The following is a 114238-nucleotide window of genomic DNA, read 5'->3' as shown; positions in this document are numbered from 1 at the left end:
TACACTTAGGAAACTGCTAATAGCCTGATGTTTCGATAAAGAGAATTGTAATTTTCCAGGGTGGGGGGAATAGGCCCATTGGGGACTTGGTTCACAGGGGGCGGTCATTAAATTTTTATTTTGCTCCATTAAACTGACTGATTTAGTGTGAGCTGCTGGCCCTGAGGAGTTAAAGGAACACTTTGTCACATTTTTTTTTTTTGTAGAGTCCACTGCTCATCATCAGACAGGGGCGGACTGGCCATATGTCCCCTCTGGAAGAGTGCAGAAGGGCCACTGGCTCTAGGGCCACCGGTCCCGCCTCAACCGAGCTTTACCCAAATCTAAAAGCTAAAAAGAAAAGGATAAAAATGGTGAGAAAAAGAGGATGAAAACAAAAATGTGCTGGAAAAGCAACAAAAAGGGACAAAAAATGTGATGAAAAGGCAACAAACACGTGAGAAAAACACAAACAAATGATATAAATAATGAAATAATGAAAAAAAAAACGACAAAAGTATGACAAAAATGACGTGACAAAAAGTGACCATCACTTTTGTAGGTCTTAGCTTTCCTTTGCTCTCCAGTCGAGAAGCTTTTAGATTTGGGTAAAGCCCAGTATATTAAAAAAATATGAATCTAAAAGGAATTCTGTGGAGTATGGTGTACCACAAGGTTCAATTTTGGGACCATTATTATTTATTATTTATATTAATGATTTTGCTTCTGTTTCTACGACCACCTTTCCCGTTCTTTTTGCTGATGATACCAATAGAAAAAAATAAAAAGTCGACCTGGGGAAAATGCACTTGGTTAAGGCGGGTGGTAAGAGGTTAAAATATGTATTTGTGGAAGTGCACAATTACGCTAATTTGGGCCAGGCTGGTCAGAGTCCAGGGCTGTTTTTTTAGTCCCAGTCCGCCCCTGCCATCAGAGCATTACAAACGAGTTAAAACCTTGATTTGAAGTCGGTCCCTCTTTCCAACAGAGAAACAGAAGAAACAGATAACTTTATTGTCCGAGAGGGAAATTTGTTTTGCATGTGGTGCCAGCAGTAAGCAGGCAATTGATGGAATAATTAAGGTTAGGACTGTGGAACACCGAGCAATGAGAAAACAGATCAATCATCGAGACTGAGTGCTCGGGTTCGCTACAGCAGAGTGATTGATTGTTAGTTAGAGAGCAAGTAAACTTAGACCAGGTGCTCTTGACTCGTGGGCCAGGTAGCTTTTAGAAGAGGATGAGTCGTTCCATTTGATGCTGTCTTGATGTTCATTAACAATATCAAGTCCCAGCACTCTCTAGTGTGGCAGTAAAACACAATGAGATGATCAGCCTGTGAGACAACTTGCCTCGGTCTTCCCTAATCAGTTTATTGGGTGCAGATTTTTCAAATGTGCCAGAACGGCTATATGACATTCAGTCGGCCCATGATGGATCAAGTGATTCTCAGACTTCACACCAACCGTCAATTTGACATGTGACCTTCCAAGTTCCACCTCAGACAATATTTGGCCTTCAAAGTATTGTCAGGCAGAGCCAGGACTAAACCGGGTCTCAGAAGGATCTGAATGTTATATGTTGAAAATAGGCCTGGCAAAAGTAAGTGAACTTTGGAATTTCTTACATTTCTGCTGAAATTGGTCATAAAATGTGGTCTGATCTTTATGAAAATCACAAGAATGAGTAAACAGTGTCTGCTTTAACTAATACCACCCAAACAATTACATGTTATCAGATTTTTACTGGCCTCAACATGTAAACATTCACAGGAAAGGGAGGAATAAGTAAGTGAACCCTCGGCTAAGGATCCTCCAAGAGCGAATTAGATAATTTCACTGAGGTGTGGCTTAAAGCAGCCATTACCACTGAAAACACACACCAGTTAAGAATCGTCACTTGTTGTGAAGCATTGTCTGACGTGCACCATGCCTCACTCAAAATAGCTCTCTGAAGAAGAATTATAGAATTATATCTCAAGAATTATAGATTTGTATAAAGCTGGAAAAGGTTACGGAACCTGTAATAAAAATAAAAAAAACAGAATCTGTAATAGTCTTGATGTTCATAAATCCACGGTGAAACAAATTGTCCACAAATGGAAAAAGTTTGGTACTGTTGCTACTCTTCCAACGAGTGGCCGCCCTGTAAAGATGACTCCAAGAGCACAGCACAGAAAACACAAAGGGGTAAAAAAGAACCCTAGAGTGTCAGCTAAAGACCTACAGAAATCACTGGCACATGCCAACATCTCTGTTGACACGTCTACAAAGCGTAAAACATTGAACAAGAATGGAGTTCATGGGAGAACGCCATGGAGGAACCCACTGCTGTCTAAAAAAACATTGCTGCTCGTTTGAAGTTTGCGTAAGAGCACTTGGATGCTCCACAGCACTACTGGCAAAATATTCTGTGGACTGATGAAACCAAAGCTGAAACACACAACGTCATGTGTGGAGGAAACATGGAAAAGCACATCAACATCAAAACCCTGTCCTCTCTGTGAAGTATGGAGCCTCATGGTATGGAGCTGTTTTGTTTCCTCAGGGCCTGGACAACGTGGTATCATCAATAGAAGAATGAATTCACAAGTTCATCAAGATATTTAAAAGCTTGAGGCCATCTGTCCAACAGTTAAAGCTCAGCAGAGGATGGAGCTGCAACAAGACAATGACCCAAAGCACAAAAGCAAATCCACTTCAGAAGGGATTAAAATATGTGTTCTGAAATGGCCCAGTCAAAGTCCTGACCAAAACCCGAGATGATGTGGCATGACCTCAAGTAAAACATTCACACCAGACATTCCAGTAATCTCTGAACTGCAACAGTTTCACAAGACGTCTAGTCGGCAACTACAGGAAACGCCTGGATGAAGTTATTGCTGCCAGAGGAGGGGCAACCAGCTATTAAATCCAAGGGTTCTCTTCCTTATTCCACACTGTCCTGTGAATGTTCACATGTTGTGACCAATAAAAATATGATAACATGTCATTGTTTGGGTGGTAATAGCAGACACCGTTTACTCATTATTGTGATTTTAATAAAGATCAGACCACCAATGTAGGCAGAAATGTGAGAAATTCCAAAGGGTTCACATACTTTTTCCTCCCACTGTACGTTGGAATAAATCAAAGTTATCACAGTTTATCAAAGGCATCTAGCGACAAGCAGAGGACAATCATTATGTTGTAGTCTGAAACAGTGTCTTTTTTATAGTCTTGTTAGCAGCATAACGGGCCTTTACAATTGTTCTGAAACATGCCTTGATCATGCCTTTATAAATATACCCGAAAAGAGCTGCATGCAGAGATGTGCTGAAGCTAATGGGCCTCAGCATTAAAACATAAACATGTTCTGTTTTCACAGCTGTTGGGACGTCAGATCCAAGACAGGCTTCACATTAACGAAAGGACATTTGGAAACTGCTTTGGATCTGGAGGCTGTAGAACAATTGGTTTGATGCTTTGCTTGTTAATTTGTTCATCTATCTTTTCCACTGCAGAACAGGTGTCACATGGTCCAGATGCAGTTGCCTGATTGAACACCCGTAAGCATATTGTGATTCTTTTCTCTATGAACCCCTGGACAACAGGCAAAACCATAAGGATGAGGTCCAGCATGGGTAAGTAGTCCTGTAAGTACCTTACAATATTTGCCCGTCTAGACTTTTTTAACTTATTGATGACGCAATAGACGAAAGCATGCATGTTTCTAATCACAATGCAGAGTTTGACAATTGCACTGGCCGATTGCTTTATATTTGAGCTAGAAACTTGCCACTTTGTCTCTGATTGAGTTTAATGCAGACTTACTTGAACATTTGAAATGGTTACAAATTTCTGCTGATACTGAAGAGTGCACCTTACAGTAAGACAGTAAGAAAATACATTAATAAAGATGCGGTTTTCAAACACATACAGTCACACTAGGTTTAGATCAGACAGTCAATTTTCCGTGGTGAATGAAACATTTGACATTTTGAACAAACAGTAACATGTTTATTGATTGAGAGTTTAACATTTGCTAAAATTTGTAATTCGATATATATATTTTTGACAAATTGATTCTTAATATTGTATCATCTCAGCATAATCAAACCTGAGATACTGTACATCCTGTGTTGCCTCAGTGCTTTGACCCCACAGCTATGGCATTTGTCACGCTGGAGTTGCCCACACTCTAGGCAGATGTGGCCACGAAAAGCATTATAGTTTAAGGAGTGCTGCCAATATTACCCTTGATTTTAAGAAATACAGGACTGAGATGCCTTTGTATAATTCTATTTCATTCACTTTTAGAACCTCAAAAAGGTACAGTTCGATGGTTGGAGCAGAAACGAGTAAAGCAACTGTTTTATCATTTATTTGTGCTGCTCCTGAATGTGAACTATTTCAAACAGGCAAGGTTAACCTTTTGTGACAATGTTTAACTCTCACACAGATAAAACACACACTGAGGTTAATTAACTTGACTCATTTTCCAACAAATTGCTTCTGAATTCAGTCAGTAAGTCAAGGGCTTAGTTGCAGATAATAGGAGTGATTTTGAAATAGGCCAGTCGCGTTGTCTGTCTGTGCTTGTTCACGGAAGCGAGTGGTGGTTAATGTTCAATGACTTTTCTGACAGCTGTGTATCGTAAATTATCCAGGTCGGCCATCACTTGTGTCAGAAGAACGTGCCACACACAAGGAGCACAGCATTCGAGTGACCGGACAGCGACCGGGGTAAGACACAACTTTACGTAATGGTTTTAGTGGAGATTATTCAACTACTTAGTGTGTGAGATTGGGATTGTGTTATAAGTTTGTAATTACAGTAGTTTGAACAACCTAACAGGAATGGCAATGTTAAAAAAAAAAACATATTACAGGAAGAGAAAAATAGTTTTGTGTTGGTAAAACAGCTCTAATACAAAGGTCAGCTAAAATATAGACACAAAAAGGAGTAAAGTTACTTCATATATACATGCTTTTGTACAAATATAAGGCTGTGAACCAAATAACTAGTTTTTAAGTAAAAGTAAAGAACTTCTGATTTATGTTAAAGTCATGACATAACCTGAGAAACAAACTGAAGATAATGTTTCCCCCAGTATATAATGAAAGGCTAAGGAAATTTACAAAAGGGAACACAATGCAAAGGTGAAAGAAAGACAATTCTTCCAAGCTTGTTAATATGTCAACATGAAGCTTTTGCTACTTATAAACAAACAAGTACAAGTAAAAGTAAAAAGTACTGTGCTGTGTGTACACCTTCAAAATGTTAGCTTGTAGTGTGCATGTAAGCCTATTTGAGTAAATATAGCCACATACTACCCACGTCTGAACACACACATGTTTACAGTATAGATAAATAAATAACTTCAAACTCTGTTTTTACAGAACTGCTTTTGCTACAGGGTCAACCTTAGCTGAGACTTTAGAAACTATTTAACACTCATGGCATATTGGTTTATGTTTACATGAAAGGCATTTATAAGTAGCAGATTCAGAATCAGAAAGCACTGTGACAGAGCTAGTTGAACGTTTACAAAGAGAGACTGGTCATGGGTTGTAGCAGGAATAAATCTGATACGTTTAGTGGCTGCATGTAACAGATAGGAGGGTACAGACAAAAACAAGTATATCAAAGTTACTATCAAGAGCAAAAAGTCTGGCACAGGTGATAACAGTGAGGTTCAGCAGCAGAAGCCAGGAGGAAGGAGGGAGGGCAAGAACAACTCCACATTTACATATTTGTCTGTTTTCCCTGACAGTTCAACTAGATATACAGTGGGAGGAAAAAGTGAGTACACCGTTTGGAATTTCTTACATTTCTGCCTAAAATGCTCATAAAATGTGGTCTTATCTTTATTAAAATCACACGAATGAGTAAACAGTGTCTGCTTTAAGTAATACCGCCCTAACATTTAATCATATTTTTATTGGCCATAACATGTAAACATTCACAGAACAGCGTGACACCTGACATTTGGTGTGAGCCAACCTGAAGGTGAGGTGTGGCTTAAAGCCGCCCTGCCACTGAAAAACACATGCCTCGTTCAAAAGAGCGTCTCTGTCTATAGATGGAGATAATTCGGCTCTGTTGCTTCACTTTCAGTGAGTGGCCGCCCTGTAAAGATTACTCCAAGGGCACAGCGCAGAATACTCAAGGAGAAAACAGCTCTGTTGACACTACAATACGTAAAACATTGAACAAGGGCACTTAGATGCTCCACAGCACTACTGGCACGACTGATTAACCCAAAGTTGTTTGGGCGGAACACGAAACGTCATGTGTGGAGGAAAGTGCAACAGCACACCAACATAAAGCCTTATCCTCACTGAGCGTACAGGTGGGTAAGTTTGGTGCAGGAGCATCATGGTGTGGAGCTTTTTGTGTTGCCTCAGGGCCTGGACAACGTCAATGGAAAAATGAATTTTTATCAAGATATTTGCAGAAAAGCTTGAGGCCATCTGTCCAACAGCTGAAGCTCAACAGAGGATGGAGCTGCAACAAGACAATGACCCAAAGCACAAAAGCAAATCCCCTTCAGAAGGGTTTCAGAAGAATAAAATATGTGTTCTGGAATGGCCCAGTCAAAGTCCTGACCTAAACCCATTGAGATGCCGTCGTATGACCGAAAGAAAAACATTCACACCAAACATCCCTGGAATCTACTGAACTACAACAGTTTTGTAAAGAGGAATGGTCCAAGATTCATCATGATCCTTGTGCATCTGCAACTACAGAAACCATCTGGGTGAAGTTATTGCTACCAAAGAAGGGCCAACCAGCATTGAACACAAGTCCTGTGAATGTTCACATGTTTTGGCCAATAAAAATATGATAACATGTCATTGTTTGGGTGGTACTAGTTTAAGCGGACACTGTTTATTCTTGATTTAAATAAAGATCAGACCACATTAGGCAGAAATTCTAAACGTTATACTCACTGTTTCCTCCCCCTGTGTAAAGATGGGTAAGAAGGTGATCGTCCTGGCTGTCCTGTTGCTGCTGGTGGCTGCCGCAGCGACCTTCCTGGGGGTGTTCTTCGGCGTGAGCAAAAGGACTCCTCCGGGTGACAATGTCTTCTTAAAGGCGGCGGTGGCAGCAGACGCCGGCAGGTGTTCAGAGATCGGCAGGTCAGATCTCCATTTACATCATTTAAAACATTTACTGGGGGAATGGAAAAATGTAAATTACAGTGTGTGGGTGTTTTTTTTTTTGGTTATCATTCTTTTTTTATTGCATTCAGGGATATTTTGAAGAAAGGAGGGTCTGCAGTTGATGGAACAATAGCTGCTTTGCTGTGTGTTGGACTGATGAATGCTCACAGTATGGGCATTGGGGGAGGACTATTCTTTACCATCTACGACGCCAAGACTGGTATGTACAGTATTTATGTTATTATTGTGATAGTTCTTCCTCTCATTATTGTTGACAAAAAATATTCCCATGATGTATTAAATATACACACTTAGCTCTACTATTCTACCCTTGATATTAATAATAACAATGCACTTTTATGTTGCACATTTGTCTCTGCCGTTTGTCTGTTTCTGGTTTTGTTTTTACACAGAAGAGATCAAGCATTTGACAAAACTCATACAAGCAAAATGTCCCGTTGATCCACAGGTAGAACTGAAACTATTGATGCTCGGGAAGTCGCGCCACATAATGCAACAGAGAACATGTTCGGCAACAGCACAAACTTATCACAGAAAGGTAATATTGAATTCATTGTGTGAGATAAGTGTTGTTGGAGTTTCGGGCGTACATTCCTTTTGTGTGTTTTTGGTGTGATTGGCAGGTGGACTGTCAATAGCAGTCCCAGGTGAGATCAGGGGTTACCAAATGGCGCACGACAGACATGGAAAACTGCCCTGGAGGGAGCTTTTTCTGCCAAGTATTGAACTGGCAGAGAAGGGATTTCCTTTAGGCCGGGCGCTGGCCTCTGCTCTGTCCAGCAACAGGAAAATCATAGTGGAAGATCCTGCTCTGTGGTGAGTCCTACGATGACTGGTAAACCAATATCCACCAATCGTTTACAGCCCTGACCTGATTTTTTTGTTTATTTGTTTGTCTAGTGAAGTGTTTTGCAGAGCAGATGGGGATGTTCTTAAGGAAAATGAAACTATTACATTTCCGCAGCTCGCAAAAACCTACCGGAAAATCGCAGAGGAAGGAGCTGATGCGTTTTATAAAGGGCAGCTGGCACAGGACCTCGTCGCAGACATTCAGAGGGCACGTAGGTGTTTGTGGAAGTGACTAAAAGAAGTTCAAAGGTGCAGTGTTCAGAGCTTGGAGAGTATTAGCCCAAAATACGTTTAAAAAATAAAGAGCTGTGGAGTTTCAGTGTATAAATGTGCAGTAGCAGGTCAATGGCATCCAATATAATCTGTACCAGTGTGGAGAAACACTCTGTCAGGACTGAGGAGAGAGATTAGTACATAGCTTCAACAATAACATTAGGAAAACATTCTAGCCCCACTCTGGAAGGATTTGCTGAGGCGTCAAACATCACCCGTTTGATCACACTTCATTTCCATTGCAAATAAGATTTGCTTTTCCAGTTGTTCCCAAGTGTATATCTCTAGTGTTTTGTGTTTGTGGATGTGTTCAGGCGGCATCATCACAATGGAGGATCTGCAGGATTATGTGCCTGTCTTGGACGAGGACCCTTTAAGGCTAAGTGTGGGGGAGTACATCATGGTTGTTCCCAATGCTCCTGCCAGCGGCCCTGTGCTCTCGCTGATATTAAACATCTTGAATGGTAAGCCTTGATGCTTTGTTGACAAAAAGGAAAAAGAGTGGGAGAGAATCAGTTTGCAAGTAACAAGAAGGATTCCTATGTGAGCAGCATGATGATCAACTGTGTTTAAATAAATACGACATCAGGGACACATCCGGTGGATTCACCTTCAAAAAAGTGACTTATTCAAAAACAATGGTTTGTGTCTGAAACCTAAAACATGTTAATCTATTACAATCACGAACATGTCAAAATCAAGTCTTTCTGACAGCATATTTTGATCCCTTCACTCTTTTGTTCTGCATGGGTCACAACACTTTGATTGATGACGAGAATTTGCTACAACACCAATATCTCAAACATGTTTTCAGTATGATGTGTAACCACCTCATCACATGACAAAACTGCCATTCCCGTTGGTGCAGTACTGTGTCCATCTCTGAAGATTAAATGAGAAACTTCCTTCAGATGTAATTAATCTCTCTGACTGACCGCCCACTCACAGCCGCCCCGTGCCTCGCTGAATAACACCACATTTACCTCTAATTGGACACAGTCGAGTGGTAGAAGATGCACATTCATTTCTGTGACAGCCCCAAACTTTCATTTGCACTGATAATAAGCATCTCTGCTTCTGCTGTCAGCTCAGGCACCCTTCGTTCTGTGTCAGTGCAGAGCAAACTCCTAATAAAAACACTCAACCGTTCAACCAGTTGACTCTATCAGATACAGGAAACTGACGATGGCAGAAACCACTAACTTATCCATATGTGTGGACTCTGCAGGGTATAACCTAACAGCACAGAGCATGTCCAGTCAAGAGAAGATTCTTACCTACCATCGCATTGTGGAGGCGTTCAAGTTTGCTTACGCCAAGCGGACGCTGCTGGGAGATCGTGCTTTTCTAAACATTTCAGAGGTAAGAATTCGGTATATGAATTGTGCGACAAATTCTCAACAGCCTACAATGAAAAAATGATAACATACAATTGATTAAGTTTCACTAATAGGACAAATTGGGTTAAGAAATTCTTTACATATAAGTCACACAGAGAAACAAAAACACATTCAGTTGATCTTTGTATCTCTTCATCCATCTGCCTTCGTGTCTTGGGGCAGCATTTTTAAGCAGGGACTCCCACGCTTCCCCTTCAACTCCTCTCTGGGGACCCTGAGGCGCTCCAAGGCCAAGATGAGAGGCATAGTTGCTCTAGTGTGTCGAGGGGGTCTCTTGGGAGGTTGTCACGCCATCTAAACCACCTCAGTTGGCGCCTTTAAAGCAGAACTAAGTAACTTGTTTACCTTAATAAATCCTTTTCGTAGGGTAATACAAGTGTTAATGGGATGACTGGGGGGTCTTTCATCTCCCCTGGTGTCTCTGGACAGAAAACCACTTGCAACTTTCCTTGCACCGAGACGTAGGCACAATACACACTAATAGAATCACGAAGAAGAAGCCAACAGGCTAATGGGCAAAGCTAACTTTTTGAGCTGTGTTGCTGACCGCGGTCATTTAGTCATTTATCTAGATGGAAGGATTGTGAAATTGTGTTTGACAGATCACGGCATCAGTTTATTGTATTCCTTGTTTTATTAAAGGATCAAAGGTTTGGGTGTAAGAGCAGGCTGTTACATTCGTACTAATGTAAATGTCTCACATCCTCATGCACAGGTCATTCAGAACATGACCTCTGTCTGGTTTGCTGACAAGCTCCGCCACAAGATCAGTGACACCACCACGTATGACATGAAGTACTATGAGCCTGAGTTCTTCCTGCCTGACAACTATGGCACGTCTCATGTCTCTGTTGTGGCTGAGGACGGCAGTGCTGTAGCCGCCACCAGCACCATCAACCGTTTGTATGTCCAATATGTGATGCACTGCTCGTTTCGTTCAGGAAAATGCTCATAATCCAAATATTTCACCACAGCCTGGGATCAAAGGTCCTGTCTAACTCCACAGGGATTCTGCTGAACAACGAGATGGACGACTTCAGTTCCCCATTCATAACAAACAGTTTTGGAGTTCCCCCTTCACCAAACAACTTCATCAGGCCAGGTCAGGCTAAACAAAACTTCAGTTACTGTCAACTTTTCAAGATTTTCAAACAAATGGGAACAAACTCTGTGTTGTTCAAAATTGGAAATTAATTAAGTCTATGTTTAATGTTGTTACTCATTATTAGGCAAAAGGCCAATGTCTTCAATGTGCCCGACAATACTTTTTGATAAAAACAACAAAGTCAAGATGGTGGTGGGAGGTTCTGGAGGAACCAAAATTACAACCTCGATCGCTCAGGTACTGTATTGTTTATAACAGCAGGGATTATACTTTGACCGTGTTGATCATAAACGCTCACTGTGCACCATAGGTCATTCTGAACGCTTTATTTTTTGGCTTTGATCTGGAAAAGTCAGTTGTGGATCCAAGGCTCCACAACCAACTCATCCCCAACACCACAGTGGCAGAGCCGACCTTTGACCAGGTAACCTGCAGTCAGACCTTATTGTCTGAGCTTTAGCCAGTTCCTCATGGTCAGTGACGCTGTTTGTTACGTCTACAGCTCTGTGTAGCAACTTTTTTTATTTATTTATTTGACAGGGATATTGCAATTCAACATAGTACAAAACAAGCTTGTAGCTGATGCAAAAAAAATCTATAGCTAGTGCTAATTTTCAACTCCAGTCCCTGTTTGAGCCTTTCTACACCTTTCTACATCAGTAGTACATTTTCAATTTCATTCTAAAAACTTACCTCACCTGACACACCACACACATCATTAACACAAACTGCTATTTACAAATGGGGACATTTCTGTATCAATTTCAGCTTCAGAGTTAAGTTTCAGCTTAACTCGAGAAGTGAACAATTTAAACTCAGTCATGGTTTTAAGTTCAGTGGATAATGAGTTTGCACATTTTTTACGTAAAGGCTCGGACCAAATGCAGTCGTGGTGAGGAATTGCACAGTTGTGCCCAATCCCGTCATGTTAATGTTATGTAACATCAGTTGAAATGTATACAAACCAAGTACAACTGTGACCTGATAACATGTCCCTATAAATGCTTGCTCTAATGTTAGTGGCATCAGTGTGTGTGACATGTCTGGAGTCTCTCAGAGGCTCGTGCTGCTTTGTCACATCTGGCCAGTGACAAAACTAAACTCTTTAAACTTGATCCAAACCATGTCCTGCTTGGATATCTATAAATACTCCATCTGCCCCACCTGTTTAAGCTTGTCTATTTACAGACAATCCTGGAAGGCTTGAGTTTAAAAAACCACCCGACAGAGCTGCTGGGTTCGTCGGGGGCTGTGGTGCAGGCGGTGGTTCAATACAAGGACGGTCTCCACGCTCAGTCTGACCCCAGGAAGTGGGGCTACGCTGCAGGCTACTGAGGCCACGCCCTCTTTGATTACACACTCAGAAATATGGTGACTGTGAAAACACTGATTAGGGACCGATAAAGAAAACTGTCTCAACTGTGCAACAAACGCTCTCCTGTAATAACTGGAGTCTGAAAACAGAACGTCTTGTTCCACACCCTGACCTGTTAGCTTAACAAAGGGTTTGATTTGATGTCATTGTGACTTTCTCTTATATTGAGACTGCACATGGCGCTGGAGCTTAACTTTAGAGGAAATATATCTTGAGGTTCCCACTGTAATAAACTGTAATTATCTTCTTATTTTATTTATAAAAGCTTTTTGTAAATCATTTTGGTGATTGTCATTTTTCTACTGAAAAACTCTAAAAGCTTCCAGTTCACTGTCCCCAAGTGCAGACAGGACTTATGGTTTTACAGCCTGATAACAGCTCTTTTAAGTTCATATATATTTATGATGTACTGGCCGATACTACAGCTGTTACTGCACTTTTGCCTCAGGGAATCAGGCTTCCGCTCTAGTGTAAACATGTTGCATAATATTAATAATAAAAATTGTGTAATCGAAAAACTGTAACTACACTATTGTAGGTTCTTTTTGTGTGTTTGTTTGTGACAGTCATTTGTTGAATATTTTAAATCAATGATCAATATATATGCCTTAATATGAATGATTTTATGATGGTGATCAATTCTGAGAAAAGCTCTAGGTTTTTTAGCCCCACACACTGTTCAAATGACACTTTATATAGACTTCATGTATGAAGTAACTACTGCAATGAATTCATGAGAAAATCTTGCTAATATTATAATATAAAACTATCTCAATTATCTCCAAAAACATGAACTAATCATTATTATGAGGTTTATGCATGAATATCATGATTCTTCATGACATTTTTTGCAAGTTTTACGTTAGTACAACATTTACTGCAGTAATGAACTCATCACGAGCTAATTCTTAGTTCATTCATAAATTCATGACGATTGCGTCTCCTTTATTAAAGTGACTTTTATGCTTTCGGCAAGAATCAAGGTGTTTATTGGACAAAACAAACACAAATATCAAAGACATTATAATTTATAACTGTCCACAATGCATTAAATTAAGTTAAGTTTTGTGCTCCATTGTGCTCCAAAAATATCGGCGGTATATATCGGCCTTAGAAAAATCCATATTGGTTGATCTCTATTTGTAATGTAAACAATAGGCAGTGTTTATGTTGATGTAATGGAAATTATATTGACCTCAAAACAAACATAATTCAAACCCATAATGCATTGTGGACGGTTAAATTATAATGTCTTTGATATTTGTGTTTGTTTTGTCCAATAAACACCTTAATTCTTGTCCAAAGCATAACTTCACTTTATAGGGGACACAATTGCCATGAATTTATGAATGAATTAAGGATTAACTAATGATGAGTTAATTAAAGGTATATAAAGGTTTATCTTGCAAACAAATGTTCTTAAAAATCATGATGAATCATGATATTCATGCATAAACATCAGAATTATCAGAATGTTTTTGGTGTGTTTTTGTGAATGTATCATGATTCTAAGATCATTAACAAGATTTTCTTATGAATTCATTACAGTAGTTACTTAATGACTCTTAATGTCATTTCTGAAAGAACATGAAGTCATGTTAACTCATGATGAGTCATGAGATCGTCATGAAATCATAATTTCATGCATGACCTTATTATAAAGTGTTACCAAATGACCTTCCTCAAACACTTAAATACCTCAAATACCTGATTTGTTTTTATTTATTACAAACCATTAAAGAAGAAGCTATTAAAGTAAAATGTTAGTTTTGGTCCAAACACATTTCTTACTTTGCATATATAGATACACTTTTTACCACTTGCAGGGTCATTTTCACATAAATGCCAGAGACCTATAGCCTGTAACTTCATGGTATGGATACAAATGCTTTCCTATAAACAAATTTCATTCCACTACTGGTAAAAAAAAAATCAAGTATTTTGCTTTCAATGCAAAGCTTTCAGCCCTCCTGTCTCTCCCGGACACTCGGACATGACCTCCCCTCGCTGAACGCCTCAGGCCATTCACCCTCAGTCCATTCTTAACTTCACAGTCTACTCTCATGTATTGATAAAATCGGGACAATTGTGCTACATACAACACAAAACTTGGTTGACAAATATGAGATCATGCATAAAAATACATAAAAGGTAAAAATGATTTAAAAAAAACTATTTAGCACAGAACACCAGCGTCTTCTCAGTCAGATTACCCAGTTCTCTAGGTTGTATGTATTTGTATTCAACAGGGATGCACCGGTCCAGCCTTTTTGCGTGTCTACCGATATCCGATACCAACCGATACCAAGAGACTTTTTTAAAGAGCTGCTGTGCTCTTTTTTAACAAGTGAAGTTGTGAGATCAAAAAGACTTGTCTCATCTTGCAAATGTGATGCTACATATTCAGTGTTGGGGAGAATAGTTTGAAATTGTGTTTAGTTCCTACAGAATACTCGCCTAAAACGTATTTTACGTATTCTGTTACTTTGACCAATCAGAGTACTGTATTATGAATACTTAAAATGTTAAATTGCTTTATATCTATGCACAAATGTGGCGTGTATATAATGAACATTAATTCATTTGCATTATATGTATGTATAAATACTGTGTGCTTACACCTGTAACACCTACACTTTGCAACAGCACACCCCAAACGCAGCAGAGATCCCTAAACTTCTCCCCGGTCATTTTGATCTTTTCTCTCTCGATATCAGGCAATATGAAGCCAAAGTTTAATGCTTGAATACCATCATGTATCCCCTTGATTATTAGAAAGTTCTAAATACTCTCAAATGAAAGCGTAACTGTACCTGACACACCTTGATAAAAACAACTCACAGCATTTATCACAACATGCATTACAAATATATGAGTTATTCTTTACCACCATTTCATAACCTATTACAAACACCCAGACCTTCTACAGTGGCCGAGGTCATTTTATTACTTGTGATGACTCCGCATGCTATGCTACATTTTACGTGTACATTCATACATGAAGTGTAAAACTAACTCAGGGATTGAATTCTCCAGGTGCAGTGTGTCCATATTCATTGAGATTTTCTTTGTAGAAGTTGTGTTTTTGAAATGGTGGGAGCCAAAATAATTTAGATATCAGTTATTTTCAGATACCATACCCGATATCATATTTTTATCCAATATTCAATACTAGTTTCGGATCAGTGTATCCCTAGTATTCACTGGAGAAATCTGATCAGCTACACGTGTCAGTTCTGTTCTGATTTTTAGAGCGTTTTGTTGATGCTGGTGATTGGATCTTCCATGTTGGATTTAGACGACAGGGCACCAACATGTCCGGGGTCACAATACACTGACCGCCTTTGCGATACCGAAGGGCCCGGTTGGTACTTGGATGGGAGACCGCCTGGGTGAATGCAGTGAGTGAGTGGTTTGTGGTCGGAGGGGCCGATGACACAGACTGGTAGCCTCACATCTGTCAGTCTACCACAGGGCAGCTGTGGCTACAATAGTAGCTTACCGCCACCGAGTATGGAGTGAATGAATAATGCATTGATTGTAGAAGGTTCATAAAAAGTCTCATCAAGAAACTTTGCAGTTCAATATGGTATGGCGCTGGAGCCTCTAACATTTCTATGCTACACTGAAGAAATTGCTGATGAAGACATATTTTGCGGTTTCAACACTACCACCATTTAAAGGTTATTTTAAGTGGAACATTACAGCAGTAAAGATCTCAACTTATGCTGATTTACTCTTTTATCACACAACCAGTGACAGCTGTGTTTTACACTGGGGCCAATTTGCATGGTCTCATAACTCACATTTATCGCCTCGAAGGCAGACAGAGCCGAATCCACTTGAAAAATCATTACTAATTCATGAGTCTCTCCGCTCAAAATGCATGTTATTAGCACTGCCATTGTCCTAGTGCTAAAGGGGTTCTGAGACAAGGCAAACATCAAGACACCACACGACATATTGCTGATCATTGTGAACCAACAACACAGCATAAATATTAAAATTGCATGTGGTGTGCCCCAGGGTTCGAATTTTGGTCCAGTGCTTTTTAATCATGTGGCGATCAGAAGACATGGAGTATGCAGTTAACTCACAGTTATGCTGATGATACACAGTTGTACATCTTCATGTCCCCAGATGACACACGCACACGCACACGCACACGCACACTACTTTCACTATGCGACACATGCATCAAGTGATTTTTTTTATATATTACAAAATACATAACAAAATATCTCTTTGCATGCACAGCAGTCATTTGTGTAGCAGTAAAATGATAGCTGGGTTAGATGGATCGATACCAAAATGTCGGTATTTCGATCCACGTGGCTCAAATTTAAAAGGGGCTAGATGCAAGTTAGCCATTTTATACTCACTACTGCCATCTCAGGTCATTCGTGTTACTGCACCTTCTATATTAAGCTCGTGCATGACGGCACTTTGGACCCGAATTAAAACGTTTTTGAGTGACAGTTAATGATTTTAGAGGCAGGAAAATACATTATTTTAACATTTTTAAACTCTGTACAGTATAGTCCCTTTAAGTAGCAATTCTCCAGCTGATATTTATATATTTTCAATGAAATTATATTTTCTTTTTTTGTAAGATTTTCTGCATGTACAAATGGCTTTTCCCCATCTGCCTTATGCACTCAAGCAGCACCTTTGTCTGTCTTGCATGACAGAAAGGGGATAGAAAGAAGCTACAAGGCAAAATGAGTGAAGAGACACTAAAATAAATGTTCTGAGCGTTGGGGAGTCTGCTTGACTTGAAAGCAGAAGTTTTTCATGCTGCCATATTTGCCATGATCATACATCTAATAGCAGTCGACTGACCATTCATCTGGTGAAGGCAGCTAGCAAAGGTGAGTGATAATAAATCAGCATTATGTTGTTTATACAGTGCATTAAGTAAGGGATAATGTATAGAACGCTGGTCATTATCGGGAAAATAAGCACCGACAGGGCGAACCGGACCCCGACGCGAAGCCCTGTCGGTGCTTATTTTCCCGATAATGACCAGCGTTCTATACATTATCCCTTACATAACGCACAGTTAGTCCGGCAACAATCACGTACTATATCACTCCAGCCGTTTCCATAGTAACGATATACAATTGAACCGGACATAGCTTCAGAAAAAACAGCTTCAAAAGTGAAATAACTCTGCCCAAATATTACAAAAACTGAAGGCATCCTTAGAAAATACAAGTACACATCCACATTGAGCTGAACTGTACAAAGAATTATTAGGAGAAACGGACCAGAAAGTGTTGAGCTGCCATCTGTCTCCCTCAGAGATGTGGCCCAGAGTGAAAAAAAACAGCAACAGAAAAAAAGTTAAAATCTGAACCTTGTTTTTTCTTCAGGATTGTAAAACATAACAACACATCTTTCAGGCGAAAAAGAGGCTTTAAGGTTAAAACAAATTTTAAAAAAGGTAAGCCATTGAAACATTCCTTGTGACGTGACTAGCACAAAGTCTTTTGTTTCCTTTGTTCTCGCAGGGGTCTCCAACCTGTTACTGAAGAGAGTAGAACTCCATGGTTTTCAAGTAGCTCCCCAGTGGTTGACATTTCTACTGAAGCTTGATGAGTCAACTTTGATTAATGCCCTAAAAACTACGTGATAAGTGTCAAGTCACATTTCTAGTTGTGCATCAAGTTCATCAAGTAATGAAAACATGTTGTCTAAATCCAGTGATGACTTAACGTATCCTTCAAGCATGAGTAGTGCTCTATTGTTATGTGTAGCTCATGAAGAAAAAAGGTTGGAGATCCCTGCTACGAGAAAAACGAATCCACCTGTGGGGTCAGTATCCAGCTGCCTCGCCCATTTTCCGAGTGTCTGAGAAGGCCGATATGCAGCCGCGCTCTGTCTCCACAGCATTGACCACATTCAGGAAGTATTTCCAGTTCCCCACTTTGTGTCCCAGCGCTCTGAGGCCTTCAATAACAGACTAAACAAAAACAAAACAAATATTTGTAGTTGTTTCAGATTAATCAGCTTAATCTTTGACAAGATTTAGATGCTGGAAAACACATTTGAATTATTTACACTTCTTTACACAAAGACTGAACAATGACATTATTCACCTTATCAAACCCAGGCTCGAAGTTCACGTTGCCCCTTGAATCCACAAACACTATGGGGGCAGCGATGGCCTCCTTCAGGCTCATCTTCAGCCACACGCGGTTCATGATAGACTGCAGAACAATACATCACGTTCAGCTGAAGCAGGACAAGAATAAATACAGGAACACGAATTTGAGGGTCAGAGAAGTTACCAGTGCCACTGCGGAGGTGATCATGCTTCCTCCAGATCCACCAATCACAAGCAAGTCACCCGGAGCGGATTCAAGAACAACCGGAGTCATCGAAGAGGGGGGCTGTTCACCTTCACCAGCAATAAGACACATGAGAAAGTTACATCGCTGATGACCAAGTGTATTTTAAAAGTGTCCCTAATCCTGCTATGAATGATTTCCAATAGAATCTGATTTTAGTTCAGAGCAAGTCAAGGTGAAGATCAAACGCTTTATTTGGACTTGTACCTACAGTAAGTTTACATTTACTGTTTGAGGTTTATAGCTTTCAAAGTTATGGCTTATATCAGGGTAAATCCAAGTGAATTTCACTGGGCGCCAAAATATATTGGGAGTGCATTGCCGGGGTCCATAAACCAAAACTCCATTAAAATATGTTTTGATTGGGAAAACACTATTGAGGAAACCGTTTTCAATAAATAAATAATAATGCCTGACAGGACTGTAACCAGCCGCCCAGGGGAAGACTGTCCATTTACCACGTGGCTATAATGTGTTGTTTATATCCTGATCTCTTCTTATGTCAGTGCCCTCTGCTGGACACGTGCCAAATTCTTTCCTGAGCGACTGACCTTTTTTTCACATATTTAGGAATTTGTGCTCTACAAATCAGGGGCCGGATTAAATAATCTAGGCCCGCAGGCCGCCTGTTGGGGACCTCTGGCATAGATTATTAACAAATTCATTGCATTACAGATAACAAATTGAGGGCAAATGCTTTGAATAGAGCGTTTTATGTCGACCTAGTATAAATAATGAATATAATAATTGCATCAAAATGAACTGATTTATCTGATCCAAATGTTATATTTATTTCACAGCACAAAAATGTATTAAGTGTCTATAGACGTATGTCAACTGGAAGCTTTTGTTAATGACAGTTTTACTCACAGTGGAGGAGTAAATCTAGTAGAGTAACCAAATGTTCCACTCAAAAGAACTTTATAATATCACTCAAGTGGAAGTAAAAAGTGCTGTGTGTTGAAACCTTCCAGTTACTTTAAAAGGTCTGTAATCGAGTCAAAATGGGATAGCATGTTTTTCCTGTTTGGTTATAGTTAGGTCGTTTTATATGCATGTTTTTGTTTTGGCTTGCTGTGTTTCCTAATTGCTTTATACTTCGAGTACCATAACACCTGTACACATGACTCTGATGCCCAATCCCCTGCCCTGCAATTACCATGCCTGTTCCCTCGCGGGGAAAGAGACAAGGCAAAAGGAACAAGGAAGTTGGAGATGGGGGCAGAAGGAGACAGACAGGCCGGCGCAGGAGTTTCGGGACGAGCACTTGGAGGACGGGCACCAGAGCAGCGACATCGCTCGGTGGTGAAGCACTACTATGTGGATACACGCAGCGGCAGGGGAAACCCTGCCCTCGTCGTGAGTACCCGACAGTGAAGCGGTGTTGAATGTTGTGACGCTGACAGCCTTTGGCCGAACTGTGCTCAGTGTTTGGGGCAGTTTCCTGGTCTCTGCTGTGTGCCCAAGGGGAGGATACGGGAGCGGGCCAAGGAGACGCTTGGATCTGTGACCCAACGCTGGTGGCGTGGCCGGTTCTGGACCTCTCTGACTTCTGCGCCCAAAATCCCTTTTAATTAATGTTTTTTCATTCCATTCTTAATACTATTCCTTTTAAACCTTGTTAACCTTTTAAGTGGTTCCTCTTTTTTGGTTACACCACTCTCCAAGTCTGTCAAAAATGATGAATCGGTCTCTTCCAAACCCCACCTTTATCCATAAAAGCTGCATACTCCCCATACAGGTCACTCAAGTACAAGTGTAAACGTAACTCTGGCCCCGGCTAAGTTCACCTGGCTTCACGGAGTCGGCTCTGCCACAGAAATCTGCCAGTTCATTGTTTAGGATGATGCCAGTTCTTGGAGAATAAACGGCTCCCCCAAACCTTGGAGCAGACCGGAGAGAGAGATTAGTGCGATCTCTGGAGACCAGTCAGAAATAGCAGAGCAAGTCCTACAGTTGGTTGATGGTGCTGGTGGCGGACACTGCCAGGCCATTCTCATCCAGGACAGAGACATGTGTGGTCCCAAAGTGATCGGAGGGGGGTGTGACGTTGGAGTAGAAGGTGCTGTCGTGAGTCTGGTTAGTGATGAGTGCCCGGACGTGGTTGATGAAACCTGACTCAGTCAGATGAGCCGCACTCTGCAACACAAGCGTCAGAGTAGTGAAAACTAACAAAACAGCAAAGAATGAAGTCAATAATCAACTGACCCCTTTTGTGATTATAATATCAGATGATTCTTGTATATTAGAATCAATTTAGACAAAATCAGTGATTCTCGGGCCGTTGTACGGATATGTGTGATATGTGAGCAGCCTCGGTGGATCAGGGCCTGCCGCAGCTCTTATTTGTTTGTTAGTTTGTTTGTAAAAATGCATGTAAATGAAGACACATGGGACCAGTGTTAGGAGAATACATTGAAGTTGTATACTGAGTACTCTCCTTAAAACATATTTTATACCATATTCCTGTTCTGGTCCAATCAGAGTGTTGCATTCTGAATATGAGTGTAAAAACATGTACACTTGTTACACCTCCTGTTATGGACTTATTTACCACTAATTAGAAAATGAAAAAAAAAAAAAAGCACTTTGCTCACTTATAAAAGTGCACACACACTCGGGAAAGAGGCAGACTATTGATTATTGGGAAGCAAAGCAGTTCTGAATGTGCCTTAGCATCACGCTGTGAATGGCTGGAACACAGAGCTATTAAACCCCCCCTCCCTCACCCAAGTCTTTTGACCTTTTCTTTAGTTTTGAGTGCTGAGATGTATTCCCATGAGTTTAACTGTAACTGTTTTATAAATACTCTAAAAACTAATGAAAGAGAAATTGTTCTGCGATACATCTATTTAAAATGTGTTTTGTAATTACATGTATTCCTTTACTCCCCATCGCTGCAAGGCCGGTAATGCTGCATACATGTCAATAGGCAGGTTTCCATCCGCTGTTCCACTCTCTCATTTACCCTGAGCTATTGTGCATGTTTCTAGTGGTAGTCAGGGAAAACCGCGGGAACCGGAGGAAGCCAAGCAAACCCCTTTGTCTTACTTTAGAGACCAGTCCCTTAAGTCTCTTTTTAGTCCCAGTTTAAACCTGAGCTCAATCTTTGACCTGGTTTAGATCTGGTGGTATCAGGGAGCCAAGTCATTTCTCAGGTTTGACAGGTGAGAAAAGTAGAAATAGTGTATTCTTTTTAATTATTATTGAGTGTAACTGTATTCTAATAAAATGTTAATTTTGTTTTAAGCACTTTCAGAAAATAGCTTGATAAATCACACTTTACGTAATACGTTGATACATTTCACCAAATATGACATCACTGATGCCGGGGTTTATTTACCTTCTCATTATTGAAGTGTGGATCACGGATGTTCCTCCTCTGCCCATTAGCAAATTTAGCTGCCTCCACGTAGCGATGGTACAGCTGAATCTTCTGGTCTGTATCCAAGGATCTAGGACTCGCAAATCCTGAACAAAACGTCAAGTTGAGGATTTCAGTTTTTTTTATTTTTTGTACTTATTAATTATTGATGAGATGCTGTCTGTGCTGTGGACTCAAGAAAAGTATGAAGTCTAACCTCTCATGAGCTGGAGAATAAAGGCAAGCAGAGGGCCCCCTGCTGGTGGTGGAGCGATGTGCATCAAAGTGTCCCCCAGAGAAACTTGAAGAGCATCTTCCACTCTGACTTTGTATCCTTTCAAGTCATCCAGCGTCAATGTAGCCCCTGACATAGACATCTACAGTAAATAGTTCTGATCCATGTTAAAAATAACAATCCACAAGCAAACACACCAGTGCATCACTACGGCAGTACTTCACTTAATAATAACACTAATATTTCTATTATTATTACATCCTGGCTTACAGTTAAATTGTGCTTTACAAGCCTGTGTCGAGGAGATTCTTAACTTAAGCACTCACGTAATCATTCGTTCACTTTGTGGTAGTAAGTTACTGTTGTAGTACAGCAGCCCTAACTAACTAACCACTCACTCAGACTGCATTCATGCACTGGCAAAGTGGGTGAAGTGTCTTGCCCAAAGACACAATGAAAGTCTGCTCTTGTAGGTGCCGGGATTTGAAGTCAATATCATCCCTTAACCAACCTGTTGCCTTTATGTCTTCAATCAAGTCTCTTCCGATCTTGCCGCTATAGAAGTCCTCTGCCCCCAACCTGCCAACAGCCTCCATGGTTTCAGCCAGCTGAGGATACTTGAGGATGTCGCCTTTTTTCAGAACGGTTCTGTTTTTGTTGCAAAACAAATCACTATAGAAAGAAACAGCTGGATTAATAAGCTATTACACAGCTGTAATATTATCAGTGTTACCTCCAACATTATAGGACATATGTTTATCATATTTATATGACTCAATTGTAAACAAACAATACAACAAAAAATACTGGAGAGAGCGCGAGCCTGAAAATTGGCTTTTGGCTCCTGAAATGGCTTGGCTTCAGCTGGCTTTTTGGCGGAAGGCCAGTCCGAGAGCCCCCCCTTTCGCTTACGCCGCACTACACACCCTTATGGAGTATGTGGTGGCACTTTGAAGGGCCTGCACTATCAACCAGGCTATGTTATCAGTTAATAACATAAGTTAAGTATGTCTGTAGCTCCACTCTGCCGTGCTGTTGTTTTAATTTTATATATATATATATATATATGCACACTCTGTTCCCCGCCATCTTCTCATATTTTAGTACTATCCCGTAATTTAACAAAATTAAAATACAAAAAAGCCCTCTCCAGCCTGAACTCAGTCACATAGCCTCTCGAGAACGGCACCTGCAACAGCCTGGGCGGCAGAGATCGTAAGGTTTGTGTGACAGCGGGAACAAACTCGGCTGTTAAGGGTCATTGCTCAATTTCACTAAAATATACTGCCAAGCAAAAATATATCAAACTCAATGTTATGAATTTAAAAAAATACTTGAAATCATCCCCACCTCAGTGTCCCGCGAGCCTTGGGGTCCCGAACCAGACTTTGGGACTCACCGCATTACATCTGGGACTTTCGTTCATGATGACCATGTAGACACTGGAGGCAATGGTGGGGGAAGTGTCCTGCCCAAGGACAACCATGTTCGATCTTCTAACCCTCCGGTTGCAAGAAGCCCTTACCATGAACATGTCACCAAAAGTAGAAGCCAGCAAAAAGCAAAAAGCCAACAAAACGCCAGTTGAAGCCAATGGCAAGCCATTTCAGGAGCCAAAAGCCTTTTCACGGTCTCGGCCCTGCAGAGCCAGTGCTCTGAAGAAGAGCGAACCCATTTACGATCAAAAACAGCTCCACTGTGCAGTAGTGCAGGGCAGAAGTGGAACATAACCTTAATTTGGCCCCTGCCCCACTAACCACTAAGCCACTGTCAGACGCAACTTGCGCAATGTGTGTATAGGAAAAACCGGCTCTGCAGGATTACAGATGAATTTGGAGATAGAGTTTTGCAAATAAAGGATGAACTCATAGTGGAAGGTTAGTGACTACTATACCACAGAGATGTATTCTCCACTCTGGATCTAACCAGGGGTGAAGCCAAGAAATGTCCCAGGTAAGTGGGCAAGGGGATCCCCTCTCGGGCCAGTTTCACAGTGGGCTCAAACAGCTTGTTCCAGGGAAGTCTCCCGTACTCCTTGTGGAGCACTTCATACCCCCTCAGCTCTCCTGGAACACCAATCCACTGGCTGCCTGCAGAGACAGGACTGCACTTAACAACAGCTCATCACAATCACAAGGCCACAGTGAGAGCTTTACCTGAAGACAGGCTGAATGTTTTAGGACAGTCCTCCAACAGGTTTGTCTTGTATGATCGCGGGACAGTCTCTCGGAAGTTGTACACTCTGACTTTGCCTGACAAGACGATAAGATGTAGAACAGATAAAGAGTTCCAGTCTATTAGAAAGTATTTTGCAAATAACTTTACTATTGACGTATTGTTTTGTATAGATTATACTGTGTATTTATGGTCTCTCTGTCTCGACTACAGTTAGGGCATTTGGGAGGGGTGTCAAATGAAAATGTTGACCAGTGCACATAAGGACGGGTGAGTTTATGGTGGGGCCATAAAGTTATAGACCCCAGACTTTATTTGACGATGGAACAAGGAGAGACAACATTCTTAATTGTTATTTGTGGTCTAATGTCATCTCTGACATTCCCAACACATTTCTAATGTACAATTTCTTCTTTAAGACTTTCCAAAAGCAGTGTTTTTACAACATACAGACATTTTTTTTTAATTTCAATCCACAAATACAAATAAATGAATAAATCAGGAATGAGGCCTTTCATACATAACAAGCAATGACTGGTTAATATTTAGCATGATGTGTGTTTGTGTGTTCCTCTGTTTTACATCCAGTTTCCTATTTATAACTGATTATTTCTTTTTGTTTTATTGGGATACAGCATGGGGTGTAATACAGGAAGGATCATTAATGTTGTCAATGGCGGACGTCAATTCCCAAACAAAATGCCAGGCTGCAGTTTAAACCCCATGACTATCATGTCACATCTGTTTTGTACTTTTTACACCAGAAAGGGCTTGATACTTGTCCATTATGACATTATATTTGTTGCTACATTAAAAGTTATTCCTAAAGAAAAGGTGAAGAGACTGACCGGCTCTGTCTCTGATGGTGACGATGGAGCCTCCTCCGATGCCCATACTCTGGGGGTTGACCACAGAGGTGCAGAGCAAAGCTGCAATGGCGCCATCTACAGCGGATCCCCCCTGCTGCAGCATGTTCCTAGAAAACACACATTTTCCCAGAAACAGCAGTTCATACTTTATTAATTAATAGTGTCACACACAGTTTCCTGTTCAGAGGAAAACGGTGACTACATTACATTGGAAATTGCTTGTATGCCTGTGGGTGTCGTGGTCCCAGCAAAGTTACGAGTCGGGTCTGAAGAGGGACGAGTCCGCTCTCAGCTACATTACAGAGCTTTACAAAGCCTCACATCTCAGTGTAGCAGCAGCCACTTGGCAGAGGTACAGTTCTTTTATTCTCAGGCAACAACAGACTGTACTGTGGGGAATGTGTGCGAGAACCCCCTCAACTCTGAAGGAGTGGGGTGGTCTGTCAAAGTGGACACCCGCACTATTGTGAGTCCAAGGCCAAAATCTCATCATTAGAGACTTTGGTCAACCTTTAACTGTTATAAAAAACAAGCAGATTTGTGAGAGTGTGATCCACTCAAGTGATGTGTTTCCATGTAAGTATAAATTAATGTTATTTGCTAAAAACAGAACTATTTAAGTCACGTTATTCTTTTAAGAGTGCAGTGTTAAAGGCTGTCCAGTCTGAATGGACACGTCCTGAGGATTTGCATTCTAAATGTCATCTATGTTGTAATGTCTATATGTGTTTATTCAACATCAATTCCATTTTCAGGTTTTGGGCCAGTTTGGTCTTTTCTAAAGAGACCAAACTTCTTCTAAAATAAGTCACTGTTCCAGAATAAACTTCTCTTCATATAGGACTGATTTTCCTTATGGATTTGTTTATATCTAAATCCTACCCTGATTTATTGAGCTTTTAACCCCCAAATAAGATCACACTGTACCAGTTTTTTTTATACCGATAATAACATTCATTCAAAGATTAAACACCCACAACATAAATCCAAATATTTTAAAGGCATTGTAAACACCCTCACTATCTGGAGGGAGTTTGTTCTTGTTAAAAATGTGATGTCAAAGGTCATTTCTGTGAAATATTTGCCCAAACATGGAAATGACCCCCTACAGCAGTCTTGGCACGTGCACACAAAGCCATTTCCTAAGTAGTCCAACACAAAAGACGGATAAGGCATCAGCAGCAGTCATCCAAAAAACTACACGCCAACCACAAGATGGTTATCTGTTATTTGATTTGAGACGCACAAGTGCACGTGTTTCAAAGACTCTAAAACTTCTCACGGGCACGCACTCTGCAGGGTAACAAAGCAGTGCGCACGCTATTGTTATAGAAGGCTATAATGACTAAATACTAATTGCATAGCACCAGCAGGCTTTTTAGGCCAGCACTTGTTGACAACACAAAAGTTCGCCAAGCACTTACTTGCCGATCTCAGAGCAGATCCGCGAGTCCGCTGACACCGCCGCGCGCCGGTAGCTGGCACATCCTTTATCCCGGAGTGAGAAGACGCACAAGCAAACCACCGCCGCCAGACAAAGCAGCCCGGTGAAAGTACAGCAGAGCACCACCCAGGGCCTGTACCGCGCCATAGTGGAGGATCCACACAGCGCGTTAATCCTGCGCGCACTGAACCATCTGATAACCGGAGACTGCACGAGCTCTCACCAGTGGCCTACACCTCTCCAAGTGGACACTCCTCCTCCTTTCAAGCAGACTTAGCCAAATGTTAAATACTGGGCCTGGAACGTAGCATTTTGAAACATATTTGAAGCTGGGAATGGATTCTTAAAACCTTCCCAAATAATCATGTAGACCTATAACGAGTTTCACTTTGTTGACTTTGCTGTAAAATAAATAAATAAACTAGTTGTGCTTCACATAGTACAACATGTATTTACACTTGCACACAATGAAGAAAAACTCGTGGTTCGCACACCTTAATTTGTCCAAAAGCAAGTGATGATTAAATAAACACCAACTACAAAGGATGGGACTTGAATCAGATCATGGGATAAATACTACAGGCCACAAAGCTGATAATCCGTCTGATCACGGTCGCGCGGTGTTTCCACGCGGCCACACTGTGATGGATTGTTGTCCAGCTGAAGAATGTCTGCTGTGCTTAGAGAGTAAACAGTCCCACCATGAGCGAGAGGCCTCTGTGTCGGCAGCTCCTCGGTCAACAACCTGTAAGTCGTGCAGGGGAGCGCAATAAAACTCTCCCGCTCAGAGCCTTTGCAACTGTTTCAGTCCGTGAGGGAAGTGTCATCAGTCTGGACACAAGAGGGAGTTAGTGATCAGGTTATTTCTGCGCCAAGACCTACAGGTGCCCGAAGAAGAAAAAGACGACTTTAAAGGTTAGTTTAATCAGATTGATTTAAGAACAATTTGATGAAACAAGAAAAAAGAGGTTGTGTTTGTTAAAAAAAAAGAAAAGAAAAAGGGGAAAAAAACACCTTTGTGTGCATCTATTTAGGATAATGTCAGGTAAAATGGGCCACTTTTTGGTAAATAATATAAAGCAATGCATGACATTGAAAGGGGTCCAAATAATTAACAATTTGGACTGTCACATGTTTTCTGATGAAATTCACGTAATCATATATAAAGGTTTAGGCCCTAACTTCGCTTTTTCACAGTTTGGAAATTAATGGTCTTCAGGTAAAGTGGGCCATGTGTTCAGGTAAAATGAGCCACTCATCGGATATCTCTCCAAAATGTAGTATTTTTTGATGGATAAAGAGCATATTTTTACTGATTTATCTTTAATGAATATATAAAACATTAAATGAATATCTTAAAATAAGCTGCAGTTCCCACTGAAGCAAACCCTACAAATGGCTCTGCTCAGCCGCTCCTGCAGCAGTCACACCTCACAGGAGCAGTGTTTGCAAAACTAACAAGTTACAGAAATACATTACTTTTTTTTTCGGTAACTAAGGAATATAACTGTAAAATATTAGTCATTACAAAAATAAGTTACTCGAGTTACAAGAGCATTTAAATGTATGAAGAAAAGCCAACCTCCCCTCAAATAACGGACACTGGTGCATGAGATCTGCAGTTGTAGCGAATGTCGTCAAAACAAACCCAGAGAATGGGGGAAAGCAAAGGAAAAAGGACATCTTTGACTTTTGCTCAGTGTCATTTTTACTATTTTTAATTTATATTTTGCCAAAAGTAACTCAAATGTAACTCAAAGTAGTGTAACTCAGCTACATTTTTGAATCACTAATATGTAATACAAAGTGAGTTGTTGTGTGGAGTGACCAAACCAAGTGCTCAGAGCACCCTTTTTCCAGCACCAGATCTTAAGTCAGATGCCAGCTTTGGGAAGTATTGACAGGGACTTAAAAAGTAGCAAATGTAATGAAATGCCATTTGTCATCTCCATAATCATGCAACATTTAGTTTTGTTCGCTCAATCCATCAAAGTATCTGCAGAAAATCAACTTAAATTGTGGCCCATTTTAGCTGAAAGGCATGGCCCAATTTACCTGATTCCATTTCAGGCTAGAGAAAAAAGCGAGACACAAATGAATTCTATGGGTTAAGGCAGCAATACCATGTACAATAATTTTAGCAGCTGTTTGTTCTTTTGTTCTTAAAGGAACAGGCCACCATTTTTCCATACTGAAATATGTTCTTACTTATAGACGAGTTGATACGTAACTGTCTGGTCTTTGTGCGTGCCCTCAGTCACGCAAAACGACCAAAGATGTTGTTAGCATTTGGCCTCTCCCAAAGTATTTCTATCCCTCCAAACGGGGGTGAAGTTGGAAGCGACCACGCTCTTCCACAGGCACAAAGACCGGACAGGTACGTATCAACTCGTCTAAGCTCAGGTAAGAACATATCTCGTAAAAACTGTGGCCTGTTCCTCCAGCTCAGACTTGTCTGCCAGTCCACTTTTCACACCCTTCTCCTCTGCACCATTGTCCCACCCACACCAATCAAATGTTTTGTATTTGTTATGGACAGATGAGGCAACAATTTAAAGCCTTTCGCCTTTTGCAAACACTGAGAAAAAAAAAATTGCAAATCTGTGAGAATTTTTTTTTGCAAATTTACGGTATTTTGAAACATACACATTTGTGAGTGTATATATATATATATATATATATATATATATATATATATATATATATATATATATATATATATATATATATATATATATATATATATACATACACTGCTCACAAAAACTTAGGGCACACTCAAAAAACACAATGTAACTCCAAGTCAGTCAAATTTCTGGGATATCAGACTGTCCAGTTAGGAAGCCACGCTTGTTGTGAATCAATTTCACTTGGTGTTGTGGAAATTAAACAGACAACAGGTGGAAATGAGAGGCAATTAGCAAGATCACTCCAAAAGAGGAATGGTTTTGCAGGTGGTGACCACAGACCATTTCCCTGTCTTCAGCCTTTGTACCGTATTTTTGAAACACTTTTGCATTTGTCCAGTGTTCTCACCACTAGAGGGATCATGAGGAGCATCTACAACCCACAGAAGCTGCTCAGGGAGTGATGCTCATCCAAAATGGCACGTCCATTCGTGCTGTGGCAAGAAGGTTTGCTGTGTCTCCCAGCGCAGTGTCCAGAGCATGGAGGAGATACCAGGAGACAGGCCAGTACACCAGGAGACCTGGGGGGGGCCGACCGAGGTCAACAACCCAGCAGCAGGACCGCTATCTGCTCATTTGTGCACAGAGAAACAGGAGAAGCACTGCCCGAGCGCAACAAAATGACCTCCAGAGGGCCACAAATGTGCATGTTGGTCCTCAAACGCTCAAAAACCGACTCCTTGAAGGTGGTATGAGAGCCCGACGTCCACAGGTTGGGCCGGTGCTTACTGCCCAACACCGTGCAGCCCGATTGGCATTTGCCCGAGAACACAGCGATTGGCAGATTGGCCAATGGTGCCCTGTGCTCTTCATGGATGAGAGCAGGTTCACCCTGAGCACATGTGACAGACATGACAGTGTCTGGAGACGCCCTGGAGAACGTTCTGCTGCTGCAACATTCTCCAGCATGACCAGTTTGGTGGTGGGTCAGTGATGGTCTGGGGAGGCATTTCATTGGAGGCCGCACAGCCCTCCATGTGCGAGCCAGAGGTTCCCTGACTGGCATTGGGGACCGGGAGGAGATCCTCAGACCTATTGTAAGACCATATGCTGGTGCTGTGGGCCCTGGGTTCCTTCTGATGCCTGATAATGCCAGGCCACATGTGGCAAGAGTGTGTCAGCAGTTCCTGCATGATGAAGGTATTGATGTTCTGGACTGGCCTGCCCGTTCCCCAGACTTACATCCAATAGAGCACATCTGGGACATCATGTCTCGGTCCATCCATCAACGCCACGTCGCACCACAGACTGTCCAGGAGCTCTAATCCAGGTCTGGATTAGAGCTCCTGGTCTGGGGGGAGATCCCTCAGGAGGACATCCGTGGTCTCATCAGGAGCATGCCCAGGCGTTGTAGGGAGTGCATTCAGGCACGTGGAGGCCACACACACTACTGAGGATGATACGGACTCGTTTGGAGGAATTTCTACAGAATTTGGATCAACCAGTGACCTGATTTGTCACTTTGATTTTGACTATAATTTTGGATCCTCCAGGGGCTGAGAATTTGATTTCCATTTATCATTCTTATGTTATTTTGTTCTCAACACATTGCCCTACACTATGAATAAAGATTTTCATCCGAAAAATCGAATTGATTGACATCTAGGATGTGTTTTTTGAGTGTGCCCTAAGTTTTTGTGAGCAGTGTATATATAATCTGTCTGAAAAAAGTCACATATCGTGAATTTGCAGACCATGGAGCTATAGGTACAGACCATGGAGCTATAGGCGCAGAACATGGAGCTATAGGCTCAGACCATGGAGCTATAGGCGCAGAACATGGAGCTATAGGCGCAGACCATGGAGCTATAGGCGCAGAACATGGAGCTATAGGCTCAGACCATGGAGCTATAGGTACAGACCATGGAGCTATAGGCGCAGACCATGGAGCTATAGGTACAGACCATGGAGCTATAGGTACAGACCATGGAGCTATAGGTGCAGACCATGGAGCTATAGGCGCAGACCATGGAGCTATAGGCGCAGACCATGGAGCTATAGGTACAGACCATGGAGCTATAGGCACAGACCATGGAGCTATAGGTACAGACCATGGAGCTATAGGTACAGACCATGGAGCTATAGGCGCAGACCATGGAGCTATAGGTACAGACCATGGAGCTATAGGCGCAGACCATGGAGCTATAGGCACAGACCATGGAGCTATAGGCGCAGACCATGGAGCTATAGGTACACACCATGGAGCTATAGGTACAGACCATGGAGCTATAGGTACAGACCATGGAGCTATAGGCGCAGACCATGGAGCTATAGGTACAGACCATGGAGCTATAGGCGCAGACCATGGAGCTATAGGCGCAGACCATGGAGCTATAGGCGCAGACCATGGAGCTATAGGCTCAGACCATGGAGCTATAGGTGCAGACCATGGAGCTATAGGTACAGACCATGGAGCTATAGGTGCAGACCATGGAGCTATAGGCACAGACCATGGAGCTATAGGTACAGACCATGGAGCTATAGGTACAGACCATGGAGCTATAGGTACAGACCATGGAGCTATAGGTGCAGACCATGGAGCTATAGGCGCAGACCATGGAGCTACAGGCGCAGACCATGGAGCTATAGGTACAGACCATGGAGCTATAGGCGCAGACCATGGAGCTATAGGCGCAGAACATGGAGATATAGGTGCAGACCATGGAGCTATAGGTGCAGACCATGGAGCTATAGGCGCAGAACATGGAGATATAGGTGCAGACCATGGAGCTATAGGCGCAGAACATGGAGCTATAGGTACAGACCATGGAGCTATAGGTGCAGACCATGGAGCTATAGGCGCAGAACATGGAGCTATAGGTACAGAACATGGAGCTATAGGCGCAGAACATGGAGCTATAGGCGCAGAACATGGAGCTATAGGTACAGACCATGGAGCTATAGGCGCAGACCATGGAGCTATAGGTGTAGACCATGGAGCTATAGGTGCAGACCATGGAGCTATAGGCGCAGAACATGGAGCTATAGGCGCAGAACATGGAGCTATAGGTACAGACCATGGAGCTATAGGCGCAGACCATGGAGCTATAGGTGCAGACCATGGAGCTATAGGCGCAGAACATGGAGCTACAGGCGCAGACCATGGAGCTATAGGTGCAGACCATGGAGCTATAGGCGCAGAACATGGAGCTATAGGTACAGAACATGGAGCTATAGGTACAGACCATGGAGCTATAGGCGCAGAACATGGAGCTATAGGCGCAGAACATGGAGCTATAGGTGCAGAACATGGAGCTATAGGCGCAGAACATGGAGCTATAGGCGCAGAACATGGAGCTATAGGTACAGACCATGGAGCTATAGGCGCAGACCATGGAGCTATAGGTGTAGACCATGGAGCTATAGGTGCAGACCATGGAGCTATAGGCGCAGAACATGGAGCTATAGGCGCAGAACATGGAGCTATAGGTACAGACCATGGAGCTATAGGCGCAGACCATGGAGCTATAGGTGCAGACCATGGAGCTATAGGTGCAGACCATGGAGCTATAGGCGCAGAACATGGAGCTATAGGCGCAGACCATGGAGCTATAGGCGCAGAACATGGAGCTATAGGTGCAGACCATGGAGCTATAGGCTCAGACCATGGAGCTATAGGCGCAGAACATGGAGCTATAGGCGCAGACCATGGAGCTATAGGTACAGACCATGGAGCTATAGGCGCAGACCATGGAGCTATAGGTACAGACCATGGAGCTATAGGCGCAGACCATGGAGCTATAGGCTCAGACCATGGAGCTATAGGCGCAGAACATGGAGCTATAGGCGCAGACCATGGAGCTATAGGTACAGACCATGGAGCTATAGGCGCAGACCATGGAGCTATAGGTGCAGACCATGGAGCTATAGGTACAGACCATGGAGCTATAGGCGCAGACCATGGAGCTATAGGCGCAGACCATGGAGCTATAGGCGCAGACCATGGAGCTATAGGCGCAGAACATGGAGCTGTAGGCGCAGACCATGGAGCTATAGGTACAGACCATGGAGCTATAGGCGCAGACCATGGAGCTATAGGTGCAGACCATGGAGCTATAGGCGCAAACCATGGAGCTATAGGCGCAGAACATGGAGCTATAGGTACAGACCATGGAGCTATAGGCTCAGACCATGGAGCTATAGGTACAGACCATGGAGCTATAGGCGCAGACCATGGAGCTATAGGTACACACCATGGAGCTATAGGTACAGACCATGGAGCTATAGGTACAGACCATGGAGCTATAGGTACAGACCATGGAGCTATAGGCGCAGACCATGGAGCTATTGGCGCAGACCATGGAGCTATAGGCTCAGACCATGGAGCTATAGGTGCAGACCATGGAGCTATAGGTACAGACCATGGAGCTATAGGTGCAGACCATGGAGCTATAGGCACAGACCATGGAGCTATAGGTACAGACCATGGAGCTATAGGTACAGACCATGGAGCTATAGGTACAGACCATGGAGCTATAGGTGCAGACCATGGAGCTATAGGCGCAGACCATGGAGCTACAGGCGCAGACCATGGAGCTATAGGTACAGACCATGGAGCTATAGGCACAGACGATGGAGCTATAGGTACAGACCATGGAGCTATAGGTGCAGACCATGGAGCTATAGGCGCAGAACATGGAGATATAGGTGCAGACCATGGAGCTATAGGCGCAGAACATGGAGCTATAGGCGCAGACCATGGAGCTATAGGTGCAGACCATGGAGCTATAGGCGCAGAACATGGAGCTATAGGTACAGAACATGGAGCTATAGGTACAGACCATGGAGCTATAGGCGCAGAACATGGAGCTATAGGCGCAGAACATGGAGCTATAGGTGCAGAACATGGAGCTATAGGCGCAGAACATGGAGCTATAGGCGCAGACCATGGAGCTATAGGTACAGACCATGGAGCTATAGGCGCAGACCATGGAGCTATAGGTACAGACCATGGAGCTATAGGCGCAGACCATGGAGCTATAGGCTCAGACCATGGAGCTATAGGCGCAGAACATGGAGCTATAGGCGCAGACCATGGAGCTATAGGTACAGACCATGGAGCTATAGGCGCAGACCATGGAGCTATAGGTGCAGACCATGGAGCTATAGGCGCAAACCATGGAGCTATAGGCTCAGACCATGGAGCTATAGGTACAGACCATGGAGCTATAGGCGCAGACCATGGAGCTATAGGCGCAGAACATGGAGCTATAGGCGCAGACCATGGAGCTATAGGTACAGACCATGGAGCTATAGGCGCAGACCATGGAGCTATAGGTGCAGACCATGGAGCTATAGGCGCAAACCATGGAGCTATAGGCGCAGAACATGGAGCTATAGGTACAGACCATGGAGCTATAGGCTCAGACCATGGAGCTATAGGTACAGACCATGGAGCTATAGGCGCAGACCATGGAGCTATAGGTACACACCATGGAGCTATAGGTACAGACCATGGAGCTATAGGTACAGACCATGGAGCTATAGGTACAGACCATGGAGCTATAGGCGCAGACCATGGAGCTATTGGCGCAGACCATGGAGCTATAGGCTCAGACCATGGAGCTATAGGTGCAGACCATGGAGCTATAGGTACAGACCATGGAGCTATAGGTGCAGACCATGGAGCTATAGGCACAGACCATGGAGCTATAGGTACAGACCATGGAGCTATAGGTACAGACCATGGAGCTATAGGTACAGACCATGGAGCTATAGGTGCAGACCATGGAGCTATAGGCGCAGACCATGGAGCTATAGGTACAGACCATGGAGCTATAGGCACAGACGATGGAGCTATAGGTACAGACCATGGAGCTATAGGTGCAGACCATGGAGCTATAGGCGCAGAACATGGAGATATAGGTGCAGACCATGGAGCTATAGGCGCAGAACATGGAGCTATAGGCGCAGACCATGGAGCTATAGGTGCAGACCATGGAGCTATAGGCGCAGAACATGGAGCTATAGGTACAGAACATGGAGCTATAGGTACAGACCATGGAGCTATAGGCGCAGAACATGGAGCTATAGGCGCAGAACATGGAGCTATAGGTGCAGAACATGGAGCTATAGGCGCAGAACATGGAGCTATAGGCGCAGAACATGGAGCTATAGGTACAGACCATGGAGCTATAGGCGCAGACCATGGAGCTATAGGTGCAGACCATGGAGCTATAGGTGCAGACCATGGAGCTATAGGCGCAGAACATGGAGCTATAGGCGCAGAACATGGAGCTATAGGTACAGACCATGGAGCTATAGGCGCAGACCATGGAGCTATAGGTGCAGACCATGGAGCTATAGGTGCAGACCATGGAGCTATAGGCGCAGAACATGGAGCTATAGGCGCAGAACATGGAGCTATAGGCTCAGACCATGGAGCTATAGGCGCAGAACATGGAGCTATAGGCGCAGACCATGGAGCTATAGGTACAGACCATGGAGCTATAGGCGCAGACCATGGAGCTATAGGTGCAGACCATGGAGCTATAGGCGCAAACCATGGAGCTATAGGCTCAGACCATGGAGCTATAGGCGCAGACCATGGAGCTATAGGTACAGACCATGGAGCTATAGGTACAGACCATGGAGCTATAGGCTCAGACCATGGAGCTATAGGCGCAGACCATGGAGCTATAGGTACAGACCATGGAGCTATAGGCTCAGACCATGGAGCTATAGGCGCAGACCATGGAGCTATAGGTACAGACCATGGAGCTATAGGCGCAGAACATGGAGCTATAGGCGCAGACCATGGAGCTATAGGTACAGACCATGGAGCTATAGGCGCAGACCATGGAGCTATAGGTGCAGACCATGGAGCTATAGGCGCAAACCATGGAGCTATAGGTACAGACCATGGAGCTATAGGCGCAGACCATGGAGCTATAGGTACAGACCATGGAGCTATAGGCGCAGACCATGGAGCTATAGGTACAGACCATGGAGCTATAGGCGCAGACCATGGAGCTATAGGCTCAGACCATGGAGCTATAGGTACAGACCATGGAGCTATAGGCGCAAACCATGGAGCTATAGGCGCAGACCATGGAGCTATAGGTACAGACCATGGAGCTATAGGCGCAGACCATGGAGCTATAGGTGCAGACCATGGAGCTATAGGCGCAAACCATGGAGCTATAGGCGCAGACCATGGAGCTATAGGTACAGACCATGGAGCTATAGGCTCAGACCATGGAGCTATAGGTACAGACCATGGAGCTATAGGCGCAGACCATGGAGCTATAGGTGCAGACCATGGAGCTATAGGCGCAGACCATGGAGCTATAGGCTCAGACCATGGAGCTATAGGTACAGACCATGGAGCTATAGGCGCAGACCATGGAGCTATAGGTACAGACCATGGAGCTATAGGTACAGACCATGGAGCTATAGGTACAGACCATGGAGCTATAGGTGCAGACCATGGAGCTATAGGCTCAGACCATGGAGCTATAGGCTCAGACCATGGAGCTATAGGCTCAGACCATGGAGCTATAGGTGCAGTCTGGAGCATGTGAGGCCTTCTGTGCAGTGGGTGTGGTCTGCGGCACAAAAGGTGCGTCCACGTAATGATTTCATCATTGTCTTTGTTGACAAAAACAACACTGTCATGGCAACAGCCCTGTGAAGCCCTCGAAGGTCTTTCACATTCACATTGGTTTTGTATGTTTTTTTCAGATCCTCCCGACCTCCTTATAATCCTGTGCTGTCTTTAAACTGTGGGAGTAAGAAGACGCCTCTGGAAGATAATGTTCATTTGCTCCATCACAACCTGTGATGGTGAGAGTGAAACAGCTGATTTCCTTACAAATGACCTGCAAATAGAACCATTAGCCTGGAAACACACATATGCTCACGTTAATGAATGCCACAGCTGCATGACCTCCACACTATGCACAGACAGAGATTTTTACTGCTCCGTCTAAAATCCCTGCGGCGCCAGAGGGCACTGTGCATTTTTCAAGGATACTTTCTGTAGGTCGCAGGGCACCTATAAATAGTACAGGTTTATTATTCTGCCACCAGTGCGTCATCCCAATCCCCCCCCTCACCTTCTCATGCCAACTCTGTTCACTCAAATACACCTGCCCGTGTAATGCAGAGGATTTTTGCACAACGGATATGAACTCCTCACGTTCTGAAAGTACCACAGGCGTGTAGCTCAACTCTGTACAGGGGTATTTATATCAAATCGCAAACATTTCGCAATGCAACAACAATACTGTAACGGAACAAAAGTGAAATATTAAAATTGTACAAGAAAAATGAAAAAAATCAGACTGCCATTTGCAAATGTTTACCCCAGGGGTTCTCAATGGGAGCAGGGACAGAAATAGTGGCTTCAAAGTAGAAAAACATATCTCATTGAGGAAATGGGGTAAATGTTTTGAGGTAATTTGCAAAAAGTAATTTGTAATAGGGACAGCAATGATAAAGAATCTTCATTGTTCAGGCAGTGGTATAAAATGTCTCTGCAGAAGAGCTTACACCGGCCTGGCACATGCGCTGGAAGAAATCGACTATTAGTTCAATTCAATTCAAAAGATGTATTGTCAATTCTGAATCGAAATATTAATTTATGAGCGCAGGGAGAGAGGGAGTTCAGCTTCCTGATAGACTATTGGATTAAAGTGTTCTTCAGTCGACTGGACCTGGCCTGTGGATTCTGCAGTCTCCTCCCTGAAGGCATTACCTTGAAGGGACTGTGAGATGGGTGCGTGGGGTCCCTGGTGATTCTGACGGCTTGGCGGGTGAGACGGGTGGAGAACATGGGGGAGGCTCCTGTGGCAGGAGGCAGTGCTTGCACCGTCTACACTCATCATTGTTACACCTCATGCTCTCACCTTCACCATAGAGCTCCATGTTTATCTTGGCCACTCCTAAATCTACCATAGAACTCAAACCTGTGACAAACATTTGTTAAAGGTGCATTATGTGACTTTTTATGCAGAAATAAGTTAATATTAGTGCGTATTTGATCCTTCGGCTGTATGGATGGTTAGCTTGACTTTCCGGTCTAGGGGTCTAGGACGGATCAATTTTATTTGAGGTTTTTAGGGTTTCTGGTCAGTTTCTGGATCCTGTGGTGGCGCCATGCTGATCAAAAAGATCAAATAACCATTAATATCAACTTCTTTTGCATGAAAAGTTGCATAGTGCACCTTTAATCAAGGTTATGCGTGTGTTGTCATAATATAGCAGCAGAATGTAGTTAGCAGTCCATCACAGTAACAGCAGCAAACTGAGTGGAAAGTGCAATATTATTCATTCATTTGACCTCAGTTTGAATTGAATGTTCTGTTTTTCATTATGGAAATAAAAGCTTCAACTTGTTGGATCATCGTAGAATGATGTCATAACTTGTCTTCCTTTAAAGGGTTCTGTGATTATTATTATTATTATTATTATTATTATTATTATTATTATTATTATTATTATTATTATTATTATTATTATTATTATTATTGGTGTTGTTGTTGTTTTTGTTGTTATTATTTTCCTGCAATAACATCATGGCTGAATAAAGAACTTGAAATGTGAAACCTGATGACATTCGGTGTGATTCTCCTAAAGTTGTTGAACAGACATGCCAGTTCAGTTCTCCATAATGTCAAAACTAAATAAACAAATTAGCAAACTAATAGTATCAGCGTAATGAATGACACAGCAGTGCACATTATCCATCATGTTCGAACCACTGTATGAGCTGCCGCCGGCGCCCACCCTTTATCCTGATGAAACTATACTGAAGTGGGTGGAAATGAAACAGTTTAAGCTCTAAAGGACTTAACAGCTCTCCCTGCAATGACAGATTAAAATTAAGATCAAAGTCACATCCCAAACTACACCCATTTAAAAGAACAAGTTTGAGTTTCTTCACAGAGTATAATTCGCCAGCCTGCAATAACTATTGCTTGTATTTTTGACAAATTGACATTTTTGTTTAATTTACTCTTCAAACTCTGCACATTTGTTGTGTTGCAGTTATTTCCCTATTTGTTTGTGTAAGATCTCAGTTGTACAGCACTTTTCCATTTTTTGCCGTCCTCTGTACTTGAGTGTTGCAGACATTTTGCCAAAAGCAGAACAAAAAATACATTTTCTGTGAAATTAATTTCAATGAGAAGTTTTTACTTCGGGTCCGAAGTGCCGTCATGCACAAGCTTAATACAGAAGGTGCAGTTACATGTATGACCTGAGGTGGCAGTAGTGAGTATAAAATGACCAACTTGAATCTAGCCCCTTTAAAAGCTGCTGTAAGAAGTGCTTTACTATCCCCCTTTTACTCACATTTCTATAGATTCAAAACTTACTTTGTCTAGTTTTACGCCCCTGACCCCAGATCCACCAGCCCCCGGTTAGTCTTTAAACACGGGAAGAGGAAAGCAGCGGCAGCATGTTAACAGGAAACTGAAGACAAGAGCTGCACAAACAAGTGATAACATGGGGCAGTGAAGTGCTATTGTCCTCTGAGCAAAAGACACACATAACAAGAATATAAGATAAGGAGTATGTACAGTGAGAACCAGATGTTAACATACACTTTATAAAAAAATTGCATTTTTGCTCAGTGTCTGACATGAAACCAGATTAACTTTTACTTATTTTTAGGTCAATTAGAATTAAAAAAAAAAATCTATTTGCAAAATGCCAGAAGAATGAGATATAATTTTCTGTTTTGTATTACTTTTTACAAAACCATAAGTTTACATACATTTCATTAATATTTGGTAGTAGGTTTGCCTTTAAACTGTATAACTTGGGTCAAATGTTTTGGATTTCCTTCCACAAGCTTCTCACTATAGTTGCAGGAGTTTCGGTCCATTCCTCCAAACAGAACTGGTGTAACTGAGACACATTTGTAGGCCCTTGTGTGGACATACCTTTTCAGCTCATACATTTACAACTGGATTAAGATCAGAACTTCGTTACGACCACTTAAAAACATTGACTTTGTTTTCCTTAAGTGACTTTGTAACCCGTTTGGCAGTTTGGTTTGGGTCATTGTCCATTTGGATCCATCTGCGCCCGAGCTTCAACTTCCTAGCTCATGTGTTGAGATGTTGCTCCAATATCACATAGTTTTCTTTCTTCACAATGTCATCTATTTTGTGAAGTGCACCAGTCCCTCCTGCAGCAAAACAGCCCCACAGCATGATGCTGCCACCCCCGTATACACAGTTGGGACGGTGTTCTCAGGCTGCAAGATTCACCCTTTTTCCTCCAAACGTGACCATGGTCATTGTGGCCAAACCATGTCGGTACAGGACTTGTTTCACTCTGGATGATGACAAACTCTTACCAAGTTCAGCATCTTCACCAGGTCTTTCACATTTGTTGTTGGGTTGATATTCACATTTCAGACACAGCACGTTCATTTCTACGACACAGAACCCGCCTTCTTTCTGATCTGATGACTGGACATTTCCATCATTGTTTTAACCAATGAAACTGCACCCAAGGATGAACCAGACTTCCAAGAACATGGCATGGTCATCTGGGCTTTCCCAAATTGTTTAAAGGGATAATAATCTTAGTGTATGTAAACTTCTGACTTTGTAAAAAGTAACAAAAACATTTCTGAAAATAGTATAATAATATTTAGCAAATAGAAATATTTGATTTAAATTGTAATTGACCTTAAAAAGTAAAAGTTTATTCTGGTGTCATGTCAGACAGTGAGAAAAAAATGCAAATGTGTAATTTTATAAAGTGTATGTAAACATCTGATTCTCGCTTTATTTTTATTTGCTTTGCTCATTGAGAAAGTCTTCATTTTGCAACAGAGCTGGAGTCTAATGTACAATGTAAGTCCAAATGAATCCTTAAAATGATTAAGGGTCTGAGATTACACCCTAGTGTTGTAAAGTTACCCTTACTCCACGTGAAGTTATGAGGTGCATAAATCCATGTGGACACTGAGGGGCTGTGTGCCTTTGTTGTCACCGCCGATGTTATTCATCCCAACCCCATTACAACTTCAGGCGTTCTCAGCCTAATTGATCCACTATATTATACGTTCTGGTAGATATTCTTAACCTGGATGTAGAGAAAGATTTCATAGAGGCACATACAAGTGAAAAGTCCATATACTTCTTTTTGCCCCCCTGGTACTTAAAGTTGCATTTAAAGTTAAGGAAAACAGAGAAAAGCATCTCAGTCAGGATTTCGTATTCGGAAACAAAAATATGTGTTGTTCAACTTAACAGTTCAACTTAGGGAAATGGCAACTGAAGCTCATACACTGATTTTATTCTCAGCCCCACAAATATTTATGCTGTGAGTGCAGGACATCAGCTGCTTTAAACCAACTATTTCACATTTTGGACTGTTTTTCAACACGTGCAGCAGCTCCTTGGCAGCTTTTGACGTCAGGAGTTAGTTGGTCCACATACGAGTCAGAGCTGGCCTGCAATGTGACTGGCCACAGACAGGGTCAACTTAAAAAAGGGCATGTCTACAATAACAATGAAGCACGACATTTTGGAGAAGCGGACTTTTTAATGGCATCCAACATTTGCAGGGGATTGTTGCTAATTTACTTAGTTTGTCAAAGTAAGCCATATTTGCGGGTTCATTTTTTCATTTTCCAAATGTGCATGGTACTGAAGTAGGCCACTGTGCACCCTGAGGCCTCTGTCCCCTGCTGGAGCTCTGTCTTTACAGATAGCAACTCACACAGACAGAGGGCACAAAACTATAAAGTCAAGAACTCTTCCACACGAAATGACTCTGCCATGGAAAATGCATTGGGGTAATGCATGCAGCAGTTTTAACAACGCTAAAGAAGATGAAACTGAGAGGTAACATATGTTTCTTCTCAGTTCCGGCTTTTTAACAATTATTTTGCCTTTAATGATGCCAGTGAGTTTAAGGGGACGAAAACAAATGTATGTAGATAAAACAAACAACTGACCAGCTGTTCTGTAAACTGACGGCAACCTTGCTTCCCATGATGCAATGCTTTGAGAATAGAAGAAGTGAAGATGCAGTCGGCCTGTGTAGACCACAAGGGAGTTGTCTGTGGAGCAGTGGAGGCAGAGACACAGATGTCACTGCACTAGCAATCCCCAGAGACACAAGAAAAACCCTTCATTTTCCTGTATTTTTCTGTATTTCTGTAATGCGTGTGAGAAGCCATAATAATGACATCACTAAGTCTCCCTGCATCATCCCAGGACATCTGCTCTGAGAGTTGTGACAACTGCCTGGCCCTCTGCAGACGGCCAGGCAGAGATGGGCTCTTTCTCACCGCCTGAGCGTTTCAGGTCCACGTGTTTTTTAACATGGCCTTCACTTAAAACAAGTCTGAGTTAGTTTGTTAAAAGTTATATTACCAAAGTGTCAAAATTCGTGATGTACAATGTTTTGACAGACATGCCCGACTCGAGTTTAAACTACATGCGTGTTTGCTCTTTTTATGCTTACTGTCCCAGGGCAGTTGAACATGTGGTGCTGCTGAGTAAATTTCAAAGGTTGTGGCTATTTTTGGCCATTAGAACACTGGAGCGATGGTTGCCAGAAATGCGCCTCTGCACATCTACCTATGCAGGTCCATTAGAAATCACCTGTTTCCGGCTAGAATAGGCATTCACAACATTAACAATGTCCAGACTATTTCTGATTAATTTAAAAAAAGTTGCGCTTCTCTTCCAAACACACAACCGGACACACTTTTTAGGCTTTTCTTTATCAACACTGTTCACATAGTACGATTCTCACATAAACACGTGGGATTATGAACCGTAATAATGATAATGGCTCAAGTAAGCTAATAACCACAGCTGCCCTGGGGGAGTGTTCGTTCATAAATGAATGTCTTCAGTGAGAATCTACAATGTAAATAGTCTTGAAATAACTGAAAGACCACAACATAAAAAGAAGTACTAAAAAACCTCACGTGCTGCACTGAACACAACTGTAAAAAGAGGCCAGAAGCATTGATGTGCAAAGTACAATGGCAAAATATGTGCAAAATAAAATCTCCTGGGTGATGTTGCGTGAAAGTGCACAGCATGCATGATGGGAAATGGGTTAGTGTAAAATAAATTTTGGAGCTTTTGGAAGCACTGCTGACTATTGGCATGTCCTCATTTCTGACCACGAAGACACGAGGAGAGGAGACGTTTGAATTGTTTTTTGCCTTTTCCCAAACTTTAAAGTCTGGGTTGTTCTTTTGTTAGTGCCGTGCACACAATACACTGGCTAAATGTACATGGAGACCCAAAATCTGATCAGAATCTCATTTCTGGAGTTCTCAGATTATTGAAGAGACATGTAAACAGCAAAATCTGATATACATGATCTGATATTCATAAAATCTGATTTCTTCCTCTTCCTCCTGCGCAGCTCCCTCCGCTCCATCACAGTCTTTCACCAATTATCAGGGAAGAGTTTAGCAGTTAATCTGTTTTATTCTCCAGTGAACGTCCATGAGCCAGAACACTAGAAGGCATGTACGGCTTAGCTGTGAGTCTTGCCTGGATACCTCCTCGTTTGTCCCTTACCTGTTTCCTGTAGCCCTCACTGTGCTGCAGGTGTGGGGGCTCTTGGTGCCTCTTCAGTGTCTCAGAAGGAGACATTTTTAGGTCTCAAATGGTTTAAGCTAAACTAGCTTATGCGTCGCCATGGCGCTTTGTCCTATTCCAAGACCAGACACTAATGCCACATGGAGAGCAAGTTGACTTCAATCGTCCAAAGATGGAGGCACAGTCATCCTCCACCAGGTCCTGCAGGTGGGTCTGATTGAAAAGTGGGTCGGGGACAATTCTGTTGCCTTAAAAATCCAAATCTGCTCTGGTTTATGTAGAACCCGGAGTTTTGGATTCTCTGATTTCTGAAGAGAATGTAAACGCATCAGATCTGATTATGGGGTGATCTGACTTTTCAGACCATGTAAACGTAGCCACTGATCTGAAAGACAGAGATGTTAGCTACATAAAGTGGACCCTCTGGGTTAGTTGTCCAACGGACTGAGGGGTTGGTTGTCACATTGGGTATACATGGTGGGAAATGTATTCTTTTGTGTCTAATGTGTCATCACTTTATTTTAGCAATAGCTTGTACAAAGTATGTAGCCGTATGTTTGGCTCATTTATTTACACCTCAGAGAGCATTTTGCAAAAAATCAACAGTTAGTTCAAATGACTGACATGAACACATCTGGCATTGCATCACAACTCTTTTAAAACTAATGTTATCCTTATATCTCAAAGAGCAAACAAGTTACAAAGGTTTATTACATTTTGTTAACAAAACTCCATCGAAAACAACAGTGACAACTATCGACTGTTAAAATAATAGAAAGTGTCTGCTCACTCACCACATTCCAAAGGGAATCCAACGGCCCAAAGTCAGGCCCTCATCAAGAATTCTAAAATGTTCCTTACAAAACCTGCCTGGTCTCTTTAATTGTAACTAACCCAGCGTTATCACAGGAGGAATATCTAGTAGAAAGTTTAACAAAATTAGAAACCAGGTTTTACGGTTGTTTAAAACGTGTGTAAAGAGCGATGCTTTCTAGCGCGAAACTAGCTTATACCCGTGGCCATGGTGACAACCAACCCATAACATTGTGACAACCTGCCCCGCACATGGGGAAGATGTTCAGTCTATTTTCTTGTGTTTGAAGGTTAATTACTCAATATGACAGACAATTTGTCAACAGGAAAGTGTGACAAATTGCCCCGGTCTCCCCAAGTGAACTCATTCACTATGGCTTTAAAACATTATTTTATATTGCAATATATTTTACAGTCAATGCTGGACATGTAGACAACATTTCTTTGGAGGGAATAATTTTGTTTGGCACATTGCCAAATAGGCTGCACGAAAGGAATGCTATGAACGCATGCTTTTTCTCACATGATTGCCAAACATGATTCATATTGGAGATAGGCTGCCTGAGTTAGAGTTAGGCTACTTATCAGCTTCTCATAATGATCCCTGCCTTCTGTTCTCCTGAGTCTGCCTGTAGCCGATTTCCCAGTGATTGTAGTAAATGAGTGTCTTTTTTGTGAGAGTGTGACGAGCAGTGACGTGGGTGAAACCTGCGCATTCGTGGCAGGGCCATGCACGAGGCGCTGACAGCAAAACTCATAGCACCGCGTGGAGCGCCTCACTCTGGCACTCAGTTCAAGAGCAAAAGCTCTGGCAGCATCCGCGCACAGAACTTTGGGATGCTCGAGCGCGTGGAGTAGGCACTCCGCTTTCACCTGCACCATTCTGTCTCTCGCTAAGAGAAAACGAGGATGAGTTCCTCTTTCCCAAAAAGCGAATCGACCACGTCTCTTCTGCGCTCTCAGAGCCAACGCGCCGCGGCGGCAGGTAGAAGAGAGTCCTCGGGACGGACGGAGGAGAGCGACACCAGCGCGAGGAGACCTCTGTGTCAGCCCCGGCACGGAGCGCAGCGAGCGCAAAGGATGGAGGACACTTCAGCTCCAAGTCCAAGTCAGAAAGACCAAAGTAAAACTTCAAGATCGAAGCATCAACAGAATCACCAGGCAAAGGTCTTATATGTGCTCCCTAGAAGATTCATAAGTGCAACGAGTTTAACCAATTAGATTTTACTAAGCTTAAAACCTTAACTTAAATCACAACTTTTTATTTTTTTTTAATTTTGTTTGAGATATTATCAATAGCAGCCTGTAGAGAAAGGAGTGATGACTATTTTAGCGCTCTGAACAGACCCTCTTGAAAAAGATGCAACAATATGTCCTTTGCATTTTTGGTTTTCAGGGAAGGAAGTCCTCTCCGTCCACCAAGCCCAAGCACGAGGACGAGGCTTCCCTCCTGTTTGAGCCCAGCACCCGGGAACAGAGGCTCAGCCGCGGCTCTTCCTCCAGCCTCAGCTCCACAGATCGCCCCACGGCCAGTGCACCTGTCCGTCATCATGCGCACGGTCGGACGGGCAAAAGGATGAGCGCAACGCTCTCTGAATACGACTCAACGCTACATCCCATCGTGAAGTCGGTGTTTGGACAGGTAAGGCACCATTAAAACGCAGAGAAGCGCAGCTAAGAAGTTGCGTTAATACATTTGCCACGTAAATTACTGCAGATCAGTGTGCCAGTATCTTAATCTTTGCAGGACTGTCTGAGCTCAATGGCCAGATTATAATTACAATGCAATAGAAAATATCAGTCACTTCATCAATAGCCCACAGTTGCGGGCTTAATGGGTTAACCTGCTTAATGGGTGTAAAATTGGCTATTATAACAAAAGTGCATCTACAGAGTGCATGAGGGATACAAATTCTGCAATTTATCAATATTTGGTTACAGCATACACATGTGCTTATGGTGATGAGTGCTGTTTCAGCAGCTTTTTCCATGACCAGTACAACAGCGGTTTCTTTTTAGAAATCTCTTACATAAACAAGCCACTATACGAGAGCTGCAAGTAAAAGGCAAGTAAAGAATGATAACAATAGTAATAGGTAGTAATTAGGGCTATTGTGTTGCTATGGGAATGATCACGTCTCCTTTGTTGAGAGCCACAGTCGTGCACTGGGTGCGACTTGGAGGTAAAGGTAAAGGTCAGAGGCAGGTGAACCTTGAGCTACTGTCTGAGTGCAATGACTGCAGCAAAGTGCATTAAAAATGCATGTAGTTTTTGTGACTAAGTCATTCCCAATAGGCCATATATTTGATACGATAGTTAGTTCAAAAAAGAGGGGAGTGATGTGCTCTGTCATGCATGTAGCTATGAATGCACAAGCTTTCATCACCACTGTCACCTGAGTATCAAAGAGGGGATCAACTTCCCCATCACATGAACCTTGTGATGCCAAGAGCTTGTCAAAGCCACTGTAGTTGCACAAGTAAGAAACTTGACAGAAAATTCTACTCTGCATGTCAGGGCTGCACATTTAATCGCTACTGCAATCTGAATGCTTAGGACAGTATATGTGTGAACAATTTGTGCATTGCATACCTCCTTCAGTACGTTTTACAGTAATTAATTAATATAAATGATCAATAGTTAATGGTAATATATTGCCCATGCCTCCCTTGTGGTGTGGGTTCTGCATACATGTCACTGTGAGGTTCCAGCTACATGTGTGAGGTCACTTTAAATCGCCCCTATAGGATTAGATTCGAGTGGGTGAGTGTAGTGAGTGAGTGAGTGAGTGAGTGAGTGAGTGAGTGGTTGGTGGTGGACTGAGGGGCCGGTGGCGCAGACTGTCGGCCTCGTTTCTGTCAATATACTCAGCTTGTCACCGCCGAGTATGAAGTGTCGGTGGTGCAGATGGTAGAGCAGGTCGTCTCATGATCGAAATGTCCGGGTTTCGAATCCCGTCTCCTGAAGGTGCACACTGTCATGGTGTCCTTGGGCAAGACACTTCACCCTCCTTGCCTCCAGTGTCTGCCTACACTGGTGTATGAATGAGAGTGTGAATGGGTGAGTGGTTCCTCGCTGTAAAGCGCATTGAGTGCCAAATGTAGGTGGAAAAGTGCTTTATAAGTTGAGACCATTCACCAAGTGATTGAATAATGCACAATATTATAAAGCGACTGGAAAAAGACCAATAGATTATTATTATCTTATTGTATCTCAATTTCCTCCGGCGGCTTTTGGATTGACTGCGTCTCTGGGACAAACGGCTTCCATCCAGTGTTTTTTGCAGGATGTGAGCAGTTCCCATGAGTGCGAGCGTCTGTACCTCTTTGGCATTGGGATGGCCAGGTTCTTCTCGATTTTCTTTTTGATGGTGCCAAGAGCTCCAGTAACCACTGGCACCATTTTGGCATTGGCTCTGCATTGTGCACATTTTAATCTTAACGTTTTGTACATCCTGGTCTTTTTACTCACTGCAACATCAATGTCCTGTACAATTATATCTGTCAGTTTTTGCAGTCAGTTTGCACTAACATGTCCCACATGATGATAAAGTCACTGACGTTAATAACGGTTATAATAATAATAATAATAATAATAATAATATTTACCATCTCTGCAAATCATCCTGATTAATAATATTTTTTATTGTTAGTCCAGAACCGTTAATATGTGTGAGAAGACCGAAATAAGACCAGCTAAACAAAAACAAAACAGTCATGAGGTACCGAGGTCTGGAGGTCAAAAGACATCACATTTGATCAAAATAATGCATTAAATCAATAATGCATCAGACATTTTTTAATTATTTGACCCTTTCAATGAAAACAAGCACTAATTGAGGATCGTGCCATAAACAGTTTGGGAGTTCGTAAACTAATAAAACAGACATTTGATAATTGCACCCATTCAAATTTGCAACTGCCCTGCACAAAGAACATTTCTACATAAATCCATGACCCTCTAATGCGTCATTCCTCATTTTGCACTTTTCAAAATCCATCCTTCCGATTTGATGATAAAGGGCTCAAGAGGAGACAATTACCTCCATGTGCGCTAATGTGATCCCAAAATAACTGCTCTCAATTCAGGCCAGAGCTTCAATCACTGCAAGGGTTTCCAGTCAGACAAAATCCCACATCGCAGGGTCGTTTAAAAAAAATGGAGCTGGAAGCCTGAAGAAGTGAAAAGAAAGGGGAAGGGGATAATGAAAGCAATAAGTTGACAAATTGTGTAGCAACCCAACTTTTATTTTGTAAGGCGGCGCTATTAATTGCTATCGATTGAGTCTGAATTGCAAGTTAAATGGCAAAATGGCAAAAGCTGTAATTGCTAATAAGATGTTCCCAGTATAAAAACAACAATGAAACATCCTGTCTCTTGAGGGTCTTATTATGTATGTGCCCAGCAAACCCCATCCTCTGCAAACATCTCTGAAACGCAGGTGATTCTTCTTCTTTAGCGCCTCCTGCGTAGATGCAACATAGCCTTGACAGCATAAAACTGCAACATTTTCTCTTTTCTTATGTAACATCAAGATCTGCATACTATCCCAGCAGAACTGCACGCTTCCACTAGATGCTAAAAATAGTCCAACAAGACCTGATTATATGACAGTGGAGGAGGGATGAGCATTGTCTTAGTTATAAAAAAAAAAAAAAAAAAAAGCAATGGCAAACGCCTACCTGACAGACAGAGAATTGGGGGAACGAACATTTACAATTTTCAGCTACTTCCCCCTTTTGTTGGACAACTATACGTCATCCTTAGCCAAAGATATATTGATGATTTTGAAGAAAACCGAGATGAATAGATCAGAGGTCAGAAAGCGCGAAGACAGGTCACTTTGTGGTGTAACAGTCACTTGAGGGGTTGTCTCGGAAAAGTAGGTTTGTTTTTGATATCACTGTTTAGCAAATGAAGTCGCCAGATTGTACATTATTTAGAAGAGAATGTTATGGGAAAATCTGAATAGTGTTTAGTCAAGAAGCACAGTGATTTAAACTTGAACTGCTCTCTACAGTATGACAGTCCACAAACTAACAACCATAGTGATGTGTTTGCTCACCAGCAGAGGGAGCAAGCACCATTTGTTCTCATGACTCTTGTGCTCTCAAAGAGGGAGAGCAGGTTGAGTTTGCATCAGCCGAGAGTGAAAAGCCAGAAAAAAGCGAGTGAAGGGCGCTGCGTATATCTGTGTGAAGGAAGAGGAGAGAGGACTGAAGAAATGGATCAAGTAAGACAGACCTGATGACGGTTATATAATGTAGGCACTCATCAAGCCTAATTGGTCTGCTCCTACTTGACAGCATGAGACAAGGAGAGGTCTATAGCTCTGCACTTCCTCCTATAGTTCCATCCATGGGACATTTCCTGCCTCCATGTCATGCTCGCTTGTTCCCTTGTCTCCTTTCTTCCCTCCTAATTGGATGGGCATTGACTTCAAAGAGAAAATCACCAACATGTAGATGAGTAAGATAATGGGCAAAGCATTAGATGTCCTATGACAGTGTAGTACATTTTGGCCATGTCGACTGTACGAGCGCAGGCTATTTATAGACGCACATGTGTAGAAGGAAGACGAGGTAGAGAAGTCATTCTGCAGCTATAAAACCCTTTTCGAAATGAGGATTAGGGGGATGAGAAAGCCAGTGTGCTCCCGTCGCTGTCGCTGAACTGGGGGCTCTATGCGTGCACCCGAGATGGTTGATAGAAAATGATATCGAGACCGGGGCAAAAAAAAAGATCTGAAATAAAGCAGAAATACAAGAATAGAGCAGTGCCCTGATGAGCTGCCAGATCCGCTGTGACGTCTCCAGAACATGACGCAAGTGAGCATTGAATATAACTCAGTGACGAAAATGTAATGCAAGAGAGTGTGAGTGGTGCAGGGAATACTTGACCATAGAATTCAGAGATAGCCCACGTAAGCAGGCGCAAATCAATAACACAACAAGAGTTCATAGTGCTCACAGTGAGTACGGAGGCCGTTCCAGTGCTTAATTCTAGTCTGTCCAAAAGTCTGTCTGTCTGTTTGGACCTCGCAGTCTCCTCGAGCAGCTGCATGAAGGACGATCGCTCTAACCACAAAGAAAGACTTGGTCCGGACTTTGATTCCTGTCTTGGTCTGGGCTTTAGATCTGGATGTTAGTCTCTGGACTCTGTCTCTAGACTTGTGACCCTGGTCCGGACCGGGGCTCGATCTTGACTTTGGACCCAGTCTCAGTTTGCGCACTTGGTTTTGTGCTGAAGTTAGTCAGTCATTAGCGGTGTCCCCTTGAGACAGAGCTGTGTTGTGATGAGCCATTACATAAAATGCACACAGAGAATTGTTTGGTGTGAGACAGTGGGAGAAAAAAAGAGCTAAGGATATGTATCCAGTGCTCACCGCGACAACGTGACGATATGAGAGCTGACGGCCCTGTGTCTGACGGCTGATGTGTTCTGAAGTTCACAATGAGCCTCTGGTGAGAGACCATGATTCACCACCAGAGGAGCGGCCACACACACAAACCCAAAACTCAAATGACTTTGGTGCAATTGGACGCAGTGGAGCCGGGCAAATGGGAGCTTGTTTGTGTAACAATATGACTGTTTGTTACTTATACCATTATTACTTTATTCATTGAACCACTTAAGCTAGTTATCCCACCGCTAAATTGCCCAAATGTCAATTGTATAGGTGATTAAAAAGGGGTTTCCTTATATTGGCCATACGCATTTGTCCATTATGTAATATCAATGACCTCATCCACAGAGGACGACACTGATACAGCCTGAAGTTTGAAAGACTCAAACCGCCTTTGGAGGAAGGTGCTTGTAACGCACAGAGATTATCTTTTTATGACCCAGGGCGGAAGTCAACTATTAGTTATTCTTTGAAAATACACAAATAACTGAATAGATGTAAATGGCTATAGTGGTAATTGTTCCAGTTAATGGCCCATTGCTGCTATTTAGTGAGTAAATAGAATTTTCTTCCTACACCTTGTTGGGTTGGGCCATATTGTATCGCATATTGTATCGCATATTGTATCACATATTGTTATCGCATATTGTTATCACACTTTATTATACGGCTCATCACAACGCAAGTAGACAACAAGTAGACACAACGCAACTCCATTGACTTGAATGGGATTTTGCAACATTCCACCGGTCATTATTTTCTGCTAGAGGACCTCTGAAAAAAATAATGATCATTACCAATGGCAACAGAGTTCGTGCTTCTAATACCGGTCATTCATATCACTCCGCGCGTAGTTGTAGAGGACACTATCTCTGTCCCCGTCCCTGTGAGAGAAGTTGGGGAATCGCTCGTGAAGTTAACGTGAGTCCAGCTTTAACTTACCCAGAGATTCACCACCATTCCTCCAACTGCACCTTCAACTAAGGAGCAAGGCTAGAGATAAGTAGCTAGCCTTGCTGCTACTGACCTAGCCACACTGCCTGGAAGCACAACAAACTTTTGGGAACTATTTCCCGCGGAAGTGATTAAAAAAAACTTTCGGCCTTTATAAAAGTGTATGAAGTTTATTTTGTGTGTGTTCAGTTGGCAAATAACCGTATAATAAGCGGGAAAATGTAAAGAACGCTGGTCATTATCGGGAAATAAGTAGGCCTACCTTCAGGGTGAAACAAGACCGGTTTGTCCTGTCGGTGCTTATTTTCCGACAGGGCGAATATAACCAATGATGACCAGCGTTCTATACATTATCCCTTACATAATTTTTTGATATCGTTGTAATTTTTTGTATCGTTGGGGACATGATATGATTTATGCTGTAACAAGTAAAATGAAATGATGGATGTGAAATGCTTGAGATTGCTGGAATTTTCAAGTAGTTTGTCTGTTGTCAATTACATCGTCAAATATATATTGTCATCATGATATTTTTTTCAAATATCGTGATAGATATTTTAGGCCACATCGCCCTGCCCTAATACCTTGTCATATGAGCTACAAATATTCCGAGGTAGTGATAAAGCAAAAAAAAAAAAATAACACCAAGTTCATGGCCCTCATAGTCTTCTTACCACTTCAGCATCACCCAAAGCCTCTCTACTGAAGTTTACAGCCTCATTTGAAAGCTAAGACCTACAAAAGTGATCTAAACGGATCTTTTTCCTCGTGTTATCATCACTTTTTTCACGTTCTTTTTCATCTCATTTTTGCCCCTTTTTTTGTTGAGTCTTTGTCACTTTTTTTTTTGCGTTCTTACCCTTGTTTTCTTCTCATTTTTGTCACTATCTTGACATGTGTCTTTCCAAGAAGCTTTTCGATTAGGGTAAAGCCAAACTGGAGAAAATGAGCTTGGTTATGAGGTTAAAAAGAAAACTTCTCTCTCTCTGTTAAACGCATTCTCATAGCTTCGACCACAGCAGGACATGCATTATACAACTAGAACAATGAGTAAGATCATTACATCACATTGCCCGAGTCTGCACTTAACCTTCCGATGGCGAGCCTTATTAGTGCCCCGTACAAAGCTTCAAGGACAAGTGTGGCTTCCAAGAATCTCCATTCTTATGAGGTGAATGGGGAGAGCTTTTGTAATGGTGCGTGCAGCGGCAGAAGCAGCAAACCCATGTGTCATCTCCTGCACGTTTTTGCCTTTGATCTGCATCCCGGCCCTCCCTGCGCTTACTGTGGAGAGCATAGAACGGAGGGATGCTGGGGCTAGAAGCTGGCGTATATAGTGGGGGGATGAGAGTGTTTTATTTTTAGCTCTACTTCCCCATCTCTGTGTGTAGTGTACGGTGTCCCAGCATCTATATGTGTGTGTTCAAATTCGACGTCTTGCTGAGGGGAAGGTTGTCCGAACTCGCCTGCTTCCACATGGGGAGAGAGATTTAAAAAGAGGGAGGAAAAAGAAAAAAAGAAAAGGAAAACATGCATGTGGAGCTGAGAGAGAGGGAGTAAACGGGAAAGCGAAGGCAGACGGACTGAGTGAGGGAGGGGTTGAGGTGGTGGTGGGGGGTGAGGGATATGTCAAAGAGAGAGAGAGAGAGTGAGAAAGAGAGAGAGAGAGAGTGGGGAAAAAGGATGCGATGAATAAGCAATCTTGGCTTCCTACTCCTGGCGCTTGCTTCTCGGGCTCCTGCCACACACGCATGCGGTTTCTTTCACCCGCTCACCTCTGTCATGTTTGGATCTGTTGTGTTGTTGTCCCGCGTTGGTCTCAGTGTCCCTCCCCCCTGGCGCTCGCCCCCCGTCGGTGTCTCCTTGTCTCCAGCCGTCTCCTTCCTCCTCCTCCCCTGATCCCTAAATGTCCGCCTGTATTAGCCACTGACCCACTGAACCCTGTTTTCCCTTTCTAATCACTCCTATTCCCGTGCATGCCCCCGGAACACATGCAAACACACATGCCCGCGCGGGTGACCACACGCAGCCCAAACCAAACAGGCACGAATAGAAAGAAAACGTAAGAGGACTTAGTTTGAATTTCTTTCTTTTCTTTTTTTTCTTTTTTTTTGACAATGGGCAACTCTGTAAAGTCGCTTAAAGCTTACAACAAGAAGGTAAGATTTTAGTTTCTTTCCTCGGTGCATGCTTGTGTCATTGCCAGATTTGACCTAAGGCGTTCTGACTTGACCTACGTTGACATTCCCTTCTGTGAGTGCAACGTTACTTCCATGTCTGTTTTCCCCACTCAACAACGACATATCTATTTAATGCCATCTAAAGGGCCGCAAGACTTATATAGTTGCAATTTGTACAGTAAGACTTTTTTGGAGGATGGAAAAAAAAAAAAAAGTCTGCTAAACCTGTAGTTCAGACCTTCTTGTTAATTAAAATGGGGCTGAATATGTTTTTTTTCAAACCTAACAAACAACAGCCTAAAAAAAATAAAAAGTCGATATTTTCCCAAATCGCTCAGCCTGAATAACCTCTGTGACATTCTGAAGCTTGGACCAAAAGCAGCTTAAGATTATTATCGTTCTCAGCAGGGCAGATGTGATGTTAAAAATACACTCTCAAATTAGTGTCAACAATGTACCAGTTGAGGACAGAAGAGGTGGGTCTTGACCTGCTGGAGTGGACAGGTGAATTAGCTTCATGTCAGCGCCCGCGTACGACTGCAGCCTTAGCACTAGACTGGCAGCATCAACAGCAGGACTGAGGACACAGATGTTTAAAACAGGTGTGCAGCTGTTGCTAGGGGGCGCAGAGAAATATCGTTTGTAAGGTTAGATAGAGTGACGCTTTTGAATACAAAAGTACCATACAAGACTCTGTGTATTTGGGGACGGCAGTAACTTTTGCGCCGGCTTCAGTGGGACTCAGTTTCTGATGGACGCCTCACACCCGAGAGCCAAACCCTCACCTTAGCCGACTTTCTCATTTTAACCTCTCACACTAAATCCATGGAGAAAAACAATTGAAAGAAGACTGAAAAATGAAACTCTTCCGCTCTCTTCTCTGGTTCGGCTTTACCCAAATCTAAAAGCTTCTCAACTGGAGAGCAACAGTGTAATGCCTCATGTAATGGCTAAGACCTACAATAGTTATAGTAACCTTTTTTTTTATCGCATTGTCGTCGCATTTTTGTCACATTTTTGTTTAATGCTTTATTCTTTAAAGGGACTATACGGAGTTTAAAAATGTTAAAACTCAGTATTTTCATCCCCCTACATGTTCAAGCCATGTCCCAATGTGTAGAATGAGCTCAGACCTGTTCACCACAAGTGCTTCTAAAATCCTGCACTGTCACTCAGAAAGGTGTTAATTCGGGTCGAAGTGCACAAGCTTAATATAGAAGCTGCAGTTACGCCTAAGACCTGAGGTGGCAGTAGTGAGTATAAAATGACCAACGTGCATCTAGTCTCTTTAAGCTTTCAGATTTGGTTAAAGCCAAACTGGATAAAATGTGCTCGGTTCAGGTGGGGGTTTAAGGGATATTTCAGGATTTTTGACATAGGGCCTCATTTCCTAGTTATCCAGAGTGTTGCTGATTTCTGGAGGTATTTTTTTTTTAATTCATGCAGTTCTTATATTTGAAGAGTTTCGTGGCGCTAGGCTAGTGCAAGGCTAGTGCATTTCTATGGTATCAGCTAGCCTGCATTAAAAACAGTCTGACCCGCTCCACCGAGCACCTGAGGCAAATCACTTATAATGCCAGACTAGCCATATAAATATCTGTGTCGATAGAATAATTTTAACCATTTTGCATTTAAAATAACTTATATTTGAGCAGCATCAGCTTCGTGGTTGTATAAGCTACGCGGCGGTGGAGTGATCTGCTAGAAAATAGTCCCTCAAAATACGATCATTCATGTGATGCAAGGTCAGTAATATTCCAAAAATTATTTTATCGACACAAACATTTATATGGTTAGTCTGGTGTTATAAGTGATTTGCCTCAGGTGCACTGTGGAGCGGGTCAGACTGTTTTTAATGCAGGCTAGCTGATACCATAGAAATGCACTAGCCTTGCACTAGCCTAGCACCACGAAACTCTTCAAATATAAGAACTGCATGAATTACAAAAAAAAATATATCTCCAGAAATCAGCAACACTCTGGATAACTAGGAAATGAGGCCCTATGTCAAAAATCCTGAAATATCCCTTTAAGAGGTCAACTAATACAATCTATTAAATAACTCGAGAACCAAATGCATTTCACATGTTGAGGTCAAACTACAGGGTTATCAGCTTTTATGCATCATGTATGTCGCTTAGAGAGACCTTCTTTTGTCGCCGCTGTTGCTTTCAAATACGATATTACTGCTGAAAGCTGAGGGACTCTGAATTTGCGTAGATTCAGAATTAGTGACACTAATTCTAATGAAGACCTTGTGAGTCGAAACGCGTCAAATAAGTCTATGCAAATTCAGAGTCGCTTAGCTTTCTCTATAGAGCCTTACTACTTTTATGGCCTCCAAGCCTGAAGAGCACCTGATTTTTTTTTCACAAGAACATTTCTGCTTTACACTGTTGACACTGTTGGGTCACTATATAAAAAGGAAATTGTGAGTTGGATACGATTACAATATCAAATGCCTTACATACATTTCGGGTAGTTGATAAACATGCGCACCATTGACGACCATCATGTTGTATATGCCAATTTCCACTTGTCCTCATTCTGACCGTGCACGCCTGAATGCTCTACTCTACGACACAACCACACCTGAAGGAAACACGGCAAGCAACTGTTGATGCCATCTGTGTGCTGAAGTACTTCTTCACATTATCTCTGCTTTTCTCTTTGGTTATATAACAGCTGGCAAGAGGCTTCGTGGTACTTTCTGACATGATTCGCAAGCCCTTCTCCATGCATGACTTGGTCAGATTACCCAGTAGGCATTCGTTCCTGTATTGGTTAATGTAGCATTGCATTAATCCAAATCAGAAGTGGCACGAGAGCAGATGGGGAGGGAAGGTCATTGGTAGAAACGTTTTTGTTTTTTTTCGTTTTTCAGTTCCTACACACATGGATCAAACATACATCGCCCACATTCAAAAGTCCCATAGACTGTTGCTAGGAAATATCGTTCCAGCAGGATTGCACAAGTTGAGGAAAAGTAAAAAACGTAAAAAATGTAAAACAAAGCTAAAATGGAACAGTTGCGGCAAGTACATCGTTATCGTGATATTTCTTTTTTAGATTTTAGGCCATATCGCCCTGCCCTAGTGTGCTGTGTAAGTAACTTCGGATCAACAACACTGCCCGAGAAGTGACTTCCTGTTTCGATCCAGCACACCAAAATAAAAGCACCATCTTCATCAGTTCAACTTTCTTTCTGCCTAACGATTAACAGACCAAAAACTTCAAATGTGTATATTTACTTATAATCTTGTAATGCTGCAAGTACCTGCTGAACCACTCAACGAGATGAGCTGTGTGCTTTCATGTTGATGTGCTGGACCGAAACAGGAAGTCACTTGTTGGGCGGCATTGTTATGATTTGAAGTTATGCAAAGTCAATGGGCTCTATGCACAGTGATTTCCGCCTGGACAGTAAACCAGACGCTGTCCTTCCTGTCCGCTATCTCTTCCCATTAAAAATGAGCAGGTCCCACAGAAATGAAGCGATAGCTCAAGATTTGGTAAAGGACAGCGTGTAAAAGTTCAGATGTGGCTGGAGCAGGTTAGAAAATATTACGTGAGACGTAAGGACTTCACTGGAGAAACCTCCGTGTTCATAACGGTCAGGGGATGTTTTTGTCTTGAGGCTGACGCGGCAAACAAAATAAAAATTAAAACTAGCGCAAAGTTTTGAACGAGCCTGCGCAAAAAAGAATCGTCCTGTTAGTAGTTTGACTAATAGTAGTGTAGTATAATTTTTTAACACTAGCCTTTAGCTCTAAGATAAAAGCACCTTACGACCACTGTGTTTCCTTTGGGTCCAGGATTCACAGTGAACATGATGTTTGTAACACGTTGTCCATCAGTAACTCGTTGTCCTTAACCAGATCCTGAGCTCTCTCTGTATTTGTGCGGGACCTGCTAGTTGTGAAAGTAAACAATCGCCGACAGGAAGTACAGCGTCTGGCTGACTGTCCAGGAAGACGTCACGTGCGGGGACTGTGCATACAGCCTATAGGTGATTGCAGTGAAACGGTTGAAGGATCTCAGGGAAACAGAGGTCACACTGTTGCACATGTTCCTCTAATGATCCAGTATGTCCTTCTGTAAAGTATTCACACTCCTTTCCACATTTTGTTATGTTACAGTTTTATACCAAAATGGATGATTCTTTTTTCCCGTCATCAGTCCACACTTAATACCCCATAATGACAAAGCAGAAAAAAATAACTCAAGATTTTTTTGCAAATGTATAAAAAAACAAAAACATGGTGCCTTTGGCAGTGATGACAGCCTCACGTTGTCTTGGCACACCTGCCTTTGGGATGTTTTTCCCATTCTTCTTTGCAGATCCTCTCAAGCTCTGTCAGCTGCACAACCAGAGGTGTCCAATCGGGTTCAAGTCTGGGCTGCGTCTGGGCCACTCAGGCACATTCACAGACTTGTCCTGAATCCTGAAGCCGCTCCTTCGTTCTCTCGGCTGTGCTTCGAGTCGTTGTTCTGTTGGAAGGTGAACGGTTTCCCCCAGTCTGTGGTGCTGAGCGCTCTGGGGCGCTTCAGGATTTGTCTACATTGCTGTACTATTTCTGCTCTAACATAGCCTAGTTATCGGCAGAGAAAATATCACAAGTTATATTGAGTCTGGGAACCACCCATGCATTTTCTCGTAGGAGAGGTGTGGTTTACGATTGTCCACAGCCGTTTATTGGGCGCTACAAATGTTTATCATGCGTCTGGACGTAGCCATTGCCAATCTTCATTGTATTAGGTTACGTATGACGTACCTGCTGTAAACTTTTGAGCTAAATTATTTAGAACACGGTCTAAAGCTTAATCAAAACATGGGAGTCGTTGCTGTCATGTTGGATCTGTAAATAAACATAGAAAGAAAAAAAAAGTTTTATTCGATAAGATATCGAATAGTGCGTCATCGTCCTGCCGTCCCTCCTCGTTCTGTGATTGGTCCCAAATCCATGTGAAGATTTCAGCCATGGTCCCCAGGCTGTTGTGCAGTTTGAAATGATTCGAGCGCACACAGCAGCACAAATCAGAAAATGTAATTTACCACAGATGGACTCCAGTGAAGTTGTAGAAACATCTCAGTGACGATCGGACATGGATGCATCTGAGCTCAGTTTTGGGTGTCAAAGCAAAGAGTGTGAATATTTCAGATTTTATTTTTAATAAAGGTGCAATGTTTTCTAGATTTTTTTTATTTATTTATTTTCACTTTACCATTATGGAGTATTGTTAGTAGATTTATGAGGGTTTATTCTTTCTTCATTTTGGAATAAAGCTGCAACTTGTGGAAAAAGTGAAGGAGTGTGAACACTTTCCAGATGCACTGCACATATTAGACTAAAACCAAGGACACACGGGTCTATCAAGTGGACTTTATGTCAGTAAAGATCTGGTTCATCTAATTGTACACAATGTAGCAAGAATTTCCTTCATAGATTTACATCATTCCCATGTTCAAACTGCAGAGCTGTAGCAGTTTTATTATACACATTTTCCGCATATTTTTTGAATCTGACTCAAATAATTGTAATGTCTTATGTAAGGTTTGTTTTGCAATGTGAAAAGACATTTTTGCAAAGCTCTGCAGTTGGCCCATTGGGATACTGTTTGTTTGTCGTACCTTACAGTGACTTGCAGCAGATGGCATCAGTTGCTTGTGTGTCTGACTACATTACTTGCCGCACTATGACTAACCTGATGCCACGCCTCGCAGAGACGTGCACGTGTCTGTCACCTCCACATCCCACCTTTGTCTGGTGGCTCTGTCTCGTTTTAAGTTGACTAAAACTCCTGACCCTTGTGTTTGCCCTCATCCTGACGCCCTGGCTGTGACTCCAGGACCAAAAGAAGTACAAGGCAGTGCAGTCCAGTGAGGAAGGGGGCTCTGGCGGGGCCCATCTAGAGCCACTTGTGGCCCTGGCCCAGAACGGAGTCAACATGCACAACATTTTGGGGCCCGCATGCATCTTCCTGCGCAAAGGCTTCGCTGAGAGCCGGCAGGCTGTACGTAAGTCCGGGAGATAGAGCAGCATGGAAGCAGGAGACTAGTGCTAGCAAAACAGAAACATCCAGACAGCACATGTGTTTGTTCAACCATCCATTAGTTTCTATGGTTACATGTTTTTTTCTAGGAAAAAATAGTGTCTTTATATTGTGATGCTGAAAGTAGTGTGTGAGTGCATTCATGAGTTAGGAAGTGACCCTCACTTGGATATGAAGCTGCCGGGATCGATTGTTTCATCACAGCTGTGGCAGATAATAACATCATAATGATAATTCATTTTATTTAAAAGTGCCTTTCAAAACAGCCAATGACAAACTTAAAAATATTAAAAACAGGAACAACAAAATAGAACAGAACGACACTGAGATGCTGGGAGCCTGATTAGATGACATTATACTGTACATCCATGGAAATAATGCTTTTCAGTTGTTTGTTGCTCTTGCTCCCATTAAAGCTTTAGAAATGTGAGTGTGATTGACTTGGATATAACACTACAATGCTATAGCTTTGAATGCTGTTTGACGTGATTTATGTCTTGGCTCGGCGCTTAATAGTAACTGTAAACATCGGATGTATTTATTTATATTATTTTGTGTGTGTGTGTGTGGGGGGGGGTTCATAGTAAATAAATTAAAACCTTCCCATATTTCTATTTGGCCTGTTTTAGATGAACTAAACAGCAGGAGATATGAGTAATACGTTCCTCTTTCTGGAGGAGAGTATAAAGAGTGGGGTCTGCTGGCACTCTGAACCTGCCTATAGTTTTCTATTTTCAACCACATCATGTGGTGAAAGGACGGCTGTTCACTGGCTGCTTTTCAAAATCAGCAGAGTTCTAACCTTTATTTGTGTCCTTTTTATAGGACAGAGAGCTAAGACCAGAAGAAATGGATGGTAGGCTGATCTGTGGCTATGAATGAATTGAAATATCTGTTTCTGGCCACATGTCAAGAATATACTGAGCTGTGTATGTTTGCAGAGTTGCGTGAGGCGTTTAAGGAGTTTGATAAAGACAAAGATGGGTTCATTGGATGCAAAGACCTTGGGAACTGCATGCGCACCATGGGCTACATGCCCACAGAGATGGAGCTGATCGAGCTGAGTCAGCAGATCAACATGAACTGTAAGCACAGTGGAATTACACTTAAATCTCTATGACTTCAATCATGTTGCACAATTCATTTTGTTTTCCTTCCAACAGTGGGAGGACATGTGGACTTTGAAGACTTTGTTGAACTAATGGGGCCGAAGCTTTTGGCTGAAACAGCAGACATGATCGGTGTGAAAGAGTTGAGAGATGCGTTCAAAGAGGTTTGTGTTCACATCAGTTTATCTAGTTTTAGGGTGAGCAGCAATGGTACAAGCTCTTCTAAATTAAGGGGATGCCATTATTTATTTATTTATATGATTATATGTGTTTGTTTTTTCATGTTTAGTTCGACACAAATGGGGATGGTATGATCAGCACAGCTGAACTCCGTGAGGCAATGAAAAAGCTTTTGGGACAACAGGTACAGATGGTCTATTTGTGACACACTGAGTGTACGTTAATGTCATGCATATATTTCTCCTTAGGTTGGTCACAGAGATCTAGAGGACATCCTCAGAGACATTGATCTCAATGGAGATGGCCATGTAGACTTTGAAGGTAAATTTAAAAAGAAAAGGCAGACACACAGCCACTCAAAGAAAGCAAGACACATTTAGTATAGAGCTTAAAGGTGAGACATACTTACATCAAATCCTCCTCTGTTGGGGGAGATAAAGCTGAGGTAAAGAGATCAAGGAGGTCGGCTGCCTCATTTGTCGGCTCAAACCATGAGTCACATTTTTTGGAAGGAATATTTTACAACATTAATTGGTATTGATTTATAAAGATTGTGTCAAAGATAACCCATTGGTTTCCTTCTGTGTTGCAGAATTTGTGCGCATGATGTCACGATGAGTCTCAGAACGGAGACACATGACAAAATCTTTTATTCAACCTCCACAAATGGGGAGAAGTACAGACCACTGCTCTGTTACTAAACATATCAGCCCTGCCTGGATACGGCCACGCTAAAGCCATGAGCAACTCCGGCCTCCAACAGCTGCATTTATGGCTTTACAGATTATATTTATACGTTACATTGCCTCAAGCATTTTTCGTACTGTGCAAAAGAAAAATTACTGTGGGCCTATATTATCATATGGTGCAATACAACTGTAGCAATCGTATGTTGAGAACAGTATGCCAGCACAAGCCTTTGAATAACAAGACGAGACCTTTATCAAATCAATGAGAAAAAAAGCACAGAAATAGAAGCAATATGAACATAACCAATTATATGTTGTATTGTGACATCTGCGTGTCTGTGCGTATACTGTTGTTACATTTAGATTTTTACTGTACATCTAATGTGTGACTGTTAAGGCAGGACTATTTGTAAAGTCATTATTTGTAACAATTTTGGACTCAGACTGTCTTACTGTGGTAAATACATGTGGAAAAATATGTTCTTTAAGATCCAGAAAATGTCTAGAATGGTTAAGGTTTTTAATGCGTAGCTTACTATTGTTGTAATGACTAGCCTATACGTGTGTGTGTATATATATATACATATATATATACAGTATATATACACACCGTATATAAGTATAAAGTTTACTGAGCTGACCCAGGGGATACAAGAGCTCTTACCTCAGAAAAAGCATCCAATTCTATGCCCTGTACCTTCAGTAAAGAGTCAATATGCTATAAATCAGCTCCTTTTATGCTAAAAGCCAAAGAGAGTTTACTAATTTATCTGTACATATCAGTGCATTTAATAACATGTTATATCATGGATATGTTTTAATGTGGGGTCAACAAGGGCAAAATACACTGTATCTGCATGCAACCTAAGTCGGTTTAAAAAGCCTAATGAGAGGTCTTATCATTTTATATGTCATATCTGTGGAACTATGCATGCAAGGCTAGGAAACAAGCTGTTTGTAGCAAAACACTAACAAATAAACTAATTTTTTAAGTCAGACGGAACACATGCCTTTTATATGGAACAAACTGTAAATCTATGGAGGACTAATCGTCTGAAGGCAAAAGCCTTAGTATGTACTGTATGTATGTATTATTTATTTTCAAGAGCATGTATGTACGTACATACATGTATACCTACATTTGTTTGTGTGTGCTTATATATGTGTGTATGCATGTATGCATTCATATATGCATGTATGTATGTATGTATGTATGTATGTATGTATGTATGTATGTATGTATGTATGTACATAATTGTCGTCCACCATGAAAAAAAGTCATAAAAAGTGATTAGAATCGGGGTTTAATCCGTTAGAGTTAGAGCAAATATGAAGTGAAACATGCTGTCGTAGTTGGCCTTTCCAGTGACATCTGTGAGGACGCTAATCAGCTTTAGGAGTCCTCAGTGCAGACACAGCTCTGCTCATGGCCACCTGTTGTCACACTTTCCTGAACACAATAGGGCTACATCACCGCGGGTCTGACACAGTTCAGGCAGAAAGACCTTTGTGAATGACTGGACTGTCGGCTTCAGGCATGGAGGATGATATGAGAGCTCTGCATGGATTCATCTATCTCTGCTGGGTGAGTAAAATAGCCTAATAGCTCGAGTCTAAAGCCTAATACTCCCATCATGCATTTCTCCAATTTGTGTTTACATTATATCTTCACAGAACTGACTTTTCAACGGCCCTTCCTTAATAGAGTCAAATCTCCACTTTTTAATATCACATGACTTGGTTTGTATTTTCGTTTGACAACCTCCTGTGCAGGTGTGTCGGCATTGCAGCCACATTATGGTGGACTCTTCTGTTGATTTTAATAATTGTGCCTGCTGTCTTCGGAGTCTCTATTGGGATTCGCTCATTTTACATGAGAACACTTCTGCAGATATTTAAGGTATGATTTAGTACAGCGGTGCAAATGGAGAAGAAAGGCCTGACCAGAAATGACCATTTGATTACCAGTCAGAGCATTATACATAATCTTACCCAAAACATAAACAAGAGAGGACAGCAACACCAAACTCTTTTGCAATGCTGGGTTATCAAAATAATGCATTTGCATTGAGTACCTCATGTAGATTGAGGAGATGTGCTGTGTTTAAGGACCTCTTTTACACAATGTCATATTCTGTGAAGACCTGACCTTGTTAATGGGCTTAGTCGAGAGACCCCTGAGATTACATAGCTCTGTGGGAGTGTAAAATTAATGAGTGTAACATAGATTTGCCTGCGGCTTTAGAGAGAGCCCTGGAGGCAGTTGAACTACAGTTAGAGGATGTAGTTTATCTGAAGTGTCATGTTGAAGGATTATGTCACAGAGAATTCAGGACCGTTTTATTGTCATACTGTATTCTGTGGCAGACAGAATAGATTTGACTTTAGCTATAAATGCAAATAACTCTCTCTATATATATTTCTTGTATTATTAGTGGGCAACTTTACGGATCAAAATTGAAGAAAAAGAAAAAAATGAGAAAATATACAAGCCATACAGCAATGGTAATCACAATTTTGCTGTATTTTGTATGAATTAAATGTTTCCTTTAAAAATGTTGACTCCTTGTTATAGGTATAATAGTAAAAGAGGCCCCAGTTTCCCTGCAGCAGGAGATGCGAGAGCTGAGGAGCTCGGCCAGCTCAGAGTTTGAGATGGCCGACATCCTGTACTTTTGCCGCAGTGGAGCGGAGAGCATCGTGGACGATGAAGTGACCAAGTGTTTTTCAGCTCAGGAACTCGAGAGCTGGAACCTCCTGACGAGAACAAACCACAATTTCCGGCACATCAGTCTGAGGTTGACTGTGCTGTGGGCGCTGGGGGTCCTGTTCAGATATGCAGTGATGCTGCCTCTCAGGTCATTTGACTCTTTGTTTGTATCCTTAAACAGGGCTGGACATCAACACTAGCCAAACACTGAAAGGTTTCACCACTGACAACTCTCCCTTTCACTCTCACCACGTTGGCCCAATGAAAAATACATAGATATGATATTGTTACAATAAGAAAATTAAACATGTTCAATCTATTCTAAGCGTAAAGTACATCACGTTTTTTGTTGTTTTCTATAGATCAATCCAGTGTTGGATGTTTCTATTGTATTTGAAGTGCCCCTAATGTCGAGATCGATGAACAATTATTCAGAAACAGATCAGATTTTTAGTAAAAATACAATGTATTCTGTTCAAAACAAAGCTGAACGACTGAAATTGCAAATTATGATTTAAACTGTTTTCTTTTGAAATTAATATTCAATCTGTAATCAGTTTGAACTTCTTTGTAAATGGGAAATAATTCCCAGTACCCCTGCTCAGTGTTTACATACCCCTCGGGAAACACTGGATTAACAATATCAAAATGCTTTTATCACATCCAAAACATCAAGTGGCTAGTAACGTTAGAAAAAGACGAGCCAACATTTGATGTCAAAGGCTTCATGTGTACCATGATCCACAGGGTAGCTCTGGCCATCACCGGCATCATTCTGCTCATCGTTTTGACTCCACTTGTGGCATTTTTACCAGAAGCGTGAGTGCCGGTTTTAAAGCCATTACAAAGCCTGATATAGTTTTGAACCATTTTATAAATATTGTTTTCTGTTTTACTGTAGACTTTGTTCAAGGCTGAATGGGAAGGTCCATTTCATGTGCTACCGTATTTTTGTACGAGCTTTGACAGCAATTATCACTTATCATAACAAGTAAGCTACATTAATGCTTATCCATACATTTTCTACACATTGTTACCAAGAAATGTTGAGCTGCAGCTTCTGACTGTTGTTACAGGGAGAACAAACCCAAGAATGGAGGGATTTGTGTTGCCAATCACACAACCCCCATTGATATCATCATCCTGGCCAATGATGGCTGCTACTCATTGGTAGACTTTTTTTTCTCCTTCCCCCTTAAGGCTTTGAAATTCAACCTGAATAGATATTAATAGGGGAGAACATATTGCATCTCACTCAGGTTGGACAGGTACATGGAGGTTTGATGGGGATACTACAGAGAGCCATAGTTAGAGCCTCCCCACACATCTGGTTTGAGAGATCAGAGGCTAAAGACAGACACCTAGTGGCCAAAAGGTACAACTGCAACAAAACCTCAGTTAAAGAGTTAATAACTAAATGTTCTTTACTTTTAGACTTGGTGACCATGTTGCCGACCAAAGCAAACTGCCCATTCTCATATTTCCTGAAGGTTTGCTCAGCTACATTATTGAAGTTATTGTGTGCATTATCTGTTTTCTGTGACTGAGTTCTGTACACAGGGACTTGCGTAAATAATACTTCAGTGATGATGTTCAAAAAGGGGAGCTTTGAGGTTGGCTGCACCGTCTATCCAGTGGCCATTAAGGTTTCAGACGAGTTTCTGTGCTTCCGTAATGCTTGTTGTCATTTACATTTTACCTGAACTGCATGCGCTGCTGTGTTTAAGTATGACCCTCGCTTTGGTGACGCTTTCTGGAACAGCAGTAAATATGGCATTGTGAACTACTTGCTAAGGATGATGAGCAGCTGGGCTATTGTCTGCAGTGTGTGGTACCTGCCACCTATGAACAGAGAGGTAGTGTCTTCTTATGTGTACAGGCTATATTACACAACACATACACCGCCTTTGATGCCCTTTTGTCTGTCAGGAAGAGGAAAATGCTGTGCAGTTTGCCAATAGGGTGAAGTCAGCCATTGCAGCGCAGGGAGGACTTGTGGACCTTGTTTGGTGAGTTTCCTGTTAAGTTCAGTACATTTGAATGAGTGTCGTTTTGCCAATATGGAATTACTGATATAAGGCCTTTTGATTTAGTATTTTGTAAGATAACCAATGTAAATAGTGAAAAGAAAAATCTAGATTGAAAACTTTCTCCTCCTCTTTAAAGCTGCAATATGCAACTTTTTATGTGGCTTTTATATGCAGTGACCCAGCGGCTGTTGAGGTCAACATGGCGCCTTTACTTTCCATCACGTCGGTCTCTAAAACGCTCCAGAATCATCAATTGTTTGGAAGGTTTTCACCACTGACGGACTCTCTCACCAGAAAACCTACTAAACGATAGATCCTGGAGTGTTGTCGGGGCCGCTGTGATGGAAAGTAAAGGCGCCATGCTGACCACTCATACAGCCGCTGGGTCACTACAAGGTGAAATATGCACAAATGTCAACTTTTGTTTTCGCATACAAAGTTGCATAATGCAGCTTTAAGTCTATTTTACTTAATTGTATTTGTAAAGAAATGATAGTAAGATAAGATAGCAAGAGAGTGTCAGTATATTGAGAAACTTTTTGAAGTAATTGTACTTTTTTTCACATAGTACTTCTACCTGAGTAATATTGAAGATGAAAAAGTGGCTTCTGTAGCTACTTGACTATAAAAAAATAAAAAAATCTTTAGATGACTTTTATTTTTGACGCGTAGAATAGATGTTGGCCTGTTTACTTCATTCTTCATTCTTGATTTCTGGAGATTTATCTGTATTTATTTTTTTCATTCCAGCAGAGCTTATATGTGAAGAGTTTATTGGTGCTAGGCTACTGCTAGACTAGCGCATGTCTATGGTAACTAGTAGCCTGCATTAAAAACCTCTTCATAATCATGGGGTCGTCCTCCAAATGTTGCCATATCTGATTTGTAGAAAGCTCCTTTGTGAATTCCACATGTAGTAATGCGGCCGCAGGTAAACAAACTACTGTAGATCCGGTAACCGAGCAGATCACTCCGCTGCTGTGTAGCTACAACCAGGAAGCTGATGCTGCTCAAATATAAGTTATTTTAAATGCAAAATTGTTATATTTCAAAACATATTCAGTCAACACAGACATTTATATGGGTAGTGTGATGTTATAAGTGATTTGCCTCAGGTGCACTGAGCTTGGGTCAGACTGTTTTTAATTCAGGCTACTAGTTACCATAGATATGCGCTAGCTTAGCACTAGCCTAGCACCACTAAACTCTTCAAACATAAGGACTGCATGAATAATAATAATAATAATAAATCTTCAGAAATCACTCGGATAAAATGAGGCCCTATGTCAAAAATCCTGAAATATCCCTTTAACAACATAGTTCTTGAACATGACTTTTGCTACTGGTACAGCTGCTATAATGTTACCAGACTATTAGCTGCCTGTTATTTTGTTCCAGGGACGGAGGATTAAAACGAGCCAAAGTTAAGGATGACTTCAAAAAAGAGCAACAAAAGCTTTACAGCAAAGTTCTTGTGGGCGACAAACAGGCCCACGAAGGCTGAGAAAAACCTTCAGATCACAAACTGTCTGAAAAGGAAACAAGGAACGGAAATGAATTCAAGGAAACGGAGAATATCAGTGTTTGAGACATAGGCCTGTGGGATTTCTCATTTTGTTCAGGCTCAAATGAACCATAAATACCAGTCAAAAGTTTGGACACACCATTCATGTTTTTTTCATGACTAGTTACATTGTGGATTCTCATTGAAAGCATCAAACTCTTGAATGAAAACCTGTAATGGTCTTGCCAAGTGTAATTTGTGTCATGTCCTGTCCTAAGAGGGTTGGGCCCATCAGTTGTTTTGTGAAGTCAGGTTGGTACACAGCTGAGAGCCCTTTTCAACAACTATTCAGCAATCCATCAATACTTTAAAGAAGAAGGGACCGGGAGTCACCTCTGCTGCTGAGGATGAGTTCATCCGAGTCACTTTCCTCAGACTTCCCGAAGTGACTGCACCTTAGAGGTGATGCCACACAGGTGCCAACCGGTCTTTTATTTTTGAATAGTGACCTCAAATACAACCCTGTGTGAGGGCATGTGACCAAGAAGGACTTGGCCTCTACAGTCACCTGACCTAAACACAATCGAGATGGTTTGGGATGAGAAGGAGTGAAGGCAAAACGGCCAAGTGCTCAGCATCCCTGGGAACTCCTTCTGTTGGAAAACATGTGCAAAGCAGTAATCAATACAAAGGGTGGCTATTTCTGAGAATCTAAAATATTTTATTTCACCTGTTTTTGTTGACTACATTTTTCCATGTGTGTCCATATAGTTTTTTATGCCTTCAGTGAGAATCTACAAAGTCAATAGTCCTGGAAATAAAGACAACTATGACATGAGATGGTGTGTCCAAACTTGACTGTATAGTGTACGTATTATGTTATGTTATTATGTTATGTCGGCGAGGTAAGCTTGTCCTAGCCTACTTCTGCGGTGTCTTTTAGGTTTACCGAATACTGGTTTTAGCCATTGGATCTGGCAGCCCGAGGCATGGGGCTCACTCTGCTTTCTGATTGGATTATAGTTCGAGATAGAACATTAAAAAAGTAGCCTAAACATTTAAACAACCATTTATATTATGTAAAATGCTTTTGTAATTGCGATGCTGGATTTGGACTTGTTTACCTGATACCCGGTGACACGAATAGATCATCCTCATGAAGTGGGTCTACAGTATTTAAAAAAGAATTAAAAAAAAAAAAACAACTTACAAACCTTTTTATGATGTTGCAGTCTAACCAGTAGAGGGCAATGTTTACGCAGCATGCAGATAGCGTTGCAAGACCACTACAAGACTATTTCATTAAACAAACAAAAACCCAGATAGATTTATGAGTTACTAGCGGAGCCAGGTTTCTCCTCACGTCATACTGTCCCATAAAGGAATCAGCCTCTTCGGCATCTGACCTCTCCTTTACGGAATTCTTGATCTGTTCTATAATTTAAGAGTAATCCAACAAACTTATGAATGAAAAAGTGTTTTAATGCGACGTGCTGATGTGTGGACCAGTGAGTATGCTATATTAAAAGACTCTTACACTTAGGAGGACCACATTGAGTAGTGCACACAGTGTATAAGAACCTGCTAATCCGAAAAGGGCGTGTCTTGTCCCAGGCCGCCCCCAATCAGCTGTTTCCTTCAAGGGTTCACTGACTCTGCGCGTGGTTTACAAACTTTTGCCTCCTGTCGCGTGTCGCCCAGTCGGACATGAGCAACAGAGGGAAGGCTACATTTGGAAACGTGTAAAGTCGGCTCCATCATGTCGCTGTCGGATCAGTGGAGTCCGACTAGTGTGCAGGTCACTGTGCTCCAAGCGCGCGGCCTGCGGATAAAGGGCAAAAACGGCACCAACGATGCGTACGCGGTCATGCAAATGGGTAAAGAGAAGTACCAGACTTCTGTGGCGGAGAAGAGCGTGGCACCGATCTGGAAAGAGGAGGCCTCTTTTGACATGCCCTCAGCCCACCAGGGAGGCACAGAGCGAGGCGCGCTGCACGTCCACGTTCTGCACAGGGCACTTGTTGGTCCAGACAAACTCCTGGGACAGGCAGTCATCAACAACCTGCTGCAGCTCAGCGAGGACAAGGGCCGTGACAAGACACAGTGAGTATCATACACTGCTTTATCCCTCTGGCCTACAAGTCTTTGAGGTTTCACTTCCAGAACTAATGTGAAGTTTTAATTGAATAAGCTTACATGCCCTCTCTTGAATGCTTCATGTCATGTCACTAACACAACCACACAGAGGTGATTCATGTGGAATCCAGTCAGTGCCTCTCTCTGCGCATGAATAAAACAATAGGTGCAGCATAGGCATATTCTGTTACTTATGGAGCAAATGAGTTCCCCAGGTGTCTCTTGATTTTCATCTCCACTGAAGCCCTCGTCTGTCTCTTTAAAAGGCAGAGCACACAAGTTCTCTGTATAGAATATATAAGGAGTTTCTTCTGCGTCCCTTAGCTTCATATCGGGTTGGCTTGAGTCCTACAGCTGTAAGAGTATCAGAGATCAACAAATGAAGGGGCTGAAGGATAAAGCTCTCACATGTTTGTAATGATACATAACCATAACTGTACAACACAATACAAAGAAAGGACAACTTTAAAATCACAAAGCATACAAAAAGGTTAAAGCCTAAGAATTCAGTTTGGAGTCACGAGGGGCCATAGGTCTGTCTGAAAAGGTAAGTTTTAAGAAGGGATTTGAAATGAGTTATGGTCTGGGTTCATGTGTTTGGTCAGGCCCTTAGGAAGTAGGGAGTTCCAAAGTGGCGGTGCAGAGTAACCAAAGGCTCAGGAGGAGGACGAGGAGGAGGAGGAGGTCACCGAGGTGTGATGGATCAAGGTTAGTGCTTTGTAAGTGAGCACAGGGACTTTAAAGTGGATGCCTTTCTGAATGGACAGCCAGTGAAGATCTGGGGTGATAGGAGATGAACGGCTATTATTCGTGCTGCAGAGTTCTGCACCATTTGTTGTTTACGGCGGAGTTTGAGAGGTCGTCCATGAAGTAGTGAATTACAGTAGTGTATGTGGGAATTGAACTCCGTACTGGATACATCTGTGATATTGAAATGACAAGTTTGATACTGAATCAGACTTTACGTTAATGAGTTTTGCTGAGGGCTGGGGACAATGCCTCCGTTTTGAGTAAAGTGTCATTCTACCACCTTATTATACAACATTGTGTTTGTTCATTTGTATCTTTTGTGCTACAGATTTAACTCACGTTCGTAAATGACTTTGCTTGTTTTGCCTAATCAGTATTTCCATGGATTTTCCCTCCAGTCTGGTTTTAGTTTAGCCTCTCATTCCAGCAGCTTTTATCAGTGAAAAGCAAATAGACATGGCAACAGACAAGGTCAGTCACCGAGGGCCGCAGTTGTGTTAGCACTGACTCCCACAACATGTCGTGAGTGAGTGTTATGGTGGTTTTAATTCATAAAGGTATGCGGAGAATGCCATAAGACTGTATTGAAGAGGAAAAGGCTCACTATGTGCTTTTCAACATTCTAAAGGCAGGTGTGAGGGGCTGTGTGTTGTCATATCATATATATCATATATCATATCGTATAACACACTTTTGTCCAGATTCAGTATAGTTCAGGTCTTTGGTAAGTGACTTTTCCTGGACTTGGACTCAGCTGGTTGAACCACTGGTATTCATCACCTTTAGGAACTGGATGAGGCGTAGGGTTTTCTTTCAGCTCATTTGACCTGAAGCTGTTCTGGTACAAAGCAGCAGTTCACCCCTAAACGGTGACTTCAGAACGTTTATCTTTACTTTACTGTCTTACGGTCTATGTAGGCTGGGCATTAATGAGCATGAAATCGTGATCTGATCAGTGTGATCATCTACTTTCTTCTCTGATGTCTATCAATCACAGACTTTTCCTCACTCGCTCCGCCAGGGTGAGTCTCATCATGGTCTAAGTGAGAGACAGGTCGATTTAAGCTTTGCATTCACAGTGGAGCGTGAGTTTTCAGAAGCAGCAGATGACTTTAGTTCCCTCCTTAAAGCCAATGTAAATTTACTAAGTGTGTATGAATCAAAATAGTTTATTTATATATATATATATATATATTGCCATATTGCCCGCCCCTTTAATCATACACATTTTCTATTGATACTACACTGATTTCATTACTATGGTGCATTATAAATTAAAATTTAGATCAGAAGAAAAAAAATCATAAGTATTCATAATAACAGAAGTATTCAGACTATTGCTCCCAATAATAGCTGTTTTTGGACATTCATAAAAGTATTGTGAATTAAGAGGATTCTAAATTCTATTCCATTCATTGTGTTGAAAAATTATCTTTTATACTGTCAAAGGTGTACACAAGTCCTATAGTTACTGATGTGTTACTGTTTGTTTTGGAATGAGGGGAGAAAAAAAAGCTGGATATATTTTAGGGCTGTTCAGTTATGGAAAATAATATATATATAGATGGATGGATAATTGAAATCATGGTTATCCTAGCTACTATTTGTCAACTCAAATATGTATATATATATATATATATATATATATATATATTTTTTTTTTTTACAAGACAATGCAAAGTGCATTCTATGATGTTGTTGAATTATATCAAGTATGTTCACGTATGTAATCAAATGCAGGGCCCTCTAATGTGTTATTTTTTTCAAAGAATATGAAAGATAACACAAAACTGAGTTTGCACTTTTTAAATCATAATGAAAGAAAAAGGTACAAAAGGTTTATGATCAAGAGGAATGGGACACTTTACCATTAGATTATTTACAGATGATGTTAAAGGGGCAAATACACAGATGTGTGTATGTAAACATTGGATCAGGGTCATTTGGTACTCTCTTTTTTTCACCACAAATGGCTTCACACAACCACTAACTTGAGTGAAATAAAAACTTTTTGTGTTATCTTTCATGTTCTTTGAAAAATTGTCAAAAATTCTGCCAGAGTATGTTCTTTTGAGCACAACTGTATGAGCTGCCATAGAAACTGAGTTGCGTTGAACACATTGCAAAGTCATTGTATAAGTATAGTTTCTTTTTTTCTTCAGTTTTTCCCCCACATCATTCTACTTAATTTGGGATTAAGTCGAGGGCTATGAATACTTCTTAACCCCATGGTAAAGGCCCGACAGTGTTGTTTCATTGTTTCATTGCTGCTCTGTGATAAGACGAGCTCTGGCCTTTGTCTTATCTGTGACAGGGCTCAGGAAGGAGGATGAGCGCTGGCAAAAAGAACACTACATTTACAACGCCTCATGACTCATGCTCTGTGTCAGCACATCCTCATCACACTATTCACTGTAGAGTCAAAGACACTTTTAATTCCTCATTTTACACGCTGCACTTTAGCCGTGACACCCAGGCTCTTGTGAAACTTCCATTCGTAAAGTGAAAGTTCTGCTTTTTGAGGAGGGCATTTGTCTGTCTGTGTGGTTTTGGTGGCTGGCAGTTAAAATTTCCAATCATTTTCCTCATAGACTTCTAGAAAATCTTAGATGTCTAGAATACCAAATGTTTGCAAACTGGTGGTTGGTTTATAAAGACTCGGATAAATCTCCCCTAAGATTTAGTTAGAATAATAGTGGTGTTTAACAAAACTTTAGAGATGAGGATCTACCAGTGGGTTTCTCGGTGGGCGGGACTTTTGAGGTTCATTGCATTTTCTAGATAAAGACGTGTCTATCAACAGTTTACAGAGGGGCAACATCGGAGACAACAGGAAATGTGGGTTACAGTTCAGATACATAAACACGTGCGCCTACTGCTGGCATATAGCAATATAGCATTTTATAAAATTACTGAACATATAGATATTTTAGATGCATCATTTGAAGCTACAAAATATATAAATGCAAAGAGGCATAAGAAGAAGAAGAAGAAGATCTTTATTTATATAGCGCCTTTCACAGACATATAGTCACAAAGCGCTTTACATGAGACAATTGTACATTCACTCCATACTCGGTGGTGGAAAGCTACGTTTGTAGCTTCAGTTTCCCCTGGGGGAGACTGTCAGAGGCGCTTTCGCGACTACACACGTCTGCGCCAACAGACCCTCTGACCACCACCATACATTCACTCACACATCAAGAACCTTTGTAAGCCCGATTAAAGCATAATATACTGTAAATAATGTTTTGGCAATGTCTGTGCTGAACGGGTGCTTCAGATCTCCTTTTTGTTCAGCTTTGATAATGATTTGGATTTTATCACAGTGAATGTGTACTTGGTGTGCTTCTTCTGAAGGTCCACACTTCACTGTGATCGCCTAAATCTCACTGTCGCTCACTCAGAGCTCGACGAGACTGACCAGCAAAAGCGGAGAGTAACCACGATAGTCATCGAGATCACAATTTGTTTTTCACGGTCATATCGCTCTTCTCTAGTTCAGCCAAATGGATTAAGATGGTCCCGTTTCTTAATCAAACCTTTTATGTTTTTTGTACTTTTTGAGTAAATTGCTCTAAGATTTCAGTGTGATACAATACGTGGAAGTAATGCCTGGGAGCCTGAAGAATGCTGATGGCTGCTTTCAGGAAAAAGGCATTTCCTCCTTCTATTACTTCATACCAGACTTGGAGGGAGAGTTAAGCCTCCGACTGGACGCCTTAAACTCCTACAATGTCTAATAGTGTAAATGTAGCAGAAGACCTCACAATAGATTCGGATAAGTCGTGCCTGACCCCTCCTCATTTCCTCTGGAATCCACTTTTCTGTCACGTTTGTTTGTTCAGTGAAGAGCTGACTTTGGATTTTTGCCCGATAGGCACTTTTTCTGCTGACATTACATTTTTTATTTCATTTGAACGTTTTTTTCTTCTGTGGGCTGGACAAATACTGACGGATTGTTACTGAATTATGTTTAAAAAAGGGTGTTTACCAAAGTACCATTAATATTATTATATTTATATTATTACTATTTGTATCTAAACCACCTACTCTATGTTGATCAAATATGCTGATTAAGCATCATTACTACATTGTGCTAAATGATTGACTCAAGGTAATATTTATTTTATTCCAAATGCCAAAGAATTTTTTTTTTTCCCCAACAAGTTAACAATCTTGTGTGTGTAGAGGAATGTAATAGCACGGTGTTCAGACCACACACTAATCTTGTTAGGTAACAAGCTAATTCTGCACTCAGTCATGTTGAGCGTCTTAGAAACAGCAGTCATGAGCTGTGCACTTTACTACAATATAAAGTGGGAATTGGACTGTTGTAAAATGTTAACTCGGTGGATCTTTGTAATTGCTCTATGACTCCAGAAGATAAAGAAGAAGAATGAGGTTTAAGATCCGCCTGACCATGCTGGGACTGTTTAAAATGAAAGAAAATACTGAGGACTTCAAAATACAATACATTAACAACATCTTGGTTTAAACTTTATAACATTTTTATAACAACAATGATGAGCTACATATCTGATCAGTTTTAAAATAATTGTAGCTTTCTATATATTTTTTTTAAGTCTATGGAAACAATTCTGATTATTATTGAGCTGTAGAAATGAGGCAGGTCAGGCAACTGACTCAGCTGACTCGGCTGACTCAGAGTGACCACATTTCCACAACACAACATGTACTGGTCCATCGTGTTCTCAGTTTGTTACTTTTAATGTAACGTCATTTCTCCTCCGCTTCGGATTCAAATAGATTCTTAGTTTGCTGGACACCACCTTTGTTGTCATTTCAGCACAAGATGCAATTGTTCTTTAGTGAGAAGATGAGCCTGGAAGAATGTGAATCATTTCCAAATGGATGTGTTGAATAGAAATAAAGCATCCTTTTTTTTCTTCCAGATGCTACAGAGCCATGATGTTTTTTTCAGGACAGTAAATATGAATATGAAGAAAAATCAGACATTATTGTTTAAAACCACCATGACAAGGAGAATGTTTTCACCAAGTCTGATGAAGTAGGCTTGTTCTGCACAGGTCACTTGGAATAACTTATGCCCACTTACTTTCTTTTAACTGATTTTATTAAACATGTATGTCACTCACATAAATATCTTCCACCTGCTGAATCGCTAACGCTTATTCACCTTATTCCGCCCCGCCCACTTTTGCCTCTTTTTGCCTTGTCTCTGCACTTCCGTTGTACAGACACTTCCGGTCCAGCGCGAAGCCCGTTCATTTAAACGAACAAGGAGGGAAAATATTCTCCGATTGATTTGTGTAAAATGTCCCATGTTCATTTGTGAAAAATTGAATGTCCACTTATTTTCATTTCAATAAAGTATTTTCTTATCATGATGTTACAGATCAATTATCAATCATATCTATTAATAAAGAAATGGAAAAACATTTAACAAGGATCATGTGATTTTTGACACTATCCTTGAGACGGGCTATTTACATTAACATAAAGTGATCGGACCATGACAACTTGTGCATTACAATTGTCTTGGATCAGTTATTCTTTAACAACATTTCTTAAACTAAAACACAAACGCTTTTATTTTATTAGGCCACATTAGTTATTTCTATCATTGTCTGTCCCATCCTCTAACCCTAACCCTAACCCTAACCCAAACCCATTAGTTGCCTTTAGCGTTAGCATACGGCCGCTAGTATTAGCATGCTGTTGCTAGCCACGGCATTTTGCATGGCGATCAAAAATACTTTTGAGGAGGAATTCTCCAGGTTCTTCAAAATGATCTAGAGCATGCCCATATTTACCTCGATGTAGATGGTGAAAGTTGTGTTTTTAAAGCAGTGAGAGCAAAAACACGGCTCAGTATCGGATATTAGTAGCCTTGGTAGTCGATAGCCTACCAATAAAATCGTGGCATTTTGAACCACAGTTTAAACATAACAAAGGCCAAATGGGTAGTTATAAGTTCTTTTTATTTACAGTGGTTCCCAACTTTTTTGTCTCACGTACCCCTTTACTCATTCATTAACACTCCAAGTACCCCCGATGTCGAGGATCCTTATCTTTACAAAGTAAATCATTCAGTATTTAGTGTTGTGTTAAAGAACAAAACTTTTACTCAAAAACAATCAGGGAAACACTGCTTTTATGAATAGGCCAATACAGTGTGATCATAATTGGGCAAAAATAATCCATTCTCATCAAAAAGTGGTAGTAAATAACTTCCACAACATCTGTTCTGATCGTCGTTTCTTTCCTTTTTCCTCCCCTTAGGTGGTTCAAGTTGCTGGACAAGTCTGGAAAGCCGGATAAGGACCGGGGCGAGGTGCTTGTGGACATCCAGTTCACAAGGAACAACCTGACGGCCAGCATGTTCGATATCTCCGCCGCAGGCAAGTCACGATCGCGCCTCGGCAAGTTAAAGATCAAAGTCAAGGGCAAGAAGAAAGAAGACATCCTTTCGGAGTCACCGTCCAACACGGCGCCGGCCCTCTCTCGGGTGATGACGGACAGCGAGGGAGAAGGGGACAGCGGCGGTGAGGGCGTGGCAGCAGAGAGAGAAAAGAAGAAGAAAAGCAAAGTCAAGTCGCTGTTTTCAAGCAAGACAAATCTACAGAAGAGTTTCTCTCAGTCCATGTCTGTCCTGCCAGGGAAGAACTCCTCTCTGAGTGGCAGCATGTCATCTGGTCTGAACGTGGAGGCACCTGAGGGTGAGAAAATGTATTGTTCGTCTCATGGTTGGCAACAGATTACTGCCCATAATAACCCTAAACATACTTGCTGTATCAGTGTAGGGCTGCACGAGTCTGGAAAAACACCTAAGATTTCAAGCATTATGACTCTGATTACATGTGCAGGTTATGCTTTAAACTCAAGGTTCAGTTGCACATTTTAAGCATTAACACCTGATGGAAGAAAAAAACTGCAAATGCAAGAATTATGCATTTGAAAACATGTTTGTAGGGGTCGGGTGGTGTAAAACATTCAATGGGGACTGATTATTTAGTTGTTTTTCAGAGCACGTTATCAACCTCTTTGCTAATTGTAGCCATTGAAATAGCACTTTTGACTTGATTGTGAATAATTGTCCAGCCCTTAAAGTCAAGTAATTAATCCCAGATGTGTGACATTATTCAAAGAAAAAAACAAAACTGACTGATTTTACTCCTACTAACGAGGTTTTCCTGGATGTCAGAGGTTAGATCTTCTGTCTGGTCCAGGGACGTGCACAGATAGAGCCCAGGTGCTCAAGCACCTGCCCCTTTGCCCTGTGCCCTTTTAAGTGCCCTTCTCATGACCACAGTTATTTTAATTTTTTTTTTTTTATTTGCCAACATATTCTGAAAAAACAGTTTTAATTCTCAACTTCAAATTGAGAAGTCCTGCCGCTTGTGTTCACAAAAGGGCAACTGCACTGTCCCCGTGTTTCCCGCTTGAGAAGATATTATCTACTATAACTTTTATGTACAAACAAGCGCAACAAGACTGGATGATTAAGAGAACTTTGAAATGAGAAGGGCCGATAGCAGTAAGAAGTCAGGAACTTTAGCGGTTCTGTTTGTCGTGCTATAAAATGTTTTTAAAATGAGCTCTATTGAGCTCTCTCTAAGTCACCGGGCGTAGACCAGGGCCAGAGCAGGGTGAGGAGGAGAGGTGCCTGGGCTCTGGAACCTGTGCCTCTGTGGGAGGAACACAGGAACAACCCAGTGGATCATTATTAGTATGTAAGCATGATGTAGACAAAACAATGATACTGGACAAACCAGATGTAAGTTTTAAGTGTATAGTACCTTTTCATTATTTATTAATATTTATACTAATCGTAAATGCAGAGCCTTGTGATTGACTTTATAGGACGAGGTAGGACAATCCACTACAGGGGTGGGCAATTCATTTTCATAAGGGGCCACATGAGAAGCCTGAATTGAGTCGGAGGGCCGCATCAACAATAACTAAAACTTATATCGGGATATAAGTATAATAATATATGGGTAGTGTATCGCCAGGGTCCATAAACAAAAGCTCCAAAATTAAAAAAATGTTTTGATTGGGAAAATGAAGACTTTTTGAATAAATGAATAATAATGAGCCCGACAGGACTGTAGCCCTTTACAAGCCTGTGTCACAAGTCTCTGCTACATTGTGTCAATATTCATTCACACCACACTCCGTGGTAGTAAGCTACTATTGTAGCCACAGCTGCCCAGGCGCAGACTGTCCATTTCCCACTTGCAAGTCACACAATGTGTTGTTTATATCCTGATTTCTTATTATGTCCGTTCCCTCTGCTGGACACCTGTGGAATTCTTTGCTTTTATTCTTATTTAATCTGCCCCTAGTGGCTGGAGTGACATTCTGGTAATTAAAAAAAAAATCACTCCGCACAGGAATGGGCTAGAGACTTACTTTTTTTTTTTGGACATTCTTGTGAATTTATGCTCTTCAAGTTGTGGGCCGGACAGAATCATCTCGCGGGCCGGATGTGGCCCGTGGGCCGTATTTTGCCCAGGTCTGATCTAGTATAATATTAGGTCCACATTATGGACCATCGCATTGTGCATGTTATATTACATTTCGAAGTCAGCAGCAGTGTTATTAGTTGCAAAAAATAAAGAAATCACTTTTTTTTTTCCGACAGGAGAAGAAGAGGGGTGCCCTTTTTTCATGGTTGAGCACCTGCCCCTCAAAATGTCTGTGCACGTCACTGGTCTGGTCTGTAACTAAACTGTGCTTTGGTTGTCTTTTCAGGTAAAAAGAAGTTCAAGTTCCTGAGCCATAAACGCACTGCGAGTTCAGATAAAAAGGAACAAAAACTTGCAGCAGAACAAAGCAACCTGTGCATCAACGGCAGCCATGTTTACTGCGAGGAGCCTGCCCCCCGGACGTCCCGTGCCAGCTCTAACTTTAGCCTGGCCAGTTCAGGGGTAGGCTCCATGGACGACGTCCCGGACAGCTCACCCCCGTCTGTTGGGTCAAGGGGCTCTGTGCGTCGCAGATCTCCATGGACGGAGGAGGAGGAAGAGGAGACTATTGAAGAGAACGCTCGGCAAGTGGACGAGGAAACGCTCAGGAGACGAGAGCTGGTGAAGTTGGGTGAGGAGGAGTGTAGGAGGGAAGAAGAACAAAGGAGGGAAGAGGCAGAAAGAAGACAAAGGGAGGAAGAGGAACATAGAATGGACGAAGAAAAGAGTCGACAAGAGAAAATAAGGATTGAGCAAGAGAGGCTTCAGAAAGAGGAAGAAGAGAAACGGGCTGCGGAAATGATGAGAGTAGAAGAAGAAAGAAAAAAGAGAGAAGAGGAAGAGCGGGTAGAGGAACGAAAAAGAGTGGAGCAGGAGGAGCTGAGGAGAAAGGAGCTGGAAGACAAGGAGCGTGTTAGAAGAGAAGAAGAAGAAGAAGAAAGGATTAGGTTGGAGGAAGAAGAGAAACGACAGCAAGAAGAAATGAGACTGGAGGCAGAGAGAAAAGCAGTGGAGAAGAGGAGACAGGAAGAGAGGGAAGAACTATTGAAGCTGGAGGAGGAAAGGGCAAGAAAGGAGACACTTGTAGAAGAAGAAAGGAAAAGACAGGAAGAGTTAAGAATTGAGAAGGAACGTGAAGAAGAGCAAAGGATTGAGGAAGCGCGGAAGAGGGAGGAAGACGAAAGGAAACGACTTGAGGAGGAAGAAAAGATGAGGCTTGAGAGAGAAAGGGAGCGGCAAAGAGAGGAAGAGGAGGAAAGAGAGGAACAGAGAAGGCTGGAGGAGGAGACGAAATGGCAAGAGCTACAGCAGGAGCAAGAAAGAATCAGAGAAGAAATAAAGGTCAAAAAAGAAGAAAAGATGAGGCTTGAGAAGGAACGAGCAGAGGAAGAAATGAAGCGACAGCAGGAAGAAGAGGAGGAGCAGAGAGTGAGGGAAGCGCTGAGCAGAGCGATGGAGGAAGAGGAGAGACGAAAGAGGGAGGAGGCACTAGAGAAGGAGAGACTGGAGAAGGAGAGACTGGAGAAGGAGAGACTGGAGAAGGAGAGACTGGAGAAGGAGAGACTGGAGAGACTGGAGAAGGAGAGACTAGAGAGACTGGAGAAGGAGAGACTAGAGAGACTGGAGAAGGAGAGACTAGAGAGACTGGAGAAGGAGAGACTAGAGAGACTGGAGAAGGAGAGACTGGAGAAGGAGAGGAGACAAGAAGAAGAAGAAAGGAGGAGACAAGAGAAGGAAGAGGAAATTGCAGCAGAAGAAGCCCAAAGACGTAGTAAACCTAACTGTACAGATGCAACTTCAACAAACCCTTTTGATGAAAGTGATGAAGACAACCTTCATGAAGAAAATGCACTCGAAAACACGGGCAGAGTGACCAGTGCTCGGCAAAGGTGTGTTCAAAATCACAAAACTGTTGTGTATACAAAACAGTTTATATCATTCATCCACCCATCCATAACCCCCCAGCAGGGAGTTGGAGAACGATGCTCATCTTTTATACTCTTCGTCAGTTATATTGATAGTGGCAGTTTTGGATGGTTGCAGATCATATAATACAGCTCTACTGCTGACTTGAACAATGCAGCAGGCATACTGTTACAATTTATATTTCCTCCTTTCTTTTTCCCATAGCATCAGCTATAGACATGCATTATAAAGCCCCGATCGCTGTTTGTGTAATGGGCAGAATAGGAAGGTGGTTTTATACAGTCTAAAAGTATTTCAAAGGCGTTTAACGGTATATTGACTTTTGCAGTATGAAGTGAACGTATATTGCAGCTTGAGCAACATTAAAATGTCAAGCTTTTGCTGCAAGTTCATGGTTCGAAGCCAGGCTCCTACAGTATGTTGAGGATTAGTTCTATGACCGGAGCATTTGATAAGCTTTGTGTTACTCTATCCTCCCTTTTTCAGTCTGTGACGCATTTGTGACTGGTCAATGTGAATCTGACACTGTCATGAAAACTGCATAGCTCTGTGCCGCCTGTGTGTGAGGCTCTCTAGTGTGTCACTGTACGGGAACTATCAGCATCTGATGAAACGTTCTGCAATAGCTGTACTTTTACTTCAATTACCGAGCAGTAATGCCACACCAACTTTATTTATAAAGCACTTTAAAAACTTTACAGCTTGGCCAAAACACAAAATATATACATAATCAATAATGCATAAGATCAAACAGTTTCAAAAGCACGTGTTTTGAAAAGTGACTTAAAAACTGAGCCCGTCTAATCTGTATTGGCAACTGATTCCAAAGCTCGGTCCCCACAAAGTTTCGCTTGGTCTTGGGGACCATAAGCTGCAGCTGATCTGCTAAATAGTAGCTCTTTGTAGTGGTAGAAAGATGTTGCATATCCTTCATTTTCATCATCAGAAATAAATACCCATGAGCACCTCAAACTCACCCTTTGATCTGTTGTTTTTCATCACTTTATTTTGTCCTGTTATGTATTAAAGCCTAAATGTGAATACACTTTTTTTCATTTTCTAGGTGTAAATTGCCTGTAAATTCTTCTGGTGATGTCAGCACAACAAAGGAGAAGCGTCAGGCTCCTAAACCACCCAGAATTACCTCATCAAGGAGACAGCAGGAAGCACTCCATGAAGCCCAAGTGGATCAACAAGGCAAAGACAAACAGATAAAAACTGCCAGCGTTTTGCCTCGGCGTGCTGTGCAGTCGTCTTCCCTTATAAAAAATAACCAACCCGAACATTTGTCACGCACAGACAGAAGGCCTGCACCACCAATACCTGGTCCAACAGAGGAGGAACATAAAGATCCTCTGTTTACATCAAAACAAACCCCTGCTGTGTCCAGTTTGAATCCATTTGAAGACGGTGAAGACGTGGATGAGCTTGATGACACGCCCGCAGCTGCTCCCGTTATGCAGCCGCCCTCTGTGCAACACCCTGCAGGGAAAGAGACTGTGCCTTCAATCCAAATCAAATCTTCAAAGACAGCCCATGCTCCAGCGCCGCCTGCAATTACAACCAACGCACCCAGCATTGACACGTGCCATGCGGTGACAATATCTGATATCAGTGAGAAGAAAGACTGCGCACCTGTTCAGCAGACTTCACCCAAGGAGCCCTGCCCTGTTCAGGAGGAGGCCGCGATCGACGCTCCCCCTGTCCCTTCACGGAGGTAAGAGGCAGTCACACAGATCATTTCCTTCAAGCTCCTGGTTAGTTATCTATTAGTGGACTTACAGACAACAGGGGGCGACAGTGGCGCAGATGGTAGAGCAGGTTGTCTCGTGATCGTGTCTATGTACACTGGTGTATGAATGGGTGAGTGGTTCCTTGCTGTAAAGTGCTTTGAGTGCCTAATATAGGTGGAAAAGCGATGTGTATAAGTTGAGGCCATTTACCATTTACCATGCTAATACATCCATGTCGTAGATCAATTATATAGTCAGAGTAAAACCTTTTTATATATCTCTATCTCTAAGAAGGTCCAAGAAGTTTTTACAATTTAGTTCAGTCAAGAGGTTGATTTAGCCTTCAAATAAATAATGTAGACAGGAGTTTCAGTCACAATTCAGAACACAGGACCCTGAAAACATTGCTTGAGCTCCAACACCCAGTAGAATAATGTAGCCTGTAGCTGCACATACTGGGAACCTCTGGAGATGGACAAAGATGTATCAACACTCACAACAGCATTGGTATTAGCAGTGTATTCAAATTACCAGATTTTCATTTGATTAGAGTGACCAGTTTTCAGAGAGAGTCCCAGTTTTGAGCCCTATGTCCCAGTGGATTTCTCCAAAATCATTCATTTGAGTTTTAGATACAATACGTTTTAGACACGCTCTGTCCCAGGTGTGTCACCAGAACAATGCTTAAAGTGGCTTTTTTTTTACTTGAAACTTTTGGCCATGTGCACGGCAATTTTCCAGAGTGACTGAACTCAGCTCAAAAGTCTATCACCTCAAAGCTGATCGGTTCATGTAAATGACAGTAGAGTCTGAGAAACCAAAAGTTTCACTTGGAAAAAGTCACAGTTTTGATCCCACCACAAACTTCCATTGTGTTCCAGTTTTTATATATGGAAAATCTGGTCAGCCTAAACTTTATGTGTGTACAGTAACTATACAGGACAAGTATTCCAGCATTGATTGTTACGTGGACATTATATTCAGAGCTTTACACCCTACACTGCAGGCTTGATGCTCCTACACAACACTTTTACATGCCCACTGCCAGCCCGAGCACTCATTGCCTAATGCACACACATGCACTGTTACCTGTATGTACGATTAGGCTACTAACAACTAACTGATCACTTGGTAAAGTCTCCTAAACTACATGCTGCACTTGGTGTTTTTGTTGTTTTTTCAGACTTCAACCAGTGAGGCCTTTAAATCCTCAGGATCAGCCTGTTTCATCGATTCAAGACGAAAAGGATAAGAAATTCACTGGTGAAATCAACAGTCGAGGGAAAGAAAATGTATTGCTCTCTCTCTTTCGGTATTTTTCTAAATTATAAATCCCTTATTAGCTGCTTTGTAATTTCTTTGTTTCTCTCATGTTGCCACAGGTCAAAGACGCTGGACCATATGCATTGCTAACTCAAGAGGAGCTCATCTCTTTGGTGCTTAAACAAGAGAGCCAGCTAGTGGAGAAAAGCAAAAAGATATCTGAGCTCGAACAGTACATTGATCAGTTGCTTGTGCGAGTTATTGAAGAAGCTCCCAATGTCCTCATGTCCATGATGCCTTTAAAGTAGCCTTTTTCATGATAAGCAGGCCAAGGAAATCACGGACCTACTACACGGCTTGCATCATACTGAAACTGCCTAATTTCCACATATATTTCTACATATGTATATCTCTAAAACATAAACACGGTATATTGATACATGTGAATCCATATTTCATTCTACTTGTACATAAATCAATTAACTAATAACTATGATCTCTGATTTTTTGTTTTTGTTTTGTTTACTGCTGTCTTTTCTGTAGACTTATACCATCCTGAAATCAACTCAGACTAAAATAATCCAATGTCCTGCTTTTGTGACCAGTCTTAAGGTTTACTGCTTAGTAAATTTAATTCAACCAGTTTATAATTACACTAATGAGCATTTTGTGTTTTCCAGAGTTTGAGGGAAACGTGTCTTTTCACTGTATTATGATTATTATGAACTAATAAAGAGTATTTTTGCTTATTCTTAAATGTGAACCTTGTTGTTTGTAAAATTATAACACCCATTTTTTTTTTTTTTGCTGATCTTGTCACATAGCAGGAAGGTAAGTCGGCATACTGTAGTTGTGGCTCGTCTGTAGGTCTAACTGGATGGGATGGAAGACTGGTGGAATACAAGATTTAGCTGGGCTGTCTGAGTTCAGTCTGGTAGTCGGAAGGGTCAGTGTGTGTCAGTCAACCTCAACAACACCATCCGTGGTGTGCACTACGAGGACCTAACCTTTAATATTCAAACACATTTGCCAGTTGACCAGTCGCAAGGATATTCAGCCCTAAGATTTATCTGGTAGGTTTGTGAATCCAATCATGACATAATGAATCAGAAAGTTGACGCCTGCCCTCTAACTGGAGAGCGGAGACCTCCCACTACCAATAAAGTTGTCTGGCCTTCGGAGAGGTGAGCGTTGATATTTGACAGTAGATCAATCTGTCCTCCTCCTTTTTATTTCTATTACAATTTTTTATATTATATTATATTTCTATACAATGATTACCATGACAACAGTATATAAAATCAATGAGTCAATAACAATAACAATCAACATTAGATGCACATGGAAGTGACCTGTAGACACTAAAATGATGCTTAGCTGAACCAGTGCAAGATTGTAAAAAAAAAAAAAAAAAACGCAAGAAAAAAAGAGGATATGAAAGCCAAGAAAGAAGGGACAAAGAAATGAATGATAATACTACTAATAAAAAATGTTTTAAAAAAAAGCACACACACACACATTCTAACGCTAGGGGGTCAGGATTTAAATGAAGACATTCAACGCTGTACAGCACAACAGTCTTAATTGCCTTCTGTTTTTCATGAAATGTAATTGAGAGAATGTATTGTTTGAAGACATTATAAAAAGGCAGAGAAACACGGCCTTTTCCTGATAATCTACATGAGTGAATATGATACTTTGACATCAATAATAAAAGATTAATTAGGTAAATGGAGTTACTGTTTTGTAAGTTAGATTCAAACAAACCAAACAACACACTCTTGCAATGTAGAACAAAATCAATATTTTCATGAATAAAGTCACAGAATTTCTGCCAAAATAATACAACACTTGGACAATACCAGAAAAGATGCACAATGGTTTCAGGATATGCTTTACAAAAACTACAGTCAATATCAATTTCTTTCTTAAATCTGTTTTGAACATTTTGAAGGATAAAACTTATGAATAAGTTTGAAGGATACATATTTTACTTTGTTTGTTACTAAATGTCTATTAGACAAAAGCCAGACCTTCTCCAATGGTATTTCATCCACAAACACATTCCAGTGAAACATGACAGTGGGTATTGTTGTTATTTCTCTTTGGAACATGGTTCTTACAGCACGATTGTTATTGGTAGGGCTGGACCTACAGTCTATGGGCCAGACAAACCCTCCCTGCAAGTGCATCCTGGTTTGAGGCGAAATTTTTTTCATTTTTTTTATTGCGTTGTAAAGTAGAATGTGTGTATACAGAGTATGCCAGGGGTATATACAATTGTGCAATACAATTATATAGATACAAATATAATATACTATATATACATTGTTGTAGATACTGATGTTTTCAGAGTCTTTTTGTTATCAGAACCTTCCAAAATCTTCATATATGAGGGAGTAGCATTATAAAAATGTGTAAAGTTGAGTTTCTGCTTAGAATATTTACGTTTGTGGATACACAATTTGGACAAAAGGATAAGTAAATTAATAATAAAATAAATGTCATTCTTTTGCTTTCTGAAGAAACAAAAAAATAACGTTTTCTCATTTCATTGTGAAGTCCTTGTGGAGATGTTCAATTATAAAGTGCAGAAGTCCTTCCAGAACTTCGGGGGGTAAGAACATGTCCAAAAAACATTTTGTATTTTCCTATTTGAGAATTTAGTGCATTGGGGAGAGAAACAGATGCTTGTAAATGTAAATATGCACTTATATACAGCGTGATAACTCCAGCAGGGATTGCATCGAAAAGTATAGCATATTGTGTAGGTGCAACTGGAAATTGATGGTTAAAAATTTGATAAAAAGTTGAGTTACCAAGAAAGTCTGTTTCTCTATCCAGTTAATTAAATATAAATCATGGTGTGAGAAGTTATGTTTACATATTAAGGTCCATGGCTAGAGGCTCAAACTTTGAGTTGTCTTGAGGTGACGTCGTGATTGGAGCTCCAGTGATCATTGGCTGCTAATGTCGGAGACTGGCCAATCAGGGAGCTCGAGGGGAGAAATGGCAGCAAGCGCACATATTTATTCATTTTTTAGGTACTTTTCCCATTATATAAAATATCTATAATAAAATAAACGCTTGTGTTTAATGCCATCTAGCAATCATAGATCTAAATAATAAGAAGCAAAAGCGAGGAACACATTTAATAATCTTTGGTTCCGCACGGACGTATTTTATGACCGGACACCAAGCTACCGTTGCGGTGAGTTTTGTTTATCCCTTCAAACACGGGTCTATGCTGGCGTTATCCTCGGTTTCCCCCTCTCCATCTGCTGGTTGGTCATTTGTTTGGGCCCGGGGTGAAGATGCCGCCGGTGGGTCTGAAGTGTCAGTGCTGCGGCTCCTCAAACATCGTGGAGGATGATCTGTACGCTCAGTCCCAGTCCGTGTGCGCGGACTGTGGCACCGTGTGCACCGAAGGGAGTCTGGCCAATGACCCGGTTGGAGGTTCAGGTACAAAATATCCTTCTTCTTTCTCCCAGTGCAGTTGAGTTTCAACAATAGTTAGTAATTGTAGTGGCAGGTGTGGGTGTTTCTAAACTTTATCTACGATTAACTATTGTTTCCTTTCTTGATTTAGTTTCTAATGGGCTTAAGTAAAAGTGACCACTTCTTGACCTCTGAACTCCCGCCTGAACCGAGAGGATCTTTTTCCTCACGTCAGATTTTTTTTCCATCATTTTTTTGTTGGGTATTCAACTCATTTTTGTCATTTTCTTGTCATTTTTTACATTTTTGTCATTTTTTTCCGTCAATTTTTATCACATTTTTGTCACATTTTTTGTAATTTTTCAGTCAATCTTTTTATCAATTTTTTGCAATTTTTTGTGACATTTTTGCCACTTTTTCATCAATTTTTCATCACTTTTTTGTTAATGTTTTATCACTTTTTTGTCACATTTTTGTCATTTTTTTGTCAATTTTTATCACATTTTTGTCACATTTTTTTTATTTATTTTGTATTTTTTGGTCATTTTTTTTGTCAATTTTTGTCACTTTGTTTTTTTTCAGTCAATCTTTTTCGCAATTTTTTGCAATTTTTTTGTGACATTTTTACCACTTTTTCATCATTTTTTCCTCACTTTTTAATGTTTTATCACTTTTTTGTCACATTTCCGTCATTGTTTTCGTCTCAGTTTTGTTGCTTTTTCACAGCTTTTTTCCAGAAGCTTTTGGACTGGGGTAAAGCCAAACTGGAGAAAATGTGCTCGGTTCAGGTGGGAGTTAAGGGGTTAATAAGGAATTTGGTGGGTCACTGAGGGACTTGAGACAGTTAAGTTTAATTGACTGTGTTGATTATTACCCCAAACAGAACCATTTTGAAAAATTGTTATGTTCACTGAGAGTGAGATAGCAAAAGTTGTACATTATTATAATTTAAAAAAATCACAGAACATCAATGTAAGGTATGAAGATGATGTCCCTGCATTAGCTATTGAAGCCAAATGAATGCAATTTGTTTTGACGATAATGCCAAAATGTAGAATTGAAATGCATGCTCCTCTGTGGTTGGATTTTTGTGATTATCTTTGCTTTCTACAGATGTCAGCTACAGCTACACGACACAGCAGTCTAAAAAGCCATGTCCAAACCTGATAAAAGGTGAGGTTTCCCTGTTCTTTGGAAAGTAAGTGATAATCTCTACAAATGGCTCCTGTTTAAGTGATTTTTTTCCCTCTCACTCCTGCAGGGCTTCACCGGGTGCAGGCTTTGTGCCGTGTCCTCAGGCTCAACAGTGAAATTGAGAAGTCGTCCCAAACCTACTTTCAACAAGCGTACAACCATGAGAGTTTCATCTTTGTGAGCTTGACAAAAAAGGAGGCCCTGGCTGGCTGTTGCGTGCTCATCAGCTGCCGTATGTACAACTGGCCCATTACCGCGGGGACTGTCGCTTACCTCGTGGACACGGATCCTGCGTCTCTGTTCCGCGTTTATCTCGAGGCTGTGAAAACCCTTAACATCTCTGTTCCAGCGCAGAGTGTCAGCGATGTCATGGAGGCCCACTGTCAGGAGTAAGTTGCTTCTTTGTTGAATTGGTTGCTTACGGTTCAGTATTGCTGTGTATACTGGCTCTCTACAAGCATCAACCGCTTTTTATTCAAGTGACACATTAAGTATGATAAACTAGGTGACTCTTGTTATAGCAGCCCAGTGGAAAGATGGGGGTTTTCCTTTCCATTAAAGTTTTATTTTGTACCTTCCATTTCCACCACAAAACATAAAATAAAATAAAATATGATAGGTTTCTTAAAGGAAATGAGCCCTCTTGATCAATCTGGGCCAGACGCTAAGATGCCTTTAACACAGGTTAATACAATTCACAGGATTTTAATACGTTCAGTGTATAGGAATAAATTTTTGTTAGTCTGCCTTTGGCCACACAGACCTCTCTCTCTGCTTGTATCCTTTGTAAGGCATGTTTGTGCTCCTCTAACTCCCTTTTCTGTTGTTGTTCAAAATAATTTTCCTTTCTTCTTCAAGTAGTAAATCATAATCGATCCGCTTCACTGCTAAATCTGCAATAGCTTCAGCTCTCGTGGCAGCTAATGATGCTGTGCAATTTTCATCCGAGCGGTCAGGTACGGAGGCATCTGAGGTTGAGTAGGCCTAAGCACTGAGACCTGAAGCGCCGGTCGAAAAAGGCATAGAGGAAAGGATTGAGGCAGCTGTTGAAATAGGCCAGGCAGGTGGCATAGGGGTGAGCCAGAATCAGGAACCGCAGAAATGAGCAGGTAGCAGGGGCCAAGTCCAGGTAGGACAGGGCATCTGCGCTCTTCAAGACATGGAAGGGCATCCAGCAAGCAGCAAACACTACCACTAAAGTTGTGATGATCATTAGGAGGCGCCTTTTCCGCTGGTCCTCCTTGCGTAGGGTGTTGAAGTGGCGTGTGACGGTGCATCCGATGAAGCAGTAGCAGACCATCATGGCCAAGAAGGGCAGGAGGAAGCCCAGAGCGGAGGAGAAGATGCTGAGTCCAGCCACCCACAGGTTCTCCTGCTCCTTTGAAGACACATACTTGAAGTCCATGACGCAGGACGTCTTGTTGCTGGTGTCGTCATACTTAGTTGTACGGAACACCAGAATGGGAGCAGCCAGGAGCCCCGAGAGGAGCCAGATGGCTATGAGAGAGGAGCGGACATGACCGCGGGTGTGGATCTGCGTGGTGGACAGTGAGTGCACGATGGCCAGGTAGCGGTCAAAGCTCATGCAGGTAAGGCAGAAGACACTGGCGTACATGTTGAGCAGGACCACGTAGCTGCTGATCTTACACAGGGCCGTTCCGAACGGCCAGTGGTAGCCCATGGCGGTGTAGACTGCCCACAGCGGCAGGGTCACCACAAAGGTGAGGTCGGCCAGTGCCAGGTTTCCTTTGTAGACGTCTGCGGCGCGGCGCTTGCCCTGAGCCCGCCACACGGTGAAAATGACCACTCCGTTCCCAGAGAGCCCCAGGATGAAGATGAGCATGTAGAGCACAGGTATGACCGAGTAGGAAGGAGTCCACTCGGAGTAGTCACACATGGTGGCATTCTCCTCTTCGTCATAGTCGTAGTAATCATACGGACCGGCTGTGGCTCCCAGATCCATTTTAAAAATCAAGCAGTAAATAGATCCAACGTGATTCGGAGATGCCTGAAGACTGTTGCTGCATGAGAAATGTGCTCAGGCTTTCAATACCCCCCTGACTTGTGCCCTCCCCTTCACACCCTCCCTGCCCCCCAGGAAGTGACCAAAACCGAGTGGTTGTGGTTGCGGAAACCGCAGTATCACACTCTGAATCTTTAAGTCCCTGACAACATGCAACAAGATGAAGGTACAAAAAGTGTCAAAAAGCTTCTCTGCATTCGGCCTCCAGTATCAATACAAGAAGAGCTTTTTAGAGCATTATTTAAACACATTTAATTTGGTTTAAAGTAGTTGGGATAATACTTGAAGGTGTCTATTATGCGCCATGTCAGGACTCACACTTGTAGCTCCGCAGTGGGACATTTGGGTGTCGTTGCCGCCTGTCCTGCGCCCTTCAAAGGAAACGCTCTTGTGACCTGCCTGTTAGGATCCCAAGATGAGAAAACTGTCCCGGACTTTTGTGCCATAGGCACTAACGCAGCATTACAGTTTAATTTATCTGGCATGAACAACTGGGTAAAATAACAGTAAACATTGTTATGAAGTGAGCGGCATCTTATGGGGGATTTAAAACCTCTATGCCTTTCTTTTTCTCCAACAGTACATTGTAAAAGCAGACATTTGTGTAAGGATTATCTAATTTTAAAGCCTTTTTTCCTGGTTGTGAACTATAGGCTCAGTGTTTTGTTCCAGACTCATTCCTAACTTTCTCAAAGCATTTCTAGCATCACAGTTCTTCACAGGAATGTGTTATCAAAGCAACAACTAATTATAGCCTTTAAGAAGCACATTGAAGACAATGAAATTATGAAAATCAATATGGTTATTCATTGTTGTGAAAGAAATGATGTCTTGCCTTTTTGTAAACCTCACAAGATTTTGGTTCTCGCCCATTTGACTTTTCTAGACATGAGATGGAAGGGAATCCTATGTCATCAAATTGTTTCAAAACAAGACTTACAAACACTGACTCAAGGCTAATGTAGAAGAAAATCCATAACCAAAACTAAAGTTGTGTAGTTTTGTTTCTTGCTGTGTTCAGACCCAAATAATTATTATTATTATAATTATTATAATTATTAAAATATACTGTTCTTTACATTATTTAATAATTGTGATTTTATTTCTGGCCGTAACAATTGTAATTACTGATTTTTTTCCTCATCAAAAAGCCCGATCTCAGACTTGATTTCGACTTGATGCATCCTTAATAATCATGTCAGGTGGAGGGCAAGGCCAATATAACTATGGGAGAAATACAGTCTTTGTAAGAAATCTCCAAAACGAAAATGAACACAAATGTTGCACTTCATCAGTATTTGACAGTGATTGGATTCACAAACCTGACATAATAGTATTTTTAAGTCCTTCCTATTGGCCAACATCATGCTCATGTTTCGCTCATGTTTCAACTCACTGGGATGAATTTGTTTCCAGGTACAAGATCACATCGGAGCACGTCCCGGAGGAGTTGGCGGCCGACACAAAGGAGCTGACGAAAAGAGCTTTGGCGCTGGTGGAGCTGGCAGCCCAGTCCTGGATTGTGACTGGCCGCAGACCTGTCCCTATAATGATGGCCGCAACATATTTGTCCTGGCAGTCGCTGCAGCCCACAAAACTACGGCAGAAAATGACTCTGGAGAAGTTTTGTCAACTCGCCAAGGTTGATAAAAACCGACCTGCGACTAAGAGAGTGTCTGAAATAAAGGAAATGCTGTGTAAATTGGGGAATGAGCTCCCGTGGAAAACAAGGGAGATTACTCCGCATAACGTGGTACAGCAAGTGGAGGACATTTTGAACTACAGATTTTTCTTGTTGAGGAACGCATTAAAAAGTTATGCCGACTCTTCAAAGGCAGATCCTCAGCAATTTGATGATAAAGAAATACCAGCAAGCGAAGACTCCTTGAAGACAGAATCATGTACTGTAGAAACTGAGCAACAGGCTCACAGTGCCACCGATAGCTGCGATGAACCAAACTGGGGTAAACGTGCGCTGTTTGCCCCTCCTTGTGTAGTTAATGCCAAGAAAAAGAAGAGGGAGCAAAGCAACCAATTGGAAGTCACAGGGGACGAAGAAATATCGGACAGTGAAATCAGCTCCTACATCAGGACCCCAGAGGAAGTCAGAAACATTGTATTGACCCAATCACTTTTTCTCCAAGAGGGTGAGAAATTGTGATAGTTTAGACCGGGGTGTCAAACATACGGCCCGTGAGATGATTCAATCCGGCCCATGCCCTGTAGAGCATAAATTCCAGAGTATGTAAAAAAAAAAAAAGTAAGTCTCTAGCCCATTCCTGTGCGGAGTTATGTCCAGAAGAGATCACTGACATAATGAGAGCTCAGGATATGACTGGACTGAATGAATAATGACTACTATGTAGTACTTTGAGGAACTTGTGACACAGGCTTGTAAAGTGCAATACAAGTGTAAGCCGTTTTGATTAATGAAGCTACAGTCAAGTTGGGGCCAAATCACAGCTTATTATTATTCATTTATTGGAAACATTTTCTATTACCGGTATATGCGGCCCGCGATCCAAAATGAGTTTGACACCCTTGGTTTACAGCCTTCACTTTCCATCCCAGTGGCTCCAATGATGCTCCAGGATCCAATGTTTTTTTTTAGGATTTTTGATATGTTTTCGGAATATATATATATAACCATGGATACAATCAGCAGTGAAAACCTAACACACCTAAAAGACAAAAGGCGCTTTGCTAACCACCCAAGCATATGTTGAGTCACTGAAAGGCCAATACCTGTAATTAATATCCATTGTTTTGACATATAAACGACCCGCCGTGGGAGCTGAGTTTCGGCCCGTGACCCAAAATGAGTTTGACACCCCTGGTTTAGACTGTTATTTCTGTTCACCAAGATAAGTTGATTAACGTGGTTGGTGGAGAATGATTTATGTAATAAAGCATTTTTTCTAGTCTGTTCTGAGTCCGTGTTCTTTGGGTCGTGATGCATGTGGCCAAACTACTCAGTATTCATAGCACTGAGTGAGGAGTAGATCTGTTAAGGAAATATGGAAGGAAAAATCACCACATTCACACAGAGCCAGTGCGTTTTATGTTACATACCTCTGTTAAAATGGTGTTTTTAAGCTGAGACGCTGCCGATGAATAGGAGCAAAATACAGAAAAGTTCCGATGGCTGTGAGACCATTGGACTCAGACGCGTGTGAGTTTTTGACTGTCATACCAACACAAACATGCTTCACCCAAAAACAGTGGGTCACAAAAGACAAAGGGAGCGCTCAATAGAAAAGATAGTTTTTGAGAGGCGTGGCAAAGGGGAGGAACAGAAGGCCATCGTTGAGGTAAATAAGATTAATGAGGGGAAGGAAAACTACAAGAGAAAGCTGGAGAACAAGCACAGCAACAACATTAGAGATCTGCTGTATTTATATTTTATTTATATTTTAGTCATTATGCTGCTCCTCCTGGCACATACATTTCATTGTGGATGAATACATTTAGATACCGTATATCTTAACTTCTAGATTTTAGATTACATATAACAAAGTATGTAAAATTTGTTTATATGAACATATATTTGGAAAAATGTCCCAAATTAATTTGTGGTGAGGTAATGTAATGTATGAATAATATAAATTCGGAACAAGAATAAGCCACCGTTTTTCCATACGGAGATTATGTTCTTATCTTAGCTGACACCAGTTGATGCTGTCTGGTCTTTAGTAGCACTTAAGCACTTACAGCACTTGTCCACGCAGCAATATCTTCGCTTCACATCAAAGTGCTCCTAAGGTGTTATTACGCCGTACAATATAGTAGTACACCTTTTTATCCTCTTAGAAAATCCACATGTTCAATTTTGTGTAACTATACTTGAGTCGTGTAACACTTCACGTAACTGTATTTAAATAAGGGAAACGTGGAAGAGCTTGGTCTCTTCTAACTTCACCCCGTTTGGCCCCATAGAGGAGAGGAGGGGAGGGTAAATGCGAACAACATCTTTGGTCTTTTGCGTGACTGAGCCCTGATTCAGTAACCTGGGAGCGGGTCTATATTAACATTTGTGATGATGATTTTGGTTATTTAGGGCAATGTTCATTTTGACAATTTTAGTTGAGATTTTGTCAAAACTTTCTTTTCAATTTCAGTCTAGTTTTAGTAAATTATCTGACTGCATTTATCATATTTCTTATAATCATATTTAATCAAGGTCCTCTGCTTTATGGAGCTTCTCCACTTGATCAAAGCTCAGAGCTGTTGCCTTGGCACAGACTTTGAATGATATGAGGTTCTTTCAGGGAAATTTGGATGATTTTCGCCTCTTCTTTTCTTTTTTCTTTAGTCATATTTTAGTTGATGAAAATATCTTGACATTTTAGTCATAGTATATTTAGTCTCATGAAAAACTTTTCATTTAGTTTTAGTCTAATTTTAGGGTCTTTGAATAACGACTGAAAATAATCTGTAACCCTTAAATTACAGTTTGCAATCAAGTTTTTTTGTGGGTCTTAGACAAGTGTTATAGCTGTTTTTTAAGCCTGTTTCTCCTGGCTCTTAATTCTTATTCAGTTGTGACTTTTTTTTTCACGCATTGCTTTTGTATTGTTTTATGTTTTTTATTTCACATTTCTAATTACTGATTGCAGTTTCTCCTGCTGCAGTTTGGTCCACAGTGTTGTTTTTAAAGTGCAATATAATAAAGAATTGGATTAGAGGCTTGGGTAAGAAAGCAAATGGTCCCAATATCTGATTATTGACAATGATGAGTTTTTAATTAAAAAATTGCAGTAGCTCAGAGGGTTTCATAAAACATAATTTGATAATAAATAAAACGACGAGCGGTCTTGTCGTCCTGCACTAACACAGTACTTCAAAAAATCTCACAAAAACTACTCAGGGAAAGTGAGAAACGTTATGTGGAAGTCATTTTGAGGGCAGATCTGTAGCCTGTACCACTTCTTTGATAATATGAGGTTTAGAAATTAAATGTATTTTTACATATTGTAAATTAAGCATTTGATAATGCTGTGTGTTGAAGTATTTGTATATTACCCTGAAGGTAATAAACTTTGCCTTTTATGGTTTTGGCAAAGCAATGTCTAAAACATGTATTGATTCTGGATCTTATATCCTTCAAATCCAATTTATTCCATTATGTGTCAGTGAAAATGCCAGTATACCATCCTTTACTTACACATTTATTGTCCTGCTTTACAGAAGAGTGAAAGCTTTTTTACAGTGTACTGATCTGGCTATAAAATACAACTTTGAGTAAAAATGAACCTGTGAGCTGTTGTGGACCATCCTCATCTGTGTTGCAGGAAATGTTATCTTAACCACAGAAATGACACACATTTTTGCTGCATTTTTTGTATTGCAGAATCAAGCCCAACATCTTTCTCTAACCGATAAAGTAATAACACTGTTGTAATGTAAAGTGTCCAGAAAAGCGCTGTGTAAAACCAATGCATTTTGCAATATTTTTTGGGTTTTAGGTTGTTGTTTTTGCATATGAAATTTCTGTTTTTTAAAATAGTTTTTCACGTGATGTAACTTGTCGCTGCTCACATGCCGGAGCCCAGATGGCAAAGCGGGTGGTGATCTAAACTTTAGATCACCACCTGGGCCTGAGCAGTAATCTGTAGATTCTAACGATTACTGCTCAGGCACATTTTGAAAAATGTATTACATTATCGGTTCTTATGCCCTTATCATCATGTTTCTCAAACTTGCTCTCAGACCATTTCCCTGCTTATCACACATTCAGCATGTTGTCTTAAAAACAGCTAATTACATTTTTGTTTTGTTTTTTGCCTTAACAGATGCCAACATCTTTTTCCATTTCTCTGCAACATCTGCACAGAGCCAGCAGCCGTTTGACCTCCCTGCACCACCTGAAGCTCCATTGACCCACTGAAGGAAAAAGCACCGCAGCCTCTCTCTGTGGGGCGCAGCAAACATCTCAGGTTGATCTGCTTGTGATGCCAGTAACGCTGGAAACCATCAGGACCATCAAGGTTGCATTTTTTCCTAATTCCTTAACCGCAGTCGGCTCCGGTAAGGGCGTTAATGTGGATTGAGGATCGTCCGGTGTCTTGATGGACAGCCATATCGGGTCTTCCACTTTACTTTTTGTTCTATAACCCTCAAAATCTTCTAAGAAATTCAATATGACGGTTTTACTGTGTCCCACCTCAGCAGCGATGGCGTGCTGCGAGAGGCCCTGCTTATGCAGCTCAACAACCCAAATATGTTTTTGCTTTTGCCATCAGGACGTCATGACAATGTGAACAGGACTGTAGCCTCAAAATAACAGTTTACACTTGCATTGCACTTTACAAGCCTGTGTTACAAGCTTTTGCTACACTGTAGTCATTATTCATTCACTCTACATTCAGTGGTGGTGAGCTACTGTTGTAGCCACAGCCGCCCTGGTTTAAACTGTCTATTCCTATTCCTCGTGGCTGTAATGTGTTGTTTATATCCTGATCTACCTCATTGTGTCAGTGCCCTCTGCTGGACACATGCATAATTCTTTCCTTTCTTCATTTAAGCTGCCCCTAGTGGCTGGAGTGAGTATTCTGGTTATTTCTCCGGGGCCGGAGTTCCGCCTGTTGGAGACCCCTGTCTCACAGCTTGTTAGCGCTCCAATCTTTATTCAAGCGACACAATATTGCTGTTTGCAAGTTTGCCATCACTGATTGGCTTGTTCTTAATTTCCAGGTAGTCGGCCTTAGCCGGTGTTTTGTATAACACTTGCAGTAAACTCAGTTCTAAAGGTTTTCTTGATACTATGTATATCAAGGGTAGGCAAGTTTGTGTCATGGAGGGCCAATTTTCTTCATTGCCAAAACACCAAGGGCCGAAAGTAACAATTGTAGCCGAAAGTAAAGCACCTTTTTCTACAAATAGAAGTTTTGCACATAATATATGACCTAATGGGGGGTTTTGCTGTGAAATGTTTTCCACATTTAGAGTCATTTTCACGTATTTAGTCTCTGATTTAAGAATTTATGTTTCTTCAAAATTCTCTTGTTGGCCTAAGGTTTTATGTTGGAGTGCTGAATTTGGCCCCCGAGCCGAATTTGGCCCCCGGGCCTTACGATGCCTACCCCTGATCTACATCATCTATCTATATATGACCTTTAGAACCTCATGCACCAAGTAATGGAGCCATCATCAATTAATGAATTCATGCGCCCTTATTATGGTAAATAATAAATCATAGTAAATGGTAGAAAATTAGATAAGACTTTATTTTACAGTGCCCTTGATACATTGCTCCAAACTAAATTGAGTACAATGTAATGAGCTCTGTAACAATGTGTAGTAAGTTGTACCTATGGGCTAGATACACAATGGAATACTATGTGTTTGTAGTTTGTAGTTACATAATGTAAAAAGACATCACTCTGATCCTAGCCTTAAGTCTCATGTCCTGTACAATGTATCAAGGTACTGTACAATCAAGTGATACCAAAAATTATTATGAGGATTATAGAAATATCAGAACACAGAGCATGTTGCACTGGGATTTTCCATGAGCACAATTTGGCCATCATGTTTTGCCCAATCAGGGTAGCTAAATTGTGCCTTTCAACAAGAAAAATTGCATTATTCTGGGCACAGTCTGTGCAAACGCTGACAAGGAATCAATGAATGATCTCATTGTTTTGCTTTTTACGGCTCTGCTCACGCATGCACACCTTTCCGCATTGCAGACTGTTTAGGACGTCTCTATTACGTCTACTCGCAGAACCCCTTGTCTCTTGAGCTGAAACAGGACCGAGATCTGTTTTTTTCTTCTTGTTTGCAGTTACGTGAAATTGATATAAATGTTTTTTGTAAATTTGTATTTTAAAAGCCTGAACATTGCAGATTAGCCTTGGCTTAAATGCTGTATTGTGTCACATGTTTAATGTACATACACTACCTATCAAAGATATAAGTCCTCTATCAAAGATTTCCAAAACTATACTGCAGGCTTCAGACGGATTCTGTTCAAAGTAGTGCTGTGGTCTAGTGGTCGACCGATATGGGTTCTTTTAAAGCAGATTTTCGATACCGATATGCACGGCCGATATTCTTGTCTGTAATCCTGTGTATGATGCTTCTAAACCGTAAAATGTGTTGAACTGTGACAGGAGGAGGTGATTTATTGGGGGCATAGAGCTGATTTATTAAAAGCATTCCTGTTTAGCAGACTTTTAAAGACTCAGCAGAAGTTTCTATCTCTTATGGTTCTGAAATTATAAGCAAAACTATAAATAAAATACAAAAACAATAAACTTGTAACCGATTTTCATGGCGACACAAAATATGGCAATATATTAGTCATTACAATTGTAAGTGCATTTAAATGTATGGACTATGACACTGGTGTATAAGATCTGCTGCTACGTCAGCCAAGGAAAAGGAAACCTTTGACTGCACTTTGACTGCTCAGTGGCATTTTTATTATTTTATGTTATATTTCCGTATATTTTGCCAAAAATAACTCAAATTAGTGTAACTCAGCCACTTGAAACAGTAATATGTGTAATACAAACATATTACATTGTTAAAGCTGTAACTACTATTACAAAATATATCACAATTTTGAAGTCATTTGCCCAACACTGGGGGAAGGCTCATTTTAAATGCAAAAAATGTGAAGTCTCTGGGCCTGATCTTTTGTTTCGAAATGCAGACTATGGCGTAACCTTTTTTTTTTCCTCGGAGGGGCCAGTGGCGATGTTATGTAAAACAAAGTTGTTCCCCCAACCAGACTCTTTCCGCAGCCGGGAAAGGGCAAAGGAGAGGCTGTGTCCAGACAGACCCGCGCCACAGCGGGACTGGCTTCAAATCGCTTTTTCTCGGGACAAGAAAAAGCGACATGATGTACCATGATGTACTGGACAAGTACATCATGGTAAATGGTAAATGGTCTCAACTTATATAGCGCTTTTCCACCTACATTAGGCACTCAAAGCGCTTTACAGCAAGGATCCACTCACCCATTCATACACCAATGTACGCAGACACTGGGGGCAATGTGGGTGAAGTGTCTTGCCCAAGGACACAACGACAGCGTGCACCTTCTGGAGGTGGGATTCGAACCCCCGACCTTCCGATCATGAGACAACCCACTCTACCATCTGCGCCACTGTCGCCCATCAGCTATCTCACGGTGGGATAAAGACCTATGAGAGCTTAAAAAAGCCTATAATGCTGAAGAAAGAACATGAGGCAGCACAATGTAAATGAGGAATCAGCTCTCAGTGCTCCCTGTAATAAAACACAGCTCTATCAACCTCTTCTTTTTAAGAAGAAGCAACGCCCTCTCAGGAGTCAAATAGTGCCACAGCTGTGCACAGGCAATAGCCGATATTCAAAATACCCAAATATCAGCCCGACATATCGGACAAACTCTTTTTTTCTCTACTTTTTAAAACATCTTGTTGACAATATACTGAAGAGGTTGCCTGGGGAGGGGGTCTGGCTCCCAGGCTAATAGGGCATTTAGGACATTGGCTTTTTACTTGTCAAACTTCAAGCTTTACTATAATTACATCTGACATTCAATCAGTTATCCTTCAAGTCCTGGGTTCTTAGCACAAGAGTACTTTTATTAAATGTCAAGAGGTCCCATGCATTAGCAACACAAATACAGCACTGTCTGTCACATTACCTTTTCAAAATAATTTGACAAGACTCCTACCCCCTCGAGCTTAACAAAAATGAGATCCCCAGGGGCAGAGCCATAATATGATTTATTCAAAAGGTTTCAAATAAATGCTCCTGGAAATAATTTGTTTTGACATCAATTCCCTTCCTCAATGCAAAAGGCGCATCTTTTGTTCAGACTGCAAAGCTTATGATCAAACACCGAATGCATCTTTTTCATGATCATTTTATTTACATAATTACATTGCAGCTTCAACAAAGACACAATATACAGCTGCTCACATGCACTGTCATTTTATGGGAAAGTTATGTCAGAACCTTATATTTTACAACCACATAAAACAGGCTAACATGTACTATGTCCTTTGATACTTTGGGCAGACTGCATATTGCGATAACTGCCCAGTGTCCACTGATCAACCCTGCCCGGGCTTGAATGAAGCTCATGTTGTGCACATAAGATAAGACCACGTGTTTACCATTAGTGCTGTCAAAGAACTGTATGAGCTTGGCCACGCGTCAAGAAATTGACAAGGCAACAATGCATTCAGTGTGACGCTTTTGTACACTTACATACCTAGTAAAAAATAATAAAATAAAAGCATTTATTTGTTTATATTGGATTTTAAAAAAAACACAGAGGAATCTTTACATCTTCAGACTTGACACATAACATCATCGACAGGTAGCCAAACAATATATTTAAATACATTAGCTGCTCCTCCAAAGTCTCATTTTGATGGCTCACTGCATGAAAAGCATTATCAGTATGATGCTGATTACTAGCTTGCATTATCAGCTCGATTGAGCTGCTCTTTTGATGATATAATCTGGAATGTGACTTTACATATTTCAAAAGCTGTACATATCTTCCACATTTATGTTTATAGGACCACGGTGCCTCGACAGTGATTGGGACGGGCTCCAACGCGATGGCTGCACTTGAACATCTTCTTGAGCTCGGCCCTGAAGCGGTCGTGCAGCCAGGCGTAGAGGAAAGGGTTGCAGCAGGAGGAGCTCATGGCACAGAGGTGACACAACAGCTGAATTAATAAAAAGTAGCGTTTATTGATGAGGGTGATGTCTATGTCCCTCAGCATGTTGAACACATGGATGGGCAGCCAGCACACGGCAAAGGCAGACACCAACAGAGCCACCAGTCTGAAGATCTTCTTCTTGCGTGCCTGCTGTGGTCCATTCTGAGCTTTCGTCCTATTACCCGGTGCCACACACTTCTTCAGTTTGACAGTGATGCAGAGGTAGGACACAAAGACAGCTGACAAGGGCAGAATATAGGTCATCAGAAGTGTGCTGTATGCATAGGCCCTTCTCTCTTTCTCTTGATCTATCCAGAACTCCTCACAGATAGTGAGGCCCTCCTCTTTGAACTCCACATGGTATGTATGCATAATAGCCGGAGCTACCAAAGCACAAGACAGGAGCCAGATCCCGGTGAGAACAGCGGCGCAGGTAGACACAGACGTGCGCTTCTTTAAAGGGTGCACTGTGGCAGAGTACCTGCAATCAAAGTGAGACAGATTGACAAGGGCATAGCCAACTGCATTTATACAAAGTGATGAAATCTACTGTGGAAGTTACCCCAGCATCGCAGGCTTAATTAATTAATGTTCACATCAAGTTCGCCCCAGTTAACGATTTATGAGCAGTGAATCAGTTGATTTAATAACAGAAACACTTGGAACAGATTGCAATCCGAAAGACATTTAATCAGTGGTGTTACCAGAGCGGCTGCAGATACTGCTAGAAGTAAAACATCTGCTGACTTTTATCAGCATTTGGGCAAGTTTTCAAATAGTGGCCTACGTATTCTTAATGACAGGAAGCAACATGCCAGGACAGCAGCTCCATTTCAGTGGTTCATTTTAAAGGAACAGGCCACCATTTTTACATACTGAGATACGTTCTTGCCTGAGCTTAGACGAGTTGATGCGTACCTGTCTGGTCTTTGTGCGTGCGTTTAGTCACGCAAAACGACCAAAGATGTTGTTCGCATTTGGCCTCTCCCAATGTATTCCTATAGTTCCAAACGGTGGTGAAGTTAGAAGCGACCAAACTCTTCCACAGGCACAAAGACCAGATAGGTACGTATCAACTTGTCTAAGCTCACTTAAGAACAAATGGAACTTATGGAAAACGGTGGCCTGTTCCTTTAAATTTAAGATTTTTTATTGGTTCGACAAGAATCTTAATGTGTGTGGCAAAGCGAAACTAAAAGAGCAGATAATATTTAGTGTGTCCAGCCAGACACAACACACTTTTCCAATCCTCTGCAAAGACATGTAGTGTGGTACTTGGCATCATTTCGTAAGTTCTGAAGGATGTTATTGACAGTTGAATTAACCAATCAGAGAAACATATAGTCCATCCAACGTGGCAACTCACCGTGTGGGAAAACCATAGTCTGCAAAATTAAGAATGGACTGAGGGAGCGAGGCTTCCCCCATAGCATTCAGCGTGGGCTAGCTGAAGCTCATTCATGCTAGCAATTTGGCTGGGATTTTGGAGCCAGCTGCATCATTTTAAATAGGGCGAATTTTAAAGTATATAAAAGAATCTTAATACTAACAATGATCTGCAGATGTGTGATGTCAGATGTGTGGAGTCACCTGTCAACGGCGATGGCCGTCAGTGTGAAGACCGAGACGTACACGGTGACCGGCTGGACGAGGAACACCAGGTAGCACATGGAGCGCCCAAACACCCAGCCGTGAGGGTTGAACGCATACGCCAGTGTAAAAGGCACACAGGTCACGCACATCAGCATGTCGGAGAAGGCCAGGTTTCCGATGAACAGGTTGGTGACATTGTGCATTTTACGCGACCGGCATATGACGAAGATCAACAGGTAGTTCCCGAGGACGCCCACAGCAACCACCAACGCGTAACAGGGGATGATGAGGGGCTTGAAGGTCTGCAGCAGGGCCACGTCAGCGAACTGAAAGCTGTGGTTCGCCGAGGAGTTCTGCACCGCGACCTCATATGTGAGTCCGTCCGTGCCGCTGTGATTGGCCTCCATTGATGCACGCTTCACCTGTTACTGCAGCGTCGTCCTGCATTAAGCAAATGAGATGGAACATACCTAAATGACCTGTGCCTGGGCCATTAGTCCCTTTTGTGCAGGGATTTTCAGTGAAAACAAGGGGAAACATCAACAGAACGTCCATGAGTCAAGCATGCATTAAGTGAAAGATTGGGCCTTAGCTTCAAGTAGAACCTCTCTTGCCTTTTGTATATTAGTGCAATACATTATAAATAATAAAAACAGGGAAATTGACGTTGTTGGTTGTCCGTATTGTTCTAGATGAGGTTCAACACAAGTTAAGAAAAAGAAGTGTAATGTGTATAAGTTTTAAAGCAGTACTAAGTAACTTGTTTCCCTTAGTAAATCCTTTTCGTATTCCCTCTGGGGTAATACAAGTGTTGATGGGATGATTGGGGGGGAGGGGGTGGTCTTCAATACACGCTGATGGAGTCATGAAGAAGAAGCTAACAGGTTAACGGGCAAAGCTAACTGCGGGCTAGCGCCACCTAAACAGTATTTACAGCCAAGTTTGAGAGAAAAAAATGTATCTCCATTGTGTAATTGGATGTACAATATCCCTTTATCCCTTTGTCTTTTCTGTCAGTGAAGTATTTACTCTCAAGGACAATTAATGAGTAAAAAAACGCAACATGCTACGACACCTGCAGTGGCGCTTATGGCCTCTAGGGGCATGAGCTACTTAGTACTGCTTTAAAATACTCACCAATCAAAGCCTGAGTTCCGCAAACTATTTTGATTTAAGATGGTTTATAATCAGCAGTAATATGTTCAACCAATGCACTATAATATATGCTCTAAAAAACAATGTGACAACCAGCCCGTGTGACAACCAGCCCCAGTCTCCCCTAATGGTAACAATGGTCTCAGTTAATTATTATTATTATCATATATTGCGCTTTTCCACCTGCATTACTCACTCAAAGCGCTTTACATGAAGGAGCCCCTCACACATTCTCATTCATAAAATACACAATGTCAACAGGTGTGTCTTTCCAAGAACAGAATACTAGTGTGCTGGGATTCGAACCGCCAAACTTCTGGTCATAAAACAACCCGCTCAACCGGTCCACATGCCACGTTGTGACGGGTGTGTGGTTTGTGGAGTGGTGCGGCACACTTTGGACTAATAGACATTAGAGTGACATTTAGATAATGTCGAATACTCCCCATACATAAGCCTAATGGTAGAAAAGCTTTCCATACAGGCCTCCGCATTTGTGAGAGAAAATGGCCATGAAGTGTGTTCGCCTGGATAAACGGATTGCATCAGCCTGTTTTAGAAAAGAAAAACACTTCATGAAGAGCTTTCAGAGCTCTTAATCTGTTGTAACCATTTATATTCCACTGCGTTTTCTTTTTCTTTGCATCATTGTTATGTTTTTCTTTTAATGTGAAATCTTTTAATAAACTCCTTCTTCCACCTGGTTGGAACCCAAAAGTGGAAAATAAAGCTAAATCTTGTTTTTTTTTATTTTATTTTTTATCATGGTTTGTTAAAGCTACACCAAAAGAACCATCAGTCGCTAGATGTTGTTGGGCAGGTTTGGATGCTGATGTCTCGCAACCGTGCGGCGGGTGTAAGTTTTATCTGTAGCCACAGCTGCCCAGGGCTAACTCACATTACAATCATTCTGCGTCAACAGGCCTCTTCCACTTCTGTCACCATTTACTTATACAGCACATTAACAAGCATTGGGTGAAAAAGTAAACCGACTAAAGCAGAAATTGAACTATGTCATAAAGCGACCGCTCAACCACCTGACTATTATTTGTAATTAAAATGACTTCTTCAAAAAACATCAACAATATATATATATATAATATATTTTTTTAACAATTAGCCTACCATTAACTTATAAAATATTGAAAACCATTTGGTGCGTATTGATCTGATGGTTTGGAGATGACACAACTGATGATTTAATGCTCCTCTATTTTTAAATTTTGTATTTTCCTCAAAGAACAAAATCATGGTGTAGAGAATGTTATGCCACACGAAAGCAACATATTAAAAGAGCAAGTACACGTCTCCGTATGATAAAAGCTGCTGTTTATAGATGGTCAAAGGAAGTTACTCTCTCAACATTTAGATCCAAAAGTCTTATAGAAAATCTCACTTACCTGTGTGAGTTAACCAGACAGTGCAGCGGAGCTCCCTCACACGTTTCTTCTCCGGTCTGACTGAGTCTGTTTGTGGCAGGATCCAGAGATCGAGAGAAAGAGGCGGTCGGAGGTGGCGGGGGAGAGGGAGGTTCAGTGCCGTTCTCTGGTAGTGACAGCAGCAAACCAATAAGACTCAAAGAGATGAATGGCAGCGAAGGACTTGAGGACTTGTTAATCCTGAATTGATCCATTCCCGGCACGAAAATCATAGACAGTCGATCACATTTTGCAGTTTGTTTGCACTACATACAGTAAATAATGTTACTCAGGGGGCCGGTGGATGCTTGTCACTGCTATGATGCCACACTTTTAATGAATCCATAGTATTCCATCAATTATCTTCAAAAACTAATATTGGGTATTGGATCACTTGGTTCCATCATGCATCATACAGATAATGTGCATGGTAGCAACATAAATAATAATAACGTAAGCTTAATTGAACATCAGGCCACAGTAATGTTTTCCTGTAATATAAACCAGGTTAAAAGGATAAGGTCCAAAAATGTGCCATAATTATCTTTCGGGCAAAATAATTTTTTTTTACACTTGATTGGGAGAGATGTGTGGTTGTGCTGCACGGTGTGATGGTGGCCCAATGGAGATTTTACACATCAATACATTTCTGACATTACAAATTGTTCCAACAGTAGTGTTTATTTATTTATTTAACTTTATTCTGTCTTTCATGCGGACAGGCCAGGACAAATGTAACCCGTTCATAAGTAATAACGGTATAATTACACAAAATTGCCCTTTTGTTTACTTGAATTTTGTCCATACCTGGCGTTTGATACACTGTGCAGACTTGGTCCTCCAGCCATTTCTTCTATGTTTTTGTTTCTTCTTCGTTGATTTTGAGATGCCCCTCGTATATATCCGGGGTTTGATCAGTCATCCATTGTAATCCAATGTTTTAAGAGTCCTTTTATCAATGTGTTGCATTTATTTTATTCTGGGAACATATTTAATTTGTATTTACATTTATATTGAGCTTCGTCCATACCCCGATGTTTTAGTTTATTCATGTGAAGAAATACAGGGAGATGCTAATATTGTCCATTGTCTTCTCCCCATGTTCACGAGTGAGGGACGGATGGAGCGTGAGATCGATAGACGGATCGGTGCGGCGTCAGCAGTGATGCGGTCGCTGTATCGGTCTGTCGCGGTGAAGAGGGAGCTGAGTCGGGGGGCAAAGCTCTCGATTTACCGATCGATCTACGTTCCCACCCTCACCTATGGTCATGAGATTTGGGTCATGACCGAAAGGACAAGATCGCGAATACAAGCGGCCGAAATGAGTTTCCTTCGCAGGGTGGCTGGGCGCACCCTCCGAGATCGGGTGAGGAGCTCAGTTACCCGGGAGGAGCTCGGAGTAGAGTCGCTGCTCCTTCACGTCGAAAGGAGCCAGCTGAGGTGGCTCGGGCATCTGTTTCGGATGCCTCCTGGTCGCCTCCCGCGGGAGGTGTTCCAGGCATGTCCTAAATCAAATCAAATCAATTTTATTTGTATAGCGCTTTTCATACATGTCATGTAACACAAAGTGCTTTACAGATTTAAAAACATTCTCTCACACCCACCTCCTTCCAAAAATACAGACACATTGTCGCATTTACACTCCCCCCACCCACCTCCCCAGAGACACACCACACAAGCACACAATACACACTCAAGGTAAAACAGTGGAGACTATGAACAAAAGGCTAAGATAAGGCTAAGATAAGGCTGGGTGCAGATAAACCAGGTAAGGTAACACCATCCAATTAGCCGTCTGCATCGGGAGCGGCACCTCGGCTGCCGCCACAGGGACCAACACAGGGTGCCCGGACAACACCACACCTCCATCCAGACACCCACAAGACAGCACCCCAGCAGCCACAGCCAATCACCGCTCCCGAGGCAGAGGGCTCCTCCAGAGGAAACTGGGAGAGCATAAAAATTGTTAAAATAAATAAAAGTACGTAAGTAAAATTGAATAATAGGATAATAAAGAAAAAATAAATAAATAAAATGAAAAAAAAAAAGACCGAGAGGTAAAATACATAAATACAAAATAAATATTAATAACTATTAAATGTCAATTTAATTAATTGTAAGGTGCTGATAAATAATAATAAATAGGCCTAGCAAAAATAAATATCAGTTAAAAGCTAAGCTAAAAATGTGGGTCTTGAGCCTGCTCTTAAAAACTTGAACGTTCTCTGCAGCCCTGTCCCTAGTGGGACAAGGCCTCGTGGAAGACCCAGGACACGCTGGCGGGACTATGTCTCCGAGCTGGCCTGGTGTCGCCTCGGGGTCCCCCCAGAACTGCTGGAGGAGGTGTGTGTGGATCGGGAAGTTTGGGCATCTCTGCTGAGACTGCTGCCCCCGCGACCCGGCTCCGGATAAAGCGGAAGAAAATGGATGGATGGATGGTCTTCTCCCCTTTAGTTTGGGCTGGATCTTGTTAACGGCACTTGCTGATTTTTGTGTATATTTTGCCAGAGTAAACGGAGACCGCCTCCAAAAGTTAGGGCTGCTGGGGGCCGTTTACCGCCACCAAGTACGGAGTAAATAAATAAATAAATGTCAGAAAAGGGAAAATGGTTCAGGCTTGGCCAGCCCTCGATAAAGGACGCTCCATTTGTTGCGTACTTTCAATAATGACCACAAACAGCGCAGATATCAATTGCAATAACTGTTCTGTGCTCCACTTAGGGGCATCTTTTTCATTATCCAAATACAGCTCCAGGAAGTGTTATTGCCTTTCTACCAAATGATGTTCTTCTAATGACAAACTCGCGCGCCGACATCAACAAGGTTTCATGTGCGTTTCTGTCTTCACGATTATAGCCCTTCTTATAGATTTTTTTTGCGCAATCTCATTCAATGTGTTGTACTTTCTTGGCCAGTGGGTGTGAGTCACAGAGAAAAATGAGCCTGTATTTGTTCTTGTGTTTTGAAATGCAGTGTGTTATAAACAGAATCAATAATTATCACTATTATGGTTTTTAATATGTCAATGGTGAACATACTTTTTGGTATCGCTTTAGATTAAGGTGTGCTCATGAAGCATTAATAAGCATTAGTAATCATTTTATATAACAGGGTAAGGGTTAAGGTTAGGGTTGGCTGTGAATAAGCCTATTAGTATGTTAACAGATAAGCAGTGTGTTAACAAGCATATTATTAATGTTTATTAATACCTTATTAATACTAATCGAGCACACCTTAATATAAAGCGTTACTGACTTTTTAGATGATTTTGATTTAAAGCAGAGTTTGTAGATTGTGCTGTCAGTGGCTTATATAATATATATCAGTGTTCAATTGAAACATATTGGTAATGCTTTATGTTATAAGGCACTCATTAAGTATTAAGCATTAGTGATTAATATGCTTGAAAAGATACAAAGTCCCCTATAACACTATTGTATGTTGTCACTGTTTGGATCTGTCTGCTGTGGTCACTGTTGTATTTGTGTATCTCCACCCACTGCAAATGAATTTCCCCACGGGGACAATAAATTTCTATTACTACTACTTGTCTATCACCACACTAATAGTCCACTGATAATATGTATCATGGCCTACCATGATACATATAAAGTGATACCAACCTTTTTACTTGTGAAGACACACTATAGGAAACATTACTCCTGCATCACATTTCAAATTATTGTGTATTTTTTGCCTGTTTTATTTGAATAGTTGAAGTTGTGTGAGAAAAAGCGTCAACAACTGCCTATACCAATGTATTTTATTTGGCGACTGGTTTCATATTGTTGATTTAGCACGTGCCAAGTTAAGTTGGTCATTTTCCACACTGCAGGCTATCTGAAGGATGTCTTTCTATCAACAAAAAACATCTGGAGTAAAATACCCATAAGCAAAGTGATTTCTACTTAAACTGTGCCAATAAATGATGATATTTGAAGAACATTGCTTTGTGAAATGGAGTGAAAACTTGAAATGTAAAATGTGGATTATTTTTTTTTTTGTAACACTTTAGATAAATAACTGAGCTAAAGGATGTGTAAGTGCAGGTGTTGAGAGTGGCTTTAAAAGTGTAACCAGTGTGTTTTGTAGCCGGGAGAGAAAAGCACAGTGCGTACTTTGTCATTATGGGGGAATAAACCTATGTGGAAGCCGCCAGCTGTTGAAGATTGTCTTGTCCCTTTAAGATAAGGTGATGATAAATGGATGGACACTGTGCTTTTAGCCTGTGCTCAGGGGACCCTGAATGATCTGGGCCCAGCATTTCAAACATAACAGGAACAAATCTCCAAGAAACTGCTCACACATTCAACGAAGGTTACACAGATGACATTCTAGTGTGATAAAGATCTGCTCGAGGGTCAAGTTTGTAATCATTTGGAATGCCCTGATGAAGAGCGTCTTTGTGTGTCCATTCATTACATAGGGGACTTTTATTATAAGCCTCTCCTTTTTGCATCGCGGAATATATGAGTACCAGATCCTTGAAGAGCACCTGCCCTCATTTGTTGGGCCGAGGGACGCACTCACTTTTTAACAGTAATTATTTGATGTGACACTATAGAGAGCATTGACGGTTTAGAATAAAACCACACGTGCCTCTACAGAAGAGCTGTAACTGTTTTACATACAGGATCGTGTCTGATTGGATGCCCTGCTCGACAATCTTATATAGCTTTACTACATCTATCTACATATTACTGTATCTACGTATCAATACTGTCAACACAAATGTCATAGAAACTGCTGCCAAAACACATTACGTCTTTAAAACCTGATATTGAACTGCAAACTTCTCATTTTTCACATGACAGGGTTTTTGGTTTGATTCGCAATTTCTCAGTTCAGTTGATTTTGGAGATTTGTCGTTGTAAAATTCTAACGAAATTGCGTTCAGGTGTTGGATACGTTTGCCGATGCAATCCCAGGATTTGGCTTGGAGATGTTGCTCATGTGTGCTCCTTATTACACAAAACAATTTCCACCCACCATAATTTGAAGAATACAGACCTCCCGGCTGATACATTTTAAATTCTTTAAAATGACCAACCTTTATTCTTGGCCTTATCTGACTGAGCTTCATAAGGCCGTCACCTGTAATGGTTTTCAACAGTCCTGTGAGTCAGAACCATCTCTGGTCATGGTCACTACATCGTGAAGCTCATTGAGATGCAAAGTAGAAATCAAAGCAAAAGGCGGCTATTTTGAAGAATCTATTTCACTTTTTTTGTTTAAAACATAAGTCCATATGTGTTCATTCATAAATCATCATGCCTCTGTGAGAAACTGGTCTGGTACTATTCCCAGACTCCAGACTGACTGGGCTACTGCTTGCATTGGCCCATTGTCACTAGTGATACTTTTCAATCTGGTGATTTTTTTTTTCTGTTGCTATGGGTACCAGTTTGTAAATTTGTCACAATACACATCCAGCACGTAAGTACCTCAGAAGGAACGTGCTATAAATGAGTGCATGACATGGGTTAGGTAGGATGTGAGATCAGCATAGATGTAATAATAATATTAATAGGTATTAATAATTATTACCTATTCAGCCCCATTCATAGTAAAGGTCCCGAGTCGTCTGTGAAATTTACATGGCTGCTTAATCTCCTCCTATGCATGGGGCAAAAAGGCGCGAAGCCCTGCTCTTGGGCCGGCAGAGCCTCCACAGAGCTCCAGAGCTTGATTGACAGGCTCCGGAGCCAGTGAAAGCACTGAAGAGACTGAAGGGGATGTATAAAACCCAGCATGGTTAAAAATATTTTCCCTAACCCAGTGTTGTCACATGGGTCATAGAGATCTTTAGGAAAAATAAAACTCTTTGGAGCCAGGCTTTTAAGCTGTTCTTGGGAGTCTTTTTTTTTTAATTCTGTGAAGCGCCCTGTGCACCCTTTGACTGTTGTAAAGCGCTATGCACATACAATTGGACACTGCGATAGTTTGGATCACGACGTAGATCAAATCAAATGAACCTTCTGAAATCATAAAAGATGTACATGCATGCAATTTCCTGTATAAATGTTTTATTTTTTTAAATCATAATCATTGTCTGCCGTATGTTCTTCCTTCTTCTTCTGAATAATCCCCAATACTCTCTGGTTTACGTAAAAGAATAATGAGAGGTGAGTGCGTCAAATGGCTCTTGAGTAATGGAAAACTGGAGGCAACTCTCTGGCTTAGTTGGGAAATGTTGCTCCACACCCACACATGTATTGTTTGTAGTCAAAGGACAAATACAATTACAATAATTGTTCTTTGTTCCCACCTCACATTTGACACTATTTGCCTTATTGTCAGTTAACGTACACATAAAGGTTACCATAGAAACATTGTTTCACATTTTTCACAACACAGGGACACAGTGTGGAGCAATAATTGGATGCAATTTGGAAAAAAACACTAGGGTTTGGGATGGAATGGTTTATGTTCACTGTTACTATGGAGATCCGCCGTGTTTGTGGGTAGTAGCCTGGAAATGCAGTAGCAAACATTTCCCATAGACTAACATTAGCTAAAAACAGTGTAAAAAGTGGAGAAAAAAAGCTGTGGAACAACTAAGTTAGCTGTCAGTACTGGTAAATACATCTATCACACTGTGGTGTCCAAATACTTTAATGTGAACAAATTATCTTTTAAAATCTCCATTAGTTTATTATTGCTATAAATCCCATGATGCTTAGCGGTATGACATCACAATCCTGAACTTGCTGGGTCGTATCTAAAAGGAACATTTATGAATCACAAACATGATCATTAATATCAGTCACTGGGTCCATGATCTCTCTGTACAAGACCAAAAATTTCTCCCAAAACGAAATAATTTGACCTCTTTATAATATTATAGGCCTTTAGAACGCTGTGATGTCACCTGAAACCGAGCAATAGGTGGTAACTATGGTAACCATCAAAATACATATGTTTTGGCTTGGTTTTTTGGTGTAATTTCTTGGCTTTTCCACGTGAAACAAAATGGACACATCGTCCAACATCTTCTCTGTCAGAACTATGAGCTAAATCCTCATTCTTTTCAAATGATGGTTCAAAAGTTGTGACAATGTTCAGAAACATTGGTGTAATTTTGGTCAGTTAAAACCATTTTCAGCCAGAAGATGGATAATGCAAAAGTAAAAGTAAAAAAAAAGAGAATAGTTTTACATGTAGTGCATGATAGACAAGAAGTGAGAAGGGCCCTGCAGCGCTGTCCTATTCACCAGGTAATGGATTTTTCTGAACAATCATATTTAAATGAAGATCGATCCAGAACACTGACTTCCAATGCTTGTAAACGGAGAATGTGTGATTGGCTAGAACAAAATGACATGGAAGGAAGTGTTCTTCGAGCAACATATTGATGAAGTTACTAGATCAGGTCTCCAACTGGAAATGGGACCACAGACGAAAATTAGCCAAGGGGACCAAGTTTGGAATAAAATAATTCGAATAACTATAGACAAGAATAGATAATAGAGATCCCCAAAAGAAGGATCCTACATCCCTTGATTTACCATAACACATTTTTAACTGAACTGTTTATTATTATTACATGTTAAAATAGTACTCAAAGAAAACTGTAGCACATTTATTAAAGGGAAAAAAATGCACTATATGGTAAAAACACACGCTGTTATTACCTGTTATTCCCTGTTATTCCTCAATTACTGACATTTCAATCTTTTATTGTACTCATTTATTTTGTAAGGGTTCAATATCTGGTAAGCTACATCTTGCTTTTATGTTGCCATTACATTATATGAGAGTAAGTCTTCGGCTTTTGAACTTCATGAGTGATACAGACCCAAACTTGTGATTTTTATGTCCAAAAAATATTTGACATTGAACAGTCTTCTCTGTTCTCAACTTTCAAAGGAGGGGGAGCTCTGTTTCCCCCTAGTGGTCACCTTGATTCTTACCGTTCCAGGTTATTGCCCCTGAGATGGAGCTGTAATTTAGTATGAGCTAAGGAACATCCCCTTTAAATTGATTAGGGCACATTTTACAGCCCTCCAAATCAGGCTTGTGTTTGGTTAATGTAATTG

At 41.5% G+C, this 114238-nt stretch overlaps 8 protein-coding genes across 8 annotated transcripts; 5 read left to right on the top strand and 3 right to left on the bottom strand.

Annotated features, from left to right (window-relative positions):
• Window positions 1-3475: 3475 nt before the first annotated feature.
• On the top strand, window positions 3476-12377 carry ggt1b (gamma-glutamyltransferase 1b). The gene is made up of 14 exons (XM_079552026.1): window positions 3476-3601; window positions 4628-4703; window positions 6937-7103; window positions 7217-7351; window positions 7601-7686; window positions 7772-7964; window positions 8049-8209; window positions 8585-8734; window positions 9499-9632; window positions 10386-10573; window positions 10645-10772; window positions 10900-11012; window positions 11086-11199; window positions 11964-12377. The coding sequence occupies exons 3-14, from the start codon at window positions 6937-6939 to the stop codon at window positions 12108-12110; spliced, it is 1716 nt and encodes a 571-aa protein (XP_079408152.1). The 5' UTR covers window positions 3476-3601; window positions 4628-4703; the 3' UTR covers window positions 12111-12377.
• A 5522-nt stretch (window positions 12378-17899) lies between these two features.
• On the bottom strand, window positions 17900-26746 carry ggt5b (gamma-glutamyltransferase 5b). Its single transcript, XM_079551496.1, has 12 exons — window positions 26571-26746; window positions 25126-25253; window positions 24259-24354; window positions 23997-24192; window positions 22614-22774; window positions 22085-22231; window positions 21847-21974; window positions 20458-20642; window positions 20294-20385; window positions 18444-18553; window positions 18252-18362; window positions 17900-18115 (listed from the first exon to the last, which is right to left on the bottom strand). The coding sequence occupies exons 1-12, from the start codon at window positions 26735-26737 to the stop codon at window positions 17969-17971; spliced, it is 1668 nt and encodes a 555-aa protein (XP_079407622.1). The 5' UTR covers window positions 26738-26746; the 3' UTR covers window positions 17900-17968.
• Window positions 26747-45348: 18602 nt separating this feature from the next.
• On the top strand, window positions 45349-62704 carry cabp1b (calcium binding protein 1b). The gene is made up of 8 exons (XM_079552305.1): window positions 45349-45791; window positions 46021-46266; window positions 61045-61075; window positions 61161-61304; window positions 61383-61492; window positions 61618-61692; window positions 61757-61829; window positions 62101-62704. The coding sequence occupies exons 1-8, from the start codon at window positions 45534-45536 to the stop codon at window positions 62124-62126; spliced, it is 963 nt and encodes a 320-aa protein (XP_079408431.1). The 5' UTR covers window positions 45349-45533; the 3' UTR covers window positions 62127-62704.
• Window positions 62705-63759: 1055 nt separating this feature from the next.
• Window positions 63760-68533, top strand: gpat4 (glycerol-3-phosphate acyltransferase 4; the record flags this gene model as incomplete). The annotated part of the gene is made up of 13 exons (XM_079552255.1): window positions 63760-63782; window positions 63971-64097; window positions 64633-64702; window positions 64773-65055; window positions 65655-65726; window positions 65809-65898; window positions 65984-66077; window positions 66167-66282; window positions 66342-66397; window positions 66468-66553; window positions 66635-66763; window positions 66837-66916; window positions 68336-68533. The coding sequence occupies 13 exons, from the start codon at window positions 63760-63762 to the stop codon at window positions 68439-68441; spliced, it is 1332 nt and encodes a 443-aa protein (XP_079408381.1). The 3' UTR covers window positions 68442-68533.
• A 1583-nt stretch (window positions 68534-70116) lies between these two features.
• rab11fip1b (RAB11 family interacting protein 1 (class I) b) lies at window positions 70117-85202 on the top strand. The gene is made up of 6 exons (XM_079552254.1): window positions 70117-70544; window positions 77595-78031; window positions 80070-81474; window positions 82773-83426; window positions 84626-84734; window positions 84825-85202. The coding sequence occupies exons 1-6, from the start codon at window positions 70201-70203 to the stop codon at window positions 85011-85013; spliced, it is 3138 nt and encodes a 1045-aa protein (XP_079408380.1). The 5' UTR covers window positions 70117-70200; the 3' UTR covers window positions 85014-85202.
• Window positions 85203-87947: 2745 nt separating this feature from the next.
• Window positions 87948-93525, top strand: brf2 (BRF2 general transcription factor IIIB subunit). Its single transcript, XM_079551660.1, has 4 exons — window positions 87948-88167; window positions 89257-89316; window positions 89405-89726; window positions 92777-93525. The coding sequence occupies exons 1-4, from the start codon at window positions 88020-88022 to the stop codon at window positions 93519-93521; spliced, it is 1275 nt and encodes a 424-aa protein (XP_079407786.1). The 5' UTR covers window positions 87948-88019; the 3' UTR covers window positions 93522-93525.
• On the bottom strand, window positions 90290-91342 carry LOC306959918 (apelin receptor B-like; the record flags this gene model as incomplete). Its single annotated transcript, XM_079552173.1, has 1 exon — window positions 90290-91342. The coding sequence occupies exon 1, from the start codon at window positions 91298-91300 to the stop codon at window positions 90290-90292; it is 1011 nt and encodes a 336-aa protein (XP_079408299.1). The 5' UTR covers window positions 91301-91342.
• Window positions 93526-101803: 8278 nt separating the features above from the next.
• On the bottom strand, window positions 101804-106242 carry LOC306959735 (prolactin-releasing peptide receptor-like). The gene is made up of 3 exons (XM_079551924.1): window positions 106182-106242; window positions 103624-104067; window positions 101804-102514 (listed from the first exon to the last, which is right to left on the bottom strand). The coding sequence occupies exons 2-3, from the start codon at window positions 104031-104033 to the stop codon at window positions 101881-101883; spliced, it is 1044 nt and encodes a 347-aa protein (XP_079408050.1). The 5' UTR covers window positions 104034-104067; window positions 106182-106242; the 3' UTR covers window positions 101804-101880.
• Window positions 106243-114238: the final 7996 nt, after the last annotated feature.

This window comes from Gobius niger (genome assembly GCF_951799975.1).
Source record: "Gobius niger genome assembly, chromosome: 2".
Taxonomy (NCBI): domain Eukaryota; kingdom Metazoa; phylum Chordata; class Actinopteri; order Gobiiformes; family Gobiidae; genus Gobius; species Gobius niger.
The sequence above is the reverse complement of the archived record's forward strand: the minus strand, read 5'-3'. Positions and strand labels throughout refer to the sequence as shown.

Excerpts from the sequence above, each read along its gene's own strand:
- ggt1b (XM_079552026.1), top strand. The coding sequence starts at position 6,937 with ATGGGTAAGAAGGTGATCGTCCTGGCTGTCCTGTTGCTGCTGGTGGCT. Across the intron at positions 7,352-7,600 it reads TACGACGCCAAGACTGGTAT|AACTGAAACTATTGATGCTC; the intron begins GTACAGTATTTA and ends ATCCACAGGTAG. Across the intron at positions 11,200-11,963 it reads CAGAGCCGACCTTTGACCAG|ACAATCCTGGAAGGCTTGAG; the intron begins GTAACCTGCAGT and ends GTCTATTTACAG.
- ggt5b (XM_079551496.1), bottom strand. The coding sequence starts at position 26,737 with ATGGCGCGGTACAGGCCCTGGGTGGTGCTCTGCTGTACTTTCACCGGG. Across the intron at positions 22,232-22,613 it reads TGAAGACATAAAGGCAACAG|GGGCTACATTGACGCTGGAT; the intron begins GTTGGTTAAGGG and ends TGTCTATGTCAG. Across the intron at positions 20,386-20,457 it reads ACCAGCACCATCAACCAACT|GTTTGGGGGAGCCGTTTATT; the intron begins GTAGGACTTGCT and ends GTCTGCTCCAAG.
- cabp1b (XM_079552305.1), top strand. The coding sequence starts at position 45,534 with ATGAGTTCCTCTTTCCCAAAAAGCGAATCGACCACGTCTCTTCTGCGC. Across the intron at positions 46,267-61,044 it reads TGAAGTCGGTGTTTGGACAG|GACAGAGAGCTAAGACCAGA; the intron begins GTAAGGCACCAT and ends TCCTTTTTATAG. Across the intron at positions 61,305-61,382 it reads TCAGCAGATCAACATGAACT|TGGGAGGACATGTGGACTTT; the intron begins GTAAGCACAGTG and ends TCCTTCCAACAG.
- rab11fip1b (XM_079552254.1), top strand. The coding sequence starts at position 70,201 with ATGTCGCTGTCGGATCAGTGGAGTCCGACTAGTGTGCAGGTCACTGTG. Across the intron at positions 83,427-84,625 it reads CCCCCTGTCCCTTCACGGAG|ACTTCAACCAGTGAGGCCTT; the intron begins GTAAGAGGCAGT and ends TTGTTTTTTCAG. Across the intron at positions 84,735-84,824 it reads ACAGTCGAGGGAAAGAAAAT|GTCAAAGACGCTGGACCATA; the intron begins GTATTGCTCTCT and ends ATGTTGCCACAG.
- brf2 (XM_079551660.1), top strand. The coding sequence starts at position 88,020 with ATGCCGCCGGTGGGTCTGAAGTGTCAGTGCTGCGGCTCCTCAAACATC. Across the intron at positions 89,317-89,404 it reads ATGTCCAAACCTGATAAAAG|GGCTTCACCGGGTGCAGGCT; the intron begins GTGAGGTTTCCC and ends TCACTCCTGCAG. Across the intron at positions 89,727-92,776 it reads ATGGAGGCCCACTGTCAGGA|GTACAAGATCACATCGGAGC; the intron begins GTAAGTTGCTTC and ends ATTTGTTTCCAG.
- LOC306959735 (XM_079551924.1), bottom strand. The coding sequence starts at position 104,033 with ATGGAGGCCAATCACAGCGGCACGGACGGACTCACATATGAGGTCGCG. Across the intron at positions 102,515-103,623 it reads ACGGCCATCGCCGTTGACAG|GTACTCTGCCACAGTGCACC; the intron begins GTGACTCCACAC and ends CTTTGATTGCAG.